Genomic DNA, 135,473 nt, shown 5'->3' with positions numbered 1-135,473 from the left:
AATAATTTTTTAAAAGGTTTCAGATTAATTTGTTTCACATTTGAGTGTTTTGCCTGTGTGTAGGTATGTACACCATGGAGGCCAGGGGAGGTTGTCAGGTGCCCTGGGACGTCTTCTGAAAGAGAACAAGTGCTCTAAACTGCTCAGCCATCTCTCCAGCCCAATTAGGGAAAAAAAACCAAAAAAAAACCAAAAAAAGCTATGGTGGAAAGTAGTTTTTAATTTTTAGAATTTTTAGTGGACCGTCAATTTATGACCTTCTTAGCCTCCCTAGTGACTGGGATGACCTACCTGCACCACCAAGCTTGGCCACTCACATTTCAATGAAAACAGTCGTCTTTACTGGAGGCCCCTTGGAAGCTCTACATCCGCCTGTCTACCAGCCTTCACCGTGCCTGGCTGGCTTGTAGCTTTTGCTTGTGAGCTCTTCTTTCCCTCGGAACCCTGTCTGTGGGGGATCTTTGATCCCTTGACCTGAGCACAAACTTCCAGAGAGAGCTTGTGAGCTCTCTCTACACCCCAGAACCCTTTGAACGTTGAGTTCACTTGGGCGACGGGCAGGGTCAAGCGTGAGTACAAGCTGCGGGGCGCTGGCTTACCGAGAGTCTTCCCTCAGAAAACATTCGAGTTTCTCCAGAGTCAAGTGAACTTTCTTTATTCCCTACTTCCTTCCTTGAGATGTGTTCTTGTTTTGGGATTTTCCGGTGCTTTGAGACAAGGACTTTCTATGTTCCCTCCATAGGATTAATACCAGATCTTCCTCCTAAGTACCTGGGGTCTTAAGTGTGGGCCAGCCCCTGAAGTGGGTCTTAGTTCTGGGGAGTTTATACTTCCTTTGTACCTTTATACTGACATGGTAGGAGGCCCCAACTACATGGAGTGTCTCTCATCCGTGAGTTTCATTCCTCAACAGGGTCTCATGTAGCTCAGGCAGGCACTAAGCTTGCTATGTACCTGAGGCTGGCATTGAACTCCTGATCCTTCTGCTTCCAGTTCCCAAGTACCGGCTACTTTTTAAAAAAATTTCTTTAAATTTTTCTATTATCAACTTGATACAGTATAAATTCTTATCCTAATAGTGTGTTGTGGTAGCGCCCGCTCAACCACCACCCGTTTACCATGTCCGAGCGAGCGAGCGAGGGGCTGTGGATCGAAAAACAGGGACAAAAGACAGCGAGTCATTCCTGCCTGAGGATGCCGAATGCCTTTTCTTCAAGAAGGGAGGGAACCTTAAATACAGGCTTACAGCAAAAGGGAGGAACCCCGGAGGGCAGAAGTTCGCTACTGAATGTTCTACATTCTTGCATCTAAGCTGTTTACACCAAATGCAGGATACTCAAACAAGGAACTTCCTTAAGCATTCAGGAGAGTGGAGACCAGCAGGGAATCAGCATAGGGAGGACATCAAGGTCAAGGTCAGGCAAGCAGGGTGGCAATTACCCAACTTGGGAGTTCCAGGGGACTACACAGCAGGAAACAGATTTCTTTGTTTCTTTCTTTTTGTTTATTGTTTTTTGTTTGTTTGTTTTGTTTTTCGAGACAGGGTTTCTCTGTGTAGCTTTGCGCCTTTCCTGGATCTCACTCTGTAGACCAGGCTGGCCTCGAACTCACAGAGATCCGACTGCCTCTGCCTCCTGAGTGCTGGGATTAAAAGACATGTGCCACCACACCACACCACCACCACCACCACCACCACCACCTGGCTTTTTGTATTTTGAGTCAGGTTTGTTTATTTTTTTTTAATTTATTTTGTGTGCATTGTGTGAAGGTGTTAGGTCCCTGAAACTCAAGTTACAGACATCATGTGCTGCCATGTGGTTGCTGGGAATTGAACTCTGGTCCTCTGGAAGAGCAGTCAGCTCTCTTAACCACTGAGCCATCTCTCCAGCCCCTTATTTATTTTTGAGGCAGGGTTTATTATGTAGCTCTGACTGTCCTAGAACTTGATATGTAGACCCAGCTGTCCTCAAAACTCACAGACATCCACCTGCCTCTGCCTCCTGAGTGCTGGGATTAAAATGAGTGTGCTACCGTGTCCAGCCTCTTTTCGATTCTCATTCACCTCAGGCTACATTCCACACGCACCAGGTATCCTCAGTTAACCCTCTCTGGAAACAGCTGTGTGAAGACAGTCAGTGTGCTGAAACAGTCGATGTCCGCCTTGTGGTACTGAATTAAACTATAAAATCCAGCAATTACCAAAAAGTAAAGAGAACTCATTAGGTGTAAGGAATGAGACAAGAGATTCCCTTCTCCATCATCCTTCAGTCCTGCAGTCCAAGGAGGAAAACTCCATTCACATGCTTGGTGTATCACACTTTGAACTTCATGACGGACACAAGAAAGGAGCAAGTCCCGGGAGCTTTCTATTTTAGATTCATTTATTTTTATTGTATGTGTATGGGTGTTTTGCCTGCTTGTATGTATGTGCATCACATACACGCAGTGCCAGTAGAGGCCAGAAGAGGGCGTCGTATCCCCATGTGTTGGTGTTACAGATGCCTGTGCACTGCCTTGCTGGTGCTGGAATCCAAGCCTGGTCAATCTCTCACAAAAGCATCTTAACTTTAAGCCACTGCTCCAGCTCCTCAAGCTACCTAAATTTTACGTGCCTCTGCTGCTTGGAAGTTCTGAAAATTTTGAGAATTTACAAACCAAGCGAACACCACTGGCATGCAGCAGGGAAACGGAAGATGACCATCGGGAACACCTCTTTGGCAAGACACTCATTATGTCCCTCAAAGTTCACACACCATACGTGTGTGTGAGTTCTTCAGTGTCCTTTGAAACAGGTCAGGTGACTCATCTTACTGTGCCTGGGACATTCACAGCTTTAACACCCAAAGTGTTGTATCTCATGAAACACTTCAATCTCAGGCCACTGGGTCTCCGTTACTCTACCTTGTAGGAACCCCGGGGCAGGCTTGGTGCAGGAGGTTTACTGCCCAGACTTGAATACTCATGAACCTTTAGCTTTCTTCAGAGTTTTTGAGCCCAACTTCTTTAAATCCATAGGAAGCAAAGTCTGTGTGTGGCAATTGCAGGGACTTCCTGGAAGCCCCATGGCCACCTTGCCCACCTCACCTTCAGGCTTCAAACTGCAGGAGAAAAAAAAAGGCTGGGCAGAGGGACTTTCTGCTTGTCCTTCAGACGAATCTTAGTCTCTGAAGACAGAGCCCAGGGCTCAGTTACAAGGTCAAACCTCATTACTAACCTCAGTACCCAGCCAGGCAGTGCAACCCCCTGCAGAGAGGGTGTTTCTGAGAAGCCTCCTGACTCACCTCCCAGGATCGGAGGGAGGTGTCTTTACCTCGCCCTCTGAGAGGACTGGAAGTATTGTCTTTTGCTGTGATCCCAGTACCAAGGTGAGGAGGTGTGTTCTTGAGCAGGGGCTTGCAATTAATCAAGGGCATCTGGGCGGTCATGTTACACACCCACTCAAGCTTCTTACTTCACGACAGGGAAGATCAACGCAGTTGTGCGGAGCCCTGACCAACACGTGAGGCAATTATGACATCACAGCCTTTCAGACACAGGCTGCTGGTTTATGACCGCCTCCCTTTGCTTTGCCTTTTGTTTTCTTTGATATCCCCCTCCCCTTCTCCCCCTCTGCGTTTTGAGACCCAGCTTTACTTTGCAGCCCAGACTGGCCTGGAATTCACTGGGTCAGCTTTGACTTAGACCGCTAAGACGGTCCCCCGCCAGAGCTCTGGGATGACAGACGTGAGCCACTACTACTTCTCATTCTTCTTGTTTTTTATTTCATGTATATGAGTGTTTTGTCTGCATGTATATATGTGCACCATGTGTATGCTAGTGCCCATGGGGGTAAAAAAAAGGGAGTTGGAGCCCCTGAAACTGAAGTTACAGACAGCTGTGAGCTGCCAGTGGTTGCTGGGAATCGAACCCAGGTCCTCTGGAAGAGCAGCCAGTGCTCCTACCTGCTGAGCCATCTCTCCAGCCCCTCATTTTTTTTAAAAGCCAGTATGGCTGGGCATGGTGTCACACCTTCAATTCTAGCACTCAGAAGGCAGAGGCAGGGAGATTTCTGTGAGTTTGAGGGCACCCTGATCTACACAGTGAGTTCCAGGCCAAGCAGGGCTACATAGTGAGACTGTCTCAAAAAAAAAAAAAAAAAAAAAGAGTTGACACCCAATACCCCCCCCCAAAACTAGAGCATTTATAGCATTTAGAAATTTCTCTCATCCTTATGATTGACTTCCTGCCTGCATCCTTATGATTGACTTCCTGCCTGTCACCTAATCCTGTTTGTTTTTTTACCCCCAAATATTTAAATGTCTGTAATCCTGACTTTTTTTTTTTTTTTTTTTTTTTTGGTTTTTCGAGACAGGGTTTCTCTAGCTTTGGAGCCTGTCCTGGACTAGCTCTGTAGACCAGGCTGGCCTTGAACTCCCAGAAATCCGCCTGCCTCTGCCTCCCGAGTGTTGGGATTACAGGCGTGCACCAACACCGCCCGGCATGTGTAATCCTGACTTGGAATGGAGAAGAACATGAATAATCAAATGACCATAGGAGAAATCCCAGCCCTGATCCTATAAAATACTTGTATGTTTACCAGCTGATGGGACATAGAGACTTTGGTGGTCCTCAAGGGCCTTGCTAATTCACAGATATTGAAAATCACTTGTTTAGACTAGTTTTCACTATGTAGCCCAGGCTGGACTCAAACTCACAATCCTCTTGCCTCAGCTTTCTTAGGACTACAGTCTGAACCCACCACACCTGGGTATTGAAGTTACTTCAAAATACAAGTCACTATGTGACTTGTGAAGATGACTCTTACTGGAAATTATGTGCTGGTTGTGTGTGGTAGTGCACACCTTTGACCCCAGAACTTGGGAGGCAAATACAGGCAGATATCTGTGAGTTTGAGGCTAGCAGAGTATACAGACCTAGTTTTAGGACAACCGGAGCTACATAGTGAGACCCTATCTTACAAATAACAACAACAACATCAAAACAAAAACAAAAAACCAGGAAGAAGTACTGTGGAGTATTTATTATTTTAACTGGGCAAAGATGTGTTACATTTGTTTATGTTGTGGACTATTACTTTAACTGTCTGAAGGTGTGTTGCATTTGTTTAACATGTAAGGATGTGTGTTTATGTAAAGATGTGTTGCATCTGTTTCACTTTGCCTGCCTAAGGCACCTGATTGGTCTAATAAAAAGCTGAACAGCCAATAGCTAGGCAGGAGAGAGATGGATGAGGATGCCAGACAGAGAGAATAAATGGGAGAACTCTAGGCTCAGAGAGAGAGGAGGAAGAAAGAAAGAATGAGGAGAGAATGAGGGACATGCCCAGGGTAGGAAACCAGGCAAATGCCAGACAGACAGACAGACAGACAGACATAGAGATGCAGCGAAAGTAAGTTATACAGAAGTAAGAAAGGTAATAAGCTCTGAGGCTAAAGGTAGATGAAGAGAAACAGGTTAATTTAAGTTGAAAGAGCTAGCCAGAAATGAGCCTAAGCCAGGCCGAGCACTCAGAGCTAATGAAGAGTCTCTGTCATGATTTGGGAGCTGGGTGGTAGCCTAAAAGAAAAAGCCTGATATTAAAGAAAGGAAGGGAGCAGGGTGCACACCTGTAATCCCAGCACTCAAGAGGCAGAGGCAGGCGGATCTCTGTGAGTTCGAGGCTAGCCTGGGCTACAGAGCGAGTTCCAGGACTGCTAGGACTGTTTCACAGAGAAACCTTTTGGTCTTGGGGGAAAAAAAAAAAGGAAGGAAGAAAATTTGAAAACATGTGCTAAACTCACCCAGGTCCTCCTTTAGGTAGTCCAGTTCATTAAGTTGTTCTGTAGTATTTTCTTGTTTTTTAAGACAGGGTTCCTCTGTGCAACCCTGGCTGTCCTGTAACTTGTTCTGTAGACCAGGCTGGTCTTGAACTAAGAGATCTGTCTGCTTCTGTCTCCTGAGTACTGGGATTAAAGACCTGTCCCACCACCGCCCAGCAGAATTAGTGGTTTTTATGTTACTACATGCTGGTGCAGTTCTTGACACTGGGCTATGTCAGCATGTAAAGCTACCAGACTCTGGGATCTCGGAGGCCTTATGTTTTAGTGGGAATGGGGGCTGGAGAGGTGCTCAGTGGTTGGAGCACTGGCTGCTCTTCCAGAGGACCCGGCATCAATTTGGCACATGGCAGCTCAGAACTGTTTGTAACTCCTGTTCCAGAGACTATGATGCCCTCTTCTGTCCTCCACTGATACTCCATGCACATGGTACACAGATTCAGACAAAATACCCATACATATAAAATAAAATTCAGGGTTAGGGAGATGGGCTCAGCACTTGTAGTTCTTGCAGAGGAGCCCTGGTTCGATACCAGCATCCACATGTTGGCTCACAGCTACCCACCATGCTTGTTCCAGGGGATCCAGTGTCCTCTTCTGACTCCCATAAACACAAGGCACACACATGGCACACAGCCATATGTGCATAAAATTAATCTAAAGAAATTTTAAAAGTACCTTTATTTTTGAAAATTAGCAGGAAAGGGGTTGGGGGGATTTAGCTTGGTAGAGCGCTTGCCTAGCCCTGGGTTCGATCCTCAGCTCTTAAAAAAAATAGCAGGAAATGACACATGATATTAAGCGAGCAAATCCTGTGGTGTTTCAGATGATAACGGTTGCTACAGAAGAGAAGCCCAAGGGGGGCGGGGTTCTGAGGTGGGACCAGATGCAGGGCTTGATAAGCTATTGAGGGACCCTCACTGACAGGCTGAAGTCTGGAGACTTGGCAGGCGAAGCTGCAGAGAGATGCTTTGGGGCCATGGTGATTCCGTGCTCCTGCCTAGGGGACAGTTTCCAACATCTGGAGATGGTTTTGGTTGCGGGGCAAGGAGGGAATGTACTACCGGCATCTAGTGGGAAGTGGAGAGAATACTGCTAAAATCCTTCTGATTCACAGAACATCCCTCCGCGGCAATAATGGAAAGATTCCCTGAGCCAAATAATCAATAATGCCTGGCTAACAGAAAGAACAGCCAGTGCAAAAGCCCGGAGGTTGGCAGTGAGACAGCCAGAAGAACACAATAGAGGATGACCTCTGGGATCCACCAGGTGCTTTGGCAGGGGGCACTAGAAACGAGGGAATGACGTCATCCTGCTTCGCTGGGCTGAGAACAAGCTCAAGGGAGAAGCAGGACCAGGACGGAAGGGGGTGGACATGGTGGACCCAGATGGCTTCCTACAGGCTGCACTACCCTCTTGGCATCTCCTCAAAGCTGGGTCCACACACCCGTCCGCTGGACTCTGTGAGGACCTCCCTCCTGACTTCAGATCAGTGTTGGCAGCTAGCTGCCTCTCCTCACAGCCTGCCATCAAAGTCCTAACCCTGTGGCCGTATGCCTCTTTGTGCCTCCTGTGTGGGCACCAGCTAAGGGTCCAGGATCAATCACCATTGACCTCTCCACTCTCGGCTTCTACACCCTCCCCAGCAGACTTGCTCAGGTGCTCCCATGTGGAATACCAGCTGATCAACCAGATGTACATCCCTTTCCTTCCCTCAGGAAACTGGAGATGGGGTCATCCATCTCTGGTCACTATCCAGGGTTACCATTCTTCCTAAATGGTTGACCAGTGAACTCATTTGTTTGTGTGTTTGTTTATTTGCTTGCTTGCTTTTTCTTATTGTCACATAAGGTCTCACTATGTAGTGCTGGCTGGCCTGATACTCCCTGTGTCATCCAGGCTGGCCTAGCTCTCAAGATGCTCTTGCTACAGTCCCAAGTGCTGGGACAGTAGTGTGTGACAGACACCGTGCCCGGATTTTACCTCTTTCACTGTGCAAGGTGCTGGAGTTCCCGCCACCCCAATGTCTGCATCCTTCCCATGTCCTACATAAAGTACGAGATATAATGAGAAGTCAGTGCAGGCCATGGTGACCCATCTCCCACAGAAAGTACGAGATATAATGAGAAGTCCGTGCAGGCCATGGTGACCCATGCCTGTAATCCTGGCACTCGAGAGGCAGAAGCAAGGATTGCCATGAATTTAAGGCCAGCCTGGGTTGTATATTAAGGTCTAGAACATTCTGGGCTGCAGAGTGAGAATCTGTGTCCAAACAACAAGAGTGCTTGCTTTGATTGCAGATATATTACATTTGAGCAGCACAGGGGAGATTACCACGTCCCAAGCACAAGGATGACATAGTTCATGAAATGTTTATTTTTATCTCTATGTATGGGTGTTTTGCCTGCATGTATGTCCACATACTGTTTGTGTGCCTGGTGCCCAGGGAAGCCAGAATCAGGTCATCAGGTCCCCTTAAGCTAGAGTTGCAACAGTTGTGAGCCACCATGTGGTTGCTGGTAATTGAACCCAGGTCCTCTGGAAGAGCAGCCAATGCTCTTAACCACTGAGCCACCTCACCAGCTCCTCCCCAGATCTTTTCGGGTCACAGAAGTTTCTGAGGAAAACTTTTTTTTTTCTGCAAAGAACTCCAAATTAGTCTGCTTCTCATAATTTGTTCTGAGCGAACTTTCTTTTTCTTTTTTTGAAGTTAGAGCTCACATAGCCCAGGCTGGCCTTCAATTCTCCTTGCAGCTGAGAACCACCTTGAATTCCTAATACTCCAGCTGCACCTCCTGGTGCTGAGAATTCAGGTGTGCACTGATACCTGGCTTCTAAGTGATCTTTCTAGAACACAGGTCTCCCCAGGCATGGCGATTCACACCTGTAATCCCAGTACTCCAGAGGCAGAGGCAGGAGGATGCTGACAAAACAAAGTCAGCCTGGGGTACACAGTGAACATAGGAATCAGGGTTACATAGCATGCCCTGTCTGAAAATATGAAGTAATAATAATAATGCGCAGGCCTCTTGCCTCCCAGGCTTGAACTCGGTCTAAGGGTTCTTCTAGCAGTATGATAGACTCCAAATGTTGGGTAGATCTCTGACTTTTCAGAGCAATCTGAAGAATGGGGGGGGGGGTGGGGAGAGAGCCACAGTTCCCTGACACTGGAGTCCTGTCTACTTCGGCTTTTGTATCTTTGCATTATTTAACCCTAATCCTTATTTAAAAAATAGCGGGACTGGGGGTTTAGCTCAGTGGTAGAGCACTTGCCTAGCAAGTGCAAGGCCCTGGGTTCAGTCCTCAACTCAAAAAAAAAAAAAAAAATAGCATATTGTAAACTTGACTTTGGACACTACTTATCAAAAGATTGGCTAACATTTCCTCCTATTCTGAGGGCTCAAGTTATGTCTTAAGTTGTTTTGTGTTTGTTTGTTTGGTGGGGTTTTTGTTTTGTTTTGATTTTCAAGACAGGGTTTGTCTGTGTAGCTTTGGAGCCTGTCCTGGAACTCACTCAGGAGGCAGAGGCTGGCTCATGTTTTTCAGTTTTAATTACTATGTTTAAAAGTTCTATAAAACAAGCCAGGCATGGTGACGAATGCTTTTAATCCCAGTACTTGGGAGACAGAGGCAGGTGAATTGCTGTAAGTTTGAGGCCAGCCTGGTCTACAAAGTGAGTTCCAGGACAGGCTCCAAAGCTACACAGAGAAACCCTGTCTTGAAAGCCCCCCCCCCACCAAAAACAGGAGAGATCTGCAAAACAAAAATGCCTCTTACCTATAAGCTCCACTTGCTCAAGGACAGATAACTTCCTGGGTTACTGGAGCCTGTTGTTCATGTAAGACGTCTTGTCTTACATGTTGGCTTCTGTAAACAAGGTTGGTTACCCCAGCTGCACAGGATGTGCTTGTTCATACATGGGTGGGTGGAAGGTAGGCAGGAAGTACCTAGTCTTGTGAGTACTGCCTTTATAGCTTCTAACTAACTTATCTCACTGACATTGGCTGGGAGTCCCAGGAATGGACATGGCCAATATCCATTGTCCCGGCCAATATCCATTGTCCCGGCCAATATTTAATAAAGTTGGCTCAAAAACTGTGGTTTCTTTCTCACCCAGAAGGATTAACACCATTCTTTAGACTGCCTTTCACTTCTGCTGATCCCATGAATATACGCTTCGGTGCACAGAAGTTTGCTTTTGGTTTTGGTTTTTCCAGATATGGTTTCTCTGTGCAGCCCTGGCTGTCCTGGAACTCACTCTGTAGACCAGGCTGGCCTTGAACTCAGAGATCTGTCTCTGCCTCCCAAGTGCTGGGATTCAGAAGTTGTGAATTTGGACCTCACCCCAGCTGTTTGTTTCCAGTTTGGTTGCTGCTCTTTGTGCCAAAGCCAAGAAATTGCTGCCAAAGCCAATGTCATGAAGCCATGAAGTTTCGACCTCGCGGTGGAGGTCTGAGAGGAACTTGTGGAGTCAGTTCTCACTTTCCACCACTTGGGTCCTGGGTTTTGGACTTAGCTCACCAGGCCTGACAGCAAGGGCCTGTACCTGCTCAGCCACTCCGTCTCTTGACCGAATTCACTCCTTCAAGAACACAAGAATTGGGAGACTCGCCCCCACCTGCACTCCCACCTCAACAGCATCTGCAGTACTAAGTGCGCTGAGGGAAGGTAGGCTTTCTGCTCCCTGTAGAGGCCCCCGAGCCAGTTTCACTTTCCCAGCATCCCTTGCAGTGGATGGGGAACAGGCACTGCCTGAGGCAGGAGGACCACTACCAATTCAGACTTTGGTTGGATGAGTGAGGCAAGAAATCAAGAGGAGAACCCATCACAGGGCCGCAATGACGTCCAGCGCCTGCTGGCCTGTTGTGCTGGTGGGTCCCAGCCAGGAGGCTATGTCCTTATGGGCTACATCAGGCATCATGTGAGCCTTCCCCAGGCCAGCTCTGCAGGGAGCTTTGGCCCTTCTCCACAGAGAGGCTTCTTGGCTTCTACCCGCTTGCTTTCCTAGTCTGGTTCTACAGCTTTGCCAGTGACTACAGTTCTGCATGACGGTCTGTCACCTCATTTCCTGCCGAAACCCACCCTGGTTGGTTTCTGTTCCTTCCACCTACAAACTCCGCTTTGTCCATCCATGGCTCCGGGTAGAGGTGGAGGCCTCAGGTCCTGCTTATCTGATGGCCAGTCATCAGCCTCAGACCCTGCCTAGGTCTCCCTCTGCTAGGGCTGGAGCAGAACACTGAGCGGAGTGGGGGGAGGTCAGGGGGGTGGGAGGATGGGTGGGGTGGGGGGTGTTATCAGGGTCTGGGGCTGCTGATGGAATGCTGCACAATTGTCACCTGGAATGCAAATTCCAGTCACACACACCAGTGAAACTGCAGGGCTGGGGCCAGTGCCCTCTGAGTAATTTCTCTCCAGGCAATTCATCTTCACATCCATGTTTGCCTCAGCTCCCAGGGCCTACTTAAGAACAGGCAGCAGGGCCAATTCCAGGTTCTGGGCCTTGGACGCCTTCACTGGCTTTACTCTGAGCCTGGATTTCCAGCCACCAGAGATGACCACAATCTCCCCACGAAGTCTATCGTAAGGACTCATTAAGTAGTATGGGGGCTGAAAAAGAGAAGGTAAGTTCAGGCATTATGAGCATTGCTCTTCCAGAGGATCCAGGTTCGGTTCCCAGCACCTACGTGGTAGCTCACAACCATCCATAACTCCAGTTCAAGGGGATCTGGTGCCCTCTTCTGACCGCCACAGACACCAGGCATGCACTTAATATTCATACATACATGTAGGCAAAGCAAGCCTCACAAAATAACAAAATAATGAGAAGAATCTGTAAAAAGAGGATGAAAAGTTAATTGATTTTCTGTTTCTAACTCTCACAGATTTTTCATACTTGGATAAATGCATATAAATATAATTGATAGAGCACGTATAAAGTCCAATACAAATTAGGGGCTGGAGAGATGGCTCAGAGGTTAAGAGCACAGACTGCTCTTCCAGAGGTCCTGGGTTCAATCCCCAGCAATGGCATGGTGGCTCACAACCATCTGTAATGAGATGTGGTGCCCTCTTCTGGTCTGCAGACATACATGCAGACAAAACACTGTATACACAATAAATAAATAAATCTTTTTTAAAAAACTTATTTATTTATTATGTATACAGAAGAGGGTGCCAGATCTCATTACAGATGGTTGTGAGCCACCATGTGGTTGCTGGGAATTGAACCCAGGACCTCTGAAAGAACAGTCAGTGCTCTTAACCTCGGAGCCATCTCTCCAGCCCATAAATAAATAAATCTTAAAAAAAAAAAATCCAATATGATGCTCCACAGCTTCAAAATGGCTGATCTAACTGTATAGATGTTCATTGAGATTTTTTTTTTTGTGGGGGGGGGTCTGGCTACTTTCCTTGTGTGATTTTTTAAAAAAAATTTCTGTGAAAGCTTTTACACTATTTCATTTTTCACAGTTTCCCCTCTGCTCCTCCCAGTTCCTCCACCTCCCCTCCCTCCAGATCCACTCCTTTCTGTCCCTCATTAGAAAGGAACAGGCTTCTAAGGGATAGCAACAAACTAGAATGTAATAAGATAAAACAAAAGCCATCACATTGAAGTTGGACAAGGCAATCCAATGGAAGGAAAAGAACCTAAGAGAAGGCACAAGAATCAGAGATCGCAGCCGGGCGGTGGTGGCACACGCCTGTAATCCCAGCACTCGGGAGGCAGAGGCAGGCAGATTTCTGTGAGTTTGAGGCCAACCTGGTCTCCAAAGCGAGTTCCAGGAAAGGAGCAAAGCTACATAGAGAAACCGTGTCTCAAAAAACAAAACAAAACAAAACAAAAAAGAATCAGAGATCGCCCGGTTCCCACACTCCGAGTCCCATGAAAGTACTAACAGAAAGCTCTGCGGTGACATGTTTTATTTGCAATTTTTAAATTATTTTATTTATTTATTTTCTGAGATGGAGGTTTTCCTGTGTACCTTTGTGCCTTTCCTAGAATTCACTCTGTAGCCCAGGCACTCACTCACAGAGATCTACCTGCCTCAGACTCCTGAGTGCTGGGATCAAAGGTGTGCACATCTACCTTCTGGCTCTTTTTTTTCCCTCCTTTAAGGATTTATTTATTGAGAGATGACTCAGTGGTTAAGAGCACTTGTTGCTCTTGAAGAGGACCCAGGTTCAGCACCCAACTGGGGATGCACAGTGATCTGTACTTTAGTTCTGGAGGATTTGACCTCCTCCTTTGACCTCAGAAGGAGCCATGTGCCTGCCTGGTGCACACACATACATACGTGCATGAAAAACATGCATTTACATAAAAGTAATAGGTCTAAAAACAAAAAAGTTTCTACCACTACATCCTCAGCTCTGTCTTTGTATTTTATTTTATTTTATTTTATTTTATTTATTTTTTTTGAGACAGGGTTTCTCTGTGTAGCTTTGGAGCCTGTCCTGGACTAGCTTTGTACACCAGGCTGGCCTCGAACTCATAAAGATCCACCTGCCTCTGCCTCCCGAGTGCTGCGATTATAGGCGTGCGCCACCACCACCACCGGCTTGTTTTTGTATTTTAATACAAGGTCTCTCACTATGAAGCCCTGGATGACCTGGAGCTTACCATGGGGACCATGGTAGCCTCAAACTCTTGGCAATTTTCCTGCATCAGCCTCCAGAGTGCTGGGATTATAGACAAGTCCCTTTCCTTTAACTCGTGGGAGAAGCCCCTTCTCTTCTTCCACTATGTGGATCCAAGGGATGGAACTCGTTGTCAGGCTTGGTGGCTAGCATCTTTTTCTTCTTTTCGAGACAGGGTTTCTCTCTGCAGTCCTGCTGTCCTGGAACTCCCTCTGTAGACCAGGTTGGCCTAAAACTCAGATCTGCCTGAGTGGCAAGCACCTTTACCCACTGAACCATCTTGATGACCCAGTCTTCTTTTGTTTAAAAAAAAAAAAAATTTCACTTTTATTACATTTTGTTGTTTGTTTGTTATTTTGTCTTCCCCCTGCCCCCCAGAGCTGAGGATCGAACCCAGGGCCTTGTGCTTGCTAGGCAAGCGCTCTACCACTGAGCTAAATCCCCAACTCCACATTTTTTTTCTTACCGTGTGTATGTGATGGGTGGAGTGTGCATAAGCCACAGTGCACCTGGGGGTCTGAGGACAATGTGCCAGAGTTGATTCTCTCCCCCACCACGTGGGTTCTGAAGAATAAACTCAGGCCGTCAGCTTGGCAAGAGCTTTACACTCTGAATCATCTTGCTGGCTTTCTCCTTCTCTCTTTTCTTTTCTTTTTAGTCTGAATGCTCTAACTGTGGGTTTTCTTAAGTTTTTGTGTGACTGTTTCCTTTTTTTTTTTTTTGTTAGAAGTTATAAAAAAAATATCACCTCCATTTATTCCCTTTTCTTTCTTTTTGTTGTTGTTGCTTGGGGGGAAGGGTCATGCTATGTAGCTCAGGCTAGCCCCAAACTTGTTGTATCACCCAGGCTCTTACTTCAACCTCGGTTTCCCAAGTGCCAGGATTACAGCATGCATCAGTGCACCCAGAAACTGATGTTATTCATTGACATGTTTATTATCTATTTATTAGTGCAGTCCTGAGGGTGGAACACAGGGTTTCCAGGCAAACACTCTTCCAGAGAGCTGAAGACCCCACCCTCACTGCCAGCTTTGTTTGTTTGTTTGTTTTGGTTTTTCGAGACAGGGTTTCTCTGTGTAGCTTTGCACCTTTCCTGGAACTCACTCTATAGACCACGTCGGCTTTGAACTAACAGAGATCCGCCTCCCGAGTGCTGGGATTAAAGGTGTGCCGCCCGGCTCTCACTGCCATCTTAATAGCAAAGGCTATTTCCCTGTAGGAAAAATTCCTCAGGAAAATCCAAACCTAGAAAGAAGTGCCGCAAATTCAAAAAGAATGTTATCTTGTGGGTAGGTGTGGTGGCTCAGCCGGTAACTCCAGTGCTTAGGAAGCTCAGGCTTGAGGGTCACCAACAGGTTCAAGGTCATCTTAGGCTACAGTGGTGAGTCCTAGGATATCCTGGGCTACATTGTGAAACTGTTTCAAAAAACAACTGAAAAGATTAATACATGTTGTACTAAACAAACAAAACTTTTCAGCATATGTACTGGTCTAAAATTAGGAGGCGTTGTCTCCTCTGTGTGCTTCCTCCTTTAAATATTACTCCTTAAATTCCGACCCTCCTGGAACGAGGGTGGAGAGCAAGTTAGTGCAATAAGTCAGAGGTCTTATCTCAAGCCTCCAGGGACAGAGAAGGCAGAATCCACAAGGATAAGAGCTTCCAAGGCAAGAAACAGCTGGCCTCAGATTCACAGAGAGCTGGGCGGGAGCCGAAATGCACCAAGGCTACAGTGGGGTTCCTTCTGGCTCAGGCAGGGGCTGGAGATGCACATTTACAGAGTATGAGGTCTGGATGTGTAGCTCAGTGGTGGAGAGCTGGGCCAGCATGCATGAAACTTTGTGTTCAATTTCCAGCATTTCAAGAAAAAAAGGCAGACTTTTATTAGTTCCCTCCACTGCAAACTGCAAACGAGCTGTTTTACAGGCTTACAGCAGCGGTCAGATGTAAGAGTACATGGTGAAATTTTCCTTCCACGGAGGTTTCGGGGTCTTAGACCTCCCGGTACTAGGCGGTGCATACACATGGGAGACAGATCTGTGAGCTGTTTTTCTTGCTCTTTTTCTTCTTTCAAGTAACCATGTACCTCAGAGCGAACTCTTGAGAGCCAAAGTTACACAGTTACCAAGTTTTAATTACTATGCCTTAGAGAGCCATGACACAAAAATGCCTCAGAGCTGCAAGCCCCTTGCCCAAGGACAGACAGTTCCTGAAATACTGGAGGCTATTGTTTATGGGAGATAAAGAGCCACATGTTTCTCACTCCCCTAAACAAGTTTGTTTGACCCATCTGCATTGATTGCTTGGTCACGTGTGGACCGGAGGTTCACAGGCAGGAAATACGTCAGGATGTACACTTGCCCATTAACTCTTTTCCTGTTTGTTACCTGGCTACCCATGCAACAGGCCTCCAGACCTTAGCACAACCGACTCCATGATGGAAGTACCCTTCAGGCCATAAAACTCAGCACGTAGAGAGTACCACCTGCCAAAATGAAAACAGACCGACTCCATCAAAGTCCCATAGTTCTAGGAAGGCCTCTAAATGTACCAACCTGGCTTTTTGGCTTCTATAATTCTGCTTCTGGTTAACTGCTCTTGTTAACTGAAGTGTGTCCAACCAGGATGTGGCTTTGTGCTTAAAAGCTCACCCTGAGAAGAGCAAGTGTCACCACCCAGCTAATTAAGACTTCCTATTGACTTAAACCTGTGTCTGAGTGGCCTTCTCTGGGGAATATCCCACAACAACCCATGTGAAGTCTTCCCAGAGCCTCAAGCCTGTGGAGGACAGAAGCCAGGTGCTATAGTTTGTATCTTAAATGTCTTCCAGCTCAGAGGTTGTGGCGCAGGCCTTTAATCCCAGCACTCGGGAGGCAGAGCCAGGCAGATCTCTGTGAATTTGAGGCCAGCCTGGTCTACAGAGCGTGATCCAGGACAGGCACCAAAACTACACAGAGAAACCCTGTCTTGGAAAACACAAAAAGTCTTCTAAACACTTGTCCCAGCATGTGGTGGGGAGGTGAGGAGAGATAGGGGGTGGTCCTGAAGGGATTGTGGGGATCCTGGCCCCTTCTCTTTTTCTTAGCTTCCCAGTCAGCAAGCAAGCAGTTAGCTCCCTCCCTGAGGCTCTGCCCTTTACTGACCTGAAGGCAATGGAGTTATCTCAGGCACATTCTTTCAGTAACTGGAAGCTGTAACTAACCAATTAGATTTTCCATTTCTTAGTCCATCCCTATCTAAAGTGTTAGCTGGCTTCCTCGGGGTTAATTTTTGATCTCGGAGCAGCTGTTGGTTTTGTTATTTTGTTATTGTTGCTTTGAGAAGGTCTCACCATGTAACGTTGGCTGGCCTGGAACTTGCTCTGTAGACCAGACTGGATCTAGAATTCAGAGATCCGCCGGCTTCTGCCCGGAGGGCTGGGATTAAAGCCCTGCCCCCTCAAAGAAGCTGTTCTTGAAGGAAGGTCGAAGGACAAGGACACTCTCTTACTTTCTCCCTCTCGCTGGGAGGGAGGACACATGGGGTGGTGCATCAGCGCTAAGGCAGGAGTGAGTAGCTGAAGCTCCATGCCAAGGGCCAGGAGCCAAACCAGACTAATCTCAGTAGGATCCGGGCCAGGCAGCACCATGCAGCACAGCCAGGTGTGAGCTAAAAGCTGACTAGGAAGCCTGGCTCAGAGTTAACCTTAAGACAGTTACAGGCTGGATGGCGAGTAGGGAGAAAGGCAGAGGACTGATTGTGGGGAGCTGGATCAACCTAAGACTTTGTCAGAGGCCACCATGAAAGGACAGAAGGAACTTTAGATCTGTGTCCTTGTCCAGGAGTGGACTTGGTAAGCCCTGTCTGACGCTGCATGGGTGCCTTGTATGGGTCGAGGTTTCCGTTTCTGGAGCCCCAACTCTTTCCCCTGGGCCGTAGTTATCAGTCCGAAGGCAGCTGTTCCTGCGATCTCTTCGCCAACACTATCAGACTCAGCTCTCTGTTGACCTTGGCTGTTGACCTTGGCTGTTTCCCACTCTGCAAATCTGATGCTGTGCTTCGTAATTAATTTGCTTGGCACAAGTCAGCTTCAGCAAGACCTGCTGGACCCACCTGCTGCTTTTGTCTTTTTTTTTTCTTTGCACCTTTCCTGGAACTCACTTGGTAGCCCAGGCTGGCCTTGAACTCAGAGATCCGCCTGGCTCTGCCTCCTGAGTGCTGGGATTAAAGGTGTGTACCTCCACCGCCCAGCTGTCTTTATTTCTTTATTTCTCATTCCTGGACCTCTCACTTGATACCTCATGACTTGCAGGTTTGGGGTCAACTGATGACCTGAGAAACCCGGAAACTGTGGAGATCAACCTGCAAAAGAGCAGGCGACAAACAGAACCCAGGCATCCCCTTCCCCTCTGCTCACCACTTTAGGCCTAGGTCCTTTTTCCCTCCCCCAGGGGGGAACAGCATGCTTGGGAAAGGAGGTCGCTTTGCAGACCCAGGTTTGAACTCTGGAGGCCCCACTTCCGGGCTGTGGTATGGCAACCAAGCAAGGTCAGTAGCTTTCCTGGCAACACTGTTGATGAGTGTGTGAGCCATCACTAGGTCCTGGGGAGTAAAGTTGAATGAATCCAGTGAGGAGAGTCAGGTACATAGATGATAATTTGAGAGACACTGGGTGTTGTTCAGAGGGTCTGGCTGTGTGGGACACAGAACACTCTAACTGGGAGAAAGTCTCAGAGAACCTGGAAGGTCCAGTGAGAATCCACTTCACTCAAGAAATACATAACAAGAGCTGGCTGTGGTGGCGCACACCTTTAATCCTAGCATTTGGGAGACAGAGGCAGGCAGATCTGTCAGTTCAAGGTCAACCTGGTCTACATGATGAGTTCCAAGACAGACAGGAACACAGAGATACCCTGTCTCAAAAAAAAAAAAAAAAAAGAAAGAAAGAAAGAAAGAAAGAAAAAGAAAAGAACATATGTAATAGATCTATGATCTATAAGAGGGAGGGAGGGAGAGAGAGAGAAAGTAGAGGGAACAGTAGAACACTTGCTTAGCATGAACCAGGCTCTGGTTCCTATCTCCAGAAGCCACCACCACACACCAAAAGTATAAAATTCTTACTGTATGCCAGATACTGAGCTGGGCCAGGAGAGCCAAGGACCTCAAGATAAACAGTCTTACCAGGCATGGGCTGCGGGAGGTTCGGGAGGTGTGGGAGGCAGACCCCGGGCAGTGAACATGGCCAGAGCAAGGATAGAAACACAGATGCTCTGGTGGCAAGAGGCCCTTGGGGAAGCCACAGGAGGCAGCACTTGGTAGGTTGGACCAGATCAGAGGTGACATGAATTTATTATGGTGACGTTCAGTGGGCTTAAATCCCAACAAATTACAGTAGCCAAGAGAGAATGCTGGATCCACCTAAACCTACTCCACATTTAGGACTACTCAGCACTGGGTTGTAGTGCCCTGGAACTCCCAAGTTGGGTAACTGCGGCCCTGCTTGCCTGACCTTGACCTTGATGTCCTCCCTATGCTGATTCCCTGCCTATCTCCACCCTCCTGAATGCTTAAGGGAAGTTCTTTGTGTATCCTGCATTTGGTGTAAATAGCTTAGAAGCAAGAATGTAGAACATTCAGTAGAACTTCTGCCCTCCGGGGTTCCTCCATTGTGCTGTAAGCCTGTATTTAAGGTTCCCTCCCTTCTTGAATAAACGGCATTCCATTCGGCATCCCCTGGCAGGAATGACCCTCTGTCTTTTGTCTCTGTTTTTCAATCCACAGCCCCTTACTCGGACGGGTGGTGGTAGCGCGGGCACTAGCGTAACACTGGGTAGTAGGGTGCAGTCGTTTCTTGGGGCGCAGAGGACTGGATGGACCTAGGGCCTAGGGATCTCAGCGTCATAATAGACTACATGTCACTGGATGTGGGAAAAAACCAATTCAGACTTCTAGTGTGGTGCGGTGGTAGTTCGGAAGGCCGTTGCAAAGATAAACACTTGGCAATGGGTCCACCTGCTTGTTCACTATTTGCATATCTTGTCTGTGCTACACAGAGCCTAGAGGCAGGGACACACCCAGGCACCTAGTGTTTAGATCTTAGTTTCTAGATTGTGGTCTCCACAAAAGGGAGGGAGTTTCTCAGAGAGGTGGGTTCTGAATGGGGGAGGGAGGGAGAAAAAGATGGGAGAAGGGGGTGAGGGGGTGGGAGGGTGGGATGTTGAGGTGAGTGCCTGTAATCCCAGCATTTGGGAGGCTAAAACAGAACAAACAAACTGAACTGAAAACAAGTCTCCCAGAGAACAAACTGAAACTGTTTAAGTATTAACATGGATACTGACTTAATAGATCATTATAGTGATACTTTATTTGTATTGAAATGTGGTTTTATTTGTATGTTAATAAAGTTGCCTTGAGGTCAGAGCAGAAACTGAGCGGTAGTGGTGCACGCCTTTAATCCCAGCACTTGGGAGGCAGAGCTAGGTAGATCTCTGTGTGTTCAAGGACACAGCCAGCATGGCAGACACACGCCTTTAATCTCAACCATAGAAGACCTGGAGGTCTGTACAAACAGGCAGTGATGAGGAGGTCATGTGGCTGGGTTTACAACCAATGAGAAAACAGAACAGAAAGTCTATAAATAGACAGGACGCACAGAAGTAGGTCTCTTGCGGAGAGGAAGAACGGCAGAAGCAATGAAGGGTAAGGCTCTCAGCTATTGCTCTGACCTCCTGGTTTTTAACTCTGCAATCGGTTCTGTGTTTCTTATTTAACAAGACGGTTACATCTACAGATCATAACACATTTTAAAATACATGGGAGTAGCTGGGCGGTGATGATGCACACCTTTATTCCCAGCACTCTGGAGGCAGAGGGATCTCTGTGAACTCAAGGCCAGCCTGGTGTGCCGAGTGAGTTTCAGGACAGCCAAGGCTACACAGAGAAACCCTGTCTCAAAAAACAAAAAAACAAAACAAAAAAAAAACAAAAACAAAAAACAAAAAAAGAAAAAGGAAAAGAAAGAAAAAAAATATGAGTAATGAGTCTATGACTACATTCGAAATGAATCCATGGAGCAAATGGGAGCCTGCAGCTAGCAGTAATCTGTCAACAGCATCGAGAGGCTAGTCAGGAACCCAACAACGACGTAGGCAAGAATTAGACACACCTGTAATCCCAGCACTCTGAGGCAGAGGCAGGTGGATCTCTATGAGTTGGAGGCCAGCCTGGTCTACAGAGCTAGTCCAGGACAGGCTCCAAAGCTATAGAGAGAAACCTTGTCTCGAAAAACCAAAAAAAATTAAGACCCTGAGGTCTCTGGGCGAGAGCTGATGGAACAATGGTTCCTCTGGATGTCCTTCCTCGAAATACTGGTTAGTTACGAAGATGAAGAGGTGGCTTTAGGTGGAGAAGCCCAGCAGATGCCACCTTAGCAAGCCATGCTGGTTAACTTAGGGAATGAGCTGAGCCTCCTGACAGATGCACAGAGGAAGCAGTGGCGGTCCACGGTGGCCCTGTCCAAACAGCATCACCTGAGTTTAACCACGAGCAAACCGACATCGGGCTCAAACTCAATTATCAGCATTGTGAAAGACAAAGGCCAAAGGCCAAGAAACTGCTGGCAGGCTGGGCGTTCTCTTCACTGCCTGCTACAAATAAATGAGAGAAAGAAACAAGTAAACGAAAAGGCAGCTTAAAGACAATGGTGATAAAACATATGATCCTGAATTAGAAAGGACAGTTGATGTAAAGGACGCTATTAGGACAGCCAGGGCCACCTGTACGTAGCTGGTAGAATTCTTCGGATTAACAGCTCAGATTTGACCCTTCCACAGCTGATAAAGGAAAGCTCTGTGGTTAGGAGCAGTGGTCCACACCTGAAACCCCACTGTAAGAATCAGGAGTTCAAGGCCTTGGCTGCAGTGAGCTCAATGCTATTCTAGGCCACATGGGCTCTCTTTGTGGGGTGTGCAGCCCTTGTTCTTAGGAGCTCCATGCTGGAGCAGGTAGGTAAAGGGTTACTCTGTCTGCCCTCTACAGGGCTGAAGTTACAGAAGCCCAGCTCTCTATATGGGCGCTAAATTTAGGTCCTGGAGATTGTATGGCAGGCAATACTGACGGAGCCATCTCTCCAGTGTCTCCCCCCAAGCTTTACATATTAAAACTGAATTCCTACTATCAAGATTAATCCACCTGTGGCATTTAGCAGTGGGACATTTGGGAAGTGATTGTTAGAATGAAATAAATTCATCAAAGTTCAGCTCTGTGACTGAAACATGGAGCCTTTATAAGAAAAGGGAGTAGAGGCCAGGTGGTGGTGGTGCATGGTTTTGATCCCAGCACTCAGGAGACAGAGGCAGGCAGATCTCTGTGAGTTCAAGGCCAGCCTGGGCGTGAATTCCAGGACATCCCGAGCTACACAGAGAAGCCCTGTCTCAGAAAACCAAGACAAAAGACAGGAAAAGGAGCTGAAGAGACCGCTCACTGGCTAAGAATGCTTGTTCCGCCAGGCAGTGGTGGCGCACGCCTTTAATTTAAGCACTCAGGAGGGCTGATCTCTGTGAGTTCGAGGTCAGCCTGATGCAGAGCTTGAGTTCCAGGACAGCCTGGGCTACATAGAGTAACCCTGTCTCAAAGAACAAAAACAACAAAGAGCAGAAAGTTCTTGTAAAGGATCAGAGTTCAGTTCCCAGCAGTGACATCAGGAAGTTCACAACTACCTGGAATTCCAGCTCCGGGTATCTGAGGGCACTCCACACACACGACACACATGCACATACATGTACACAGGCCTATATACACATAAATAATAAAATAAATCTGTAAGGAAGGTGTGTGGACAGATGGTTCAGTAGTTGGATGCACTTGCTCTTCCTCCAGAGGGCTTGAGTTCAGTTCCTAGCACTCTGTTGGGCGGCTCCCAACTTCCTGTAATTCTAGCTCTAGAGCAGCGGGTCTCAACCTTACTAATGCGGTGACCCTTAATACAGTTCCACGTGTTGTATTGATCGCCAGCCGTAGAATTATTTTTTGTTGTTACGGTTATGGATCATAATGTAAATATCTGATATGCAGATGGTCTTAGGTGACCCCTATGAAAGGGTCAAGTGACCCACCAAGGGGTTTTGACCCACAGGTTGAGAAACTCTGTTCTAGAGGATCCAGTGCCCTCTTTTGGCCTCATTGGACACTGCACACACTCATGGCATGAATACACACACAGACACACACACATAAATAAAAAATAACAAATGTTTGCTTTTTAAAAAATGTGAAACGGAGAGTGACCAGAAGACAGCCGTGCACATGTCCACATGTTGTGGTGTTCAAATCCCCTGGGGAAGGCCAAAGACTTATGCTCAGTTCAAATTTAGGTTAAGTGAATTTATTCTTACTGCTTGCAGAAGGACAGTCAAACAGCATGCTGTGCTAAGGGGCTAAAGGAGGGTTTCTAAGGTGGATGTCAAAGGTGCACACAACAGTTTTCTATGGAATCCACTGCTGGGCAAGAAATGGTTTTACCCCCTCATGTGTTTCTCTTTCCCATTACTCAGTAATACAAACACCACTTCATCCCAGACCCACTGCTGTGGAATAATCCTCTGTACACTGTGAACAGGTATTGTTCTCATTGGTTATAAAAAGCTGGCAGGCTGGTAGCTGGGTAGGAAGTTAGATGGGAAAGCCAAACTGAGGATGATGGGAAGAAAGAGGGTGGAGTCAGAGATGCCAGCCAGCCCCTGAGGGAGCAGGACATGCTGTAGGTCAGGTAAAGCCTGGAGCCACATGGCAAAATGTAGATGAATAGAAATGGATTAATTTAAGTTGTAAGAGCTAGTTAGTAATAAACCTGAGCTATCGGCCAAGAATTTGTAAGTAACATAAGCCTCAGTGTGGTCATTTGAAAGCAGCTACTGGGGAGAGGAAACTGCCTACATCCCACATCCATAAGCCAGTTTAGAAAAGCAAAGAGAGCGTGGTTAAATCCCTCGCAGCAGAAACACCATTATTTTAGTCTCGTCTCACCTGAAGGTCATTAGGATCTCACAGACATTCCAGGGCGAAGGTCAGTGGCCCTCAAGGGATGCCAGGTACCACATTAAGTTCCTTTAGCCGTCACAGGGGCATATGTGTAAATTATTACACAGGTCTGAGCTCTCTGGGGGAAGTGTCACTAATTAACTGGGATAGAGCAGGCACTAACACAGTGCCATCGGGATAGGGCTGGCTGTCACGTGTACACGCGCGCGCGCGCACACACGTACACGAATCACCACTCCCTGACTCTTGCAGCATTACACCATGGGCAGGAGGATGACAAGCAAGAATGATCTCGCCAGATGTGACCCCTCATTCTTACATCTCCATAACCATGAGACAAACAAACCTCCTTCCATGACACTGTGCTATTGGCAATCGAAGAAAAGACTAATACAGAAGCCAGAGAAAGAGGCTTTTTTTTTTCTTTCTTTCTTCTTCTTTTTCTTTTTGGTTTTTCGAGACAGGGTTTCTCTGTGTAGCTTTGCGCCTTTTTCCTGGAACTCACTTGGTAGCCCAGGCTGGCCTCGGACTCACAGAGATCCGCCTGCCTCTGTCTCCCGAGTGCTGGGATTACAGGCGTGTGCCACCACCGCCTGGCAAGGAGGCTTTTAAAAGGAGAATGAGGGCTGGAGAGATGGCTCAGAGGTTAAGAGCACTGGCTGCTCTTCCAAAGGTCCTGAGTTCAATTCCCAGCAACCTCATGGTGGCTCACAACCATCCGTAATGAGATCTGGTGCTTTCTTCTGGCCCACAGGCAAACAAGCAGGTAGAACACTGTATAAATAATAAATAATTATTTTTTTTTTTAAAGGAGAGTTTAGGGGTTGGAGATTTAGCTCAGTGGTAGAGTGCTTGCTCAAAAAAAAAAAAAAAAAAAAAAGGAGAATGAGGTCGGGCAGTGGTGGCACATGCCTTTAATCCCAGCACTGTGGAGGCAGGAAGATGTCTGAGTTCAAGGCCAGCCTGATCTACAGAGTTCCAGGACATCCAGGGCTACACAGAGAAACCCTGTCTTGAACCACCCCCTCCCCCCCAAAAAAAGGAGACTGAGATAAGTCCAAGGTGTAGAGGGGATCCAGGAGGAGGGAGGCCTCTGGAGGATCCCGTGACCAGTGGGGAAAAGGGTTTAGGGAGTCACCACTGATAGATGATGGTAACATTCAGGCATGGATAGGCAAATGAGTGAGGAGAAGAAGGTACCCAGGATAGGGCCTTGAGTTATTTGATTGACTGAATGAGTGAAGCTTATACATTTGGGCTAAAAGCGAATGGTGGTGTAGGCCTCCCTTGGGTCTGTACTAACTCATTCCAAACTGTCCTGGCTTCAGCACTGATAGTCTCTCAACCTGGGTAGCTCTTCACTTCTAGCAAGCTGGGATGATCACTGTCCAGCCACAGGCTGTGAGAGTGTTTCACCTTTCATTAGTCACTCTGGCCCCACTCTAGGGAGGTTACATTGCATGTACTCATTTCACAAACTCTAGCTGGCTCTGGGAACACAACAGCCATTGAGATGACACAGTGATACACCAAATCACCATGTCAGATGCATGAAGGCAACGTGACATTCCCTAGAAAAACAAAACCAGAAAGGCCTCTCTTTTTTTTCCTTTTTTTTTTTTTTTTTTTTTTTTTTTTTGGTTTTTCGAGACAGGGTTTCTCTGTAGCTTTGGAGCCTGTCCTGGACTCTGGACTAGCTCTGTAGACCAGGCTGGCCTCGAACTCACAGAGATCCACCTGCCTCTGCCTCCCGAGTGCTGGGATTACAGGCGTGCGCCACCCCCTCCCGACACTCTCTTTCTTCAGTGCAGGGGAGAAACTTTAGAAAACAGCAAAGTGGAAGAAGCAAGGGGATGAAACTGGCAGGCTTCCCTCAGTACTTTTCCGACACTTTCCCCAAGTCGTTTCCCATCGGTGTCCTAGAAGAATGTGAGTCAATTTTAGCTCTGGCGGCAAACCAAGAACAAGAAGGTTAAGTGTATTAAATTAATTTTTCAAGGCAAAGTTATGGGAGCCGCAGATGAGCTCCTGTCTCTGAGGGTCCAATGCTTGTGTTTTTCCATTAGTGGGTGTGACTGAGGCCTGGTGCAGGCCGTGGTGACGAACCCCACTTTCCAGCAAGGCTTCCTGCTATTGGAAGGTTTTCCTTTTCCCAAATTACAGTGCTGCATTCACTTGGCAAAGCCTGGCATAATGGGAAATGTCAGTCTCCTCTTCCCCAGCCTATCCCATACCAGCTCCTCTAGGCGACCCCTGGAACAGCTTGCTTTTGCCTTTTCTAGGCATTGTACCAGAAATCCTAGTTTAATAACGTTCATACTTCTGGGTTTTTTTTTTTTTTTTTAAAGAAAAAACAACGTTGCTGTTGATGTCACAAAGGTATAAAATGTTGGGGGTGCGGTCCACACTGTCTTCCTTTCTGCTTCCCAAGGAAGATGATATTTATAATATTTTCTCTTCTTTTTATCCTACCCCAGAAGATCCAGGCACTGAACCTGGGGCCTTATCATGGGCCAGGCAAGTTCTCTACCACTGAGCTATATTCCCAGCTTGTGGAACAGTGGTGTTTTGCATCTGTTTGTTTGGGACAGAGTCTCACCATGCAGCCCAGCTGGCCTCAAAATACCCACCCGCTGGCTGGGATCACAGGTGTGTGCCATCATGCCTTGCTTAGCCGAATTATTTGGTTATGGAAGTAAATGTCTATTATTTTGTCTCCTTGTCAGGGTGACCAGGAAGGAGTGTCTCATTTATACCCTGCCCCCTCACTCCCATATGTAACCCCTTCTCAGCTTCACATTTGCAACATTCAAGATTGCCAGCATTTGTGGGGTTTTGCTACACTGACAGCCAAGCCTCTGGATCTTGCTGAGGATGAGTCTATGTATAAACTGACACCATGACTGCTCCATGGTATGGTTAAGGGGAAGGCTTTTTATGGTAGATAGGAGAGAGAGAACCGCCAGAGGCATCTGGGAAAAGTGCAGAGGAGAGGGAGAGGGAGAAATTAAGGGGACTGAACATGACCAGCAGACTGGACATGGCCAGGGCAGTCTATGGGATAGGGGAGAAAAGCAGGAGACAAAGAATTAACGAATGCACGGGGTGGGGGGGGCAGAAATAGCAGGGTTATAAGGAGTGTGAATAACTCCCCCCCCCCAGCGGGGCGGTGAGCTGGAGGGTGTTTGGGGTAGGGGAGGAGAGGAGAAGAGCTAGGAGCCAGCATGGACTTTGAAGTGTGTAACAGGTACTTGTGATACCAGCATGCACTTTGATATGCTGATGGCCACCCCAGGTAGCCATATGTCCCTTCTGCCAGATGGAAGGAAGTGACGTTTTGGTAGAGGGGAACTAGCTTCTCAAGTCCCTGAGGAAGGCTGGCTTTCATCTAACCACCAGAAATCCTCCTACACTCCAGGCAAGCTCATTTCTGGATATTTGGACTGCCTTTTGGGGTTTGGGGAATCAGAGTTTCCTTTGGATTGGACGGTATGACAGATAAAACCCAACGGACAGACTTACATTATCATGACCATGTTAGCAAAGGCTTAGCTCCAGCAAACAATGGGCTAGCATTAGACTTTCTTCTTTGTGTTGATTAGACTTTTCATTGCTGCTACAGATACCTAGCAAACAGAAGGACTAATCTGAACTCCCATTTCCAAAGTCTCAGGCCATGGTCACTTGCTGCTGTTGTTCCTTTGCCTGTGATGAGGAAGAACATCGTGGAGGGGAGTTTATGGCAGAGTTCCTTCCCGCAAGGAGGACAGGATGCTGGGAAGACAAACAGAAGGCAAGGCACAAACCCAGTGATCTACTTGCTCCAACAGGACCCTCCTTCCATAGTCCCACCACCATCCAATAGCCTGTTTGAATTCCAGGTTGGAAAGAAAACTCAGCACAGAGCTTTTCCAGAGGACCTGGGATCGGTTCCCAGCACCTACAAGGCAGCTCACCAATGTCTGTAGCTCCAGTCCCAAGTGGCGAGCACAGACAAATGCATTCAGACACACATGCACATAAAGTCAAAAGTAATAATAATAAAGGCTAAAGGAAAGAAAAGAAAACCCCATCAAAGTTTGAATCCATCAATGATGAAAGCAAAGCCCTCCGGATCCAATCAGTTCTCCAAAGCCTGCCTCTGCACATTGCGTTGGGTACTGGCTTTCGGGAGACACTTTATATCCAAACCGTAACTCTCCATGCATTCAACCTCACATGCCATTCTAAGAAGAATATGGGGAAAACTTGAGTTTTTTAAGTGGATACTTTACCAATTAAATATTATCGTCATATTATAGCTTATTTTTTCACTTCAGTCATGAATTTATTCTTTAATTCTACATGTTTTGCTTTATTTTTAAAAAACTCTATTTATTTGTATTTTATGTACATTGGTGTTTTGCCTGCATGTATGTACACATGAGAGTGTCCGACCCTCTAGAACAGGAGCTACAGACAGTTGTAAGTTGCCATGTGGGTGCTGGGAATTGAACCCAGGTCCTCTGAAAGAGCAGCCGGTGCTCCTAACTGCTGAGCCATCTCTCCAGCCATTTTGCTTTGGCTTTACACTCTTTACTTATATCCTCTTCTACGGCCTTATATGGTTTGTCCCTCTGATACTCCTGTTGGAATTTAATCCTCATTAGGAGATAGATAATCAGAGGTGGGACGGGACCGGCTGAGAGGTGACCAGGGCTCGGCCCTCAGTGGTACATTGATCAATCCATCTGTGCAATGAGTGAGTTCGTGGGTTATCTTCACAGTGAGTTGTCTATCAAGCCAATTTGGCCACTCTCATGCTCCCTATCTCTCACCATGTGATGTCCTGTGCTGCTTAGGACTTTGGCAAGAGGAAGGCCATCACTGAGTGGAGCCCTTCGACCTTGGACCAGAACCATGAGTCAAAGCAAACTCCTTTTAAGTTATGAAGTCTGCAACAGTGTGCAATAGCAACAGAAAACAGACTAAAACATCATATTTAAGTGTTCTTCAAACTGGGGCTGAGGAGATGATGCCGACAGTGATGGTCCTCATGTGAGCAGGAAGGACCTGAGTCAGACCAGCCCTCACATTCAAGTGCGCTAGGGCTTGAATACTCACACACCCAGCTCTGGGTGCAGAGGCATGAAGAGATGGATTCCTGAAGCTCGTTATCAGCTAATCTAGCCAAACGGATGACCTCTAAAGTCAATGAGACTGTCTCTCTAAAACTAAGATGGAGAGATCCAGGTACACATGTACTCATGCACCCACACATGTGATGTACTCACACAAACATACACACAGTTTTCCAAACTATCATTTTGTTTTTTTTTTTTTCCCCCTTTTTTGTTTGTTTGTTTTCGAGACAGGGTTTCTCTGTGCAGCTCTGGCTGTCCTGGAACTTGCTCTGTAGACCAGGCTGGCCTTGAACTCCCAGAGATCCACCTGCCTCTGCCTCCCAGAGTGCTGGGATTACAGGCGTGCCCCATTGCCACCGCCGCCGCCTGGCCCAGATTATCTTTTTAAAAGAAAAATGTCTTTTTAAATTTTATTTTACATCTATGGGTGTTTTTCCTGCATGTACCTCCATGCACCACATGTATGCCGGGGGCCTATAGAAGCTGGAAGAGGGCATCAGATCCACTGGAATTAAAGTTACAGATGGTTGTGAGCAGCCATGTAGGTACTGGGACTCAAACCCAGGATCTTTGCGAGAACGGCAAGTGCTCTTAACCACTGAGCCACCTCTCCAGCTTGTGTTCTCTACTTTTATTTCACTGGGATCTGAGGAAATATTGGAGACCAAGAAATGTGTCTGGCTTTGACTCAGAAGGCACACACTGTTTTCTTTTCCCAGTTTCAGACAGGGTCTCACTCGTAGCCCTGGCTGGCCTGGAACTTTCTATGTAGACCAGGCTGGCCCCAAATTTACAGAGATCTGCCTGCCTCTGTCTCCAGATCACTGGGACTAAAGAGGTGTGCCATCACACTCAGCCTGTCTTCTTTTTGGTTTTTGCACACAACCAGTATACAATTTGGCAGAGGCTCATGGTAATGGGCTCATTCACCAAAGTCCATGGAAACCTAAGACCTGTTTACTGACTGTATTGGCATAATATCTCCAACACAGGCTTTCATGTTCACCGCAAGGCCTGGCTTGAGAGCTAAGAAGGGAGGTAAACTGAGGGAGGAGACCAAACTACTTAAGAAAGCATAAGCATTGCTTGGTGGCAGGCTTTTTCTGGGGCACTAACTGGTGAGGGTTTTTGTTTGTTTGTTTGTTTGTTTGTTTTTCTTTTCTTTTTTTTTTTTCCGAGACAGGGTTTCCCAATGTAGCTTTGCACCTTTCCTGGAACTCACGCTGTAGCCTGGGCTGGCCTCGAACTCACAGAGAACTCACCTGGCTCTGCCTCCCGAGTGCTGGGATTAAAGGCATGCGCCACCAACACCAGGCAGACTGGTGAGATTTTTATGGCTGAAAAAAAAAAAAAGGCTCCAAGTCTGATGAAGCATACCCATCCTCCTTTGAGATTATTCTCGGGTCTTCTTCAGCTCTTCTGCTAACCCAGAAAACAACCTCAAGGACCAATGTTCTTCTTTCCTTGACTTCTAATTCTTGCCTAACTCATACAGTGAACCTCTTTTAAGGGCTGATGTGTATGTAGTTCGGTGATAGAGTACTTGCTTAGCATATATGAGGCCTTGGGTTCCATCTCCTTGCAAGAAAAAAGAGACACCCCACCTTAAAGGTGCTTATTTATTTGTCTGTTGTGTGGGCACACACTGGTTGGTGTGTGTGTGTGTGTGTGTGTGTGTGTGTGTGTGTGTCACGCCATTGTGAAGGTCAGTGGACAACCTTTAGGAGTTGGTTCTTGCCTTCCACCTTGTTTCTTCCAGATATTTCTATTCCTCGATGTCTCCCATTTCTTCTGAAGAAGTGTTCAGATTAATTCACTCCACCACATTTTGTGATTTTTAAATTAATTTATTTTTATTTTATGTGCATTGGTGTTTTGCCTGTATGTATGTCTAAGTGAATTACTGGAGTTACAGACAGTTGTGAGCTGTCATGTGGGTGCTGGGAATTGAACCTAGGTCCTCTGGAAGAGCAGCCAGTGCTCTTAACCACTGAGCCACCTCTCCCGCCCCCCACATTTTGCTTTTTTTTTTTTTTTTTTTAATGGGTTTTTCAAGACAGGGTTTCTTTGTGTAGCTTTGCATCTTTCCTGGAACTCACTTTGTATACCAGGCTGGTCTCCAACTCACAGAGATCTGCCTGCCTCTGCCTCCCCAGTGCTGGGATTAAAGGCATGTGCCACCACCACCCGGCCAACATTTTGCTTTTTATGAGAGTTCTAGGGACCTAACTCAGGTCACCAGGCTGTGTGGCAAGTGCTTTTACTCATTGAGCCGGCTCTCTGGCTCCTAAACACCCTTTTATTGATAGTGCAGATTTCAGAGCCTAGGACTCTGTTCCTGGCCCCACCATATGGAGTCCTGGGGATTTTATTGGGTGCTGGGTGGGCATGGCTCTTGTTAACAAGCCTTTAGAGGTTTGGAGTATAGTTCAGAGGCAGAACTTCGGTTTGCCTAGCATGCATGAAGTTTAACCCCAGCAAAGATCTTTTATAAAGAAAAAGGCCAGGGTTGATGGTACAAGCCTATAATCCCAGCACCTGGAGGGCACAAGCAGGCAGATCTCTGTGAGTTTGAGGCCAGGTCCACACATCAAGTTCCAGGGTAGCCAGGGCTACACAGTGAGACTATCCAAACAAAGAAAAAAGGAAAGGGTGTGTGTGGGTGGGTGGGGGGCTAAAGAGATGGTTCAGCAGTTAAGAGCATTTTCTGGGGCTGGAGAAATGGCTCAGTGGTTCAGAGCACTTGTTCCTGCAAAATACCAGGTTTGACTCCCAGCATCTGTAACTCCAGTTCCAGGGGGCCGAATGCCCTCTTCTGACCTCTATGAGCACCAGGCACACACACTGGGCACATATATACCTGCAGGCAACATTAGTACATGTAAAATAAAATATGTAAGTCTTATATAAGTCTTTAAAAGAAAAAAAGATATCTTCATGAGTTCGAGGCCAGCCTGGTCTATAGAGCGAGATCCAGGAAAGGCGCAAAAGTACACAAAGAAACCCTGTCTCAAAAAACAAACAAACAAAAAAACCCAACAAACAAACAAACAAACAAAAAAGATAAAGCACTTGCTGCTTTTCCAGAGGACCAGAGTTTGGTTCCTGGCATCCACATCAAATGGCTGTCAATCACTGTTAAGTCGGGTCCCAGAGACTCAGGTGCCTCTGGCCTCTGAGGCTACCTGCATGCACACACACACACAATTAAAAATAAGAAATCTTTTTTTATCTTTTGTTTTTTTTAAGAAAAATATATAATATTTTAGTGTAATACTTTTGGGAGATAACCAGTGGTCACATGGCCACAAATATCATTAGAAGCCCTCACAGCTATAAGAAAAAGTGCTCACTCCCCGCGCGCACATGGGAAAACTGGGGTGGTACAGAGAAGTAAGACCCCTGTGAAACGATGCCACAAGTACCTAAAAACCAAATAAAACTGAGAAAGAACTAAAAGACGTTAGAGTAGACACTGACAGAGTTGGCGGTTCCTCATTTCAAGCCGCGATGTGAAGAATCTCCTTTTTCGTGATCTATGCTGGGAAGGAGGTGGTGTGCTGGTTAGATCTGTCAACTTGATACAAGTTAGAGTCATCTGGAAGAGGGAATTTCAACTGAGAAAATGCCTCCATTAGATTGGCCTGTAGGCAGTCCCACTGGGGGCGTCTTCTTGATTAATGATAGCTGTGGGAGGGCCCAGAACAGAGGGGCGGGTGCTGGGTTCTTGGGTCCAGAGCCCGGTCCCCATCCCTGGCACGCAGGCCTGGGTGGATGCCCGTCCACTTCTGCTTTCCCTGGCTCTCAGAGGCCTAGGCCTGGGGTGCCACTGCGGTCGCAGGCGACGGGGCGCTGGACACCGCTTGCTTCTTGCACTGCACTCTGGGGAGGCTGGAGTTTAATCACACAGTGTCCGGCTTCCTGTCCTCCTTCTCCCCCCTCCGGCCCGCTTCCCTGGCCCCTCCCTCTCCCCTGGCCCGATCCGCCCACCGGCTCCCCCTCCCCATCCCTTGGGTCCTGGGATGGGGGGGCGGTGAGGCAGGCACAGCCCCCCGCCCCCATGGCCGCCCGTCGGAGCCAGAGGCGGAGGGGGCGCCGGGGGGAGCCGGGCACCGCCCTGCTGGCCCCGCTGGTGCTGAGCCTGGGCCTGGCGCTGGCCTGCCTTGGCCTCCTGCTGGTCGTGGTCAGCCTGGGAAGCTGGGCAACGCTGTCTGCCCAGGTGAGGCCCTCAGCATACCCCTCTCTGAGCATATTAGGAGCAGAAAGTGCAGAGAAGCAGATGGGGGCCAGGAGGGCAGAGGGCCAGGGGATCAGAGAAGGGGTGGAGGATAAGATGTCAAGAGGACGGGGTGACGCTGCCTCCTTCCCAGCAGGAGCCGTCTCAGGAGGAGCTGACAGCAGAGGACCACCAGGAGCCCGCTGTGAGTAGGTGTGGATGCTGTGCGCCGGATGCCAGCATGGAAAAATGTGCCCCAGTTGAGGCTTTGGCTGGCTGTGACAGCTGTGTGTGTGTGTGTGTGTGTGTGTGTGTGTGTGTGTGTGGTGTGTGCATTCAGCTGTATGTGCATGAAGACTATCGCGTGTGCACTAGTTTACAACTGAGTGTGCAGAGTGAACCAGCCCACATGGGTATGTCTGTGTGTGAGAGGGTGATCTGGGTGTAAGGAGGTAACTCTTAGCACAAAGTAAGCGGTGTGCTACCTGAGTGGGAAGTGCTGATTGGCTGTGAGTGAGGTGAGACTGAGAAATCTGAGCCTAACACCAGGCAGAGGCTCTATGAACGATACTATCACCTATGTACACATGCTGTCTGCCTCTGCCCCACCTCCGTGTGTGTGTGTGTGTGTGTGTGTGTGTGTGTGTGTGTGTGTGTGTGGTGTGTGTGTGTGTAGTGTGTCAGTAGGGTGCAGGCTGTCTGTTGATTGAGGCTGAAGGCATTAAAGTCTGTCAGTCTGGTTCCCCAGCCTCACTACCCAGGTTTAGCCAACCCCGAGGATTTGTGTCTGTTACTGGTGTTATAATGGTTCTTCTGGCAGGCCCTCTATGGCTTTTGTCTCTGGGAGGTCCTGTTTGAGCCCTGCCCTTGATTCCTAGGAACTGAATCCCCAGACAGAGGGAAGCCAGGATGTGGTGCCTTTCTTGGAACGACTAGTCCGGCATCGAAGAAGTGGTGAGCATCATCCTTGTGTCCCATCTCAGGAGTGACAAATTTGGGAAGTCATTGGTTCCTTCACTGCTTTGTCCTTCACAACCGTCTATGAAATGAGCAGACCAAAACCACTGTTTTCTTAGAGAAACTGAGACAGGGAGCGTGGAGGAGACACAGAGTCAGACAGCTTAACAGCTGAGAATGGGCTCTAGGAATTTTAGCTCTGCCTTCCAAAGCTGCTTTTGCTATATGGACTTGCTTCCAATGGACCCTACCACAAATGGCCAGGAGTTTGAAAGACTCCTGGAGCCTCCAAGGACAAGGTGGAAGAGTCTGAGGCCTGGGCATCCCTAAGCAAAGACTTCTATGAATCAAGGGTACATTACTATATATCCAAGTTCAGATGGATGAAATTGTCCTGGTTTGTACCTGATATCTCAGTTTGGGGTGTGTATGTATGTGTGTGTGTGTGTGTGTGTGTGTGTGTGTGTGTCCATGTCTCTGTGTGTGTATGTGTGTCTGTGTGTGTGTCTGTGTGTGTGTCTGTCTGTCTGTGTCTGTGTGGTGGTGGAGATAGAACCCAGAGCCTGTTACATGCTGGGCAAGCACCCCACCACCAAGCTGCACCCCCTCCTCCAGTGTGATTATTAATTAATAGCCACCTTTTGCTCTCACAAGTATCCCAATTTGGATGATAAATTGTGCTGTCACTGTTTATGAAGGAAGATGAGGCTTGAAGTATGATGGCTGGGAGTCTGGATAACACTGGACAACTCCCTGCCAGGGTCCTGAGCAGGGAGAGAGGCTGGGGGGCTGGCTCCTGGGTCTCCAGAGAGGTCTCTCTGCTAATCTCTCTTTATTCTTAGCTTCTAAAGGCCGGAAACCTCGGGTTCTTCGTCGAGCTCTGGCGGCCCATTATGAAGGTATGTCGCCCTCTACGAAGGGGAATGCGGTGGCAGAGGGGCAGAGCAAGGCTCACCAACCCTTTCCTGTGTCTCACAGTTCATCCACGGCCGGGACAGGATGGAGCGCAGGCAGGTGAGACCCCCATCTCTACCTCTGAGCTTTCTCTTGACCCATCAGAGCAGCATCCCCTGCCCCAGAAAGGGTTCCCCAAACCTCTTCCTCCCTGCATCCAGCCTAGGAACCCCAGAAGCCAGTTTATGAAAGTCCTCCAAGTTCTTTCTCTCCATGACCCTGGCATGGCGGGGTCAGGAGAGAAACAGGCGGAAAACTCCCGCCCTTCCAGAACCCAGGCTAGCCCCTTTCCAGAACCCAGGCTACCCCTTCCCAAACCAATGGCCCCAGCTTTTTCTTCCTACCCTTGGGCTTTGCGAAGAAGCCCCCACGATCCTTTCCTTTTTTTTCTCTGTGTTCTGTGGTTTTCCCCGCTGTGTGAGCATTGTCCAAGGCTTTCTAGTCTCTGCCCATCTCTATCGCCTCCCTTAGAACCCCCAACTCAGCTCTGCCCTCTCCCATCCTCAGTCTCCTTACTGCCCCTCTCTGTCCACCTATGCTGCCCAGCAAAGCCCCCCTAAATGTACAGATCCCTCTCCCGTCACTTTTCTGCCGAGCTTCCTGTCCCTCTGTGCTGCGGCCTCAGCCGCCCTTCCTGGCACTTGCTTGTGCCCTGGGATGTCTCTTCTGGACTTTGAACAGACTGCCTCCTCATGTGGAACATCCTTCCACTGTGCAGGTGTGGAGACAAGACAAGGGTGGCTTCAAGATTCAGGGGTTGCTTGTGGGTTCCACGACAGCAGCCAAGAGAATGGGGGGATAATAAGTAGCACCTACATTGTTTTCTTTTGAGACAGGGTCCTGCTACTCCACCCAGGCTGCTCTAAAACTCAGGTGACCCTCTTGCCTCAGCCTCCTTAGAGGCCGGAGCTATACAGGCTTGCCGCGCCTTGACACCAGGCTCGAATACGATCGTGCCTAAGTCTGGGTCGGCCAGGAGGGAAATAGGTTGGTACGTCTAACAATGACGACAATGACGACGTGGAGAAAGTGGTCAGTCAAGTACATCTCACCAGGGTGGTGAGAAATGGTCATGGGGTTGTTATTTAAAGCAACAGGATGAGATGAGACACCAGAGGAGAGAAATACCCCAAGGATGAAGCTGGGCAGAGGGGGAGCCAGCGAGGAGATGGGAAAGGAAGAAGTTCAGGCAGGGCGGGGTAAGAGGATGTGGCTGTCTGTGCAGAAGCAGCTGAGAGGTCACAAGATGAAGGCAGAGATGTGACTGCTGGGTTTGGTGACTAGTGTCAACTGATGACCTGATGGGTGACTTCAGGGTTGTGAGTAGGAAGGCAGTATGGACTGAGGGCAGAAAACAAGAAAAAGGGGGTGAGGGACAGTGACAAGAAAGAGCGAGATAGCTGGTAGGTAAAGAGAAAGGGCCAGGCAGTGGTGGCACACGCCTTTAATCCCAGCACTCGGGAGGCAGAGCCAGTCGGATCTCTGTGAGTTCGAGGCCAGCCTGGGCTACAGAGCGAGATCCAGGACAGGCACCAAAGCTACGAAGAGAAACCCTGTCTCGAAAAACAAAACAAACAAACAACAAGAGGACTGGAGGCCAAGGAAAACCTTTCCTTCTAATGAGACTATCCATGCTAGTCCTTTTGGGGTGGGCACTGGGACCAGCACGTATTATCAGATCCCCACAACTGCCTTAGCAGGAAGATATTCTGAGTACCTCCACTTAGTAAATGAGGGTTATTCAGCTCTGAGATCACGGCAAAGCTAAGTGGTGGAGGCTGGATTCAAAGCCAGTAAGGACATGCTTAGGTGCTGAGCACAGTCTTCTTGGGAAGTACACCTGTCGCTGTGCGGATGAAGCTACCCATAAGCCAGAGCCCAAGAAGGTGGAAGGGATGTTTCTAGAAGAAAGGACACACATCATAAAGGTGCCAAAGGAGCACGTGAGAAGAGGTACTTGGAGGTTTTATAGGAGGAGATGGGGATCCCCAGCCCAAAGATGGCTAGGGACATAAAAGCAGGGGTCTAAGGAGATGCTACAAAGCCCAGCCCTTGGTAGGGGCAAGTGAGTTGCCAGGTTGCCTTAGACACCCTTTGAAGGGTTGTAGTGGTGATGTGAGTGACCTTGGGACCATTCACATTCCCGGGTACACCGTGCCCTTTGGCCATGACCACACTTGCCCTAAGCTGGTCTGCACCCAGATTGCCTGCTTCTCTATCCGTCCCCCCTCCTGTTCCAGGCCAGCTCTCTTCACCTTAGTAGAGATCATTTATTCGGGCACTTTCCCAGGCATCAGTTCCTTAATATACATGTATCATACATTTATCAGGTGCCTGCTGTTTGCCGGGGACCAGGGACCGGAGCACGGCAGTGTTGGCTTCCCGATTCCCTACAGAGGGGTAGCAGACAGTCTATACATGTGTAATCACAGTGCTGGAGGACAAGGACGATAGAAAAGTAGCCCAAGATACATGCACTGCACAGGAAGACGGTCTTACAGGGGAGCCTGGGACTCATCCTCCCTTGGAGTAGCTTTGAGGCCTTCCGAGGCTGTGAAGCCTAATTGTATGGTGTTGAGAGGGTCAGGAGCCATGCAAGGGCACGCTTTTCCAAGAGTCTGATGAGGTTGTAAGAATTTCAGCGGGGCTGAGGCGGAAAGTCCTCTAGAAATGCGGGGCTATCCAGTCTTTCTATACTGTCACATGATGATGTCCTCTACAAATATACTGGACCACATTCGTAGCTCCTCTGGGATGCATGGGACCCCCTGAGGGCTGTAGATTGGACATACCTGTAAGAGAAATAGGGTGGCTTATAAGATTGCGGAAGACAGATGGCAGGCAGGTCACAAAGAGAAAATGGGGCTCAATGATCTTCAGTGACCCATCACTGAAATGCAGGGAGAAGCGAGCCCAGGTTTGCAGTTTGGAAAGAGCAACTCTGCCGCTTTGTTTGGGAAATAAACTGCAAGAGGCGAGGGTGGAGACAGGGATTCCAGTGAGGAGTCCCAAGGAGACCAGACTAGGGAGGAAAGGGAGGGGTGGGCAGGGCTGTTCTGGAGCAGGAATGGTAGGAAACTGATCGATCACCGAGCAAACAGGGTGTAGAAGGGACTAGTGAGGGCATGGGGCGCGTGTGGGCTGTGGATAGTGGAGCGAGTCTTCCTTTACCCTTCTGGGGGAGGAGGTTAGTTCAGTTTGGGTGAAGGAGGGTTTTGAAGAGCTGTTAGGGCTTAAAGGACACACACTGTGCTAACTCAGGCGAGAATGCCCAGAAAGAATTAACTCCCACTTTTTTTTCAGTGTGTCCAGGGAGAGCAAACCTAGGACCCTACACAGGCTAGACAAGCGAGCGCTCTTACCATGGTCCTGCGCCCTAACCCAGAGAGTTACTGTCTACTTGAAAAGGGAACAAGAAATTCAGGCAGGGTGGTACCTGCTGGGATCCCAGCACCTTGAAGGATGAGGCAGGAGGACCATAAGTTCAAGTGCACTGTAAGGACTAGGCAGCCAGGGCTACAGAGTGAGACCCTCTCCCAAGCCAACATTAAAAAACACAAGTGACAGCCAAGGGTGGCGGTGCACCCCTTTATTCCCAGCACTCGGGAGGCAGAGCCAGGTGGATCTCTGTGAGTTCGAGGCCAGCCTGGTCTACAGAGTGAGATCCAGGACAGGTGCCAAAACTACACAGAGAAACCCTGTCTCTGAAAAAAACAAAAACAACAAAACCCACAAGTGACAAGAGCAGAGGAGGAAGACTGGGAATGGCGAGTGACTGAGTGCTCGGGCTGCCGAGACCGAGGCAGAAGTGACTGAGTGCTTGGAATGCCGAGACCCAGGCAGACTATGGACCTAAGGACTCCTTTCTTCCCACCAGTGAGTCTTAGGCCCAGTTCCAAGTGCTGGGAATACAGACCTGGTGAATAGGACAGCTGTCCTTGCCCTTGCCAGGGAGTCACACCCTAGAGGGATAAATAAAAAAGGTTTCTTTTTTTTTCTTTTTTCTTTTTTCTTTTTCTTTTTTTGGAGCTAAGGATTGAACCCAGGGCCTTTTGCTTGCTAGGCAATCGCTCTACCACTGAGCTAAGTCCCCAACCCTAAAAAGGTTTCTTATTTTGCTGACTGCCAGGGAACAAGCAGGAGAGACAACAGAGGCAGGTTTGTCTGCTTGCCTTGTTTGTTTTGTCTGAGACAAAGTCTCAATTTGTAGCCCATGCTGGCTTTGAACTCAGAGGCTTTCTTCCTCAATCTCCCAAATGCTTGGATTATAAACCTGTGCCACCACACCTACCATTACCACAGGAGAAGCTAGAAGGTGGCTGTCAGGAAGAAGTCCTGGGAAGAAGGAAGGACATTATAAAGCCAGAGAGAGAGAGACAGAGAGAGAGAGAGAGACAGAGAGAGAGAGAGAGAGAGAGAGAGAGAGAGAGAGAGAGAAAGCTTGGTGAATAGCAAGAGACAGGAAGAAGGCCAGGATGGTTGTAGTGGGCAAGAACGAGTGTTGTGTGGGGAGTCAGTGAGACTGGAGAGGTAGACAGTCTTGGAGGTGAGGTCTGGGAAGCCATGGACACTGGGCTCTATGCTTGCTGCTTCTGTTTCAATTTTCTTTTCATTTGCTGTGTTTTCCTAGACAGGGTTTCTCCGTGTAGCCCTGGCTGCCCTGGAACTCACTCTGTAGCCCAGGCTGGCCTTGAACTCCCAGAGATCCACCTGGCTCTGCCTTCCAGTGCTGGGATTAAAGGTGGGGATTTCTTTTTGTTCTTTTTGTGGTGATAGAATTGAAGGCCCGAGGCATGCTAGCTAAGGGCTTTAGCACTGAGCTGTATCCCCAGCCTTTTCCATGGTTATAGTTTTTGGTAACAGCTTTATTGAGATAGACTTCACACTCCCTGCAGTCTGCCCATCTGTACAACCCAGTGCTCTTTAGTCTACTGTGACTAAAGTACAGCCTAAGGTGCAAACCATTAATCGCCACAAGCCCTGACTCACGCCTTTAACCCCAGCATTTAGGAGGCAGAGGCCGGAGCAGGCTGGTCTCTGTGAGTTTGAGGCCAGTCTGGTCTATGTAGTGGGCAACCAGTACAGCCAGGATAGAGAGACCCTTTCACAAAACAAAAATAACAAAACCACAAGCCCAAGTCTGGTGAAGTGGCACATACCCATAATCCCAGCGCTTGGAAGGCAGGAGGAAGAGTATAAGGAATTCAAGGTCAGCCTCAGCTGCCAGCCTGAGCTACACAGACCCTCTCTCAAAAAATAATATCAGTGATAAAAAGAGGAAGAGGGGTTGGGGATTTAGCACAGCGGTAGAGTGCTTGCCTAGCAAGCATAAGGCCCTGGGTTCGGTCCTCAGCTCTGGTTTAAAAAAAGGAAGAAAAAGTCACATATACTTTAGCTATCACCTTACAGTCTCATCATGCCTAACCTCAAGCCATCAACAGGCCTCTGGCGGTCTCCATAGCCTGCCAAATGCAGGTATTTCTTGTGCTCGGAGCACATACTATGCATTTCTTTCACTTAACTTTGTTTTCAAGGTTTGTCTACAGATAGCAAGCAACTGTTCTTCATCCCTTTGATAGTGGAGTAGTACTCAGTGTATAAGACGGCCACATTTGTTCATCTAGTCATCAGCTGATGGACATTAAATGTTACTCTATTCTTTCCTCTTTGTTTGGTTTTGGTTTTTTGAGACAAAGTTTCTGTGAGTAGCTCTGGTTGTCCTGGAACTTGCTCTGTAGCCCAGGCTGGCCTTGAACTCACAGAGATCCTCCTGCTTCTGCCTCCTGAGTGCTGTGATTAAAGGTGTGTGCCACCACCGCCTGGCATATTCTTTTCTTGTTTTTATAAGAAATTTTAGAAAGGTTCCCACATTGCTGCAGAAAGCCGGCTTGGCATCCTTCCATGGGGTTGGGCATATTCTTTGTTGTTGTTCCTTTTGTTTTGTTTTATTAGGAGACAGGGTGTCTCTGTGTGGCCCTGGCTGACCTGGATCTTATTCTGTAGATCAGGCTGGCCTTGAACTCACAGAGATCCTCCTGTCTCTGCCTCCTGAGTGTTGGGATTAAAGGTGCACACCACCACAAAAAAAAAAAAAAAAAAAAAAGGGAAAAAAAAAAAGAAAATTTAAATTCACAGCCCATGAGTCTGTGTCCTGTCACTCATTTCTTTTTATTGACTCAAATAATGCATGTCTATGTATATATACTCTACTGTATAATCAAGACACAAGCGATAATGACAGTTGAAGTAAAATGTAAAATCCCCAACTCTTCTGCTTCAGAACTATTCTTTAATCTCCCCAGAAGCAATCACCAGTGACAATTTGCCCTGAAACTTTCTGGTCACGTATGTTAGATCTCTCATCACACAATACCTTATTATCACTGTGGGCTTCATAGGGGCCGTGGCTCCTCCCATACTCTGGGCCATTGATACCTCTTCTGGGTAAGGTGGAAAATGTGTGTGTGTGTGTGTGAGTGTGTGTGTGTGTGTATTTTTTCCCAATGGATTCTTGGGGAGTGTGGAGGATTCTTGGATTCTTGTAAAGGGACTTTTACTTATCCCTAAACATCCACATTCAGGTGTGGATGGGACAGTGAGTGGCTGGGAAGAGGCCAAAATCAACAGCTCCAGCCCTCTGCGCTACGACCGCCAGATTGGGGAATTTACAGTCATCAGGGCTGGGCTCTACTACCTATACTGTCAGGTAAGCTCTGCCTGGCTCCACGGGCAGAGCAGTGGTGGAGGGGAGGACTTGGCTTGGGAGGTAGGAAGGAGGGCGAGGTGTATGTGGGATACGGATCCTCTGGGCTTTATGAGCGAAGAGATGCCAGGATGTCTAAGGAGACTGGAAATTCAGATGAGGCAGGCAGAGGCCTGGATCTTGCTTGTCCTCTTTCTTTCCAGGTACACTTTGATGAGGGGAAGGCTGTCTATCTGAAGCTGGACTTGCTGGTGAATGATGTGCTGGCCTTGCGCTGCCTGGAGGAGTTCTCAGCCACAGCAGCAAGCTCCCCTGGGCCCCAGCTTCGTTTGTGCCAGGTGTCTGGGCTGCTGCCCCTACAGCTAGGGTCTTCCCTTCGGATCCGTACTCTCCCCTGGGCTCACCTTAAGGCTGCCCCCTTCCTCACCTACTTTGGACTCTTTCAAGTTCACTGAGAGGTCCTGCTCTCCCAGACTCCCTTTCCCTAAATAGCTCCCAGAGCACCATGACCCCCCAAACCCTGAGCTGCTCCTTGTTCTGGTTCCGTCCATCCTCTCCTCTAAAGGCAGCCGGGGCTTGTTCACATGTTTTCCATCCCACAGAAATATTCCTGTATTCCTGTTCTTCTTTAACACCCCATCCCACCCCAGCTGTCCACCTCACTAGCTCCCAAAGTCCCACTTATCCCCCCCCTGCCTCCCCCCTCCGCCCCGGCCCCCAGGACACTGTGTTTACTGACTGTGTGCATCAGGCACTGAGATGGGCTGGACCTGGCAGCAGGAAGCAAAAAGCCTGGGACTGGGCCAGAAGTTCCCAAATGTGAGGGCTAAGAGCCCCTCCCTGGATCCCTGTGGATTTTGAAAAGATACTATTTTTATTATTATTGTGACAAAATGTTAAATGGATATTAAAGAGAATAAATCATGATTTCTCTCTTCTTTGGGGCCCAGAATTAACTGAAAGTCATGGGAAGGAAGTGTAGGCATTTAAGCTGCAATTCTGAGTAGAAATCACAAAGGTATCAGAAAAACAAAACCACCTGGCCCTCTGCTCAAGGTACTGCAGAAGCAATCTCATTTCCTTAACAGGCGGACTTCCTCCTGCAGGGGGAATCCCTGACTGGGAGGAGCAGGGGCCCTTCCTGTTGGCGGCCTTAGAAGGCACAGCAGTTCAGCAGGTGCTGGCTGGCGCAGGCCCGAGCTAGGAGATGGGGTGGGAGCTAGCCTGGAAAGGGGCTCAGAGCCAGGGGAAGGGCAGCAGGGGCCAGGTGCCTGAGCCTGGCCCCTGGGTCTGGGGAGTGCTGCAGTGGCGGGGGTGGGGGGGTGGGGGGCTTGGGGCTCCTTTTTTTGTCTCTTTGCCCAGAGAGCCTTATGTAAGAACTCTTCTTGGGAAACAGGAAGTCCAGCTTGCCAAGTTCAGCACAGGGAGTAGTGCAGGCCTGGTTCCAGCACACCCGGCCCAGCCTTAACCCCAGCACCCTGCCAGTTTCTTGTCCCTGGTTCTCTTCCCTGCTGGCCCCTCAACCCCTTTTTCATCTTCAGTCACCCCTAAGGAGCCTCCTCAGAGATCCTGCCCATGACCGAGTCAGAGGCTCTGCCACACTCACCTTCGAAACCTCAATGCTGCCCAGTTTTTACCCCTTCCCTGCTCCTGGCACCATGCCCCATAACCAACCGACCTTCCCTCCTCCAACTCAGGGGCCGTCCCTGGGCTCCTGAGTGCTGGCCGCTCCTTCTGGGTGTCACAGGCCGCTCTGTCCTTCCTAGATAATTGGCACCAAATTCTTCTGAGGCTGGGAGTTGGGGTGGGGGGCAGAGTGACACTAGCTCGGGGGGGGGGGAGCAGGGGTACTAACAGCACCCCTAGTTTGCTTTCTTCCTCTCTCCTTTTTATTCTCAAGTTCCTTTTTATTCTTTCCTTGCGTAACTGCGCTCTCCCCTTCTGTGCCTGCCGGTATTCCCACCCTCCCTGCTACCTCCGGGCCACCTCATTCCTGAGACCACAGCTGTGGGCAGCATCCCCAGCTCATGCCAGCCTCATCTCCGGGCAACATGGGGGGCTCAGCCCGAGAGCCAACCCTCTCGGTTGCTCTCTGGTTGAGTTGGGGGGCGGTTCTGGGGGCTGTGACTTGTGCTGTGGCACTACTGATCCAACAAACAGAGCTGCAAAGTCTGAGGAGGGAGGTGAGCCGGCTGCAGCAGCGGAGCGGAGGACCTTCCCAGAAGCGAGGAGAACGTCCGTGGCAGAGCCTCTGGGAACAGGTGAGTAAGGGGACAGGGGAGTCTGGGGGGAAGGAAGAATTGGCGGAGGGGGTCTCAGGGCCTCTCAGTCTGCAAAATTTCAAGTAGGTGCAAGAGGCGGCCCTGGATTCAGAAGTCAAGGGAACAGCCATTCCAGGAAAATAAACTGTTAAAGATTGATACTTCTTGTACCCAGAACACCCTGGAAGGCAGTCAGTGCCCAGAGCAGGGGCCTAGGACAGGTGCAGAAATCCGAGCTCTTCCTCGCGTTGAGACCCGTGTATCTTTAGTTAAACGACCCTCTTTCATGAGCAGAGTCCTGATGTCCTGGAAGCCTGGAAGGATGAGGTGAGATCTAGGAGGAGAAGAGCAGTGTTCACCCAGAGGCACAAGAGTGAGTGAGCCCTGGGCTTCAGCAGGGGCGGGAGGTGACCCAGAAGCACGGGGAATGCCCACCAGATCTGAGGTGAGGAGGGAGGGTGGACTCCTTCCCCGGGCAGGTCAACACTGCTATTTCCTCCTTCTCTCCTTAGAGAAGCACTCAGTTCTGCATCTTGTTCCCATTAACATTACCTCCAAGGGTGAGCACTATTTTAAATAATGGCATTGTGGGAGGGCACCTACCAGCAACTGTGGGGCTGGGGCCAGGAGAATGCCAGAAATAAAGGGGGAGAACTCATGTATCTGAGTGTAAAGAAATGCTGACCTGCCACACTCCTCACCTCCAGTGGACTCTGATGTGACAGAGGTGATATGGCAACCAGCTCTTAGGCGTGGGAGAGGCCTGGAGGCCCAAGGATGCGTTGTCCGAGTCTGGGACACTGGACTTTATCTGCTCTATAGCCAGGTAACCCCAGACAAGCCCTGAAGCCACCGTGTGGACATGGAGGCTGCTGTCATTTTCTTTCTTATGGACCCCATAATGAGGGTTCCCCTGATCCCTCTGTTCATACCAAACTTAGAAGAGTCCTCCTTCCTGCCTGGCTCCTATATCAGGGCTCCCGAGGCCTCCCAGGACTGACTTTTGCGTTTCTGGTTTTCTTCAGCATCTTCTCCCCCCCCACCCCCAGGTCCTATTTCATGATGTGACGTTCACCATGGGTCAGGTGGTATCTCGGGAAAGCCAAGGGAGGCGGGAGATTCTATTCCGATGTATCCGAAGTATGCCCTCAGATCCTAACCGAGCCTACAACAGCTGCTACAGTGCAGGTGAGAACTATAGGGTCCGTAGAGGCTGATGTGAGCACAGCAGGTCACATCAACTCAAGCAGAGCTGACTCGGTGTGGAACTTGGGTGTAGAGGCAAATCCAAAGAATAAAGAACAAGATGCCTACGTCCTTACAGGGAGAAAAGGTACGAGCCTATGAACCACAAGGTTCACGCCTATAATCACAACACTTAGGAAGCTGAGGTGGGAGGCTGGCCTGAAGTTCAAGGCTAGCCTACAGTACAGTATGAGGCTGTCTCAAAAATTAAAAAAGGGCCAGTGAGAAGGCTCACTTAGGGAAGGTACTTGTACCATCCCTCACACTTCACTGCCTGAGTTTGATTCTTAGAACCCACATAGCTTAAGGAAAGAATTGACTCATAAGTTGTCCTCTGATCTCCACATATGCACACGTCTCCCCCCCACACAAAGAAAACATAAAATCAAAATGGAGGAGGGGCAGAGTGAAACATTTGAGAACTCGTGTGCCTGTGTTTCACGGAACATCCGTTCTCTCATTTTTTCCTCAGGTGTCTTTCATTTACATCAAGGGGATATTCTCACTGTCAAAATTCCACGGGCAAACGCAAAACTTAGCCTCTCTCCGCACGGAACCTTCCTGGGGTGTGTGAAACTATGATTGTGCTATAAAAGGGGGTTCTGAACTGAGAAGAGCAGTCTGGGCCCATACTGGAGACTGCAAGAACTGGCTAGACAAAGGACAAGCAGATGGTCAAGAAGGAATCTCCTTGGGTTTGAATCCGTGACTCTTGTTCCTCCCTCGGCCTTTCCCGCCCCCTCTCCCTGGGCTTTGACTTAAAGGATATTAAAAAGGTACAAGATTCTGCGTGTATCTCCCACCCAGCCCCAAATTCTTTTGTTGTGTGTTAAGGGGGTTTCCGCGGACTGTGCCAAGCCTTGTCCACTCGACGGAGTCCACTGGAATGCATCCAGAACAGCACCACCACCTAGCGGCAGCTTGAGGAAAGAATACAGCCTCTGCTAGGAAGCCCGGGTCTCTTGGCCACGCCTCTTCAAGTGTCCTCTGCTTTAATTTACAAGAATCCTGTTTTCCCTTTTATTGTGTCCGAGTTCTTGTTATCACTAGAAAAATGTATTTATGGTGCGTCGATCTGCATGCCTTTCGTGCTCCCCATTCCTGGGCATGGTGCTTCAGGTCCTGAATTCCGGTGCTAGGAAGGCGGATCTGTCTGAGTTCGAGGTCAGCTTAGTCCAAGAAGCGAGTTCCGGGCCATCCAGGGTTACATGGTTGAGACCCCCGTCTCAAACCACAAAAGACTCTCAAAGACCGGACTGGTGTCCGGGTAGTCTGTGAGTAGTGGACGCCCTGGCAGCGGGTCGTGTCTCACCCACGACCCGCCTTAATCAAGCCCAGCTTAAAGTTAAAAAAGTGAGTGTTGCCCCGCGGCCCGCCTCCGTTTCCCCAAGCGCCAAGCCTCGGGCCCGTGGGCCCCGACACCCTGGCCACGCTCTGGGAAGCCCACTGCATCTCCCCGAGCTCAGGCCACGGGGGGAAACGGGGAGCACCGTACGGCTACGACGTACGTACAACGTGAGGCCGGGCGCGACACGCAGGCGTAAAAGGGCGACGGGGGGCGGGGGGGGGGGCACTGCCACGCGCGGCAAGCCCGGCCACTGCGCAGGCTCGGCGGGCTCGGCGGAGGGCCCGGGGGCGGGGCCGTCGGGTGGGCCGCACGCTCCAGGTAGGCGGGGCCGGGCGGGGGCTGGCCGCGCCGGCGCCGCTCGCCGGGTGTGACGTACTAATTCTGCGCCGCCCTCGGCGGTGGGCCTGGGGCTCGCGGGAGGGGAAGGAGGAGGAGGAGGAGGAGGAGGGGTGGTGGCGGCGGCGGTGGTGGAGGTGGAGGAGGTGGAGGTGGAGGCTAGAGCCGCACCAGGGGCGGCCGCGGCGGGGCGGCACGGCGCGCGGCCCAGAGCGTTGGCATCGTGTCCTGAGACGGCTCCACCTGAAGACAGCAGGAGTGGCGGGGTCGCCGCCGCCGTCCGAAAGATGAGCCGGGAAGCCTGAGGCGGAGACACCCGCCTTGGGGCCCGTGTGGCCGGCTTCCCCGCCCCGGGTGAGGACGCCCCTTCCCCTCCCCCCGCCCTTCTGTGGTCTCTAACATTCCTGGTCTTTGCTCGCACCCAACTGGGCCCAAGAGGCCCGACGAGGGACTTAAGACCCGTGCGTGCCGAGCCGCCCTAGGTTTCAGAACTAGACCGGGGGATACTGGGAAGCCACCGGGTCCCCCGGGGTAAGGCTGGAGCGGGGGTGGGCTGCCTGGCTCCCACGGCTTCGGTCTGTCCCATCTCCTCGTGTCGGTCGCTAAGCCCCGATTCGGTTCACTTCCAGTTTTCTTCGAAATCATCTCCTATCACTCTCTCCTGAGCCACAACCCTGGCAGCAGCCTTCCCCACACCTGAGGCGCGTGTGTCCCCTCCCCCATACCATTCCAGAGTGAAAGGGAACTTACCACTCGGGAACAAAGTTTTCCTGGTGGAGGTTGTCTTCCAAGATACACCCATATCGGGGTTCCCGTGGAGCCCTTTTCCTGAGCAAAGTAACCCAAGGCTTACCCTAAGGACACCCATAGTGGCATTAAAGTGGAGCCTGGAAATACTGGGTTTCACCTATGGAGCTTAGAAATAAAGTCTCTAAGGCCTGCCACTTGGTCATTTTCCACTGCGTCTCACCTGGGCGAGGGAAGAAATGACAGTCTCTGAAGGGTTCCCTGTGGACCAGGTTAGCTGAGAAGAGCCGAAGTTAGGAGTATTTAGATTTTTCTTTATTTGTATCTGAAATCAGGGGAAATGCTGAAAACAGTTATTTTAGAGGAACGAGTAAAGGAGTAGGAGGTTCTGATTCTGGCATTCAAGCTTTCTTTTTCTTTTTTTAAAACAGAGTACTGGAAGATGAAAGAGACTATACAAGGGACCGGGTCTTGGGGGCCTGAGCCTCCGGGACCCGGCACCACTTACTCAAACCCCAGACGAGAACGTCTTCGTTGGCCCCTGCCCCCTAAGCCCCGGCTCAAGTCAGGTGGCGGATTCGGGCCGGATCCTGGGTCAGGGACCACAGTGCCAACTAGACGCCTCCCTGCCCCTCGGCCCTCTTTTGATGCCTCAACTAGTGAAGAAGAGGAAGAGGAGGAGGAGGAAGAGGAGGAGGAGGAAGTAGCAGCTTGGAGGCTACCCCCTAGATGGGGCCACCTGGGGGCCTCCCAGCGTCCTCGTCCTGTGCGACCCTCTCATAGAAAAACCTGCTCACAGCGCAGGCGCCGAGCCATGAGAGCCTTCCAGATGCTGCTCTACTCAAAAAGCACCTCGTTGACATTCCACTGGAAGCTTTGGGGGCGCCACCGAGGCCGGCGGCGGAATCTGGCACACACCAAGAACCATCTCTCACCCCAGGAAGGGGGTGCAACGCCACAGGTGCCATCACCCTGCTGTCGTTTTGATTCTCCCCGGGGGCCACCCCCACCCCGGCTGGGTCTGCTAGGTGCTCTCATGGCTGAGGACGGGATGAGAGGGTCTTCACCAGTGCCCTCTGGGCCCCCCATGGAGGAAGATGGACTAAGGTGGACCCCCAAATCTCCTCTGGACCCCGACTCTGGTAAGGGGAAATGGAGTGGGAAGGGTGAAGAGCCTGGAGCACCAGGAGTTTGGCTGTGGTGAGAACTAGGCCTAAGGACAGCAGAGTGAGGCATCCACAAGAGCTGTGAAATGATCTCATTAAGCCTTCATTTGAAAGGCCGGGCTCTGGTACACACCTGTAATCCTATCACTTAGGAGGCTAAGACGGGAACAGTGGGTCAAGGCCTGGCCTGGCTGCAAAGAAAGCTCCTATGCTGTGGGAGTGGGGGAACCTCATTTTGAGCAGGAATGGCGCCTGGAACACAGGAAGAGGAAACAGACCCTTAAGTAGCTGTCCTATGGTCCGCAGTACAGATGACACAGGGCTTAGGAACGTCAGTGTTGTCCCCTCCAAAGGCACCCTCCTCTTGGCTTATGCTAGTCTCCACAGGTCACTCACTGAGCTTGTGGGGTGTGAGCTCACAAGTAGGGTAAACCATCCGTAGACTTCGATATTGTTATTTAGAATATTTCCTCTTTGGAGAACTCTAGCCAAATAATTTCTCATCCTTGTTAATATTATTGATTCTTCTACACTGTACTTCATTAGGGGTTAGGCATATATTGGTGGTAGATATTTTTGAAATCTCTCTGAATCCCAGTTGTTTGCTTTCCTCCTGCTTGTGACTAGGAACTACTACTCTTTCCTTCTGTAAACTCTGGTCGTCCTTACGTTAGGCTTTAGAGGTCTGCGTTCCATAAGGTTTCTATTGCTAGGTCCTGTGTCAGTCAGTCCTGTGCTCATCTTTGTATGTAGCAGCTCTTTTCCTTGGGCTGATTTCTCATCCCTATCCTTTTTCCATGCTTTACAGGCCTCCTCTCATGTGCTCTGCCTAATGGTTTTGGGGGACTCTCTGGTCCTGAAGGGGAGCGCAGCCTGGCACCCCCTGATGCCAGCATACTCATCAGCAATGTGTGCAGCATTGGGGACCATGTGGCTCAGGAACTTTTTCAGGGCTCTGACTTGGGCCCTGTGGAAGAGGCAGAGCGGCCTGAGGAGAAAGCGGGCCAGCATAGCCCCCTGCGGGAAGAACATGTGACCTGCGTGCAGAGTAAGCCTTTAGAGGGGCTTAAGTCTCCTTTTCTGGGCCAGCTCCTAGATTGGGGTCTAAAGAAAGGCCTCACCCTACTCTTCTCTCCTACCTCTATTTAGGCATCTTAGATGAATTCCTTCAAACTTACGGTAGCCTCATCCCCCTCAGCACTGATGAAGTTGTAGAGAAGTTGGAGGACATTTTCCAGCAGGAGTTTTCTACGCCCTCCAGGTGAGGTTTGAAGGCAGGGCCGGGACCTTAGGGAGGGAGACTGTTTTTCCTCCTCAGGGATGTATGCGGGTATACAAGCTACAGCTGCAAGAGAGGTGGGGCTACAGAGGAAGTGCCGAGCCTTACAAGACAATTGGGAGGAACTTCTTGTAGGATACCGTGAGACACTGAAAAGTTTATGCCTGATCTGTCCTCTTTCTGGGGAGTGGGAGACCCGGAAAAGGACTTGTGAAAAAGAACAGTTGTTTTAGAATCTTACTCTAGACAGTAGTGGGTATTTCTGTCTGCCCCATCCGCATTAGCTCTTGTATGATTTGCAAACCTTTGGCCTATTCAGGAAGAGTCTGGTACTACAGCTGATCCAGTCCTACCAGCGGATGCCAGGCAATGCCATGGTAAGGGGCTTCCGGGTGTCCTACAAACGACATGTGCTCACCATGGATGACTTGGGGACCTTATATGGACAGAACTGGCTCAATGACCAGGTAAGAGGAAGATAAAGGCTTGGAAAGGCCTTTGGAGAGTGGAGGCTTGCGTAGGGAGCCTGTACCCATGCCATACCCCCAGAGCAAGTTGCCTCCTCCTTCCTTTTCCCCAGGTGATGAACATGTATGGGGACCTGGTCATGGACACAGTCCCTGAAAAGGTAGGTCCAACCAGATTTTTTCTTTTCTTTTTAAGATTTATTTATTATGTATAGTGTTCTGTCTGCACACATCCCTGCAGGCCAGAAGAGGGCACCAGATCTCATTATAGATGGTTGTGAGTCACCATGTGGTTGCTGGGAATTGAACTCAGGACCTCTGGAAGAACAAGCAGTGCTCTTAACCTCTGAGCCATCTCTCCAGCCCCAGATTTTTCTTTTTCTTTTCTTTTTTTTTTTTTTTTTTTGAACCAGGGTTTCTTTGTATAGCTCTGGTTTTCCTGGAACTTGAAATGCAGACCAAGCTGGCCTTGAACTCAGAGATCCCTGTGCCTCTACTTCCCCAGTGCTAGTATTAAAGGTCTCTGGCGCCAAACAGATTCTTTAATCCCCAGAACTCTTGCAATTCTTAGCAAGTTTTTACATCCTCTTTCATCTCTTCCATTTTCTATAACTAGGGTCTGTGTTTTGGGAGGAGGAGGAAGTGGTAATCGGTTTATTTTTTGGTTTTCGAGACAGGGTTTCTCTGTAGCTTTGCTCCTTTCCTGGAACTCACTTTGTAGCCCAGGCTGGCCTTGAATTCTCAGAGAATTCAAGTCACAGATTCCTGGCTCTGCCTCCCAAGTGCTGGGATTAAAGGCGTGCACCACCACCGCTTGGCTGATTTATTTTAAATCTGTAAGCAAATCTTTAGTGTTTTAAATAATTGAGACAGGGAATTATCTGTAAGAGAAAGTTAAAAACAGTTCCATGTCAGGCAGTGGTGGCACACACCTTTAATCTCAGCACTCAGGAGGCAGAAGCAGGAATCTGTGACTTCAAGGTCAGCCTGGTCTACAAAAACTGAGTTCCAGGACAGCCAGAGCTGTGAGGGAAACCCTTTCTCAAACCAAAAAAACAAAAAGAAAAAAAGCAAACAAACAAAACCATCACCACCATGCCCACAGCTCCACTTTACTAGTAAGTGAATTAGAGCGGCAGTTGTTGAAGCCATTCCCTCGGGCCGCTAGGAGGTGGACTGTGGATTGGGAGCGTGGAAGGGAATCGGGGCGGCTCTGACCGCCTCTGACCTCTCCGGCATTTGTCTTTGGTACAGGTGCATTTCTTCAACAGTTTCTTCTACGATAAACTCCGCACCAAGGGTTATGACGGGGTGAAAAGATGGACCAAAAATGTGAGTCATGAGTTCACAGCTGCTTGTGCAGCGCCTTGTCTCTTTGAGAGTTTTGCTTTCTTTGAACCCTTTCCCCAACGCTGGTTATCATTCTGCTAAATATGAAATGTCTTGTGTGCCAGGCACTATTGTAGGAACTAAGGGTACAGTATTAAATAAGGAAATGATCTTGCCTTGATAGGATGAGGATAAGTTAATCTCAGCGAGTCATAAAGTGCTGTGAACCTATTAAAACAGTACTAGACAGCGCAAAAGTAAGAGGCGCTTGAGGTCCATAGCTGAGTGATAGGAGTCACCTGTGCAGTCTGGGAACCAGTGCTCTCAGAAGAAGAATATGCTTGGAACACAGTGACTAAGGTAGATTGATAGAGAAGATTGTGTGTGGCGTGTAAGGTAAGCTGAGAAAGACAGGTGTTACTCTGGGTACATTCAGAAGCCATTTTAAAATTAACTGCATTTCTACCGTGTGGATGTATGAGCCATGGTAGGCATGTGGAGGTCAGAAGACAACTTAGAAGAATCAGTTCTTCCCTTCTGTTATGTGGGTTCCAGAGCTCAAACTCAGGTAGTGAGGTTGGGTGGGAGCACCTTTGCTGTTGAGCTGTCTCACCAGCCCTAGTGGACTAGAATGCTTCATGTGTGATGCTCCTGTTCGTGATGGGATGAAAGGGGAAGGTGGTCCAGGTGAAGTCACTGGACTGGAGTGCCAAAGGGAGAGCTGGGAGGGATTCCTCTATGTTTGACATGTAGAACCAGTAGACTTTCTTGGCAGGTTGCATGTGGGAGATGAGGAGAGCAGTGGAGGATAGTACCTGGGTTTGGGGCTTAAGTAACAGGAAAAATTGGTACAGGAGCAGCTTTAGGGTGGATTCCAGAATTTCTGTAGGTTGATTTGCCCTATTTGAAAGGCCAGGAAATCTCTACAGTGACAAAGGAGCATTGGTTCTAACACCCATTTGCCTGCCTGCCTCCTGTCACCTAACACTACCTCCCTACCTCTATCTCCCTGCCTCTCTCCCCCCTCCCCAGAACTACAGCTATGCGACACTTACCACTGGACTACTGTCCTAACCATCGCTCTGGTTGTAGTTTTTGTGCTCAGGTTTACTCAGACCTGGTGAGCCTTGTTTCTTTCAGTAGAGGCAAGCGTGACAGTGTAGTGGAAACTCTAGATCTCTGTGTACCTGAGTTAAATATTTCTGTGCGTGGGTCAGTGAGCCCATCAGGTAAAGATACTGCTGTCAAACCTGATGAATTGAGTTTGAACCCTGGGACTTAGATGGTGGAAGGAGAGAATCAACTTGTCCCCTGACCCCCACACATATATCATGGCATGTGTGCCCTCCTCCCAATAATGAACACAAAAAATCTCTCCTGTAACTGGTGCTTACTTTTGTGACCTTGAGCAATTGCTTGCCCAATTGGCAGTTTTGTGTCTTGAATGACACAGAATTTGTGTTAGGGTGACTACAAACATGAACTGAGCATTTCTTTCAGGCCATGTGTCCATGTGGATAGTGACTGGTTTACTCCCTATAATAAATAAAGACAGGTATTTTTGCTCTCTCCCTCAGAAAAGGCAACATAGAGAAGGTTAAGTAGCTTGCTCCTGGTCACCTGGACCAGTACGTGTAGAAGCTGGATTTCAACCCTGGCAATGTGGCACCAAAATCCTGAGTCTATTTTGTTTTTGCTTTAATTATTATTATAAAGTGTGTATGAGTGTTCTGCCTGCATGAATGTCTACACCTACATGCGTGCAGTGCCGTAGAAGCAAGAAGGGACCATTGAATCACTGAAACTTAAGTTACAGATGGTTGTGAGCCATCATGTTGGTGCTGGCAATTGAACCCAGGTCCTTAGGAGGACTAGCCAGTGCTTTTAACTTGTGAACCATCTCTCTTGCCCCAGAGTCTGGGTTTTTACCTAGACTTTTTTCTTCAATGCATGAATACCTGGTACCACACAGGATCTTGTGTAGCAGAGGCTGGCCCTGAACTCCTAATTCTTCTTCCCAGCTGCTGGAATTACAGGGCACGTGCTTATTCTGATACTATTCTTATTTCTAACTTTCTTCTTCACCATCAAATATCTCAACATCAGCCAGGTGTGATGGTGCATGCTTGTAATCCAAGTACTAAGGAGGGAGAATCAGGAGGATCTCTGAGTTCAAGGCCAGCCTGGTCTACATAGTGAGTTCCATGACAGCCAGGGCTGTGTAGAGAGACTCTGTCTAAAAAAAAAAAAAAAAAAAAAAAAAAACACAAGCAACATCCGTACTAGGGAGATATCTCAGCCTGTAGAGTGATTACGAGGACTTGGGTTTGATCCTTACCTAAAAAAGCCAGGCCACTGGTAACGGCAATATCAATCCTGTGGAAGTGGAGATAAGAGGATTCCTGGGACTTGCTGTCCAGCCTGCCAAGCTTACTCATTGCGTCCTACGTCAGTGAGGGACCCTGTCTTAAACAAAAGGTCAACACTGAGGAAGGATGCTGTCAGATCCCTGGCCTCTATATGCATGGCACACATAACACATATACAGAGAATCTCAACAACAGGGTAGGAACGTAATACAGTAGTAAAGTGCTTGCTTAGCATGCAGGAGACCCTGCATTGTATACCAAGCACTGGTTCCTTGCCCAACCCCTCACCCCCAAAATAAGTATTAACCTCTGAAGCTGAGCCTTCTCTCACAATCTAGGGTCTGTATTTTATGACTCCTTTACCTGTTCCATAGTCTCTCTTTAGAGTCCTCATTGCAGTCAGCAGTTTTCTGTTGTTTCTGACCTCCAGCCCTCTCTCTTCAGGTGGACATCTTCAATAAGGAACTACTGCTAATCCCCATCCATCTGGAGGTGCACTGGTCCCTTATCTCGGTTGATGTAAGGCGGCGCACCATCACCTATTTTGACTCCCAGCGCACTCTAAATCGCCGCTGCCCTAAGGTTTGAGGAGGCTGTGGGGAAACAAGTAGTAAAGATGTAGGGCAATGTGGGAACAAGCCATTTCAGGAAGAACCGTGGGCTTGGAGTCTGAGGAGTGCCATGGGCATGGTGTTTGCCACCATTATACTCTGCATTCTGCTGGTAAATGATGAAGGCATCACTTTCTTTTTCCCTGCCCACATAGCATATTGCCAAGTATCTGCAGGCAGAGGCTGTAAAAAAAGACCGACTGGATTTCCACCAGGGCTGGAAAGGTTACTTCAAAATGGTGAGTTTCCAGAGGGAAGTGGACCAGTGTAACGGTGAGGGTAGTGGACAGGAGGCAGAAAGTGAATTCATAACCTCTGCGAGTCTCCCAAGTGAACAACAGGTCCTTGCTTTTTCTATTCCCTAGAATGTGGCCAGGCAGAATAATGACAGTGACTGTGGTGCCTTTGTGTTACAGGTAAGCAAATGACGAGGCCTCCTTAGCTCGAGTCAGTGGCTTAGGGGTTGTTGGGAGGTTCGTGCCTCATTGGTTCAGCCAGATTGTAGAGTAGGGAGTACCTTTATGTGTTAGAGCACAGAAACCCTGATTTCATCAGTGTTCTCCAGCTTTGGTCCTGATAGAGGCTTCCCTACATCCTCCCCCAACTCAGTGTATTTTCTCCCACTTGAACACTGGATAGATTGTGATGAAGAGGTTTTCAGCCCCAGGCTGTTAGACACCAATGCCAGTCTGTTTGAGAAATGGGTTTCTGCAAACTGTAGTGCAGGCCCTGACGGGGCAGTGTGCTCTGTCACTGGTTCTCATGATCTGCTTTGTTCACACCCAGTACTGCAAGCACCTGGCCCTGTCTCAGCCATTCAGCTTCACCCAGCAGGACATGCCCAAACTCCGCCGCCAGATCTACAAGGAGCTCTGTCATTGCAAACTCACTGTGTGAGCAGCAGACCCCAACCCTTAGCCAATGAATGGGCAGGGGACAAGGGAGACCCTTCCCCAGAAACTCCGGTTCCTTCTGTCTCCCCACCCAGTTCCCTTTGGATTTTCATATTTAAATGTTTTGATTTCTGTATTTTGTTCTCTTTGCAAGAATGTTGATTTCTGATGGGAAGGGAGTGGCCACATAAGAGTCCTTTTCTCCCTCTCTAGAGGAATGTTGCCTTGTGACCTAGATGGAGCATCCATTCCTCCTTCCATGTTCAGGGGGCAGGAAAACTGTGGGGGTGGTGGGCGGGCAAAGGGATTACTGCCTGCCAGATGTTCAAACTTTTTTTTATATAAATATATATATAAAATGCCACGGTCCTGCTCTGGTCAATAAAGGATCCTTTGAAGATACGTAAGTGGTGGTCTTCCTTGAGGGGCCTTTAAATAGTGGATGTGCTCTATCTCAGGCCTTCCAGCTAGTGCTGTTCAGCCGCCCCTTTTTCAGGTCTTAAGATCTCAAAAGCCAGCTTTCTATATGTGCCAATACTTCATCATCCAAACGTATCTCCAGGGCAGCGTGGCAGAGGGCCAGAAGACGTGGAATTAAGCCTCAAAAATAAAGGGAGCCTGAGAGACGCTGGGAACAGACACCAAAAGAGTCATTGATGGAGTGGGCCAAGTGCCCTGACAGCAAACCTTTAACCTTTTAGCCCAGAAATGGGTTCCACCCTTTTCCCCCCAGCTAGGGAACTTCTATCCCCTGGGATATCCATACTGGTTCTAGCATTCTTGCTGCACTGTGAACACCAATCTTTACTGAACGGAAGAATAAAACTTGAGCCCTGCAGAAACATGCAGCAGAGATGTAAAGGGAAGTGGTAGTCCCGAGTGCCCGGAAGTCCCCAGAAGTCCCCAGAGGCTAAGGCCTCACCCCCGCCGCTTGATAGGACCTGCTGAACCACATGACTAAGGCACGATCGCCTCCGCACGTGTAAAGATGCTGGGCTCCAAGATGGCTGCCCGGCCGCGAGGCTCGACTTCTGTATGTCACTTCCGTACCAGCGAGAAAGGCGGGCCCTTCAGCCAATGAGGCTGCGGGGCGGGCCTCGACCTTGATAGGCATTCAAATTACCCAATAGGGCGTACGAGCTAAAGCGCCTACAAACTAACGTCACGTCGAGTTGCAGAGCGCCGGCAGGCGGGGCAGAGGCGGCCAAGCCAATGCGATGGCTGGGGCGGGGTCGGGCGCTCTATAAGTTGTCGATAGGCGGGCACTCCGCCCTAGATTCTAAGGATCATGTCTGCGAGTCAGGATTCTCGGTAAGAAAGGCATTTGCAAGAGCTTGTGGCTACTTACCCCGCCGCTCCCTTCCGAAGGTCCCGCGGGGGGAGGTTGAGAGGCCCATCGCCCCAAACCTGCCAGGCTGCGGGGGCACCGAGCCGGGAGGAACCGTCCGGAGGGGGGCACGGGCAGGTCCACGGCCGACGCTGCCACCAGCGCGGAGACGGCAAGGACAGCCGGGCTAGGGCTGGGGCGCGAGGTTCGCCGCGAGGCCCCTGCCCGAGGGGCTGCCGTACGCGAGGCCCGGGTACTGGAAGGCGAGGCGAGGTCGCGACCTCGCGTGGGGAAGAGGCGGCTGCGCGGCCCGGAGCCGGCTGGCCGGGTGGCCTGCCTGTGTCGGCGGGGCAGGGCCGGGCAGCGCAGCGCGGGCTCCGGAGGATTCTGGCGGTACCACTTGCGGCAGGCAGGGGTGCCCGGGTCTTCGCCAGCCCCCTCGTGGCTCTCGAGTGGGTCGGGGCAGGAGAAACGGGCCGTTCAGGGTGCTGGTTTTCTTGACGGCCAGGACTGAGCCCGACCCCGAGGAGCGGCCGCGTGAGGCACCGGGAGCCCACCCGGCGCCGGGCGGGCGGGTCCATTTTGCCGCACAAGCCGGGCAATTGGCAAACTGCGGATGGGCAGGTCCACTTTGCTTCGGGGGTGAGCGGCCTGAGGTATGGGAGGGCGACGCCATTTCTCGACGGGGGCGGGCGGGTTGCGGATTGTTTGACGGCGGGGGAGACGCCGCCGAGTGGCGGGGCGAGTGAGCACATGGCCGCTTGAGAGGCTCCCCTCCCCCAGTCTGCTGCGCTTGTCTGTGTTGTGCAATCTCCCCCTTAGCTAACTCGGCTGGGGCTCATTGTGCGCGAGGCCGCCACCGCCCGCGGCCTCCCACATCCGGGTACTGCGGAGGGGGGGCCGGCCGGAGGGAGTGGGGGAGGGCGCGGGCGGCATGACGTGGGGAAGGGGACGGCCCACCCTCGGAACTCGGAGGTGAAGGGCGGGACTTCCGGTGGCCTTGATGCCCGGGAGGAGGTGCACACGCTTTGATCCGGCAGGCCCAGAGCGTGTGGGTCTGGCAGCAAAGGCCGACTCTCGGCATCGTGTGTGCGAAGGCACAGCCCCTTGATCTTAACAGGAGGCTCGCTCTAAATTGCTTCTTGATTGCCCTTGGGGAACAGGTGGGTATTGGATCGGGAATGGGCTGGTTGCTGCCATGCTGTACTCAACCAGGAAACAAAACTAATGCTTTGAATCAACAGATCCAGAGACAATGGCCCCGACGGGATGGAGCCTGAAGGCGTCATCGAGGTGAGACCAGAGAGCCTTCTTCCATTACCCCGTCAAAGAGTATTCTCCCCATCCAATCCCCACGTTACATGTCTGAAGCAAACAGGTGGTGCCTCCTTATAGCGACAGTGACCTCAGTCTTCTAGAATGAAATGTCAGGCTTGGGGGAGGGAGGTGGAGTGGCTGGTATGTGTGTAAACACACGTTACTGTCTTCCTAAGTCTTGGTGTCTTTGCGTCCTGCAGAGTAACTGGAATGAGATCGTGGATAGCTTTGATGACATGAATCTCTCAGAGTCCCTGCTCCGTGGTATCTATGCCTATGGTTTTGAGAAGCCCTCTGCCATCCAGCAGCGAGCTATTCTTCCTTGTATCAAGGGTAAGAGTTGTTCTCAGGAGAGATTTGGATTAGACTGTCCCTGACCTGGATGGAGTTGGTGGTGGGCAAAGCAAGCAGAAGGGAACAACTTGTTTACCCAGCTCCTTGGCTGCTGCTGGCTTTTTGTCAACACGTAGGTCACACCTTGGATACGGGAGTTGGTGTTCCCAGTTCATAGGTTTTTGTTCTAATGTGCTCTGTCTGTCTAGCTCAAGTGGGTGTGGAGTGAGTTCATGATGTTCTGATACCCTGGACTTTGTTGTCACAGTATCACGGTGGCAAAAGTTTGAGGCCCTTGACACTGTTTAGAACTTTGTTTCCTTATTGATATCATGTGGTAAGGTCTCAATTGTCTGTGGGCCCAAGATGTATGCACATGTAATTTTTGGTGTGTTTGCAGGTTATGATGTGATTGCCCAAGCCCAGTCTGGGACTGGGAAAACAGCTACGTTTGCCATATCTATCCTGCAACAGATTGAGTTAGATCTAAAGGCCACTCAGGCTTTGGTTCTGGCACCCACGCGGGAGTTGGCGCAGCAGGTAAGAGTGGCTCCGTCCCTTTTGAAGTGACTGATGAGAGACAGCACCTGAAAGATGGGTGCATGTGCTGGCACTGACAGCTTCTAGAACAGTAGGCCTCGTGCTAATTACCAAGTTTTTCTACCAGCGAAACTACTACTTTGCCTAGTTAAGTCTCAAGCAAAATGGGAAGTGGAGTCCAGCTGGCTGGGCAGGGTCAGCTGTTTTATGAAGAAACCCCTGGCAATGGGCAAAGAGACACCTTGGTGGTGGTGTTGCTCTTATATCAGTCAGGGGCAGAGCAGATGACAGTCCTTTGTTCATCCTAGCTTGATGCCTGACTTGGTGGCCAAAGCTGTTTCATGCCTAGGGCACATAAAACCCTGATGCTGCCAGGCGGTGGTGGCGCGTGTCTTTAACCTCAGCATTCGGGAGGCAGAGGCAGGCGGATCTCTGAGTTCCGTGGCCAACCTGGGCTACAGAGTGAGTTCCTGGAAAGGCTCCAAAGCTAAATAGAGAATCCTGTCTCAAAAACCAAAAGAGAAAAAAATCTTGATGTTACTCTGTTACTAATATTTAAACCTTGTGATTATTTTGAACCTTCTGGGTGCTGATGTGAGAAATTAAAGAATTAACAATGAGAGCCCTGTATATTCAGTGGGTTTTCTCTTTGGTATGCTTTGTTTGTGTGGGCTAAGGGTGCAGCTTAGTAGTGGAACACCCAGCATAAGCAAAGTCTTGGGTTCTGTGGCAGGGATGTCATTGTGTTCATAATCCCAGCTTTAAAAATATGATGGTAGGGTGGGGGCTGTGAGTTCTAAGCCATAAGAGCTGCCTGGTTTTTAGACAGTTGCTGGTGGTGGTGGTGGTGATGATGATGGTGGTGGTGGTGGTGGTGGTGGTGGTGATGATGGGGTCTTAAGAGGATTAAATAGACAGCTGTTTTTCAGCAGGTAAAAGGTAGAATAATTCCCGTAAACTAGCTAGTAGAGCTCCAGCTGACATAGATGTCTCTGTTTTGTGTTCAGATACAAAAAGTGGTCATGGCATTAGGAGACTACATGGGTGCCTCTTGTCATGCCTGTATTGGTGGCACCAATGTCCGTGCTGAGGTGCAGAAGCTGCAAATGGAAGCTCCCCATATCATCGTGGGCACCCCTGGCCGGGTGTTTGATATGCTTAACCGGAGATACCTGTGTGAGTACTCCTCTCCAGTTGCTGGGTCACTTTGCCAAGTTTCATTTCCTAGGATTTTCGTTTTCCCGTGCTGGAACTGAGTTGCTCTGTGATGAACCACATGCGTGTCATCTGAGCCCAGCTTCCCTGTTGCCTTATCCCAGGTAGTGTTCTACTTACCAGGGCTGTTGTCTGGCCTGGCAGGGAGGCCTTGGGCAAAGGATCAGTCCTTATATTCTGAGAGCAGACTGTCTCCCCCTTGCCTGCACTCCTATCAAGAAACTTAAATAAATATGGAGCACTTCTCTGATTGTGTTTTGGTGTCTTTTCTGCCTTCTAGCCCCTAAATACATCAAGATGTTTGTACTGGATGAAGCAGACGAAATGTTAAGCCGTGGGTTCAAGGACCAGATCTACGATATATTCCAAAAGCTCAATAGTAACACACAGGTGAGAAGCCGCAGTAGTCCCGGGATAGCTGAGGCTTGGTTGTGCTTTGGGGAGTGCAAACCACCCTGTGACTGATCCTTTTCCCCCACTAGGTAGTTTTGTTGTCCGCTACAATGCCCTCTGATGTCCTTGAAGTGACCAAGAAGTTCATGAGAGACCCCATTCGGATCCTTGTCAAGAAGGAAGAATTGACCCTGGAGGGTATCCGCCAATTCTACATCAATGTGGAGCGAGAGGTGGGGCCCGTGCAGGAGGCGGGCCTGGCAGTAAGTTGTTGAGTATAGCCCCTGACTGATGTTTCCGGATCTCCAGGAGTGGAAGCTTGACACATTGTGTGACTTGTATGAAACCCTGACCATCACCCAGGCGGTAATCTTTATCAACACCAGAAGGAAGGTGGATTGGCTCACTGAGAAGATGCATGCCCGGGATTTCACTGTTTCTGCCATGGTAAGTTTTCTCAAATCTTGCTGACATCTATGTGCATGTGAAGCCTTGTTTGTGCTTCTTGTTACTCAAATCCTTGTTTCCTAGCATGGAGATATGGACCAAAAGGAACGAGATGTGATCATGAGGGAGTTCCGGTCTGGTTCTAGCAGAGTATTAATTACCACTGACCTGTTGGTGAGTAGAGGCCAGCTTAGGGAAAGCAAGGGATAGGGTTGGGTCCAAGGTGATTCCCTCTCCAAGGGGCTGACTAGTGCCCTTTCCAGGAACGTAGCAACTTGGAAGAAAACTTGGCATGCCTGAGGTCTCTGGGGAACAAGGGATGCTTGTTGCCTTTGCCTGTCTTTGGCTGCCTACATGTATGCCTAGTCAATCTGGATAGATTGTATCCTCTGACAGCTCTGTCATCTTTCTTGACCTAGGCCAGAGGCATTGATGTACAGCAGGTCTCCCTTGTCATCAATTACGACCTTCCCACCAACAGGGAAAACTACATCCACAGGTACATGAAGGTCTGAGATACCAGACACACGCTCAATGGGCTGAAACCCAAGTGTCATCCCTTCCCATTCCGTTCTTCTTTTCCCCATTAGAATTGGTCGTGGTGGTCGCTTTGGCCGTAAAGGTGTGGCTATTAACATGGTGACAGAAGAAGACAAAAGGACTCTTCGAGACATCGAAACATTCTACAACACCTCCATTGAAGAGATGCCCCTCAACGTTGCTGACCTCATTTGAGGGGCCGTCCTGCTACCTGGCCCTAGCCAGGGTTCAGTCCTGGGGGGCTGCGGAGCAGCTGGAGGGGGGAGGGAAGGGAGCCAAGGGATGGACATCTTGGTTTTGGTTTTTTGTTTTTGGTTTTTTGTTTCTCTCTCTCTCTCTTTGAATAAATGTCACTTTTTGAGGCAAAAAGAAGGAACCGTGAACATTTTAGACACCCTTTTCTTTGGGGTAGGCTCTGCCCCAGGCGCCGTCTCCCCCCCCCCCAAAAAAAAAGAAAAACAAAAAAAACACTAATCCAGTTCCCTAACCTAGTCACTGATTCTAAAGGCTTTCCTACCCCAGCCAAGTCTCCGAAAGTGTCAGGTCTAAAACAAGTCTGGCCTCATCTGCTGGACCAAATCTACAGGGAGAGTCCCTACATGAAGTTGTCCAGGGAACTGTCCCCAGGTGAAGGGAGCAGGGGAGAGAAAATGGTAGCCATTTTTACATTGTTTTGTATAGTATTTATTGATTCAGGAAACAAACACAAAATTCTGAATAAAATGACTTGGAAACTGCCTGTTTGGGCTTCTCATTTGTCCCCTCCCACATGCTGCTGTGTGGAACGGCTATTAGGGTTCATAACTATATTTGTTCTGTTGCCCCCTACCGGTGCTTAAAATACCAAGCACATGATCCACCGTCCACAGAAAACTGACTAGAATGCCCTTCATGGATAGTCTTCAAGTGTCACGTGATTATAGCCTTGAACTAATGAAGGAATGGGATTAAGAAGTGAGTGAAACCTGGTTCTGCTTAAATCCTTGAGGTCTAACCCAAATTGAGTGCTAATTGCCTATCTCCTTGGTTGGGGGAGGGGCGGGGCTGTCTCAGCCTCTTGTTATCCTGGAACTATAGACCAGGCTGTCCTGCCTTTACCTCCAGTGCTGGGCTTGAAGGTGGACACATGTTCAATTTCTCACCAATGAGGAAGGGGCCTCTTCCTCTGCCTTGAAAACTCCAAGCAGAGCAAGTTTTGCTTAGGAAAGATCCTTGTGAGTCAATTGCTTCATTTTTCACGTGGTAATTAAGATGTCCCTCCCACTTAAAAGGCCACTGCCAATCACAGCTTAATTGTGAAAACCAGTGACTAGATGGGTGGCTGGAGCAGAGGTGTCTGAGTCAGGCTCTGGGTGGGATTATCTTAAAGGAAGTGCAACTTTCATTTCCTCTTCCAAGAGGTTATTGGGTTGAGGGAGGAACTGGTACAGCCCAGCTGGACTCTGAGCTGCTCTACCATGAGGTTCCAAGTGCATTGCTTGGTCTTGCTGGGACTGCTTGTAGGTAAGGAGAATTGAGAGGTGGGAGGGAGGGAGATCCTTGGGCAGGAACCCTTGCCTAGGTTGCCAACCAATTTCTTCCTGACAGCCCGAGGAACAGGGAAAGGCTGTCCTCATAGGAAAGCTGCTACTCTCCTGCCATCCTTCACGGTGACACCTACAACCACAGAAAGCACAGCAAGCCCTACAACCAGCCACGGAAATGTCACAGTTCATCCAACAAGTAATAGTACCGCTACCAGCTCCAGGCCCACAACTTCCACTCACAACCCTGCCGTGACCACCAGCCATGGGAATGCCACGGTTTATCCCACCACAGACAACGGCACTGCAACTAGCCCAGGATTCACCACCGGCCCTCACCCTGGACCACCTCCACCCTCTCCGAGTCCTAGTCCAGGCTCCAAGGGGGCTCTTGGAAACTACACGTGGACCAACGGCTCCCAGCCCTGTGTTCAGCTTCAAGCACAAATTCAGATTCGAATCCTGTATCCAACCCAGGGTGGAGGAAAGGTAAAGCTAAGGTAGAGGGGCTTAAAAAGGGCAAGAGGCAAGTCCTGTGGTGGTTCCTTCAGGAGGAGGAAGGGGATAAAAAACATTGCATGGCACAGACTCACTGTTCTCTCACTTCTGCAGGCCTGGGGCATCTCTATACTGAACCCCAACAAAACTAAGGTCCAGGGGGGCTGTGATAGTGCCTATTCCCACCTGCCTCTCTCATTTCCTTATGGGCAGCTCATCTTTGGATTCAAACAGGTAGACAGCTTTTGTCTTCATCTGTTACTCTCCCATGCCCCACACCTATACCCTGTAAGCCTCCCTTCTTGCCCTGTGGACATTACGCTTCTGCCACTGTCCCTGCCGCTCTGATCCTTTTTGTTCTCCTCAAGGACCTGGAGCAGAGCCATCAGGGGATGGTCTACCTCAACTACATGGCAATGGACTACAACGTGTCCTTCCCACAGGCAGCCCGTGAGTGACCTTCCCCTCTCCTTACCACGCTAGCCGGTGGGGGAGGAGGGGACACTCAGGAGTTGAGTGGACTGGATTTCACTCTTCCTACTAACTTCTTCAGAGTGGACATTCTCAGCTCAGAATTCATCTCTTCGAGAGCTCCAAGCTCCTCTGGGCCAAAGCTTCTGTTGCAAAAATACAAGCATAGTTCTTTCTCCAGCTGTTCACCTTGACCTGCTCTCCCTGAGGCTACAGGCTGCTCAGCTGCCCAACACAGGACACTTGGGGCCATGTAAGACTTCTCAGAAGTTTTCCACTGCCCAGGAAGCCTCTTCCCCAGAGCTCTCTCTTTCCACACTCTAGTCTCCTCCCCACGACTACCTATTCCCCGTTCCCTTACTGCTCCAGATTATGGGGTTGAGCTCATCAAAGCTCCTCCTTGTTCTTCCTTCCTCCTACCTTTAGCCCATCCACCACTGCAGGAACTCCTAATCATCCCATCTTTCCACCAGGTTTCTCCTGCACCAGCGACCAATCCCTCTTGTTGCCGCTCATCATTGGCCTGGTCCTCCTTGGCCTCCTCACCCTGGTGCTCATTGCCTTCTGCATTACCCGGAGACGGCAATCAGCCTACCAGCCCCTCTGAGCATCTGCTCCAGGCCACTCCGGGCTACTGAGGAGCAACCTCACTTTTTCAATGTGCACCTGACTCAACAAAGTTATTCTCCCTTCCTGTCTTTAAGAACACAATTAGAGATTTTGTAAATGGGGTGGGGATTAATAAACAGGAAGTGTCCCATTCCTGCTCACAAAAGGAGAATGAAAACTTAATGAAATCTGTGTCCTTGTTCCCTTGCCCTGCCAGGGTTAACAGCCATGAGTTTCTTGTCATGTGCCTTCCGGTACCTTCCCATGGTTGAGTCACCAGGGGACGACAGCTGGCAAGAAGGGACGCAAATCCCAGAGAGTGCCCAAAATGCCTTCATGGCTCATCCTTAGGTGTCTGGCACAGCGGCTGGGGAAGCTGCCAAAACTCCCTTCCCCCTTCTGGGGCTAATGGCTACCCATTCCCTTAACATAATGCCCCATCAGTCCATCCTGGCATCATGTTCCTGACCCTCTGTACAGCCAGAGGTGCAACACAGTCAAAATAAGTAGGTGGCTGTGTAATTTCATTTTCAAAGGGTGATGCCAGTGGCTGCTGAGCAATGAGAGTCCTTGTCCACTGTGGCCAGGGCTAGATTCACTCAAGAGGCCACTGCAAAGAAATTCACCAACCATGGAAGCAGTGGGTATGAACAACTCGAGGCCCAGCAAACATACCCTTGATGCTTGGGTACCAGAGGGCGAGGGGGCGGTGCCACTTGCAGGACAGACCATGTCCAGATTCTAAAAAGGGACTTCCAGATGGCTACCTGTTGTACCCAAACCAAGTCTAAGCTCTACTATTCTGTTTTGTTTTTTGAGACAGAGTTTCTCTGTGTAGCCTTGGCTGTCCTGGAACTCCCTCTGTAGACCAGACTGGCCTCGAACTCAGAGGTCTTCCTGCCTCTGCCTCCGAGTGCTGGGATTAAAGGCGTGCGCCACCACCGCCAGCCAAGTTTTACTATTTATAGTAGGACATACTGTATCCAATGGGAGTCAAGGATGGATGCCATTCCAGTTGTAAGAGCCCCATGCGGTTCTAGAAATTCGTGGGGGACTGGAGCCCCACCCAGCTGACAGGTAGCTGTGGCAGAACCCGCCCAGCACCGCCGCCCCAGGAACGAGGAGCAGGGAAGCAGCCAGGCGCGCGTGCACGAGTGAACCGAGAGCCGTGTCCGGGCATCGGGTGGTGGAATGCAGCATGGAGTGGCCCCGGGTCCCCTTCCCGAACAAGAGCTACTGGGCACCTTCTGCCTGCGCCCCCTGGACCATCCCCAGGGTTCCCGCCCGGACACAGCAGAGGCCGCTATGGGTTGTGTCTGGGGCTGCTCTGGCAGCTCAGTTCGCTCCTCTTCTGCCTTGCGGTCATCTCCCAACACCTGGACGAACCGCAGGAAGGAGCAGCGGGACTGGGAGGGATGCCCAGCTCGGAATGGGCTCTTTCTGGTGCCAATGCCCCCCGGGAGCCCAGGAGGGCAAGAGAAGAGGGCTGCGGCGCCCCCGCTAGCGCCATTTTGAAGACTCGTACCCTTCCCCTCGCCAACTTCAAAGATAAAGTTGGCCGAGGGAGGACAAGATGGCGCGCACGCAGGAGGGACGGCGAAAGGCGGAGGGACAAATCTTTACAGCGTCAACAAAAGCGCGGAAGTCCGAGCTGCGCAGGCGCGAAACCCTGCCACGCTTTACAGTTCGAACGTCAGGGCGCGGAGGAAACCCAGCCTGGGCCGGAGACGGAGCAGGGTTCCCGAGGCCGGGCTGCCGGGGAAGGGGAGGTGCGGCCGTGTCCCGGGAGGGGAGGGAGGGGAGGCGCAGTGCACGGCGCGCATGCGCGGCTGGGGTCGATGGCGGGGCCAGCCGGCCTGGCGGAAGCTAGCGTCCCAACATGGCGGCTGAGGCGGACGGGCTGTTCCAACGGGTGCTGGTGCCGCTTCTTCTCCCTGAGAAATGCTACGACCAACTTTTCGTCCAGTGGGACTTGCTTCATGGTGAGTTTTACTCGGCCTTCCCAGTCTGGTCGAGCCGCTTGGGCCGTGGGCTGGCGTGAGCCGAGCCTGAGTGACCGTGGTGGCCGGTGTCACGCGAAGCTGGGCCGAAGCCGCTTCTGGAGAGGGCGGAAGTGTTCCGGACCCTGCAGAGGGAAGGTGCCATATTTGGGCACGAGGGGGGAGTCGCCCGAAAAGACAGTTAAATTTCTGCTTTGCAGTCGGGGAAGTCCGTGCTCTCCGCCCCCCACACTCCCTTTCTAGGCTGGGAACCGAACCCAGGACCTCGGGCGTGTAAGGCAAGCACTCTGCCAGCTGAGCTCTATCCCCAGCCTGGAAAACTCACATTTTATAAAAAAGTTCAAATCCCAGCCGGGCGTGTAGCCCACCTACTCCTCGTCCCAACACTGACTGACAGAGGCAGACGGAATGCCGGGTTGTTTTTTTTTTTTTGAGATGCACTCTCACCCGGTGCTGACTGCTAGAACTTGCTGTGTGGCACAGGCTGCCCTTGAACTGGCAGCAGGCCTCCCTCGGCCACCAGAGGGCTGGGAATACAGGGATGAGCTATCTCACCCCACAACCTTCCTTTCCCTTTCTTTACCAGGCAAGCCCATGGCCAAGGGTTACACCAGCTCCAGAGCCTTTGATAATCAGGCTCTCCATAGCTGCTCTAGTCAGGTCACATACTCAGGACACTGTTCTAGACATTTTGCAATAGTCAGACTCCCTGCTGGCCGAATTCCATCCAGGTCAAGAATTCAATGACAGAGAAACTGCCAGGAATAGTGTGGCCACCCACACCTTTAATCCCAGCACTGGGAGGCAGAGGCAGGAGGATCTCTGAGTTCAAGGACAGCCAGGACTACACAGAGAAACCTTGTCTCAGAAAACCAAAACAAATAAATGATAGAGATCCTGGATGAACAGGGATAAAAGCAAGCCCTGGAAGAGTAGGCTTGGCCACTGCCTAAGTGCCAGGAACAACCAGAAGGTTCGGGAATGTATGCTGTAGAGATTTGTCTTTGGAAGGAGACCATTTGAAGTGGTCACTGAGGAGAGCTAGGAACCCTTGAGCCATGCCTGTGTAACTGAAAGGCAGTGGCAGTCATGCCTGGGGGCCTACGTGTGTATTTGGAACTGGTGAGATGGCTGCAAGGCTGGTGACCAGAGTTTAGTTCCTGGAACCCACAGAAAGGCAAAACAGGAGAACTGGTTCCACAGAGTCGTCCTTGCTTCATACGTGCACCTGCATGTCACACACAGTATATGTAGATGTGGATTCTCTGTATTTAAAAAGCATTATGCGCGCCTGCGTGCGTGCGTGCGTGCGTGCGTGCGTGCCATGAAGATGCTAGAGGCACAAGGTATTACCCGAACTGGAATTGCAGGCAGTTGTGAGCCACCGAACATGGGCCCTGGGATTTGAACTCAGATCCCCTGAAAGAGCAACAGGTGCTCTTAACTACTAAGCCATTTCTCCAGCCCCATATTTTTAAAGTTCATTTTTGTTGTGTGCCTCTACTTACACACGCTCAGGTTATCAGACTTAGCAACAGAGCCATATTGCTGGTACAATAATTTTGTTTGTTTTCTGTGTATTGGTGTTTTCCTGCATGTATGTGATGGTGCCAGATACCCTGGAACTGGAGTTACAGGGAAGTCCATATGGGTGCTGGGAATTGAACCTGGGTCCTCTGAAAGAGCAGTCAATGTTTTTAACCACTGAGCCAGCTCTCTAGCCCCTTATTTTTATTTATTTATTTATTTATTTATTTAGAGGCAGGGTCTCTCTACAGAGCTCTGGCTGTCTTGTTTTTTGAGACAGGGTTTCTCTGTGTAGCTTTGGAACCTTTCCTGGAACTCACTCTGTAGCCCAGGCTGGCCTTGAACTCACAGAGATCCTGGCTCTGCCTCCCGAGTGCTGGGATTAAAGGCGTGCACCACCAACGCCCAGCGCTCTGGCTATCTTTGAACTCACAGAGATCTGTCTGTCTGGGATTAAAGGCGTGCCACCACACCTGGCAATAGTTTTCAAACATTTCAGACAGCGTCTCACTATGTAATCCTGGCTGGCCTTGAACTCAAGAGATTAAAGGCATGAACTGCAACACAACCCTAATGACTTTTTAAGATGTGTTTATTATGTATACAGTGCAGTGTTCTGCTTGCATGTATACCTGCAGGCCAGAAGAGGACACCAGATCTCATTTCAGATGGTTGTGAGCCACCATGTGGTTGCTGAGAAATGAACTCGGAACCTCTGGAAGAACAGCCAGTGGTGCTCTTAACCTCTGAGCCATCTCTCCAGCCCTCTAATGACTTTCTAAAAAGACTTGGTACTTTCTTTTTTTGAGACAGGATTTCTCTGTGTAGTTTTGGTGCCTGTCCTGGAACTCACTCGGTAGACCAGGCTGGCCTGGAACTCAGATCCGCCTGACTTTGCCTCCCGAGTGCTTGGATTAAAGGCATGCACCGATGCTGCCACTGCCGCCACCCCTGCCTGGCTCTTAGTACATTCTTATTAGGGGGCTTATGCATGGAAGTCAGAGGACAGTCCTGGAATTGATTCTCTACTTCTACCATGTGGGTCCCGGGTTGAACTTAGGTCATTGGTTATCTTGTCAGGCCTAAAAAATAGACGATTCCGTGTGTGTTGTAGGAAAGGGAGATGGAGCGGGAAGGAAGGCGTCAGTTGGTAGCTGTGTTGGTGAAGGAGCCTGCCCCATCGTTTCAACTGTCCCCAGAGACTTACTGGTGCCAAGGATGAGGGGAGGGAACAGTGCACGAGCACTCCAGACTCACCTGGGCTCCAGAGGCCTCTCTGCTCACTTTCTTCTCTTCTCTCAGTTCCCTGCCTCAAGATTCTCCTCAGCAAAGGCCTTGGGCTGGGCATCGTGGCTGGGTCACTTCTAGGTATGTATAGTTCCTTCTGTCAGAGTGAAGGTAGAGGTGTTGAGAGGCTGAGGATGCCAAGGGCTGGGGACAGTCTGCCTTTCCTCAGCCGTGCCCTTCTCCCCCAGTAAAGCTGCCCCAGATATTTAAAATCCTGGGAGCCAAGAGTGCAGAGGGACTGAGTCTCCAGTCAGTGATGCTGGAGCTAGTGGCGTTGACGGGAACTGTGGTCTACAGCATCACGAACAACTTCCCCTTCAGGTGAGGGCCACTCTTCACCCCCAGGCCAGCCCACAGTTCTTTTTTTAATTAGTTATTTATTTACTGGGGGGGGGGGGTCAGTACAACTTGTAGGAATTGGTTCTCCTCTTCCAGTACGTGGGTTCTGGGGCTGGAAGCAGGCACTCAGGCTTGGAGGCAAGCACCTTTCCCTGCTGGACTTCACCAGCCCCAGTGCCCACAGCTCTAACAGGGGGAAGAACACTTCAGCCCTTCCTGAAGCTCAGTCACACCCAAATGGTGATGACGTGAGCACTCTCCGAATGAGCCAGGCATGGTTAGGGGCCGGGCAAGCACAGGCCTGATGGATGGGCTATGGAGGCTTTCCTGCCTCTTTCCAGGCCTGCCTTTCTCCCTCCCAACTCTTGACTCTGCAGCTCTTGGGGTGAAGCACTGTTCCTGACCCTCCAGACGGTTACCATCTGCTTCCTGGTCATGCACTACAGAGGAGAGACAGTGAAAGGTGCCGGGGATTGGCTGGAGAGCAGGCACTGGATCCTGGGACTCTTGTGGGACTGGGAGGCTCAAGAGGGCCCTTGTCTCCCTGACCCCAGGAGTCGCTTTCCTCGCCTGCTACGCGATGGTCCTGCTGGCGCTGCTCTCCCCACTCACACCCCTGGCTCTAGTCACGCTGCTCCAGGCCTCCAATGTACCTGCCGTGGTGGTGGGGAAGGTGGGTACTTGGAAGGGAATGGATGCATATGTGGGAGAGGCAGGGTGGAACCTCTGGGTATGGAGTGTTAGTCTGCAGGGAGTGAGGGAATTAGTGACGGGAACACAGCGGATGTTCAGATGACAAAGCCAAAAGTACGAAGTTCTCCTCTAGTTGCTGCAGGCCGCCACCAACTACCACAACGGGCACACAGGCCAGCTCTCGGCCATCACAGTGTTTATGCTGTTTGGGGGCTCCTTGGCTCGAATCTTCACCTCGGTTCAGGTGAGTGCACCGTCTGTCCTCTAGAGGGCACTCAAACCTCACTCCCAGCTTAGTAGGAAGCCTGTCTCTCTGGAACCTTTCTAGGTCTGTGTTGTCTCTCCTGACAGGAAACTGGAGACCCCCTCATGGCTGGAGTCTTTGTGGTCTCTTCCCTCTGCAATGGCCTCATTGCTGCCCAGGTCCTCCTCTACTGGAACGCAAAGCCCCCCCACAGACAGAAAAAAGAGCAATAGTGCTGACCAGCACCCAGAATCATTCCGTTCCCACCATCCTCCATTCCTCTAACTGCATCTCCTGAGCCAGGGTTTGAGTAGACACTCAGTTCACCTCGGCTGAGGTTCCTCCCTTATAAGCAGCTGTTTTCTTACTGGAGCAGAAGCTTGCCTTGACCACTTCCCTTCCTTCTGGACGGAGAGCAGAGCCTGGACAAATGTGCTTGTGAGCCTGTGGCCGCTTCCCTTGCCACCTGGCTGGGACAATCCCTTGGACCCCGGTTCTGGAGGTGGGGGAGGGGAGAATGACTCAGGTAAGGGCCTCAGGGTGGGGTGGGGAGGTTCCTGCTGTGGCAGGTCCCGACGGAAGGGTGTGTGTGGAGAAGGCAGGGGTTGCTGTGCTGGTGAGTACAGATGGGAAATAAAGACTCAGAGACGTACTTTAATTGTACAAAACTGTGTTATTGTGCTTTTGTGCGTCTGGTTCCTAGAGAGACTTGTAGGCCTCTGAACTGGGAGGGGTGGGTCTGTGGAGTTGGCCCTGAACGTCTCTGCCAGTTAAAGGTGGGTTACAGACATGGGGCACCAGCAAGGGAAGTACTGTATGGAGTGGTAGAGCCTGGGGATAGGTAGGTGGGAAAAGAGGGCATTAGCTCCCCTTGGAGCCTAGGAGCACTCTGAGGGAGGGAGCACGGCGAGGGGGCCTCCGGGCTGCAATGGGAAGAGCTGTAAAGAGAAACATGAGGTTTGGAGGTTACGTTTCTGGGTTGAAGAGACCGGGCAGTGTCCCCAACTCTCAGGAGACTGGTCTGACCAGTTTGCAGCAAACGGGGTTAGAATCTGCTATTCAGCCAGCCCTGCTGGGCACAGCAGGCAGGGAGCAAGACCCTAAGATGGCTTAAAGAGCGGGTAGTTCTGTCGGGGCACGCTCAGGAGCTGTCTTGCGTGCTGCACGCTGTTTACCTCTTGGGGCGGCAGGCCAGGAAGGAGCAGCAGGATGGGCCTGGCCTCTCCTTGCCCCGGGGGCTGGGAGAGGAAGCCGGGTCACACAAGGGCCATCAGCAAGGGGGAGACTGACATTCAGAAGGTAGAAGACATTAGGCTGAGATGGACAGGCCTCTGTCCTCAACCCTGATCCCTCCCACCCAACTTCAGCCTGGAGTGCTTCTGCTAAGATGGACTGGGGTTCTCTCTGGCCCCCACCCCTACCCAGCCTCAGGAAGGGGGTGGTGGTGGGGGACAATGAGGCACTCACGCGTAACTGCCAGGCAGGTAGGCTGTCGAATAGTTGGGGGGCTGGTACCCAAAGCCTCTGCTCCCTTGGGTAGTTGTGTACCCCGGTCCCCAGTGCGGGCCACCACAGGCCAGGCCACCTCCTCCCTGGCTGAAGTGGACAGAGCCGGTGCCCGAGTTCTTGCTCTTGCGCCGAGGCCGGTACTTGTAGTCGGGGTAGTCGCGTAGGTGGCGGGCTCGGAGACGCTTGGCCTCCTCCACGAAGGGACGCTTCTCCTCGTCGCCCAGCAGCTTCCACTGCGCTCCCAGGCGCTTGGAGATCTCAGAGTTGTGCAGCTTGGGGTTCTGCTGCGCCATCTGGCGGCGTTGAATAGAGCTCCACACCATGAAGGCGTTCATGGGCCGCTTCACCTTCTCCTGCGGAAGCCCTGCAGACGCTCCTCCAGACGCTCCGGGGCTCCCGGCACCCTCCTGCTCCTGAGGTCCCAAGGGCAAAGAGGCTGTGGGAGCCGGAGGCTCCACGCTCCAAGTCTGGGCTTGTGAGGAGCCGGGCAGCGCCATGGGTTGAGGATAAAGCGTCTCTGAGAGGGCGTCTTGAATGCCCTCCTCCCAGAGTGAAGAAGACTGGCCTCTGAGAATTTGGGTTAAGAATCTTCCGGAGCCCTTGAATCGAACCTTTGCTCTCAGGGATGGGCTCTTCACCTCTGGAAAGCTGAATGCAGAGTCCTCCGTGCCTGGCACCCCTGCCCAGGAGAGCTGCTGTTCTCACAAGTCCACCTACAGTCCCTCTCCCTACCCTGTGCGGCGGGACGCGGCGCTGGCTCTGTGCGGCTCTTGGTCTCCAAAGTTGCCACAGCTGCCAGGAGCGTACCCAGGTGCCACAGACCTTCCCCACCTGTGCTCAGCCTCTAGGAACCGGCTTTGAAAGCCTGACTCCTCCCCCAATCCCTCCCAGAGGCTGCGCTTCTTTGGGCAAACCCAAGTGTCCTGTCATTTGCTGCCCAGACACCTCCCCTGGGGCACCACGCCCCCTCTCCACCCAAGGTCTGGATGTCAGGCTAATGGCCCCAATGGCTACAATTGTCTACTTAAGCACCAGCAATTTAAAGCAAATTCCTTCCCAAGCTTAGGCATCAAATGCCCTCAGGGTCAACCAAACTGGGAGGCTTTAGGAGATCTCACACCCTACTCAATACCTTTTCCGGTGTCTGTTGATCTTCAAACCCTGACCTGCCCCAGAGGCAAGAAACTAAGAAGACAGGCCATTTTTGTTTTGAGTCATCCCAACAGGTGCCGGCGGGTGAGAACACTCAAGCCACTTCCAGCCCTGAGATTTCCCCACTGCCACTGGTTATGGCGAGTTTCATCTCTCACCCTAAACCAGGAGGAGGGAGCCAAAGGCCTCTGACCTAGAGATGGACACTTTCCAAAAGTGGAATCTTCGTATTTTCAGAAAGACGATGGGAGGGAGCACAAGTGATACCATTTGCAGTGTGGACGTCAGAGCACAACTTCCAGAAGTCTTTTCTCTCCTTCTGGGGTCTCGAGGTGAAGAGGAAGTGGCTTCCTGGGAGGCCCAGCTCCAGGTCCTGACTTGGCAGGAAGTACTCTTTGTTGTTTTGTTTTTCGAGACAGGGTCTCTCTGTGTAGCTCTGGCTGCCCTGGAACTCACTCTGTAGACCAGACTGGCCTCAAACTCACTGCCTCTGCCTCCTGAGTGCTGGGATTAAAGGTGCATACCACCACTGCCCAGCCTCCTGAACTATCTTTACTGCCCTGGTACATTTTTTTTTTTTTTTTAATGTAGACCAGGCTGGCCTTGAGCTACCTGATACATCCTGTTTGTTTTTCAAAACAGGGTTTCTCAGGGTAACAATCCTGGCCATCCTGGAACTCACTCTGTAGACCAGGCTGTCCTGAAACTCGAGATCTGCTTGCCTCTGCCTCCCAGTACTGAGACTAAAGGCATACAACACCATCACCTGACTGATACATATTTCCAAGTTCCCTCCACTTTAAGGTCATGGCTTCTCTGACAAGGCATTCGGGACACCCTCTTTGCGACCACCTTCAACCCTCAGCTTACTGTCCTTCCTAGGTCTGGAGTCTCCCAATCCCAGTCACTACCTCTTGACCCTTAAAACCCCAAAAGCTGAGGTCAGTGATGTGGATTCTGGAGCCAGAGCAACACCATGCCAGAAATACATGCTGACCCTCCTGGGTTCTAGAGGCCATGCTGAGAGAACCCTATTTTCTCCTCTGATGATGGCCCAGCCTGTGCCCCAGGCCCCAGATAATCCGATTAAATAGCCTGCCCAGACTCTCAGCTCCTAGCAGGAACAGGTCCAGCTTCAAGCAGCCCTGCCTTGCCTCCTGTGACTCAGGGTTTAGGAGTGGCCCAACTTTATCAAGCAACCAAGTAGCTGGGCATGGAGAATTAAGCATGCAGCAATTTCCAGAATATCATCTTCCTGACACTATGAGATGCTAAGAATACAGAATAGCCAGGGAGCAGTACAGGTCAGTCCTAGAGATCCAAACAGACCGGACTGGGGACAAATAAGGCATGGGAACCACAAGGCCATTGGATTTTTTTTATTCTCTTTTTAAATACTGTACAGTGAAAAATAAATACGCCTTCTCATCCACCAGACAAGGTTATTCCCCCCAATTCCCTGGGGGACCTTGTCACCCCCCTTCATACACACCCCTGGTTCTACTCCAAAACCTTCCCCATGCCTCCCACCCACAAATACCCTCACTATCCCCGTCTTCCACAGTGATGAGGCCCCAGAAATGGGGGGTACAGGATGGGAGGAGGGATAGCAGGGGAGCCCCCCTGAACTGTCAAATCTGGGTGGGTCAAGGAGCACCCCCACCAACAGGCGGAGAATGGGGGTGTTCAGAGGTCGGGGCATTAGAGGATAAAGGCACATCCAGTCTGATAGGGAAGGGGAGGCTCCCCTCACCCTGGGGGTAGGGTGGACAAGAGGGAGGGGGTATGACCCTGTTACACACCCCTCCACTAGCTCCTGGAGGTTGGGGGGGACCCAAGCTGCTGTGCCACCCCCCTCCCCCATAGATAAGAGCAGCTCCAGCGCAGGTCAGTTGGACCCATGAGGGCCATGGTGGTGGGCAGCAAGCGAGATGGAGAAAGGAGGGATGTGGACTGGAGGTTTTATGAAACCCCATTCACCAAACTACCCAACTCCAAGGGGGCAGAGAGCTCCCCGTTCTCCGAGGGGCCCTTGGGAAGCTTGCTGACAGAGTCACCCTAAAGAGGAAGCAGGAGGAAAACGAAAAGAAAGCAGTTCATCAGTACACACCATGCAGGCATTCCTTCTCACTGCAGACACACTGGAGACCAGGGGCGATTCCCTCACTTCCCTGTGCTCTATCTAGTCACTGTGAGCCTTGCCTTCTGTTCACAACAGCTCTGCTCTAGCCTCAGCTTAACCTGAACACCACATACAGCCAATTCAACAACTCAGGTATTTCCTACACAAATTTTCTGTGTCCCTGGCCCAAATAAAAAAAAGAATGGGGTAAGCTGCATCATGACTACCAACCTTCTGTCCTGAAAGAGAATCCTCTGAGGGTTTCGTGCATTCCAGAGGTGGCCGCTGGCGGCTCTGAGACTCTGCCCGTGAGATATAGTCTGCCACAGTCACTAGGAAAGGCAGAGAGGGATCAAGATTTTCAGGAACACAGGTATCCATCTCCACGGTTCCCACTGAACCCAGCCCTGGTTTCCCTGAGCACCAAACCTTCCATTCTTAGCTCTAGGAAGGCTCCAATCCCTCAGTGTCAGCTGACCTGGTTGGCGGTCTCCGCTGATGGACCCATCAGTTCGATTACCACGGTTGCGGCGGCGGCGGCTGCGATTACGCCGCTGGGGTCTTGATTCCTCTTCTGTGGAGTAAAGAAAAGTCATCCACCCACCCTCTCATTCTTCATTCCTTCTCAAGGCACCTAGAATCCAGGCTTGCCCCTCACCCAGGCCGTTCTCTGTCATGTTAGGACCATCAGACTCCAGGCCTCCATCCATGACAGTCCTGTCTTCATCAGTGCGACGGCGGCGGGACCGGCGTCGACGGGCACTTGCTGGAGGGGGCTCCCCAGGCTCTGAATCAACCGGGGGCTCTGGTTCAGATGTGTCCAATAGGCTGTAAGGATTACTGTCTGGGTCCTTTAGCACTGAGGAGAGGAAAGAGAAGGAGTGGGGGTCAGGTGATAACTATTTCCTCCTGTGGGCCCACATACATGACCCCCAGCTATCTGATAACCTGAGCTAATAGATGACGAGTTGTATCTTGAGGTAGGCCGGGGAACAGGTGGGGGTCCCCTTCCCCGGCCCCCAATCGGCCGCCTCCGGCTTTCTTCTCCACGGCTTGGGGGATCTCGGTCACCGGGTCCTGCTCGATTAGGCTCATCTCTCTTCTCTGACTCTGTCTCAGAAGCCGTGGATGGGTCTGAGCTGGGGCCTGAGGGGCACAGAGGGTTAGTCAGAGCTGCTGGTGTTGCCCTAGAGTTCCACCACCCCCTCCAAACGAGAACTCTTCCTGTCACTGCTTCCCCAGGATGGTCCCCACACCCACCTCCTCCACCGCTCCCACAGATCTCACCATAGGCAGGACCACCAGTCCTCCGGCCCCGGCCCCGGCCCCCATAGCTGCCCCCGTATGTTCGGGTCGTGTGCAGGGAAGAGGAGGAGCTCTCATCTGTAGTATAGCCAGCCTTGTCACTGCCGCCACCGCCGCCCCGTCCACCTCCAGGAGGGCGAAAGCCCAGCCCAATCTGCCGAAGCTGTTCATCAATTTGCAGTCTCTCCAAGCGAAGCTGTTCAACCTCCTGGTTGGAAAGAGGACAGACAACACAGGAGAATTAAAATGAGTGGACAGTCCACTGCCTTCATGCTTTCTACTCATATGGTCCCTGTGTAGCTAAGCTCTTGAGATAGCAGAAGGAAGACACAGGCTACAGTCCCAGGGCCAACATATCAACCAACAGTCCTGTTCTACAAAAAGACAAAGCAGGCAGAACAGCCCCAAAGTTATATACTAGCAGCCTTGCCCCTTGTGTCATCCCCCCCCCCCCCCCCCCCCCCCCGTCTGTCTGACAGGCTTCTGACATGGGTACCTGCAGGTAGGAGAGGTGGTACTCTAGCAGTGCCTGGGCATTGCTGATGTTCTCTCGGGTGCCAACAAATATGAAGGGAACCATCCCCTAGAGAACAGAGCAAAGGAAGAGAAGTCAGTTAGATGTGACGGTACAAATAACCTTAGCACTCAGGATACGAGAGGAGGAGCAGGAACTCAAAGCTATCCTCAGCACAACCTATGCTACCTGAGATTCTGTCCCAACCCACCCCCCCCCCCCCAATGCCAGGCATGGTGGCACACGCCTTTAGTCCCAACATTGGGGAGGCAGAGGCAGGTGATATCTCTGTAAATTGAGTTTAAGGCCAGCCTGGCTCACAAAGTTAGTTCCAGGCCAGCTGGGGCTATATAGTGAGCTCCAGGAAGAAAATCAGAAAGGAAAAGATTGAACTGTTAAGCCCATTCCTCAAACGGACAACAGAATCACAGTCTATCAGGGCTATGTTCTGTGCTCCACCCTTCAGAAGTCCCCAGCCCTCAGAAAACAGTGCCTCCTACTTCTGGAAAACCATTTCTAGGCCTCTGTGCCCCATACCTCTTCCCGGGGGTTCTTCTTGTCATTATCACCTTCCACACGAACCCTCACCACACCAGACTTATCCACAATCTCCTGGATCACTTTCCCATTCTTTCCAATCACTTTGCCTAATGGATAAAGAAGGAATTAAGCTTTTAATTTTTGTTGTTATCGTTGTTAAGGAAATAAAAGTAAATGTCTTCTATAGCCCCTTCTCTACATATATTGTACTTAATTCATTCTCCTATTTCTAGGAATCTCATAGCCTCTCCATGGGACAAAATGCTATAATGCCCACACATTTATCACACTCCTTTTCCTCATTCCTATGTCAGACTATTTATTCTGACCTTAGGAAACCCGAAGTCCACAGAGCAGCATCAATCCTAGTCACATGCCTAACACTGTTTTCAAGACCCTGCCACCCTGGCCCAAACTATTCCTTTCATACACACACCCAAACTCACCAACCAGGTTCCTGGGCACTTGTACAGAGTCCTCAGAAAACTCCAGGTAGCTTCGAGCTTGTCGGCATGCCTCTGGCGTCTATAGAAAGAGTAAACTGAAACAGAACCTGGATCTCTGCCATTCTCTGACATTGGAGAAATAAGCTGCTACCAAAGTCAGGCAGGGAGGACACCACAGCTCAGACTTGCTTTCCACCTTACCCTCTATCCCCTCAGTCCCCCCAGGAACCGAAAGACTCATCTCTGGCTGACCTCTCCATAGATGCGGAAAGTGCAAGTCTCTTCACCCAACTCAATGGCAGTCACTCCTGGCACTTTGCGGGCCTGCTGGATGTTGGCACCATGGGTCCCAATCGCCAGACCCATCAGGTCCTCTCTCACTGTAAACTCCTCTTGGAAAGCTGCTGCCAACTGCTTACTTGTCTGAAAGGAAAAGGCACTGTGAGATCACGGTGGTGGAATCACAGAACACATGTCTCAGGTGGCTAATCTTTTTTTTTTTTTGGTTTTTGAAACAGGGTTTCTCTGTGTAGCTTTTTGGTGCCTGTCCTGGATCTCGCTCTGTAGACCAGGCTAGCCTCGAACTCACAGAGATCCACCTGCCTCTGCCTCCCGAGTTCTGGGATTAAAGGTGTGCGCCACCACCGCCCAGCCGGCTAATCCTTTGTATAGTTTAAATAAGGGAAAAAGTATGAAGAAAACCAGAAACACCAGTGGTCTGCTAGCCACTGAGCCCTGCACAGAAATCTCAGGCACTTTTAAATATGAGGGCTTGTGGGCAGTGATTAACTAATGAGGGCAGTTTGAGCTAGAAACCGCCAAAGTTCTAGATTTGGCTCTACCACTAACTGGATGAATGGTCCTTAACAAGACATACCCTCTGTGCCTCTGGTCAATCATCTGACAAGTCCTTACAGCTGGCCTACTCACTCTGAAGTTAATAATACTATTCCTCTTTTGAGCCCTTCCCACTCTCAGGAGTTCTCACCTTTCATCAATAAATCAGTGTTTATTCTGCTCTAAAAAAAGACAGAGAGAGAGAGAGAGAGAGAGACAGAGAGAGAGACAGACAGACTGACTGACTGACTAGCAGACCGGCAGTGGTGGGGCACGTCTTTAATCCCAGCACTTGGGAAGCAGAGGCAGGTGGATCTCTGTGAGTTCGAGGCCAGCCTGGGCTACAGCATGAGTTCAAAGACAGTCAGGGCTACTGAGAAAAACCCTGTCTTGAAAAACAAAAACAAACAAAGACTAGCAAGAGAGTTAAACAAGGCTGACATCAAAGGATTTCTTAAAATTCTATGTGTCTGAGTGTGTGTCTACATGCTCCAAGCCTATGCTCAACCCCTGGCATCAAAAACAAACAACTGGGCAGGAGTATGATCAAAACATTGTAGGGAATAACTAAATAGATTGCTGGGGCAACAGGCGGCAGAGGTAGGCAGATCTGTGAGTTCAAGGCCAGCCTGATCTACATAACAAGTTCCAGGACAGCCAGGGCTACATAGACCCTGTCTCAAAACACCAAAATAAATAAGCTGCCTATGAGTGCTTGCTACATATACATATTTTTTTTTTAACCATTTACGTGATCAAATTCCTACTGTTTTGATTTAATTTTTTTTATTTTTATTTTTAAAGATTTATTTATTATTATGTATACAGAAGAGGGCACCAGATCTCATTACAGATGGTTGTGAGCCACTATGTGGTTGCTGGGAATTGAACTCAGGACCTCTGGAAGAGCAGCCAGTGCTCTTAACCTCTGAGCCATCTCTCCAGCCCAAATTTTTTTATTTTTATGTATGAGTATTTTGCCTGCGTGTCTGTCTGTGCACCTTGTACATGCTTCTTGCTCCAGAAGGCCAGAAGGGGCATAAAATCCCCTAGACTGAAGTTACAAATGGCTATAAGATGCCATGTAAGTGCTGGGAATCAAACCCAGGTCCTCTGCAAGAGCAACTGGTGCTCTTAACTTTTTAGTCCCCAATAATAAGTACATGTCACTATGCCGAGCTGTCCAGTTCTTCTTCAGATAGGGTCTCTCTCACTATGCTGGCCTTGAACTAATGCATTCAAGCAGTTTTCCTGCCTCTCCTGAGTATCTGGGTAGAGTCAACTGTTATATGCATGGTTTCTCATATTCTAGGCAAATGCTGTACCACTCAGCTATAGTCCTAACAGTTAATTTATAACACTGCCTATTATAAGTCAGTGTTAGAGAACTTGCTTCAAGTGCGGAAGGCTCAAGATTTAGTCCCTAGCAAAGAGATAAAAAGGGGTTGGGAGAACAAGAAAAGGAGTATTAGCTGAGTACAGTGGTGCACACCTTTAATCCCAGCACTAAGAAGGCAGAGACAGGTGGATCTCTGAGTTTGAGACAAGTCTGGTCTACATAGCAAGTTCTAGGCCAGCCAAGGTTACACAGTGAGACTAGGTCTCAAAAAAAGAGAGAGAGAGAAAAAGAAAGGAGAATGTAAGGAATATCAAGTATGCAAGTTTTCCTTTCTTTCTTTCTTCCTTTCTCTCTCTCTCTCTCTCTTTCTTTCTGTTTAGCTGAGGATTGAACCCTGGGCCTTGCGCTTGCTAGGCAAGCACTCTACCACTGAGCTAAATCCCCAACCCCCTTTTTTCTTTCTTTCTTTTGTTGTTGTTGTTGAAGACAGAGTCTCTCTACATATCCCTAATAGCCCTGGATGTTCTGGAACTCTTTGTAGAGATTCACCTACCTCTTCCTCTAAATTCTGAGCAACCACTTTGCACCTATGTCTAACTTCAATTACTCAGGGCATGTTACCATAGAAAGAGAAAGCCAAGTTCTAGGAGAAAAGAATATTCTACCCTTTGTTAAAATCTGCTTATGGGACTGGAGAACTGGCTCCAAGGTTAGGTTAAGTCTAGCAGAGGACCCAGATTTTATTCCCAGCATCTATCTGGCAGCTCATAACCACCTTTAAACTTTAGTCCCTGGGGATCTAATGCTCTCTTCTGACCTCCATAGACACCATGGATGCAGGCAGGCAAAACACTCAATACACATAAAGTAAAATAAATTTGTTTTTGAGACAGGGTTTCTGTGTAGCCCTGGCTGTCCTGGAACTTGCTTTATAAACCAGGCTGGCCTCGAACTCAGAGATCTGCCTGCCTCTGCTTCCTGAAAAGTATGTGCTACCACATCAGGAAAATGAATATATATACATACTAAATATTTATTCATTTATGCACTTTATGTAAGTGTTTTGTCTGTATGTACATTTGCTCACCAGAAGAGGGCATCTGATCCCATGGGACTACAGTTACTAGACTGTTGTGAGCTACCATGTGGTTGCTGAGATTTGAAGTTAGAACCTCTGGAAGAGCAGCCAGTGCTCTTCCCTCCAGCCCAGGCAAAATAAATTTTAAAGACATGTTTTAAGTGGAAGGAATGGTGATTTTTCATCTCCCAGTTCCCTCAGCTGTGGGGCATTTACCCAACAATCCCACAGCTCCCCAGAGTTTTCTTGAGTGTGAGCAGCAGGAAATATTAGATAGAAGGATTTGGATTGTGAAGATAAAGTAAAGGATAGCCTCGAGAGTGCCTGGAACCTTTTCTAACAGGCCCCGTCTCTGCCCCAGGGTATTTACTGAGATGCCAAGGGGTGAAAGAAAAGATCTCCCCCAGCACAGCCAAGTGCAGACCATCTCAGACACCTGCACTCAGGCCCATTGCCATGCCGTAATCATCCTCTATGCGGACCTGCTGGGTAAAGCCACGAGGAACCTGAAAAACGGGCTCCCACACTCAGCAATACCCCTGAAGAAGGCTGCCATAATACACAATTTGCACTGTCTCAAAGAAAAGCCTCCCAAAAGGATCAGTTTACTTGATAAATGGAATCAGAGATCCAATTCAATCAAATCACACATATCTTATACTCATTTAGAATGGTTTAACAGCCAGGCATTGGTGGTGTATACCTTTGATACCAGCACTCAGGAGGCAGAGGCAGGAAGATCTCTGAGTTCAAGGCCAACCTGGTCTACAGAGTGAGCCAGGGCTGTTACATCGAGATACCCTCTTTCAAAACACAACAAAACAAAACAAAAAGATTGGTTTAATCATTCTGGGAAAAAAAAAAAAAAAAACTTACAGAATGTCAGAACTCAAAAACTTGTAGAGTTGAGGGTGTAGCTCACTAGAAGGATACCTGCTCAGCAAACAACAGACCCTGTGTTCTGTCCTCAGCCTAGGAGGAAAAACCTACTTGTGGGCTAGGAGCATACTTTAGCTGGTAGAGTGACTACTTAGCATGCATGGAGCTCTGGGTTAGATCTAGACCCCAGCACTATGAAAACCAGGTGTAGATGGCTGTGCAAAGGCAGGTAGATTTCTGAGTTCAAAGCCAGAGCCAGTTCCAGGACAGCCAGGGCTCAGAGCCATTGTCTTGAAAAGAAACAAACAGGGCATGGTGGTGCACACCTTTGATTCCAGCACTTGAGGAGCACAGGCAGGCAAAATCTTTGAGGTTGTGGCTAGCCTGGCATGCACAAAGAGTTTCAGGCAAAACAAAGAAACCAGTGAAACCCTGTTTCAAAATGACAACATTGCATTTAATCTCAGGACTTGGGAGACAGAGGCAGGTGAATCTCTGAGTTTGGCCAGCCTGCTTTATATAGCAAGTTCCAGGACAGCCAAAGCTATATAATAGAGAGACCTTGACTCAAAAATAGACAGGGGGCTAGAGAGATGGCTCAGAGGTTAAGAGCACTGGCTGCTCTTCCAGAGGTCCTGAGTTCAATTCCCAGCACCCACCTGTACTGAGATCTGGTGCCCTCTTCTGGCGTGCAGTCATACATGCTGTATACGTAATAAATGAATAAATCTTAAAAAAAAAAAAAAAAAAAGATCACACAGCCAATCCAGGATGACCCAGTAGCCTTTCTCTATGTTTCAGAAACACAAGAAGATAAGAAAGGAAAGCAGAACATTATTCAGCATGAGAAAGAGCAGCCCAAACTTGCCTCCAGGTGCTTGGTAGCTTCTTCATTGCGGGACATAAGCAGCAATTTGGTGCGAAGGCTTCGAAAATGCATATCACCCAGCAAAGACGCCCTCTTCACAGGGGCTTCTGTGGTGGACTAGGAAGAAATGAACAGAAGGTCTTAAAAGCAAAATACACCCTGGGGAGCATCAGAGACTACTCAATGCCAGAGTCCCGTGTCAAGAACGAATTTCAGCTGAGCCATGGTGGTTCAAGCCTTTGATTCCAGCACTCAGGAGGCAGAGGCAGGTGCATCTCTGAGTTTGAGGTCAACCTGATCTACAGAGAGAGATCCAGGACAGCCAGAGCTACACAAAGAGAAGCCCTGTCTCAAAAAGCTAAAAAATAAAATAAATCAAGTTTAAAATAAGGTGTGGTAGCACACACCTATCATCTCAAAACTAGGGAAGGTAAAGCAGGAAAACCATCACAAACTCAAGTGCAGCTTCAGCTACACAGTGAATACCAGGTCAGCCGGGGTATACTTCGTCTCAAAGAAACAAAAGGAAATGAGGTAGGCTGCCAGAAAATTACTGTCAGTCACTAAATAGTGACAGAAGCCATTTGACAATAAGGAGCAAGTATAAGGTGAGAGTTATTCATTGAGGTTTTCCCCCCTATAAAGATTTATAGCTGGGGGTAGTGTGGATGCAGCAGGTAGATCTCTGTGAGTCTGAGACCAGACTGGTTTGCATAGTAAGTTCTACAAAAAAAAATATTTCTGTGTCTCTCTCTGTGAATATGTTATGTGCACATAGGTGCAAAGACCAGAAGAGGGTGTCAGGTGCCTTGGAGCTGGAGATACAGCTGGTTGTGAGACACACGGAAAAGGCAGAACAGGAATTCCCAGGGCTGGCTGACTGGACAGCTAACCTAACCAGAATTGGCTTGCTCTGGGTTCCAAAAAAAACCTCTGCCTTGTAAAGTGTGGAGTGATTGAGAAAGATACCTGATACCAACACTTCAGGCTTTCTCAACCCCTCCCTCCATGGTGTGCACCTATATAAACACAAATACACACACACACACACACACACACACACACACACACACACACACACACACACACAGATCCTAACATATCCAAAAGCTAGGGTACTTATCTAGAGGGCATAGGTGTGTGAAGAACATGGTTTAATCTCTCACACTGGAAAAAAAACAAAGGGGGAAATTACAGATATACATGAGGAAAACTAAGGAAAAGCTACCTAGGTCCAGAAGGATTAGGTGTAACAAAGTCACAAGTATGAGTAGTCTAGCATATCCACTTTTGCAAAAGTTTACAAAGGGAAAAGGAAAAAGTGTTGAAAAGGACTATGTTAAATTCAAGCATGAAAACTCACCAGAATAAAGAGCTCACTGTTTGTGATGTTGAGAAAGATGCAGTTGGCTCCCAATGCTTTCTTGAACTCTTTATGGACGTTTTCATTGGAGCAGCTGCAGAGAAGAGCAAAGTATTCATGATGGAGCAGTAAGACGTTCAAGGGACAAAAAGTAGGGAGGAAAAAATAAGAAAGACAGAACCACTGGTTTTTGTTGTTTTGGTTTGGGTTTTTCAAGACAGGGTTTCTCTGTGTAGCTTTGGAGCCTGTCCTGGAACTCACTCTGTAGACCAGGCTGGCCTCGAACTCACAGAGATCTGGCTGCCTCTGCCTCCCAAGTGCTGGGATTCAAGGCGTGTGCCACCACCACCCGGCTGTTGTTTTGTTTTTGGAGACAGGGATTTCTCTGTATTAACAGCTCTGGCTATCCTGGAACTCACTTTGTAGACCAGATTGGGATAGAACCATTGCTAAAGAATAGGGATTTAAGAAAACTATTTTTTAATGATTATAAATGTTTGTTTAAAAAGGTAAAGGGCAAATGTGAATTTAACAAGAAGTTGTAGACTTTTTCAACACTGTACACAAACTCCTTTGTTACAAATAAATATTTGCTAAGAAAAAAAAAAAAAAAAACTAGAGCAGGGCATAGTGGCACACACCTTTAATCCCAGCACTCAGGAAGGCAGAGAGGCAGGTGGATCACTGTGACTTCAAGGCCAGCCTGGTTTACACATAGTTTCAGGCCAGCCAGAGCTTGTGTAGTGAGGCCCTGTCTCAAAATAAACAAAACAAAGAGAGAAAGAGGGACAAAGATGAAAAATGGAAGGGGTACAGGTGTATCATGCAAAAAGGTTCTCACAGGGCCAGGGGATGAACAACAGACTGAAGAGTGGGAGCCCCGGGAAAAATAAGGACAGAGGCTGGCACTGTAGAGAACCCCCAATTTCCAACCTCCCCAACACTCACGCCTCTCTGAGATCTTCAGGCACAGCCATTGTAACCTTGAAGAAGCTGCCTTTGGTTGCAAGAGGATTGGGATTAACAGGCCGAAGTCGTTCCAGGGTGACAATCTCATTGTAGGTAGCATCACAGGCAGCATACTCAATGACATAGAACTGGCAGAAAGGAAAAAGGAAGTGAATAACCTGAGCATCCATTTGCTACCTTTCCAAGAACAAAACACTTTCAGGAGTTCTCCAAAGGCCTTCAGTCACTCACATCTCCCTTCATCATCCGAACCCGGGCCAGCCACCAACCACAAGGTTCCTGTTCATTGGCTCTCGAATAAACCTGGAAAGTTAGGAATAAAGAGACAGCGCTGAAGACTATTTAAAAACATCAAGAATTGGAGAAAGCAAGCTGGGTGTGGTAATGCACACCTTTAACCCTAGTACTCGGGAGGTAGAGACAGGTAGACCTCTGTGAGTTTGAGGCCTGTCTGGTCTACAAGAGTCAGTTCCAAGGACAGCCAAGTCTGTTACACAGAGAAACCCTATCTCAAAAAAAACAAAACAAAAAGCAAATAAAAAGAACTGGAAGCTGGGCAGTGGTGGTGCACATCTTTAATCCCAGCACCTGGGGCAATCTCTGTGAGTTTGAGGCCAGCCTGGTCTACAAAGTGAGTTCCAGGACAGCCAGTTCTAGGAGAGCTGTAACACAGAGAAACCCTGAGTTTTAATTATTTCATTTTCCTTGCACAGTGGGTAAGAGCTCTCCAAGTCTGATGACCTGAGTTCAATGTCCTGACCACCACTTGTGGCACACACATGCCACACACACACATCCCACACACAATATGCCCAAGGCCCTGGGTTTAGTCCTAAGCCTCACACACACACATATTTTGGAACTATAGGAACTAGACTTTAAGTGGATTTATCACACATGAAAGAGTGGCCCCTTTAAACCTGATAGGAAGGCATTGCTTCACTTCTACTGGCTACATGGCTACAAGTGGTGGTTCAGATGAAGAAGGAACAAAATCAGTAAGTTAAAAACCCAGAATCTAGCTGGGTGTGGTGATGCAGGCCTTTGATCCCAGCACTTGGAAGGCAGAAGCAGGTGAATCTGTGAGTCAGAGATCAGCCTGGTCTACAAAGCAAATTCCAGGACAGTCAGAGAAGCCCTCTCTTCAAACAAACAAACAAACTACAACAAAACACACACACACACACACACACACAACAGAATCCTGAGGGGAAAAAAAGGCAAATTGACACTGGAAAGATGGACTTCACAGGCCTTACCTCGACCTCATCTCCTTCTGTGATCTCCTTATTATAGTCAGCTGGAGGCGGCAGTCGGACATCCCCAAAAGGAATCTGTCTCTCACTTTGCCAGCTACAAGACAAAAGTGACAAGAAAGCTATTCAGATTGATGTAATTGTCCACTTCTTTACAAGGGGGTTACTCCCTTGCCAAGACCATGTTTATCCTTCTTGGTAGTCAAAGAGTCAAAACAACAGGCTCTGCTCCATAGTGGTCTTTATCCCTTGCTACCCACTATCAAATGCCTACAACTTACACCAAACTATCTGCCCTTTCCTTTCCTAGAATTCTCATCCAAACTCCCTGCCACCTCCTGCAGGACTCAGTAGCCCCTCCCAGTTCTTACTCTCCTTTAGGACCTAGTATACGTGTCTATTCCTAAGGTCTTACTTGTTTTCAAAGAAGATGGTGACAGAGTCTTCATGGACATCCTTCACAAAGCCCTAGAAAAAAATTTAGAAAAAATGTAAAAAACATTTAATGAAATTAACCACCATCAGGAAGAGAAATCAGAAACCTTTAAAATGAAAAGGTTTAGCAAGGGATGTGAACAGTCTAAACACAGCAAGAAAGATGTATTGGAAAAGAATATAAACAGTAAGAGAAAGGAAACCATCCTGACAAAAATATAGAAATAACAAGGGGTAAGAACAATGAGGAACCTGCACCAGAACAGCCTGCAAACAGGGTCCCAGTTACCTCCCTGTCTTTCTGCCTCCCGGTGTGCTAAGCAGCTTGCCAGAGTTCAATTAAAATACCAGAAACTTTCAACAAGCTAAGAATATCCCACAGGACAGTGTACGACCAGACTAGAACACATAGAGGACATCAGGGCAAGAACTGAGAAGAGGAGTTAACTTTCCACGGACCTGGCGGATTTAGTACCCAGATGCTCAAGTCCCTTGGAGAATAACTGGAACACTGGAGTTCTAAATAAGAAGCAGTTTACAGAAGAAAAAACTAGAATTGAACAGATGTCATAATTCTGGATGGCAAAAATAACTACTGAATCTGATAAGAAAGTATGTAGAAGACCCCAATCTTGAGACCATGACAAAAGGAATCATTAAACAGTGGCTTATTTCCTAAGAAGGCCAAAACTGTATATTCAACCTAGTCTTCAGTTCTTCTGTCTTCTTTCCCTATTTTTCACACAAAGATTTCTAGTTTTGACAAAGTACAGTTCGTTTTTTGTTTGGTTTTTCGAGAAAGGGTTTCTCTCTGAACAGTCATGGCTGTCTTAAACTCACTGTGTAGACCAGGCTAGCCTCAAACAAAAGATCTGCCTGTCTCTCTCTCCCTCCATGAGCAGCCACCACCGCCCAGCTCAATTCATTATTTTTTAGGAACTATGCTTCTCGTTTCACATCTAATAAACTTCTGGAACCTAAATCCACTAAATTTTGTATGTTTTAAATTACACATTGTATATATATATGTATTATATGTATATGAGTGTATGTGAACACATGCATGCTTCTGCCACAACATCTTGTGGAGGTCAAAGGACACCTATGAAATTGGTTCTTCTACCATGTGGGTCCTGGGGTCAAATTTGGGCCTACAGGCTCAATGGCAGATACCTTTAACAAACTGAGCCATCTCCCTGGCCCAAGTTTTTTATTTGGCATTTAGGTATGTAACAGATTTTACAGTAGCATGGGCTGGCCTCAAACTTATACACAGCAGAGCCTTTAACTTCTGATTTTCCTGTCTCTGTCTCCCAAGTACTGTGGTAACAGGTATGCACCACCAAATCCAATTTATTTGGTGCTCAGAGTGTTTTATGCATGCAGTATCAACTGCACTACACTCCCAGCGCCAAAATTGCTTTCAGTTATTATACACTACTTTGTACTGTCTGATTTTTGATAAAAGTGAAAAGAAAGTTTGGAGAAAGGATAGTGCTTTTCAACCATTGGTTGAAAAACTGGACAGCCAGAGACAAAAAAATGAACTGTGAGACCTCATATCTTATACACAATTTACCTCGACAATTTTAAATAGGGTGGAGAACTGGCTCAGCAGTTAAGACCACTTGCTACTCTTGCAAATGACCCAGGCTCGCAGGTTCACACCTATATGGGTGACTCACAACCACTTCTAACTCCAATTCCAGAGGACCTGACCTGTTCTGGCCTGTGCAGGCAGCAGGTACACATGTGGTATACATGCAGACAAGCATTCATATACATGAAAATTTTTAAAATTATGTGTGTAGGTATGTGGGTCTGCTCATGGGTATGGGAAATGTTGAGTGCAGGTGCTCAAGGAGGCCAGAAGTGTTAGATACCCTGGAGCTGAAGTTATACAGTTGTGAACCCCCTGATGCAGGTGCTGGAATTGAACTCCAATCCTCAGGAAGAGCAAGTGTTTTTAACTGCTGAGCTGTCTCTCCAGTTCTAAAAAAGAAAAAGTAAATTTAATATATCATAAGCCAAGCATGGTGGAGTACACATATAACCCAGCACTCAAGTGAAGGCAGAAAAAGCAGAATTTGGCCGGGCAGTGGTAGCACACGCCTTTAATCCCAAGCACTCAGGAGGCAGAAGCAGGTGGATCTCTGTGAGTTCGAGGGCAGCCTGTTCTGCAGAGTGAGTTCTAGGACAGGCTCCAAAGCTACACAGAGAAACCCTGTCTCAAAAAAAAAAAAAAAAAAGGAGCAAAATTGAAGGGTCATCCTTGGTAGAGGCACCTGTGGGAAACAGGCATACAAGCAGTACACAGATATATATATACTGATAAAATACCCATACACAGGCTGAATGCAGTGGTGCACGGCTTCTTTATTCTCAGAATTTGAGAAGTAGAAGCAGGTGGAGCTTTGTAAGTTCAAGGCTAGCCTGGTCTACATAACAAGTTCCAGGCCACCCAGAGATACATACATAGTAAGACACCATCTCAAAAAAAAATAAAAATAAAAAATTAGTTGCCACTGGGTATTGGTGATGCACACCTTTAATCCCAGCACTTGGGAGGCAGAGGCAAGTTGACCCCTGCAAGTTTGAGGCCAGCCTGGTCTACACAGCAAGTTCCAGGACAGCCAGAGCTACAGAGAGAAACTGTCTAGAAAAAAAAAAAAAATAGCTGCCAGGCAATGATGGTGCACGCCTTTAATCCTAGCACTTGGGAGGCAGAGGCAGGAGGGTCTCTGAGTTCCAGGCCAGTCTGGTCTACAGAATGAGTTCCGGAACAGCCAGGGCTACACAGAGAAACCCTGTATCTATTAAACAAACAAACAAATAAATAATACTCCAGGGCTCTGGCTCTGGAGTATATAGTTTAGTGGTGGTGTGTGCTTAACATGTACAAAGCCCTGAATTCAATCTTCACATCAAAACCATTAAGAAGGTAGGTGCTTCTAAAGGCTAACATGCTCAAGTACCAACCCTGAGCATGGGATAGTGGCAGAGCTTAGGAGAAAATAGACCAATAATCCCTAGAGAATGCACAGCTCCCACCACACAGACCAATCAACCACCACTTCCTGTACTGTTCTTCCTTCATAATGGGAAAATCTAAACCTGGATTTCACACCAGATACAATCTACTTTGGCTGTTTTGTGTAAACAGTCTCACTATACAGCCCTGGACAACCTGGAACCTGTTATGTATACCAAACTGTTATATGGCCTTGAACTCACAGAGATCTACTGCCTCTTTTTCTCAAGTGCTGGGATTGCAGGAATATGCTAACATGTCCAGGTTTGTGTGGTATGTGTATGTATGTGGAAGCCAGAAATCCTTCTATCATAATTTTTGAGATAGAATCCTTCATTAAACTTGGGCTGATCAATAAACCCCTGGGTTTCTCCTGTCTGCCTGTCAGTGCTAAGATCAGAGTTTTGCTGCTAAACCAAGCTACTTATGTTGGTTCTTGGGATCCACACTCAAGTCCTGATGCTAGTGTAGCAAGAACTGAGCTATCTTCCCAACCCTACTACTACTTTTTTTTTTCCCTTAAAGATTTACTTATTCATGTAGGCAGTGATGGCCCACGCCATCCAGCACTCAGGAAGCAGAGGCAAGATGATCTCTGAGTTCCAGCCAGCTGATCTACAGAGCAAGTTCCAGGACAACCAGGGTTATACAGAGAAACCCTGTCTCAAAAAACAACAAAACAAAATAAGATTTGCTTATTTAATCTTATGTGTATGAGTGTTAGGCCTGCAGGCATATATGTGTACTACTGTGTCCCTGGCTCCATCAGAGATCAGAAGAGGGTTATCAGCTCCCTTGGAACTAGAGTTATGAACAGCTGAGAGCAACTGTATGGGTGCTTGGAATTGAACCCCAGTCCTCTGAAAGACAAACAAGTGCTCTAAACCCATAAGCCATCTCTCCAGACTGCTGCTGCTTTTCCTTTTCACCTTTTTTTTTTTTTTTTTTTGAGACAGTCTTTCTTAGAACCTTACTATTGACCAAGTACGGACTAGTTAAGACATCCTGGCTTGGTTCTTAGCATACTTATTATTCCTTAGCATACTTTTAAAAATACATCTCCTCACAATGTTTACCTTCTCTTCATTCAGAACCAATGCCCATTCATTCCTGCTTGTCTCTACATGCTAGCTCTTCCACTGGTCAGTACCCACCTGGGTCCTGCTGCTTCCCTTTGGGTTCTTTAGCTTGTTTGAGACAGGATCTCAAGTGGAATTCACTATGTAGGTGAGGATGACTACCAACTCCTGACCCACCAGTCTCTACCTCCCAAGTGCTAGGATTACAGGGATACCAGGGATACGTCACCAAGCCTAACCTTTTATCAAACTCTTTATCCAAATGTCCATCCCCAAGAATTTGTCCCCCAGGGTGAATGTAGATTTATTAAGGAAAAGTGAGACAGAGAAGCCAGGCTTGGTGGCATACACTTCTAATCCCAGCACTAAGGAGGCAGAGGCAGATGGATCTGAGATTCAGGCCAGCCTGCTCTATACAGTGAGTTCTAGGCCAATCAGGGCTATATAAAGAAACTCTGACTTTAAATAAATGAATGAATGGCAAAGAACTCCTGAGAGTGGGAGAGGCCCAAAGTCTTAGTAGCTTATCAAGATACTTAACATTTATCAAAAACATTCCAAGGAGAAAGAAAAGCAGAAGAGTAATACAATCACTTGCTTGCCTCTTAAATAGAGTTTCTCACTCTTACACAAAGGCTATGTCTAACTCTAATTCTCTACTGTGCTGAACTGACCCATACAGTAGCAATGTTACCGCTTCTTTTTTCCCTCAACAAATCCCAGGCAGAAATGCTAAGCTCAGAATAGAATCATCCTTCTTCTGCAGTATAACCCAATGCCACTTATCCTTATTCCTCCAGCATCCATCTCCCTTCAACTACTTTCCGAATAAACTCTTCCCAACATCATATACTCCAGTTCCACCTCTGCCTCTGAAGTCTACCCTTTCACTTCAGATACAAGGTTTTCTCTGGAGGACAACAGTTATGGAAAAGAACCCCAGGGTTCTGTTTGGTCTATGCCACCAGGGACATAAGCAAGTGCATAAAATCTGTTAGAAAACCTTCTCTATGCAGATGATCTGATTCAAAGGCTGTAGCGCTTCCTGGCTTAGCTTTCTGGGCTTAGCACTGTCAGATGATGAAAAAAGCTCTTAGGTTTCTAGATAGTTCTGTTCTTTAAATAAGAAGATATGAAATTAACCTCCATCTTCACCCTTGAGAAGAAAAGGAGTTCTAGGAAAAAAAGAGCCAATGCAAAAAACATGTTTTGAAGCTGATGACGTCCCTTAAGAAAAGAATGCTGAGCTGGGGGTGGGGGGTGGGGTGTCGGCACACACCTTTAATCTCAGCACCCAGGAGGCAGAGGCAGGCAGATCTCTGTGAGTTCGAGGTCAGCCTGGTCTACAGACAGTTCCAGGACAGTCAGGGGTACACAGAGAAACCTTGTCTAGGAAAAAAGAAAGAAAAGAATGCTGGCTGGTCGGTGGTGGCACATGCCTTTAATGCCAGCAGTGGAGGCAGAGGTAGATGGCTAGCCTGGTCTACAGATGAGTTCCAGGACAGCTAAGGCTACGCAGAGAAACCCCATGGTGTGTGTGTGTGGGGGAACAATAAAAAAACAACCCACACATCATGAAGTTGGGGGTGGTGATATGTACCAATCCTAGCACTTAGAAAGTAGAGGCAGTAAGACCAGAAGTTCAAGGTCATCCTCAACTAAAAGCCAGCCTGCGCCACACCTTAAAACAAAAAAGGAAAGTTTCATAGTATAGTTATAAAATAATTCAGATCTTAGATCTGGTATCTGCCCTAGAAAAATCAAAATAAAACACAATTTTGGGAAAGAGGATCTCCCCAAATTTACAGATCTAAAAGACAAGTTAACACTCCTTTACTCACACCAAAGTTTGCTGAGTCATGAATATTAATCAGCAAGTTTAGAAAATAAGCAACTACATTACATTGAGTTTAAGAAAGATTAGTGCAATTGTAGGGAATTGTTTTAACTCAGTCATGGAGTAGAAAGTGCTGAAGTGGCTAGAATACTAGAGTTACATTGCTAGCCTTTTTGTTCAGCTGTTACTGTTTACTCTGTATCAGAGAAACCTATCCCGTTCACTGCCATAGCCCAAAGGCAAGGGGGAAAATCCAAAAACCTTCTGTGGAAATTCATCTATGTAACAGAAAATATATCCCTTCCCAACCACTTCAGACAGTTAATTTGATCTGAGCACTGATCTTTCCCAGCTGTGCATGGCTCCCATGCCTCCCAGAACAAAAGCAAGCATCTTATCTTGATCTCATGCTCAATTTAAGAATCTTTTTCCAAATTGGGTGTGGTTGTGGATGATTTTAATCCCAGTACTCAACAGAGGCAGACCTATATCCCAGTGAATTCAAGGCCAGCCTGGTCTACACAGTGAGTTCCAGGACAGCCAGGGCCACATCTAGAGAAATCTGCCCCCCACCAAAAAAAAAAAACAAGCAAAAGAAAACAAAACAAAAAAAAAAACCACCACCACCACCAAACCCACTTTTCTTGAAATTCAAACTTTGGGGGTGAGAAGGATACAGAAGACTAAGATATAACAAGGAAAAAAGAACTAACATCTTATGAAGAAGGGTATTTCTTCTTTTGCTTTTGGTTTTTTGAGACTGGATTTTCTACTTCAGCCTTCCAAGTACTAGGATTAGAGGCATGGACCACCATACACAGCCCAAGGAAGACTGTTTTAACAAATGCAATACAAGTCTGAGGAAAAGAATATTAAAACATATGGCCAGGTAGTGGTGGCGCACACCTTTAATCCCTGCACTTGGGAGGCAGAGGCAGATGGATCTCTGAGTTCAAAGCTAGCCTGGTCTACAGAGTTCCATTACAGACAGAAAAATCCTGCCCCCCCCCAAAAAAACCCCATTAAATGTATCCCATCAGAACCAGAAAGGAATTAGAGACTTTTGTCACAGAAAACATAAATGTTACAAAGACATTTTTCCAGTCAGAAGAAAAAGTACCAAGAGTTAGGAGAGTTAGGAAGGTGACAGGGGTCAGAATCTGCTGGGAGCCTTCTTCAGCTATACACAGAACAGGCAGACATCAGACATCAATCAGTGAGGATAACACAAGAATACAGAAATATCAAGATAAAGCCCAAGACTTACTGAAAGGATAAGCTAAGACTAATAGATAAGTACACCCACAAGCACTGGGTAAAGAACTTGATCAGAAAAGGCAGGCTAAATGGCATGGCACTTATAGTTGAGTAAAATACAACTTATCAGTGGAAGTGGGGGCAGAAACCATCTACAAGGGCAAGCACAAGTCCTTTTCCAGCTACAAAAAGATACAATTTCATAGTAGTCAGAGAAAGTAATTTCCAAGGGCATGAGAAAGCAGAAAGGTCTACTGGGGTAGGGTGGAACCGAGATCTGAAGTAAAGGTGGCTCATCTAACTTATCTGATGCTATGAAAATTCCTTTCTCTCCAGAGTAAAAAGAGTAAGGGAGGAACCAAAAGTTTCTGGGACAATTCCACACATAGAAGTCAAGAGAGCTAGCAGTGTTGGAGGCAGAGGCTATGAGCTCAAGGCCAGCCTGGTCTACAGAGCTCAGGACAGCCAAGGCTACAACAGAGAAACCCTGTGGGGAAAACCAAAAAAAAAAAAAAAAAAAAAAAAAGTCAAAAGAGGTTCAGAATTCTACCTCTCAGATGATGAAAAATACTTGGGAGCAAGCAGAGTCAGTCTTAGTCTAAATTGGGGAGGGGTCCAGAATAAGACTCAGAACAGATACAGAAGGTGGGATGGATGTATGGACAGAAAGAAGGAAGAGACAAAAGGTCTGGTCTAGTATGGTAGCTCAAGGCTGTAATCCCAGAACTTAGAAGGCTGAGGTAGGGGTACAGAAGAGTTCAAGTTTAGCCTGGGCTAAATAGTGAGAGCCACATATCAAGATCCTGTTCCAAACCCCACCCCCCCCCACCCCACCCCGAAACATTTCAAAGGAATCAAAGCTTGGGCTAAGAAAAGCTGAAATTAGCAATTCTGAAAGATGCTTTTCTCTCTCCAGAAAGACTGTCAACAAGTAGAAGTCTGTTAGAATAGGAACAGAAAGAATCTTATTGAGACACCCTTTTAATGAAGCTTAAACTTAAGAAGCAAATAGAGGACCGACCTAAATGTATCTGGAGTCCAAGAAATAAAGACGAATCCATCCCTGGGTAGCTGGTTTTGGGATAAAGGTGTGGGGGAGTGACAGACTTGTCCAACAAACCTACTTTTATGGCTGATAAAACCCGAGGCCAAAGATGCTAAATAACACAAATGGGCTTTGACCATTTCTTCTTAGGCAGGGAACGAGAATATAAGATCAAAGTTGAGCAAATGGTCTCCAGCCAGTAGGCAGAAGCCTCCCTGCAGACCGAAGACCTAATAATGTGGGACAGTGGGCCTTCCCCAGGGGTCATGTAGGAAGAGAAAGACTCTCCCATGTGCTTGGGCCGAGGAGAGGATGGGATCAGGAGCTCAAGTCGCCCCTCCACTGAGAAGCAAGCGAAGTCAATTAGGAGCCGGGTGAAGGGGCTCTCCGGAGGGCCGGCGGTGGCCATCCACGACAGTAATGCCCCGATGGCCACGCTTCAGCTGAGGACAGAAGCAGGTGTCTCGGCAGGCTCCAAAATAAAAGCAACCAGGGCTAACTCGCACGGTCTCCCCGGGAGGGTTTCCAGTGGGAGCGTGGGTCCAAGGCTCCACGGGTCAGGGCTGAGCTGCAGAAACTCGATCCCGCTCCACTCTCCCCTGCCTCGGCTGGGGGAGGGGGCTGAGGAGGGTGTCCCGGGGCGCCGCGCCGCCTCACCTTGTAGAAGGCCCCGTTGGAGCCCCGCACCTCGACGGGCAGTCCCGGCTCCACATCCCCCCCGGAGGCCAGGCCGCCCATGGCGCCGCCGCCGCCACCTCCGACTGCCCCGGCGGCCGCTGCAGCGGAGCTCTGAGTGCGGGCCGGGCCGGGCCCCCGGCGTCTCCCGGGAGGAGGAGCCGGAGGGGGAGCCGCGGGGGGCGGGAGCCGGGCCGGCCCCACGGCGGCCCTGCTACAGCCGACGAGCAGGGGGCCGGGGCCGGGCCGCTCCCCGTCCGCCGCCGCCGCCGCTGCCTTGGTCTCCGCCACCGTGAGAGAAACGGCCGCCGCCGCCGCCGCCGCCGCCTTCGTCACCTCTGCTTCCGCCCGCCGGCGCCCCCGCTGCTGCCTCAGTCCCGGGACCCGCTGCTGCCGCTGCCGCTGCCGCTCCACGGCCTCCACCTCCCCCTGCCGCCGCCGCCGCCGCCGCCGCCGCCTACTGCGCAGGCGCACAGGCACCCGCCCGCCGCGCGCGGAGCCCGAGGGCCAAGGCGCAGGCGTCCAGGCTAGCGACCCAGCGCCGGCTCGCCAGCGCGTCAGGGCTTCCACTGTCGCTTCCACGCTCTCACGCCCCCTCCTGGGCGCTCCTCCGCGCTTGCGCAGAACGAGGCGAACGCTCTAGCCTCACCGCCCCAACCTTCCACTGTCCCCGTCCCTTCCTTTCCCCGCCCCACAACACTGAAGCGAACCAATCAGGCGAAGGGAGGGGCCGCGCCCGCGCCATCCGATTGGACTTCCGCCTCCAGCAAGTGAGCCCCACGGAGCCGGGGCAGTTTAGGGATGGGCATGCGCCGGAATGACTGCTTGGTCACTTTCACCACCTTTGTCTTTCTTGGTGCACACACTCCAAAGTGGGGGGGCGGGGGGGCGGGAAGCGGCGCGGCCGGGCGGGGGGGGGGGGGAGGCCGAAAGGCTAAAATATGTTGCCCAGTGCGCATGCGCCGGGCTTTGGTGTCCATGCGCATGTGTTGACTCTCTGCATCTGTAGGAGATTCAAGAGTCACGGTTGTTGGCTGGAGGAGTTTTGTTTTTTTTTAAGTTTTGTGAGACCGGGTCTCCTGTATCCTGGGTGGACCACGAACTCACTCAGTTGATGGGGAATGACCTTGAATTCCTGCCACCTCCCAAGTGAAATTACAGGCAACCTTGTCATTGCCCTGCTTGCCCTGAGTTGATTCTAATAGTCTAGGAAATTCAAGGCCATATTGAAAAGAAAATGCAATATGATCTGATACATAAATGCTGAGGAAATTCGAAACAGGGAAATTGTCATGGAGAAAACAAACACACACACACACACACACACACAAAAACCAAGCCTGGCCTGGAAGACGGTTCAACTTATAAAGCCTAACAACTGGGGTTCAGTTCCTGGACCCACAAGATGGGAGGAGATACTCACCTCCTGGAAGTTATCTTCTGACCATCACACGTGTGATATCACTCATGTTCACCCACACATATAACACAAAAAATTTTTTTCTTAATTTTTTAAATTTTTAATATTTTTTTAAAGTAAAAATATAAAGGAACAGCCAAGTGGCACAAACCTTTAATCCCAGCACTCAGGAGGCAGAGGCAGATGGATCTCTATGAATTCTAGGCCAGCCTAGTCTACAGAGAGTTCAAGGACAGCCAAGGCTTTATAGAGAAACCCTATCTTGGAAAATAAAATAAAATATGATAATAAAAAGGTACTGTGATATAGATTTGTACTAGTTTGTACAAGGCCTTTCAGTTTGATCCATAGCACAGTAAAAAAACAAAATTAAATCAATAAATGCAGTAAAATGGAATGTTATACTGAAAAAAATCCTGTAGACATTAGTAAGATATAACAAAGAGCAATGGAGAGATGCTCAGTGGTTAAGAGTACTGGCTGCTCTTCCAGGGGACCTGGATTCAATTTGAAGTACCCACATGACAGCTCACAACTCCAGCTCCAGGGGATCTGACACCTCACATAGACATACATGTGGTGAAACACCCAATATACACAAAATAAAAGTGAAATTATTTTTAAAATAAATACATAAACAAAGATATAACAAAGTCGGGCAGTGGTGGCACACGCCTTTGATTCCAGCACTCAGGAGGCAGAGCCAGGCGGATCTCTGTGAGTTCGAGGCCAGCCTGATCTACAGAGCGAGATCCAGGAAAGGCACCAAAACTACACAGAGAAACCCTGTCTTGGAAAAAAAGAAAGAAAAAAAAAAAAAGAATTATTAAGACCTAGAACCAAGGCTCGTCGTGATGCCATACACCTTTAATCACTGCCCTCTGGAAGCAGAGGCAGGTGGATCTCTGGGTGTTTGAGGCCAGCCTGGTTTATAGAGTGAGTCCCAGGACATCCAGGATTACACAGAAAAACCCTGTCTCAAGAAACCACACACACACATTGGCCGGGCGGTGGTGGCACACGCCTTTAATCCCAGCACTCGGGAGGCAAAGCCAGGTGGATCTCTGTGAGTTCAAGGCCAGCCTGGACTACCAAGTGAGTTCCAGGAAAGGCGCAAAGCTACACAGAGAAACCCTGTCTGGAAAAAAAAAAAAAAGAAAAGAAAAGAAAAGAAAAGAAACCACACACCCTAGAACTGAGGTTTTGTTTTGTTTTTGTTTTTGTGTTTGGAGGTGTTTTATTTTCCCTGGCTGGTCTGGAACTCACTATGTAGAACAGGCTGGCCACAAACTCAACAAGATCCACCTCTGCCTCCCCAGTGGATTAAAACCAGGTACCACCTGTCTCACAAATAATGCTGACTTAAATTAATTTTGAATTTTCCAGGCATGCCTTGATTCCAGAATGCCAGAGTCAGAGACAGGAAGATCTCTATGACTTTGAGTCTAACCTGGTCTACATAGTGAGTTCCAAGACAGCCTGGGTTATGTAAGAAGACTTTGTCTTTTTTTTTTTTTTTTTTTTTTTTTTTGTGGTGGAGCTGAGGACCGAACCCAGGGCCTTGCGCTTTAGCTCAGTGGTAGAGCGCTTGCCTAGCAAGCACAAGGCCCTGGGTTCGATCCTCAGCTCTGAAAAAAATCATTTTTAAATTTTATGTTAAAAAGCTGCATCGCAGTAGGCAGAGGCAGGTGGGTCTCCGTGAACTTGTGACCCACCTGATCTACATGCAGTTTTAGAGCAGCCAGAGATATATAGTGATACTGGCTCAAAAAAAATGTGTTTTTTAATTGGAGAGGTGTCTCAGTAGGTAAAAGTACCTGCTGTCAAGCCTGATGACCCGTGTTCAATCCCCAGGCCCCACACTGTGGAAGCTAAAAACTCACTCCCACAAGTTGTCCTCTGACCTCCACACATGAACCATGAGGTGTATTCATGGCCAAACAAAATAAATAAAATGTAGTAAAAAACTTTAAATTAAAAAAACCCTAATAAGGAAGCTGGAGAGATGGCTCAGTGGTTAAGAACACTTGCTGCTCTTCCAGAGGACCTGAGTTCGGTTCCCAGCACCCACACATCAGCTCACACACCTATAATTCTAGTTCTAGGAGACTGGACACTCCTTATCGCCTCTGTGGGCACCAGGCACACCCATGGTGCACCTTCACACAGGCGGACAAAACACTCATGTACATAAAAGTTTTTAAAAAGCCCAATTAACAGCTGGCAAGATGACTCAGCAGGTAAGAGAGTGTTTGTCACTAGCGATGGACAAAATGGAGTCCTGGAAGGTGTCCTCTGACCTCCACAAGCATGCTATGAGAAGGGCATGGCCACACACACACACACACACACACATATAAAAATAGCCCATGGTGCTGGCACCGCTTTTAATTACAGCACTCAGAGGGCAGAGGCAGGGGGAATCTCTGAGTTTGAGCCAGTGTGGTCTACAGAGCGAGATCCAAGACAGCCAGAGCTATGCAGAGAAACTCTGTTTCGAAAAACCAAAAATAAAAATAAAAATGTCCTATTAAGCATGGTAGATCTCTTCCGTAATTCTAAAATTTGTGAGGCAGAGAAAGAAGTTTTGCAAGTTCCAAGTCAGCCTGAGACACACCAAGACTATAAACTAATGAAATAAATAGAAACAATAGCTCTACAGACAACAGACCATCTACATGTCATGTATTTATTATTATTATTCTGTGGGTATGTGTGTGCATGATGTACATGTGTAGTGGGGACAACTTTGTGAAGTCTAGGGTATAGAGTGAAATTGAGGCCAGTTTGGGCAACTTAATAAAAGACCCTCACTCAAAACTAAAAGAAGTCTATGTATCCAGTTCAGTTGTAGCACACCTGCCTTGGCAGATGTAAGACCCTAGGTTCAATCCCTAGTACTGGAAAAAAAAAAAAAAAGACAAATATTACGTATTTTCTCTCACATTCGGAATCTATATAAAAATATCCATGCATACACATAAAGGGGAAGCATGGGTTCTAAAGGAGGAGCAAGGAGGTGATAGATGAAACACAATGTTGCATCCCCCCCCCCCCCCCCCCCCCGCCATAGAATCTAGATTCAACAGCATATATACATATATATGGCAAAAGAGGGATTCTTTGAGGAGAGGAGTATCAGAGTAGGGAGAAAAGAGAGAAGCCGGTGGGCAGGTATATTATGAGCAAGGTACAAAGACATATGTATTTGATATTCTAATTAAAACAAAAGAAAGGGGTTGGGGATTTAGCTCAGTGGTAGAGTGCTTGCCTAGCAAGCTCAAGGCCCTGGGTTGGATCATCAGCTCAAAAATAAAATAAAATAAAACAAAAGAAAACACTCCATTACAGGTTTGAGAACTTCCAGAAAGCTGAATATGGGGAGGTTCCTGGATGGTGGCCCACCTGGACAGGGCCAATACTCCAATTCCTCACCCCAGACATTTCTTCATCTGTATCCTCTGCAGTAGCATCCTTAACAATAAACTGTAAACATATTTGCTGATTCTGTGGGCCGTCCTAGCAAATTCAGTGGACCCAAGGAGAGGTTGTGGGAACCTGATTTATAACTAGTTGGTCAGAAACATTGCTAAAACATCTAGGGACTTGACTTTGGCCCCTGAAGTGAGAACAGGCAAATTGTGGGGACTGAGCCCACAACCTGTGGGATCTGTGTCCTTTCTGGGATCTGTGCCCTCTCTGGCAGATGACATAAAAGCGATGGAGTTAAAGGACTTCCCCCTTGGTGTCAGCTGTACTTAGTCTTGTGTGCACATAGGTCTGTCTTTGTGTATTCATGTACTTTCAGTATGGAGTGGGTATGGGGGCCAGAGTCAATGCTAAAGGTCTTCTCCATCAATTTCCACTTGCCTTTTTTCTTTTTTCTTTTTTTTTTTTTTTCAAGTTTTGTTACATTTACTTGTTGGGAGCAGGCATACCATTGCTCAATTATCAGGGTCCTAGAGATCCAACTTAGGCCTTCAGACTGAGTCATGTCATCAGTATCTCCACCTTCTTTTGTTGTTGAATTGGGGGCTCTGTGGGGAAGTTTGTTTGTTTCTCAAGGGTTTGACAGGCTTTCTCTGTGTAGCCCTGGCTGTCCTGGAGCTTGCTCTGTAAACCAGGCTGGTCTGGAACTCACAGAGACCTGCAAGTGCTGGAATTATAGGCGTGTGCCACCACTGCCCATTGGGCATGTTGTTGTTTTTATGTTACAGAATCTGCTGTACCTCAGGCTGGCTTGAACCTTGGAGCCTCCTGCCTCAGGACCTAGGACTATAGGTATGCATCATCATGTTCTTTGAAGTAGGGCCTCATATAGCCCAACACTATATAGTCAAAGCTGGCCTTGAACGCCTGAGATTCTTTTTTGTTGTCGTTTGTTCTTTGTTTTTCAAGACAGGGTTTCTCTGTAGTTTTAGTTCCTGTCTTGGATCTCACTATGTAGCCCAGGCTGGCCTAGAACTCACAGAGATCGCCTGGCTCTGCCTCCCGAGTGCTGGGATTAAAGGCGAGTGCCACCGTTGCCTGGCAATGCCTGAGATTCTTGCTTTCATCTTCCCAGTGCTGTGGTTAGAGGTGTACCACCCAATTGGCCTTGGTTTGGAGGTTTTGTTTTGTCTCAGATTATTTATCTTACGTATATGAATGTGTTGCCTGCATATACATATGTGCATCACATGTATGTCTGGTGCCCTTCGGAAGTCAGGATCACCTGGAACCATTTAGGTACTGGGAACCAAACCTTGGTCTTCTGCAAGAGCAACAAGTGCTCTTAACTGCTGAACCTCTCTCTAGCCCCTTGGATTTTGTTTGGTAAGACAAAGTTGCATCTGTAGCTCATACTCACCTAGAACTTGCTGTGGAGACCAGCTTGGCCTCTAACTCATGGCAATCCTCCTACCTCATCTTTCTGAGTTCTGGGATTGCAGGTATGAGCCACCATGTCTGGCTTGAGGTTGGTTGTGGGATTTCTGTTGTTTAAATTATTTTTAATTTATACATTTAATTTCATGCGTATCTTGCCTGAACATATGTATCTGCACCATGTGTGTGCCTTGTGCCCAGGTAGATGAGAAATAAATGGGGATCCCCAGGAACTGGAGCTATGTATGGTTGTAAAGCACCATGTGGGTCCTGGGAACTAAAACCTGATCCTCCAGAAAAGCATGAACTGCTTTTAGCTGTGGAGCCATCTTCTGCTCCCTTTAGATTGTTCTTTGTTGCTGTTGTTCTCATTTTATTGGGGGATTGGAAATCAAACCTGGGTCTTCCCGGAGCTAGGCAGGTGCTCTACCTAGCCCCAGCTAGGTTTTTTTTTTTAAACCCAGGGCCTTGCACACTTTAAGCAAGCGCTCCAGCACTGAGCTACAGCTGTAGCCAATTTAAAAGAGAAATAAAAAATTGTGTTTGTTTGTTTTTGTTTTTGGATACAGTGTTTCTCTTGTGTAGTCCTGGCTATTCTGGAACTTGCTCTGTAGACCAGGCTGGCCTCCAACTCAGGGATCTATAGTTGGTATAGTTGGAGTTTCTTTGGACTGCCAGGTCCCAAATAATGACATGGAGACTTTTTATTAATTATGAAAGCTTGGCCTTAGTTTAGGCTTGTACCTCTTTTTTTAAATGTAATTTTGCTTTAAACAAACAAAAAAAATAGAAGAAGAAGAAGAAGAAGAAGAAGAAGAAGAAGAAGAAGAAGAAGAAGGGGTTGGAGCGCTTGCCTAGCAAATGCAAGGCCCTGGGTTGATTCTCAGCTCCAAAAAAACAAAAACAAAAACAAAAACTGCCAAGCCGTGGTGGCGCATGCCTGTAATCCCAGCACTTGGGAGGCAGAGGCAGGTGGATCTCTGTGAGTTCAAGGCCAGCCTGGTCTACAGAGCTAGTCCAGGACAGGCTCCAAAGCTACAGAGAAACCTTGTCTTAAAAAACCAAAAAAAAAAAAAAAAGAGAGAGCTGGAGAGATGGCTCAGTGGTTAAGAACATTGGATGCTTTTCCTGAGTTCAATTCCTAGCAACCACATGGTGGCTCACAACCATCTATAATGTAATGTGATGCTCTCTGGTGACATTTAGGCATACATGCATATAGAGCAAGCACTCATACCTATAAATAAATAAATAGATAGATAGATAGATAGATAGATAAATAAATAAATAAGATTTTAAAAAAGAAGAAGAAAAGATTTATCTAGGCCAGGCAGAGGTGGTGCACACCTTTAATCCCAGCAGAGATCTCTGTGAGTTCGAGGCTAGCCTGGTCTACAGAGCAAGATCCAGAACCAGCACCAAAACTACACAGAGAAACTCTGTCTCCAGAAACCAAAATTAATTAATTAATTAATTAATTAATTAAATTTTAAAAAATAAAAAAAAATTATCTATTATGTATACAGTGTTCTGCCGGCAAGTATGCCTGCATGCCAGAAGAGGGCACCAGATCTCATTACAGATGGTTGTGAGCCTCCATATGGTTTCTGGGAATTGAATTCAGGACTACTGAAACAGCACCTCTGAGCCATCTTTCCAGCCACCCAACTAGCTCTTAAAACTCAAATTAACTCATTTATATTAATCTACATTCTGCCATGTGGCTTGTTACTGTTGTGGAATATTAATTTAAGATATGTTACATTTGTTTATGCTGTGGAACATTTGTTTAATGATGCAAACATGTGTTGCATTCTTTTATGTTGCATTTGTTTAACTCTGTGAAGCTGTGTTACTGTGCCTGTCTAAAATACCTGATTGGTCTGATAAAGAGATGAATGGCCAATAGCGAGGCAGGAAAAAAGGATAGGCGGGGCTCCAGGCAGAGAGAGTAGATAAGAGGAGAAATCTGGGGAGAGAGATCTAGGAGTGAGAGGAGGAGGAGGACTTCAGGGGCCAGCCACCCAGCCACCCAGCCACCCAGCCACTCAGTCACCCAGCCACCCAGTCACCCAGCCAGCCATGGAGTAAGAAGTAAAGAAAGGCATATAGACTAAAGATAAAAGCCTAGAGGCAAAAGGTAGACAGGGCTGGGCGGTAGTGGTACTCGCCTTTAATCCCATCACTCAGGAGGCAGAGGCAGGTGGATCTCTGTGAGTTCGAGGCCAGTCTGGTCTACAGAGCGAGTTCCAGGAAAGGCGCAAAGCTACACAGAGAAACCCTGTCTCAAACAAAAAACAAACAACAACAAAAAAGGTGGACAGGATAATTTAAGTTAAGAAAAGCCAGCTAGAAATAAGCCAAGCTAAGGCCAGGCATTTATAAGTAAGAATAAGCCTCCCTGTGATTTATTTGGGAGCTAGGTGGCAGACCTCCCCCAAAAAGAGTAAATAAACAAACAAACAAAAAACAACCCAACACTTTACCTCTGACTTCCCCCTAGTCTAGTTGGCAAATCTAGAGTGCCTCAGATTCTTCCCAGAGCTCCTTTCTCCATCTGGACGTCCTGCCTATCCTCTCCTGCCTACCGATTGGCCATTCAGCTCTTTGTTAAGCCAATCAATAGATGCCTTAAGCAGATGGGGTAAAAAGGAGACACATCTTCACACAGTGTGATCAAATATCCTGCAATGGGGAGCTGCCTGCCTGGGCCTCCCAAATGCTGGGATCAAAGGCCTGTACCACTCCACCACATCTCTTTCCTCCCCCCCCCTTGTTTTTTCAAGATAGGGTTTCTCTGTGTAACCTTAAAATCTTTTGAGACAGGATCTTTCCAAATCTTGAAGAATTCTCAAATCTCCTGCCTCAGCCTTCTGAGCATCTGGGATTATAGACCTGCATTATCAGGCCCAATTCCAGAAGAGTTTTTTTTTTTTCTTTTCTTTTCTTTTTTTGGTTTTTCAAGACAGGGTTTCTCTGTGTAGCTTTGTGCCTTTCCTGGATCTCGCTCTGTAGACCAGGCTGGCCTCGAACTCACAAAGATTCACCTGCCTCTGCCTCCCGAGTGCTGGGATTAAAGGCGTGTGCCACCACTGCCTGGCTCCCTTGTTCTCTTTTTAAAATCACAGGCAAGAGCTAAGACCAGGGTCTCCTGAGTCCCTGAGCCTGAGTACTCCTGGCTCCCAGCCTGTCCCCGCCCCATCAGAGCAATAGTCTCCCCTGAAACAAAAAGAAGGGTTTCAAAGTGGCCACACTGCGTCCTTTCACCAATTCCTCTACCCAACACCACACCAGGGAAGCCAAGGGTTTTATTTTTCATTCTCAACAAGACTGGTCCCTTTGCTTCCAGTCTTCCTGTGCCTCAGGAGGCCTTTGGGGTAGTGTCTGTCTGGTTCCCTGTCTGTGAATACAGTCTTAGGGAAACCTGATATGGTGATCCCAAAGAGTGGGCAGTAGAGAGAACTCCCCAGGGGCTGACGTCAGCATCCTGCCAACTCCTTCAGTGCCTCTTCTTCAAATCGAAAGGAGTGCCAGCCTTCTGCTTCAGTCAGATCTTGAGCTCCCAGAGACTTGTACAAGTCTATGGCCTTCTTGTTCCAGTCCAGAACTGCCAGGCGGAACTGGGAGCACTCCTTCTGCAGGGCAATCTGTGGGAGAAGATACTACTGACTGCCCTGGGCTCCAAAAAGGATCGCCAGGTGGTGGCGCACACCTTTAATCTCAGCACATGGGGAGGCAGAGGCAGGCAGATCTCGGAGTTCAAGGACAGCCTGGTCTAAGAGCAAGTTCTAGGACAGCAGGGCCACACAGAGAACCCTGTCTCAAAACATCAAAAGAAGAAGAAAAAGAAGAATCTTCCTAATCTCCTCCTTCAACCTCAGCACCCCCAAACATTCTAGGGGGTTTTGTTTGGCCGATTGGTTGTTTTTTTGTTTTTGTTTCCTGGCGGGGGTGGGGTGGGAGGGAGGACATGACACGGTGGGGGGGGGGGAGTAGTTTCTAACCCCCACCCCTTTGCTCACCTCGGCCACCTTTTTGATTATTTTGGTACCAATCCCTTGACCTGCAGTGGAAAAAGGGGGCAGTTGAAGGGGTATCAGAGGAAACCATAGACTGAGGTTAGGGGGCAGGGAAGGGGATGGGTCTGAGGATTGCTCGGTGGGTCTATGGGTACTTCGTGTCCACCCTTAGCCTCTGCCAGCAGTACCCCGATATTGCGGCATCACATAGATGTCCTCCAGATAAATGTTTCGTCCCTTCCATGTGCTGTAGCTGAAGTAGTATAGCCCGTAGCCCACCACGCGGGGCCCTGGAAATGAGAGGGAAGGCTAAGGCCTCTGGGAGAGAAAACTGAGGACGCCTGGGGGGTCCCTTACCTTGGAGCTCCCCAGACGCTGGAACAACCTCTGCCACCAAACAGTGAAAGAAAGGGTTCTCTCCAAAGCCATCAGCTCGCAGGGCTGTCGAGATTGGGGGTGTGACAGGGGCAGAGACAGAGAGGTGAGGGAGGGGGACGGAGGGAGGAAGGGAGAGAGACCGGATTAATGTCCAGTCCAGTAGTTACTGCGTTTTCTTCCACCTCACTCTCAGGGCCCAGCCGCAAAGCCCCACCTTCTTCACTGATCTTCACCTGATGGGACAGTTGCTCGTACTCGGCCAGTTCCTACAACAGCAGAACCAAGACATCATTAGGGCAGGAAGGGCCGGCCTGCCACTCAGAGCAGGGTCGAAAGGTACCCGCCCGTCTAACTCCCCCGCTCCGACCGCGCCGCTCCCGGCCCCACGGCACTCGGTTTTCCAGCCGGCAGGCTTCACCCGTATCATCCTCAGAATGTCTGCACAATCTCTCTCCCTGGCCTCTCGGATCCGCGTGGAAGCCATCCAGATCGTCCCTGTCAAAAGTCAAAGATCACAGACAGTCTCCACTTCCGTTCTTCAGGACCACAGAAAGAGCCTGCAGCTCAGGTCTCAACGAGCTGGAAATGCGGCACAGAGGAAATGCTAGGAGCTCCCTGACAGGGTTGGGGCACCAGCGGACCTCAGCCAGGAACGTGGATCGGCCCGGTGGTCTCTTCTGCCAGGAAAGGCCTTAGATTCTGCACCCCGCCCTCCAGCCAATCAGCTTCTGGTTAAGACCATTTTCCCCACCCCGCCCCCGGCCCCGCCTCGCCCCGCAGGTCCCGCGGCAAGGCTAGGAGCAAGTGGTAAAGCTTGCAGTTTCTGTCACATATTCCCTAGGCTTAAAAGTCCTCCTCTGCGCTGCTTTTATTAAAGTATGCTCCAGTTAGAGGCTTTAGTTTCCACTCAGTCGTCTAGCCGCGGGGGTATCCCAGACTCACTCAGCCGTCTCCTGGAGCTGTCTTTGATAGTGGAAGCCTTGTGCTCTGCCTCTTCCAGCTTTCCCTCCCTCCCTCCCTCCCTCCTTCCCTCCCTCCCTCCTTCCCTCCTTCTATCCCTGCCTCTCCCTCCCCCTTCCTCCCACCCCCCCTTCCTCCCTTCCTCTCCCCTTCTTTGGTTCTGGGCCTTAAACCCAGTACTTCTGGACAAACCCTACCCCTTGCTTCCTACGGCTGTTGGGTGGCTCATAGGGTTTTTTAATTTTCCACATTAGGTCCTATAATAAATCCCTGTAATTAAGAGTAATAGCAGAGGGCTGGAGAGATGGCTCAGAGGTTAAGAGCACCGACTGCTCTTCCAGAGGTCCTGAATTCAATTCCCAGCAACCACATGGTGGCTCACAACCATCTGAAATGAGATCTGGCACCCTCTCCTGTACATAATAAATAAATAAATCTTAAAAACAAGAGAGTAATAGCAGGTTCCTTATTCTCTTTTTCTCCTTTACTTCTAATAGGGTCTTCAGGAAGTGGGAGTTTTTCCTGGGTATGTAGCCCAGGCTGGCCTCAGATTCACCGTGTAGCCAAGAATGACCTAGAACTTCTGATTTTCCTGCCTCTACCTCCCAGGTGATGGGATTACATGTCAGTATATCTGATTTAGCCCCAGACCCTTGGTGCTTTGGGCTCAATATCCCTTGTTCCCCAGTAGCAGCTGGGACTACAGTCTTAGGCCACCATCGGCACCTGTATGGTTCATTTTGAGACAGTCTCACTGACACTCAGGCTGGCCTGAGACTTATTAGCAGTCCTCTTGCCTCGACCTCCCAAGTGTTTGGATTCTAGGTGTGAGCCACCACATCCAGCTTAGCCTTGAACTTTTTATTTTCTATTTGGTGAGTGTGCAGGCGTTGAGTGTGCAGAGTGAGGAATCAGTGTTTTGTCTTCTTCAATGGCTCTTCACCTAAATATTGAGACAGAGTCCTTTCAGTGACCCTGGAGCTCACCACTTCTAGACTGGCTGGCCAGTGAGCTCCAGGGAGCCACCTCTTTGCAACTCTGCCACCCCATCTGCCCAGGCCCTGGGGGCGTGGCGGGGCCCTGGGGTCACAGGTGAGTACCTCTTTGTCCAGGTATTGTGTGAGTGGTGGGCAGTCTGAACTCCTGTCTTCATGTGTGTTCAGAAAGCACTTGACCTCTTGGATCATTTCCCCAGTCCAGTGTTAAACTCTGGATCTCAGCCAGAGTTTATGTTTTTCCCCCTCATTGTGTCTGGTTTTTTGTTTGTTTTTTTGTTTGTTTGTGTTTACGTGTGTGAGTACTGAGTGTTTGGCCTGCCTGTGTATATGTACGACACATTTGTTTCTGGTGCCCTCAGAAGTTAAAGGAAGATGTTGGATTCCCTAGAATCGCAGTTGTGGATGTTTGTGAGCCACCTCATGGGTGCTGGGAATCGAACCCAGGTCCTCTGGAAGAACCGCCGGTGCTCCTCACTGCTGAGCTGTCTCTCCAGCTGCCTTTTCAAAATGATTTTATTTATTTTTTTTTTATTGTATATGCATGGGTGTTTTGCTTGCATGCATGTCTCTGTGAGGGTGTTAGATCCTCGGAAGTGGAGTCATAGACAGCTGTGAGCTGCCATGTGGGTGCTGGGAATTGAACCCTGGTCCTCTGGAAGAGCAGCCAACACTCTTAACTGCTGAGCTATCTCTCCAGCCCCATGTCCTTTTTTTAAAAAATTGTGTTTCTCTTCTGGGCTGGAGAGACGGCTCAGCAGTTAAGAGAGAACAAACAGAGATCCACCTGTCTCTGCCTCCAGAGTGCTGGGACTAAAGGCGTGTGCCACTATGCCCAGCATAACTTTCCTTTTAATATATAGTTGTTAATTTTTAAATTTTATTTTATGTGTATGGGTATTTACCTGCATGTATATCTATGAATAACCTATATGCCTGGTACCTACAGAGGCCAAAAGAGTGTGTTGGAGCCCTTGGACCTAGAGAGTTACAGATGGTTGTGAGCGACCATATGATGGGAATCGAAACTAGGTCCTCTGGAAGAGCAGCCAATGCTCTTAACCACTGAGCCATCTCTCCAGTGCTGCCCACACACCCCACTTTTTTTTTTTTTTTTTTGGTTTTTCGAGACAGGGTTTCTCTCTGTAGCTTTGGAGCCTTTCCTGGACTAGCTCTGTAGACCAGGCTGGCCTCGAACTCACAGAGATCCACCTGCCTCTGCCTCCCGAGTGCCGGGATTAAAGGCATGTGCCACCACTGCACGGCTACCCTCCACTTTTTTCTTTTCTTTTTTTCTTTTTTTTTTTTTTTTTGAGACAGTGCTATGTAGCCATGGTTGGCCTAGAACTTGCAACATAAACCAGGCTGACTTCAAACTCACAGAGATCCACCTGCCTCTGCCTCCCAAGTGATGAGATTAAATGAATGTCCAACTATGTCCAGCTACAAATATTTATTGCTTTTTTTTCACTATTTTCCTCCTTTATTTTAAACATTTGGGGTGTGTGTGTATGTGTGTGTGTGTGTGTGTGTGTAAGATGTTCCTGTGCACACCTGTACTTATGTGTCTTTGTGGAGGCCAGAAGACAACTTTCGGGAGTCAGTTAGTTATCTCCTTCCATCCTGTGGATCCTGTGGCATAAACTCAAGTCCTCAGGCTCGGCAGCAGATGCTCTTACCCACTGAGCCATCTATACCCCCACTTTTTAGAATAATCTTTCTATGTAGTCCAGACTAGCTTTGAACTCATGATCTGCTGTCTCAATCTCACCAATGCTTGGGTTATTGGTGGATTTCTTCTTAGTAGCCATTAAAACACACAGAGAGACAATACCTTCTTGTAAGAGCCGCCTCGTAGATGTGGGAAAGCAAAGGGAGGCGTTCATATCAGACACCGGGCATTCTGCCTGCGTCATTCCACAAAAGAAGCACTTTGTTCCTCCTTTGACAGACAAAGTCACTGGAGCACAAAGGTGAAGTGTGTCTCCCAAGGTCAGTCAGCAAGATGTCTGGGTTCCCCTCCTCAGCTTTAACCCCGGTAGAAGATGCACCTTAAGCAGTGAGAACTGTTTCAGATCTCAAATTGGCCTAGGCAGCCTCCCCTTGTGGGAGGAATGCTTGGAGGAGCCACACTGGCCAACAGGGGAGGAGAAGAGGTGAGATGCTCTCTCACAGATTTCTTGGCTGGAGGGACTCTGTCTTCCACCTCATTTGACTTCAGAGGGGCAGCATGGTCAGTGGCCCCACCTCCTGTCCCCCTCTCCCCCCGGAGCAACCTTTAACCCTCCACCACGCCGTGCAAGGCTGCCTACCCCCACAGGTGCTCAAGGCTCAGACTGAGCCACGGAGTGGACAGTGCTGGCGATGGAGAGCCGAGACTCTGGCCTGCTTGCACCGATGGCTATTCTTGCTATTGCTGCTGCCGTTGTCACCTCACACCCACCAGGGACAGGCCCTGGGACTCATTGTCCTTACCAAGGTACAGAACGGGACGGAGTTCCCACCCCTGTGGGTTTAAATGGCTGCATCATTCCGGCTCTGTCTTTTCCCTTCTCTCCTCCTCAGCAATGGCCCAGGACAAGAGCCTGTCTCTGTGATGACCATCGACCTCACCAAAATCAGCACACATAGGAGTCACTTGGCCTCTTTTTTTTTTTTTTTTTTTTTTTAACTTATTTCTATTTTTGTGTGCATTGATGTTTGGCCTGCATGTATATCTGAGTGAGGGTGTAGTTAGAGTATTCCTGCCTGGCCCAGTCAGGACAAATCTCTCTTACCCGCCAGTCCCACAGTTGCTCAGACCCAACCAAGAAAGCACACAGAAACTAACATTGTTTAGAAGCTGTATGGCCATGGCAGGCTGCTTGTTATCTACTTCTTCTCTCTTAAATTAACCCATTTCTGTTAATCTATACTTTGCCACATGGCTTGTGGCTTACCAGTGTCTTTACATGTTGCTTCTCATGGCAGCGGCTGGCGGTGTCTCCCTCCAGTCTTCTACTTCCCAGAATTCTCTACTCTCTTGTCCCGCCTATACTTCCTGCCTGGCCACTGGCCAATCAGAACTTTATTTACACAGAGCAATATCCACAGCACTTCCCCTTTTCTTTTTTTTTTAAGGAAGGTTTTAACTTTTATATAGTACAATTACATATAACAAAACAATTATCAAGCAAGAATTACAATTACATTATTAAAGAAGATATCCTATCTATCTTATATTTGTGAGTCTAAGGTAATATTTTTAACTTATCTTTTATCATAATTGAGGAAATTATAACTATCTAGTCTTCAACCACATCAAAGACCTCAGAAGGATATAATATTACCTGAGAACCGGGAGAAGGATGTAAGCGTTTTAGGAGTCTTGCAAGAGTAGACAGAGACAGCTGGCAGCCTGGACAGTCATCTAATGTTCCTTTGTAAAATTGGGGCATTTGTCTTCAGCCCACAGGGCTAGAGTCTCTCAGTCACTTCTCTCAGTGTCCTGTAGAATGTTTGGCAGTTTCTTCTGTGAAGCAGGAACCTGAAGGACCATTTTGTCAAGCAAAGTTCAGTGGTCACCTTTCTATGGGTCCTGCACGTCCAGTTGATCAAGCAGTCCAGGCAAGAACAGTTTCTTGCCCAAATGGCTATTTTTGTCAAGGTGAAGACAAATTTCATATGAAGTGTCTTTAATGCCCATCCTCCTCTCTGAAATAAATCAGTGCTGCCAGGAGCAGACATGTCTCACTGTCCAGAAAGTCTAAATTTTAAAAATATTTTAAATGCCATATTCTGTAGGTCTTTGAAGTATTTGAAGATTACCTATCTATCTGAAATATGTCTATGTATATCTAGAAGACTTAACTAACATGGCTATGAGTATGATTATCATAGATGACTAATTATTAATCTATTTTTAATTATCCATTTCAATTTAAAATGAGCAATAAACATAATACCTTAAACATGATTAGAAATATACATACAGTATAACAAAATTAACTTTAAGGTTGTATCAATAGACTAAAGTCTAAACCAATGTAAAACATTTTAAACAAGTTGTTGCTCTTTAGAAGTAAGTTCCCTAATCTACCCTTTCATCCTATTATACCTATATCATATCCCCCTTTCTTCTTTAGAAAGAGATCTCATTTATAATCAACCTGCTTTAAAGAAAAATATTGGTTTTTTTTTTTTTTGCCCCACACCAGAGGGCTCTTCTGATTTGGGACACAAGAATCTCTTAACCATTTCTTTTAGCAATATGTCTGGGTTTAGAGAAGGAGTGAGCCAATTTCATCTCCAAAGCCAGCTGGTAATTTTGGGAATGTTGGCGTAGTTTCTCTTACTACTTTCTGCTGGAGGGGGGCGCTGTATCTTATGGGGACACAAAGACAATTTTAGGATTATGGAGTAGTCCATTAGGGTGAACCTCTGAGCCAGTTGCCTTGAAACCATTCTGGATGTCGGATCATCTGGGCCACTGTGTCATCGGAGACCTTTCAGGTGGTCTTGTCTGATCAAACCTGATGTATCTTAATCTGGAATAAATCCATAGCCTCTGGCTTTCTGTGGAAACAAAAGCAGAGACTCTTTTCCAAAGCAACATATCCTTATATCCAAATTTTGAAGTCAAGGTACCTTTAAAGTTTACATATTTGTTTAACTTAACAGCTTTTATGATCAAATCTTTTTCTGCAGTTAAAAATCCAAAAGATAACATAAAACAGATTCTCTGTGTAATATCTATCTTTGTAAGACTGAAATGCCACTGTGGCTGTTGGCTCCGCCCACCTCTGCTTCCCAACATGGCGGTGGTACAGTTTACCACCAGCTCTGGGTCTGGAGCTATGTGTACCATCAACTATCAGAAGCAGTTCTATCAAAGCAGCGCATAGCCCAGAAATCCCCCCCCTTTTTTTTTCTAACTCGCAAAGGCTAAATCCACCATGCTGTAGAGTAAAGTGTCGCTTGTAGATTCCTCATTCCCGCCACACTGCAGGTCAGACGCACACGCCCTGAACCCGCCACAGTAGCTCAAACCCGCAGGCTGCCGCTAACTTGAGGGAGCCAACTAGGAAGCTGTTTTTAGCTCCATCTTAGAATCTTTTTTCTCAGGTTTTAGGTGGAAATTCTTGCCCCACGTTGGGCGCCATTTGTAGTTAGAGTATTCCTGCCTGGCCCAGTCAGGACAAATCTCTCTTACCCGCCAGTCCCACAGTTGCTCAGACCCAACCAAGAAAGCATACAGAAACTAACATTGTTTAGAAGCTGTGTATGGCCATGGCAGGCTTCTTGTTATCTACTTCTTCTCTCTTAAATTAACCCATTTCTGTTAATCTATACTTTGCCACATGGCTTGTGGCTTACCAGTGTCTTTACATGTTGCTTCTCATGGCGGCGGCTGGCGGTGTCTCCCTCCAGTCTTCTACTTCCCAGAATTCTCTACTCTCTTGTCCCGCCTATACTTCCTGCCTGGCCACTGGCCAATCAGAACTTTATTTACACAGAGCAATATCCACAGCATGAGGGTGTCGGATCTCTTGGAACTGGAGTTACAGACAGGTGTGAGCCGCCATGTGGGTGCTGGGAATTGAACCCTGGTCCTCTGGAAGAGCAGCCAGTGCTCTTAACTGCTGAGCCATCTCTCCAGCCCTGTCACTTGGCCTTCTGACCTCCTCTTCTGGGCCGTGTTATCTCCCTAAGTTCCTTTTCCCCCTCAACCCTGAAGCCCCCACACCCTGTGTCCTTCCAGACCCTATTCCCCCTTTGAGTTTTGAACCTTGGATCCAGAGGGGGTGATTTTTTATGGGGACACCAACACCAAAGATGATTGGTTCATGCTGGGACTTCATGATGGCCAGCTTGAAATCCAGCTGCACAATCTCTGGGCTCGGCTTACAGTAGGCTTTGGCCCTCTGCTGAATGATGGGAGATGGCACCAGGTAAGAGAACTCTGCCTCTGTGGGGAGAGGTCACCTTGATCTGATGAGGAAGGAGAACAGGAGCATCCCTTCGCCATGGTCCTCTCTTCTTAGCAAGACACAGTCCCTGTGAAGTAGCTATTCTTGTCTCTGTTTCATCAGATGGAAATCCCAAGGCTGAGTCAGTATGTAAGTGGAACAGTCTGGGTGAGCCACGGATGTGTCTACAAGGGCATCTTCTTTCAGCTGTACTCTGAAGAAAGTGGAGGCGATAGGCTGGGGGGGGGCTCCACTTCAGCTTCCGTCTGCTCCTGACCATGTCCTGTAGGTGGAGCTGAAGATGAATGGAGATTCACTGTTGCTGTGGGTGGACAGGAAGGAGATACTGTGCCTGAGACAGGTCTCTAGATCCCTGGATGACAATTCCCAGCCCAACAAGAGGATCGCTCTAGGGGAGCTCCTCCTCCCTGCCTCCAGTCTTCGGTTCCCGGTAACTACATTAGGGTCAAGCTAGGGAAGCCTACATTCAGATTTTAGGGAGAGGGAGGTGGAGTAAGAGCTACATGGAGAAAGCTAAACCTTAATGTTTCTGAGGGGATATGCTAGGGGTTAGGATTCAGATACCCTGGTTCCACCATCCCAACATTTCCCTCCCCTCCACTCCCACCCACTTCAGCTGGTGACTGCCCTGGATGGCTGAATATGTCGAGATATTTGGCTGGGCCACCAGGCCCAGCTCTCATCCTCTGCCCCTAGTAGCCTCGGAAACTGTGATGTGGACTTGCAACCTGGATTGTTCTTCCCTCCAGGGACCCATGCAGAATTCAGTCTCCAAGGCAGACTTTTCAAAATCTGTTTTCCCATCCATGTCCAGTTCTGCCTTCCTTTGTCTCTCTTTAACACTGTGCCCATCTTTCCATAAAACCTAAGGCCTCAGGAGAATCATTTCTCCCCCTAGACATTCCCCAGCCTCACACAGACCCCTGGAGCTTTTCTCTGGAGCTGGGATTAAAGCTGGTGGATGGCTCAGGATGCCTCCTTGCTCTTGGGACAGGAACAAATTCTTCTTGGCTTAGCCTTCACCTCCAAGATCAAGTAAAGGAAGAGGGTGGGATGCTGGCTATAGTTAGTGGATTCTGGGGAAAAGGAAGCAAAGGGGGCTTTTAATAGTAGAAAGGCTTAAATAGTGGAGAGTCAGAGACATCACAGAATGCAAACAGCTTTTACATAGACTGCTTGTTTATTTGGGGCTGGGGATGGTTTCATAGAAGGTCAAAACAGGAAATCACATGGAAGTATAGCGCAGAGGCCGAATTAAAGCAGATAAGGGAGCAGCAAAGTGTAGCTGTGGCTCCTTCTTTCCTCTCTCAATGCCTGTCTCTGCCCAGCCCACTGCAGAAGGTGGTGCTGTCTTCTGGAGTAGAACCCAAACTAGCTTTACCCTTAGACATGGGGCTCCCTCTTCAGCTGAAGCTGCATGTATTCAACATGGTCTTGAGCCAAGGGCCGAAGATGGAGGTCCTTGCTGTGTCCCTGTCGAGACTGGATTCCCTCCAGAGACTCTGGTCCCACCCTCAGGGCCATCTCTCTCTTGGGGCTTTACCAGGTAAAAGAATGCTGTTTAAGTATATTAGCTACCAGGAGAGAAGACATATTCCAAGGGAAGGAGACCTCAGTGAGAGAAGAAAGGGATGACCTGTGGGGTGTTGCTCAGGCATGCAGTGCAAGCCTAACGTGCATCAGGCCCACGGTTTTATAACTAGAAAGTAAGATTGGAATAAAAATGGGGAGCTAGGCGTGGGGATAGATATATTTACAGTCAACACTGGGGAGGGTCAGGCAGGAAGCGCGCACATTCAAGACCAGCCGGGGCTACATAGCAAGACTTGGTCCTAAAAAAAAAAAAAAATTAAAAAGGGAGAGGAAGTGATTGTGGAAATTCAGGTTGTGGAGCAGGAACTATTCAGTCTGAGCCACCCTGGTGCTCTGATGCCACCTTCCTCCAGGAGACAATTCTTCTGCTTCCTTTTGCTTGAGTGATCTTTGAGTACAAGGACAGAGACTGGACATAGACCAGGCCCTGAACAGAAGCCAGAACATCTGGACTCACAGCTGCCTTCAGAGTCCAAATAATGTCACCCCCACTCCCCACTGAACCCCTTTTGAGGAGGAGGCATGGTGGTACATGCCTGTAAACCCAGGACATGCCTGTAAACCCAGGACATGCCTGTAAACCCAGGACAGGTAGAGTTGGGAGAATCAGGACCTCCATGTCATCCCTGGCTAATAACATGTTTGAGACCAGCCCAGGCTATGTGCAACCTTGTCGTTAAAAATAAAAAGGAACTTTGAATGTAACTAACTCATTTATTCAGCAAATATTTACTGTGCTCTGGCAGTGGACCAGGCCGCGTGGCAAGCAAGCATTGAGATGTATTGAAGAGCAGAAACAACCATGCTTCCTTTTGATACTCATGGCCCCGTAGGAGAGGTGGGTTCGCTTCGAAGGGCAGCAAACAGAAGGACCATTGGAAAGTCTATGTCCTGCAAAAGTGAACTTAGAGAGTCTTACAAGTGCAGAGACTATGAGGCTTTCTGGAAGGCAGAAAGAGAGCGCTTTCCTGAGGATGTGGTGACTTAGGCTGAGCCCCGACAACAGGAACCATGGACACACACACATCAGTTTCTGGAAGCCCGGAGCCTGACCTCTTCCCCAACATCCACATTCTGAGACTCCAGCTTCCCATCTCTCAAGTCAGCCTAGGAGTTTGTTGTCTTGGTCATCCCGGTCTTTGGCATGGCCACTGCAGTCCAGGGAAGGGGCAGCAGGGGGCGCAAGAGTGTCGCAGAGAGATTGGGAACCTTCATGCCCAAGCCATCAGCTACATGTTTCAGCTCTTTTCAGAATCCTTGTATCCTAGCTGCCAAGAGTCCTCAGGAGGCTCCAGCCCTCAGGTCTGTCTGTCAGTTTCACTGTGCAGCCCTGGCTGGCCTGGAATTTACTGTGTAGACCATGCTGACCTCACTCAAACTCACAGAGATTCTTCTGATTCAGACACTCTGTTGTGTGTGTACCACTATGCCCTGCCGAGTTTACTCAAGAACTTTTTTAAAAGATGTATTTATTTATTTTATGTATATAAGTGCTCTATCTGCATGTATGACTTTATGCCAGAAGAGGGCATCAGATTCCACTACAGATGGTTGTTAGCCATCATGTGATTGCTGGGAATTGAACTCAGGATGTCTGGAAGAGCAGCCAGCTCTTAACCTCTGAGCCACTCAAGAACTCTGTAGCCCAGGCTGACCTGGAACTCACAGAGATCCACCTGCCTCTGCCTCTGCCTCCTGAGTGCTGGGATTAAAGGCGAGCACCACCACCGCCTGGCTACCCCACGACCGCTGGGCCCACTCAAGAACTTTTAAACAATCCCTAGTGAGACTCCCAAGGTTCCAGTCTCCCAACTTATTTCTTCTCTTTCTTTTTTAGTGAGAGAAAAGAAAGTTATTTACTTATTTATTTCTGTTTTTTGAAACAGGGCCTCATTAAGTAGGTAGCTCTGGATGGTCTGGAACTCAACTAGGTAGAGTGAGCTGGCCTCAGACTCACAGAGATCCTCCTGCCTCTGCTTCCCAAGTGTTGGGACTAATAGTGTGTGCCACATGTCCAACTTAGAGACAGTCTATTAAGGGTTAGAGACAGTCTATTGAAAAAAGAGAAGAAAGTCTCCCATGAGTGGGAGTCGGCTAGGACTGATACTCAAAAGCCTCCTTTTTTTTTTTCCTTAAAAAAAAATTATATATATATATCATTTTTATGCCTTTATTCCCAGTACTTAGGAAGCAGAGGCAGGGGAATCTCTGTGAGTTTGAGGCTAGCCTGGTCTACATAGTGAATTCCAGGATAGCCAGGGCTATGTAGAACAATCCTGTTACCCCCCAAAAAAAAGCAAAAAGAATTTTTTTGAAATTTTATGTGTATGTGTGTGTGTGCTTAAGTGTGTGTATGTACACCACATGCATGCAGGTGCCTGAGGAGGCCAGAAGAGAGGGCATCACAGTCTCTGCAGCTACAAGTATAGGAAATTGTGAGCCAGCTGATAAGGGTGCTGCCAACCAAACCTGGTGCTCTTCAAGGGCAGCAAATGCTCTTACTCACTGAGCCATCTCTCCAGACCCTGTCTTTTCTTTCCTCTTTCTTTCTTTCTCCCCGTCCTCCCCCCCTTTTTTTTTTTTTGAGAAAGGATCTGGAGCATTCCAAGCTGGCTTCAAACTTGATATGTAGTCAGGGAATCCCTCGAACCCCTGCTCCTCCTGTCTCTACCTCTTAAGTGCTGTAACTGAAACAGTTTTCTGTGGTACTGGAGAGGAATCCAGGGTTTCATGCATAGTAGGCAAACACTGGACCAATCACAAGCTGTGTCCTCAGCCCCAGCCACCCAGTAACTCAAGCAGTAGGCGCTCACTCCCTGGGACCTACTGTCCCTTCTGCAGAGAGCAGCCAGGACCCCCTGATGACTCCAGAGCAAGGCGTCTCACTGAGGCCTCTGCCATGGAAGGCACAACCCACAGATCCAGCCTTGTATCTCTCCCATTTTGTTCCTGTAGACTCTCTCCCACTTCAGTATGCTAGGGAGTCCAAATTCAGTTCTGATCCCTGGCGTATGTTAAGGGTCAACTTTGATCCCCTGGGCATGTTCATTCAACTATGATATACTGTGTGTCTGTCTACCACTGTTCTGGACTCGGAGGCAACATTGGTGAACAGGACACACACAATCCCTGCTGTGTGGATGTTCCAGTATGGTGAGAGGGGAACAGTTAACCCATAAAGAGAACAGTCATGCCAGGCAATAGTGAGTGGTTCATGCATGTAATCTCAGTACTTGGGAGGTTCAGGTAAGAGGATTAAGGACAGACAGCCTGGGCTACAGAGACCCTAACTCAAAACTCAAAACAAAAGGTAGGTTGGCAGCTCAATCTGTGATCCCAGTACTTGGGGGTGGGTGGGACAGAAGGAAAAAGGACTTCAAGGGTCATCCTTAGTTATAGGTCGAAGGCTAACCTGAATTATCTGAGACCCTATCTCAAAAATCAAACAAGGGGGCTGGAGAGATGGCTCAGAAGTTAAGAGTATTTGCTGTTCTTCCGGAGGATTAGCTTTCATTTAACATCAACACAATGGCTTACAGCTATCTGTGACTCCAGTTCCCAAGGGTCCGACGCCCTCTTCTGGTCTCTTTGGGCACTGCACACCCTTGGTGCACAGACACATGCAGGCACAGCACAAATAAAAAAAATTTTTAAAAATTAAAAAAAAAAAAATCAGGCCCAGTGTGCTGTGCTCACCTTTAACCCCAACACTTGGGAGGCAGAGGCAAGAGAATCTCTGTGAGTTCAAGGACACCCTGGGCTACATAGTGAGTTCCAAGCTAGCCCTGGGCTTCATAGTGAGACTGTGTCTCAAACAAAACAAAAACTAATAAAATAGCTCTCCAGAAAGCATCATTTGAGTAGTAGCTATAAAGGGAGTAAAGGCCAAGACAGAGTATGGGAAGAAGAAAGGGCACTGTGGGGTGGGTCATCAGAAGGTCAGGAAAGGCCTCTGGGGTAATGTCACTGGAGTAATGAGAAGTCACCCAGTGGAGGCCTCAGGTGTGAGCCAGTGGGGAGTCGATTGAAGAGCCTGTGTACATGTGGGCATCCATCAAGGAGGCCTGTGTTCTGGGTGGCAACTTCCTGACTTTATGTGCTCAGAATGTCTCAGGGGCTAGTTTTTCTCCTATGCCTCCACCCTGTCCTCTCCAGGACACTATGCCCCCAACCTTTCTTCTCCAGCCTGCCCTAGATTCCAGGATTCCTGATCGCCGTCCAAAGCTGTCTACACTCTTTCATTAAGACTGACTTTGCTTTGACACAGACTTTGCCAAGCCCCCTCCAAGGGCATCTGCTGTGCCTGCTCACCATCCCTTGCCTTCTCCAACACCCACCCCACTCCAAAAAAAAAAAAAAAAAAAAGGAACTTTCCAGATTGGCAGCACACCCTGAAGCCTCAAGGCCTGGCCTACTCCACTCACCACTCTGTCCACTGCCCCTCTCTTTCCCTCCCTCCCTCCATCCCCCTTGCCTGCCCCTGTCCTCTCTCTCTTTCTTCCAGCCAACATTTACTGGCTGCTGACAGGATGCCAAGCACTGTGTTAGGTCATGGACAGGAATTCTAAGGATGAAGAAGGCTTGATAATGTCCCCGGAGCCCCTGGATGTTGAGAGATACATATGTAAAATGTCACTGAAAACAAACAAAACTACAGCTTATTTTTGAGAAGTGTCTCACGTCACCCAAGCTGCCTTCAAACTCTGTAGCTGAAGATGATCTATGAATCCCTGGCTCTCCTGCCTCCACCTCTTGAGTGCTGGGATTACAGATGTGCACCACCATGCCAGATTTACACAGTGCTGGGGCTCTGTGCATCCTTGGCAAGTACTCTACCAACTGAATTACAATACCAGGCTGTAATACGCTTTATGTTTCTACTTTTTTCCTTCCAGGGAGGGTTTCACCATGTAGTTCTGTCTGGCCTGGACTCACCATATAGACCATCGTACCTCACTTTTATCTGGGACAATGGATATGCTGAGAGAATATTCTAAGGTTGAGCTACATTCCCAGCTCCTAGCAGGGATATCTAAAAGGAAAAACAAACAAACAAACAAACAAACCAAGCACCAGGTATGGTCAGCCTGGTCTACAGATTGAGTTCCAGGACAGAGAAACACTGTCTGGAAAAACCCAAATAAATAAATATATAAGTAAAGCAAGGGAGAAAAACAAAATCCCTCAAATCAGTGTCAGCTGTGAGGTACCAGGGAACCTAGATATTAATTTCATCAGGGAATATCAAAAGGGTAATCTATTAGATGTATGAAGTTGAATAAATGACATCAACTCTTAGTCCTCACTATTAGTTCTTTTAGACGAGGTTTCACTCTGTAACTCTGGCTGGCCTAGAACTCACAGAAGTCTGCTTTACTCTGTCTCTAGGAGTGCTCTAAAGGTTTGATAGAATCATGTAGGTAAAAATATCTACTCCAGTGCTTGGCATATCAAAAGTGCTCAAAATGTGAGTTATATTGTTGTTGTTAATGACACATTTAGTTTTTGGTGAGTAAATCTGAGCTGCTGAATCTAGAGAACCAGGAAGAGCCTGTCGTGGGGTTGAGCCTTGGGCAGACTCAGATGGAAAGAAGGTAGGTTGCCGAGGCTCCTTGGGTCATGTGATGAAAGGCCTGGTGTGTCCTGCTGAGAGTCTGGGCTCCATCTGGTCAGTGCAGGAACATTTGTGTTTTATCTTACTGTTTTGTTTTGTTTTAACTGTGATAAAATACGAGCAACATAAAAATTACCACCCTAACCATTGCCAGGTTCATTTCAGTAGCATAAAGGACATTTACATGCTTCGAGAACATCACCACTATCCATCCACAGATTTTTTTTTTTTTTTTTTTTTTTTTTGAGTTTTAAGGACAGATCTTAGTATCTCACATGTGCAAGGTAAGTGTTCTCTATCACGGGCTGTACTGGAGGATTGCTTTCAGCTTGCAAAAACTGAGCTTTCCTAGTCTCTGCCTTTGCAAAGAGCCACCTTGTTTAACTCATTCATCTAAGTCCTGGAATTAGGACTGGATGGCTCAGCGGGTACCAAGCTGCTACCAAGCATGACTACCTGAGTTTCATTCTTAGAGCTTACATAAAAAAAGGGTGGAGAGAACTGACTCCCACAGGTTGTCCTCTGACTTCTACACACACAAACACACACACACACACACACACACACACACACACACACACACACACACAAGTAAATAATGGAAAAAAAAGGTTAGATCCTGGACTTATGTGCATATGAAGGGGCATAGACCTTTGTAGACTGGCTCTGCCTCTGGGCAGTGAGGAGCAGCAGCTGCCCAATCCCCTAGCCCCTCCTTCCTTTCTGGAGATCCTGGATGGAGGAGGCAGGTTCCAGGAGAGGACCTCTCCCTCCTCTTGTTCCTCGTTCGCTTGGGCTCGAACCCAGGGCTCTGTGCATAGAGGCAAGCACAGTACCACTGAGCTATTGCCCCAGCCTTAAGGTTGGAGGGTCGCTAATGGTTCTTTGTCCCCCAGGTCCACCCCAGGCTTTTCTGGATCTTTCCTTTCTCAGCTTGTCTCCCTTTGTGTATGGGTCAGGTATTTGGTGCAGACCTCCCCCCTCCCCCCATCTGCCCACTCCTTACCTCCAGAAGACTAGGAAAGGGAGTGACAGGCATCTTACTCAGACCTATCTCTAGTGCCCAGAAGGCATTCACCCTTTCTTTTCTAAGAAAGTGAGCCTGGTGCTCAGGGTTGAGACTTGGCCGAGAAGCTGGAGGCCACCACAGGCTGTATTTGCCATGTTTTTCGTGCGTGTGTGTGTGTGTGTGTGTGTGTGTGTGTGTGTGTGTGTCCCTGTCCGTTTTAATGCTTTCTCCTAGTGGAGAGAACAAGCTGCTGTCCTGGGGTTTCTGCAGAAGAAGCCATTGCATACTTAAGCTGAATTCAGCAACCAGCATTATCTTGCTAAGACAAAGGCCTACTCTCAAAAAGTGTAGAGTCTAGGGTTGGGGAGCTAGTTAGCTCAGTGGCAGAGTATTTGTCTACTCTGTTTAGGGCACTGAGTTTCAACCCTCAGCACTGGGGTGTGGGGAGGGGACGTTTACAATGTAGTTGCATAGACAGGGCACACAAGTAAGTTCATGATCCATTTGCTCAGGAGAAAATTTCAGGTGCCGCCTGGACTCAATGCCTTCTCCCCACTGTGTGCTCTTTCTCAATCATTCTCTCTCTCTCTCTCTCTCTCTCTCTCTCTCTCTTTCTCTCTCTCTCTTGTTTTGTCTTCCACCTGGAGAGCCTCGTTCAAGCCAGTCACCTCTCTCCCCTATGCTGTCTCCTAGCCAACCTGGCCTTCACACACACACACACACACACACACACACACACAATTGTGGATGTGAGAGTAATATATATAATAGAATATTTTATTTATTCTTTGAGAACCTTTTCCACATATACAATGTATTTTGATAATAGCTACTCACATCCAGCTCTCCCAGGATAACACCCCCCCCCCCAACACACATACACATTGACTGTTTTTGAGACAAGATTTCTTTCTGCAGCCCAGGTTGGCCTCAAATGTTATCTTTGTGCCTTTGGTTTGGATTACTAGGATGGATTAGCATAGTTGGCTCTTTTTTCTGAGTTAGGGTCTAGTTGTGTTGTTCCAACTGGCCTTGAACTCCTGGCCTCAATCAACCCTTTTACCCCAGTTTCCCAATAGCTGGATCCAGATGTTGTCACCATGCCTGATATGCTTATTGAGTTTAGTCATGTCGTTCCACAGTTTAAAATGCTAGAATTACTTCCATGATACTTGGATTAAACTTGAAATTACAATCCGACATAGTCATGCACACCCGTAATTTCAGCATGCAGAAGGCAGAAAAAAGAGGATCAGGAGTTCAAGGCCAACCTGAGCTGGAAATGACAGTGTACACCTGCAATCCCAGTATTCAGGAGGTGAGGCAGGATGCAAGGACAAATTTATCTTGGCTATTCCAGACCAGCCTGGGGAAAACGAGGCTCTGTCTCAAGAACAAAACAAAACAAAAACCATCACCACCAACAGCACTAACAAATCATCGTGACTTTTTCTTTGTTAATTTGGTTGGTTTTTCAAGATAGGGTTTCTCTGTGTAGTCCTAGAACTCACTTTGTAGACCAGGCTGGCTTCCAACGCAGAGATTCACCTGCCTTTGCCTCCCTCGTGCTGGGATTAAAGGCTTGGGCCACCACCGCGAGCTCGGCATGGCCTATTTTTATAAATTTGGGGAGACAAAGGCAGGAGGATATCTTCAAGGCCAGCCCAATGTACAGAGCCAGTTGAAGAAAAGAATCAGCCCTGCAAGTTATGGGCTGTGGCGTTCCTGCCACAGAAAGAAGTGCGGGTATTGGAATTTAAGTAGAAGTTGTTCGGCTTCCGCAATGATTTGCCCAAATAGGCAAATGTGGAGGGGAGATCAGACCAGGGTGGGGTGCTGGAGGGCTAATAGTTGTAGAGCTAAGTCGCAGGGTAATTCTGGCCGCTCAGGGCAGGAAGTGAGCTCAGGCTCAGGGCATCCTGTGGTGACTTCTATCCCTCCCTGTGTGTTCTAGTTTCTTGGCGTCTGGCGCTTTTCTTTATTCCTCTCACATTCTGTCCTCTGTTCCGGAGGCTTTCGAAGTAACTCTATCTTAGTCTCCTTTTAAATTCCCTGCCCCGTGCCCCCACTTTTGAGTACGTAAGAGCTTGTCTTTCTGTTTGAGCCTCTGAGTGTGATCTTTTCCTCTAGGCCACCCAGACACACCCTCTGTCCTCTTGTCCTACCTTGTTTTGGGACAGTACCTGGGGTCAGGGGTAAGAAAGAACCCTCTGGGACCAAAGGACGCCTCAGGGGGCGGGTCCAGTCCCCCTCTCTATTTACATATGTATGAGGTCTCCTGGGCGAGCGTCGAAGAGGCGGGGTTCCTGGGGAGTGGGCGGGAAGGGGGCGGACACCCTCAGAGTCACAGAGTATAAAGACTGTGCGCAGGAACCTCGCTCCCCGCACTGCTGAGGAGCGGAGCCTCCGCCTGGGGCTCCCCGCTTTTTGCCTGTTTCCCCGCGACTACCTGTCCCCGCCCCAGCTCCCGTTGGCTGGGCCAACTGTGGTGTGGCTGTCGCCGTTCGTCGGAGGAGCCTTAATCGGCCACCTGCCGCGTTCCACAGCCTCCTTGCATCTCGGATTTCGGGGCGGCATCTTTCCCTCCCCCATCTTTCCCTGCCTCTTTGCACCCCGCTTTTTCTGCATTTCGCCAGCGTTGTGTAGCCGTCTGGTTTTTTTTTTTGCACCCCTTTTTTGTTTTGCTTCTAGGCGGTGTGTAGGGTGAAGCTGTCTTGGCATCCCTCCCCCTGGTTATCTTTCCCTGTTTAGACAGCCCCCCTTTCTATCGCAGTCGGGGGGGGGGGCCTAGCCGCGGCGCACCTCCGCTACGCTGCCAGCAGACCACAGCGAGTGGCTGTGCACCCCGGAATTTCCCCGGAATTTGCAGCAGCTGCATCTCTGAGTGGAGTCGCCCTCGCCTCGCTCCCCGCGCATTTGGGTGCGTGGAGGGCTTCAGCGTGCGACGCCCCCGCTTCTCCGCAGCCCCCCGCAGCGCGCCGGGACTCGCCCCGTGCCGCCAAGATGGTCATCCAGAAAGAGAAGAAGAGCTGCGGGCAGGTGGTTGAGGAGTGGAAGGAGTTCGTGTGGAACCCGCGGACGCACCAGTTCATGGGGCGCACCGGGACCAGCTGGGGTACGCGGGGCTGGCGCGGGAAAGGTGGTGGCTGACCGCCCGGCGACGCCTTTGGGGCGCAGGGTCCCGCGGGCGTCGCCCCAGCTCCCCTGCCGGGTCCCTGGCGTCCAGCCCCCACTGCCGGGCTTTGGACCGGGAGGGGCCCCGAATCAGCGGTCTAATCTCTCTGGCTGGCCGCTGCGGAGGCGGAGAAAGTAGGTCACTGCCGCCTGCCCGCCCCCCGCGGAGCCCCCTCGGGCGGGGGGTCGCGGGTTCTGCGCGCGTGTCCGTGCTGCGGCGCTCCCGCTCCGGCTCCGGCCCTGCCGGCTGCACACGGTCTTCACCCCCTCCCCGAAGAGTGCCCTAACTCTCCCTCTGGCTTTCACTAGCTAGCCAACCGCGTCTATTTTTAGCTCTCACCCACCCCCTTGGACCCTGGGAACATTCATGAGGGGGCGGATCTAGCAGGGGGGGGGGCGTTCTTAACAGCGGACGTTGTTTGTCTATATTCGACCATTGGGCCTTTGGAGCCTTCTGTGGCTGCTTTGTGGGTCGGGGGCTGCCAGGAGGGATGACACTCTTTCAGGCTAGATGTTTTCAGATGTCAGAGGCGGAGGGAGAAATGGTCACTGTGCTGTGATGGATACATCCTCAGGCTGGGTGTTTCCATGGGACTCTGATGCCTTGGGGGAGCTGTCTGCCCTTACCTTAGGGGTGTGCAAGGACTTTTATGTAGCTAGGGTCTGCTGATGGGCATGCGTGAGGTGAGGGTGACATTCTTGCAAAAGACAGTTGCCAAGCTGGATAATTAAAGCACAAGGGATCCTGTGTGACATAATTTACAATATATCCGCATTGATTGGACACAATTTCATCAGACCACCCACCTAGGACTTAGGGGACTGTGGAAAGAGATCAATGCAGCCCTTTTCCTCAAGGAACCAGAGTCCCTCTGGGATGTCAAGGATCAATGAATCAATGCTTGGGACAATCGGAAGACTCCACAGAAGAACTGTGTCTTCTGAGGTGGAGAGACTGATAGCTCAGGGTGCTTGGAATAGCATGTCCTTCTCACAGGAGGCCTAGGAGGGGAGTCATTGAGATAAGATGTCCAGGGAAGGCTTCTAGGGAAGTCTGTCTTCTTGACTATGACTAGGATGAGTCTTTGTAGCTGGCCAGTGTTAGCCCCCACATTTCAGGAGCTGCTTCCAAAGTGTAGCTTCCACAGGGTGTGTGTGTGTGTGTGTGTGTGTGTGTGTGTGTGTGTGTGTGTGAGAGAGAGAGAGAGAGAGAGAGAGAGAGAGAGAGAGAGAGATATCTTGTTATTGGAGTCCTGGGAGCCTGGTCTAAGGTGGTAAGAACTTGGCTGAGAACAGTGGCCTCACCAGTTTCCAGTGTGTTCTCATACCTCTGAGCATGAGTCCCAGTGCATCAGGAACAGTTATGCCTTTTCAGGGACCGTGTGCAGGTTGAGAAGTTGGGAATGTAATTAGGGGCAGGATGACAGTGGCCTGTTCTTGGAATTGTCACAACAACTACAGTTTGGGTCTCTTGTGGCCTCCAAAAGGTCGGACTTCACTGTGCCCCAGGAGGAGGCTGGGAGTCAGGGCTGGAACTGGCCTCCGCCTGTTTCCAGCGTGTTTCCTTTGGCTCCCAGGGGAAGGCCCTAAGATGTCCTGTCGCTCCTTGGCTATCCCATGCACAGCTTGAGAGGAAAAAGGATGGGTGGGGGTGGGTGGGCTAGGTGAGGTTCTAAAGGAGGTGTGGGACCTGCTGACTCCAGTTCCTCCATCCCAGCCTTCATCCTCCTCTTCTACCTCGTCTTCTATGGCTTCCTCACGGCCATGTTCACCCTCACCATGTGGGTGATGCTGCAGACCGTCTCTGACCATACTCCCAAGTACCAGGATCGACTGGCCACACCAGGTGAGTGAAGAGGTTCCCTTACCAGCCATTGGAACTCCTGTCTTCAAGCCCTCTTGAGGAACTTAGTTCTTTCCAGGAGTTTGAGGGGAAGTTCCTGAACCTGACCTTCCTTCCCGTACCCTGCAGCTGGTAGTTGTGTGGTCTGGAGAATTGGCAAATGTCGTAGGAGATTGCCCTCCCATGAAGGCAATCTCATATCCTTACCTCATGCGTACCCTGGTGTCCTTCACGTCTGTTTTGTTTCCTTGATGTGTTCCTCCTCGTATATGACCCCAACCTTTACCCATGCTGACTCTAGGCCTGATGATTCGTCCCAAGACTGAGAACCTTGATGTCATTGTCAACATCAGTGACGCTGAAAGCTGGGAGCAGCATGTTCAGAAGCTCAACAAGTTCTTAGAACGTGAGTGTGGGGGCTAGTCTAGGACCTTGAGGAACCGGGGACCCTGAGGGGAACATCAGGCCTCTGACTCTTTCTCCCACCTCCTAGCTTACAACGACTCCATCCAAGCTCAAAAGAACGATGTCTGCCGCCCTGGTCGATACTATGAGCAACCAGATAATGGGGTTCTCAACTATCCAAAGCGTGCCTGCCAATTCAACCGGACACAGCTGGGCAATTGCTCTGGCATTGGGGATCCTACCCACTATGGTTACAGCACTGGGCAGCCCTGTGTCTTCATCAAAATGAACCGGGTACCCATGACCTTGGCCCCTAGGGAGAATGAAGGAGGGAGCTGGGGCCACCATCTGTTAACTAATGTGTCCTTTGGGGTTAGTGGGCATTAAAGAGATTTTTGGTTGTTTGTACTGAGTAAGAGGTGGGGCTGCTGGAAGCTGAATTCAGGAGCTGGAAGACTGGGTACCAAGATATGGCAACCTCTAACTCCACCCTCCTTCCTTTCTTCAGGTCATCAACTTTTATGCAGGGGCCAATCAGAGTATGAACGTGACCTGTGTTGGGAAGGTGAGTGTGGGCCCTCCCTGCCTGCCGACCTGTCTGTACTTCATGGTTTCTGAGTGTTTCACCCAGATCTCCCCATCTCTTGCTTTCAGAGGCCCCAACACTCTAGGGACAAGGGGGTAAGAGCGGGCTTATGCAGCTGTCCTTCTAAGGGGCTCTTAGCTCTGTTGCTTCTCTCTAGGATACAGAAGCCTGCTCTCCTGGAGGCAGACCCACCCCCTCCTGCACCAAAGCCCTGGCCTCTGGCTCCTTCCCTATCTATCTACCTTCTCTTTTATCTCAGCTGTCCATGTTTCTTCCATCTTGCCTTGTTCCCCAGTTCCCTTTAGATGTCTGGTAGCTGCTGATCGCTTAGCACCATTTGCTACAGCTAAACTGTCCTTGGAACCCTGTACCCGACTCTAGAAATTTGCTGCCTCCCCTTCCTATCTTCCTACTGAGTCCTTACTGTTTATCTGTTCTTTCTTGGCTCTGCTCCAGAGACCGATTCCCAAGGATGGGGTAAGAACTTGGGGTTGAGAGTCGAGTAGAAGCCTCCACTGTGTTGTTAGTACCCTTAGGCAATCTAGTCTGATCGGAGACAGGCTGCTCCTTCTTGTAGACATGCAGATAAGAACATGTGCAAACACACACACACACACACACACACACACACACACACACACACACACCCCTACAGAGCAGATAACACAACTCAAAGAAAACAAATTTGAGAGGAATATTTGGTGTGAAGGTGGTACAAGGGGAGTCTTGTGAGCTCTTCCAGTGCCTGCTGATCCTAACATCCTCTCTCCTTAACCCATCCTGCACCCCCACAGAGGGATGAAGATGCTGAGAATCTTGGCCACTTCGTCATGTTCCCTGCCAATGGCAACATTGACCTCATGTACTTTCCCTACTATGGCAAAAAATTCCATGTAAGTCCCAGGGATGGTGGCTCCTGAAGGGAAAAAAACGGGGATCTTGGGGAAGAGGCCACCACACCAGAGGCTTAAGTCTTTGTCTTCTTCTGACCTAGGTGAACTATACGCAGCCCTTGGTGGCCGTGAAGTTCCTGAATGTGACCCCCAATGTGGAGGTGAATGTAGAATGCCGCATTAACGCTGCCAATATCGCCACAGACGATGAGAGAGACAAGTTTGCTGGCCGTGTGGCCTTCAAACTTCGAATCAACAAAACCTGAGGCTCCCCCTCTCCCCACTTTCCTGTGGATGCTTCTGGAATGTCCTTGACCCTGCCTGATCCCTCCCTCACCCACCCCAAAGGTATTTTTTATAACAGAGCTATGACTTGTCTGAGCCTCACATCCCTGTAAGCCTCAACTTCTCAACCTAGCCTGATGTCCACACGATTTCCAAATCTCCCAACCTTAGCTTAGCCAGAGACAGAGAGATGGGCTATCAGGATGGCCGGAGAGGAGTTAGGAGCTTTCTAGTCAGGAGCTGGAGCTGTTACTCAGTGATGGAGGACATGCCTGGCATGCCCAAGGGCCTCAGCTCTGCTGGACTCTTTCTTTCTAGTTTGAGTTTATGAGTGAGATGTTCTTATAGTTCTTGCCTCAATTTCTACTCCCATCCCTGGAGAGCTATAGAAAATGGCCATGAACCCACCCACCTATATACTCACCTCTCCCCCTCCCCTCCACAGGCCCCTCCCTCCCCTCCACAGGCCCCTCCCTCCCCTCCACAGACCCCCTCCCCTCACCACAGGCCCCTCCCTCACCTCCACAGACCCCTCCCCTCACCACAGGCCCCTCCCCTCACCACAGGCCCCTCCCCTCACCACAGGCCCCTCCCCTCCACAGACCCCTCCCCTCACCACAGGCCCCTCCCCTCACCACAGGCCCCTCCTTTCGCCCCCCCTGCCCCCTCCCGTTCAGCCCTTTGCTTCCCAGAGATGAATGTGCTTCCACTTTACACGGCTCTAGCCGCTTTTCCTTTTATCTCTTCACACTTCTGTCACCCTATCTTGGTGGCTTTGACTTCTGCGTCCTCCAGCAGGTCTGTCTCCTCCTCTCCCCTCCCCGACCCTGTCCCCTCTGAGAAACAGCCATTTGTAACTGAGTAGGTTCTGTGGCCTTTTCTTTCCTTCCTGGCACACCCCTCTTCTCCCCCAATTATGAGTCCATGTTCTAGGGAAGGAGGACTGGAAGAGAAGTCTTTAATTCTTCTAGAAAATTCTCTAGTAGGCCTAGACTTGAACTTCTCCCTGGTCCCTCCTGTCATCCAAACGGCTCCTACACAGTCAGGCTTGACCTGGGCTGAATATCCACTTTGTTTTTAACTGTTGACTCCCTTCCCCCACTGGCCTTCCCAGAATATCTTCCAAGTTCTACTTCCCAGGGAGCCCGGGGGGAGGGGCTGCTGTCTTGGCTCCATCCCCAGTGGCCACCTTGGAAACGTCAGCTGCCTGGGGGGACTCCCTGAGCCCCGATCGACCCACCCCCACGCTCGCTCTGGCTTCTCCTGGCAAGTTAGTGACTGATCACTGGCTTCTCCCTTTCTGCACGCCAGCCTGAAAGCTTCAGACACCCCCCTCTGGCTCAGCTCCGAGTTTCTGGGCTCCATCTCTTTCAGACTCTTTTGCCTTTAAAAAACAAACAAACAAACAAACAAACAACTCCTTTGACTCCCTAGAATGTTAGTAAGAGTCTCCTGCTCTGAGTTTTCTTCAGTTGTAGAGGCATTTTCCTCTGGTTCCTCTGCTTGTCTGTCCTTCCTAACCTCCGCCTTCTCCGTTAACAATGCGGCCCCCACATCCCACACTCGAATGGCTCCTTTCCTCCTCTCTCCCACTGGATCTGTGTCTTCCTCCTTTGTGTGCCCGGGTTCTCCCGCCCCTTCATCTTCCCAGTGGCTCCCCCGCAGTTATTTAATGCCTGTGTCAGATCTGCTGTAAAAAGGATAAAGTACAATAAAATGAGTGATTATATATATAAATATATATCATACACAAGCCTCGAGTGCTTGTCCTTTCCTGAGAACTGGGAATGATCCTGAGAAATGACTGGAGGATGCAGTTAGGTGATGCTGGGGTTGCTGGAGCCTCATTGGGCATGGACTCCCACTGTGACCTTTGCCTTCCAGTGGCCAAGCATCGGGTCCCTTCTCTCACTGTCATTAAGGTAATGCGCACTGGGTTAGCTCTCGGAAGGGCCTCTGTGTGGACGTCAGGCACCTTGAGTAGAGTGCACACTATGCAGAGGGCTGCGCCTTTGGCCCCCGGTTTAATAGATGCACATGAGAAATTGTCGTACAAGACAGACCCGTGCTTCCAGGAAGGAGAGTGGTCTGGTGTCGGGCTCCACAGGGAAGTTCTCTTGGAGGAGACAAGAACATTCATAAACGACTTGAGAGCAAACGGAGTTCATTATCCCCTGGCTTTTCTAGTTTTCAATGTTGGGAATTGAACCCAAGACCTTTTAGATGATAGTATGCTATACTGTAGAGCTTTGTGCCCAATCCTCACTCTTAGTTTAAACCACTACTGCCTGTGCCTCGGTACTTAACCTGCCTAGACATTTGTGATAATTGTGGCTGGAAGTGCAGCTCGATGGAGAGAACATAACGTGTGAAGCCCAGAGTTCAACTCCAATGCCTGCTGCTTCTCCCATCCCCAAAGCAGAAGCCTAGCACACACGAGGCCCCCCAGGTTAATTTCCACTGTGTAAGACTAGTAATTAGTATTCGTGAGCACAACTTTTAACCCAGCACACAGGAGGCAGGTGGATCTCTGTGAGTTCAAGGCCAGCTTGGTCTACAGATCCAGTTCCAGGACAGCCAAGGCTATACAGAGAAACCCTGTCTCAAAAAACCAAAACCAAAAAAGCAGAAAACGACAAACCTGGTAGTACTCAGAGATGGAGGCCAGCTGGCTAGAATGACTAGAGGTTCTGGGTCATCTGAATCTCCTTCAACGGGAACTTGAAATCAGCCTGAGCTACAAACTCTATCTAAAAATATAAAAGCCTCCCACCCTCGCTTTCTGAAATAAGGATGCATGTAGCCTAGGCTAGCCTCCAATTTGCTTCCATCTTCCTGCACCTACCCTCCCAGGCACTGGGATGACAGACATGGGCTTTTCTTTTGAGAGTGAATCAATCTCAATTTCAATCGCTAAGATTTATTTTTATTTTATGTGTATGAATGTTTCGCATGTACATCTGTGTACCACATTCATGCCGTGCCTGGTGCCCAAGAAGGCCAGAAGAGGACATCGGATGGCCTGGAACTGGAGTTACAGATGGTTAAGAGCCACCATGTGGTGCTAGGAATCGAATCCCAGTCCTCTGAAAGAGCAGCCAGAGCTCTTAAGGGCGGTGTCATCTCTCTGGCCTCTTTTGACCTTCTCCAGTGCATTAAAAACCAAAGCTAGTGGACAGCCCTGTATAGCTTTCATTCCAACTGAAAATGGTCTTAACCCTTACCTATTTATGGTATTGATCTGTTGGCCATACAGCTCAGTAGCTTGTACAGTCTGTGCCAGGCCCTCAGTCCAACTTTCAGTCTTAAAAAAAAAAAAAAATCAGCTCACTGGTATTCTATTACCAGTCTATTTCTGCTTTAATTAAAAAATACTTTTTAAGGAATGGCAGTTGCAATGTAATCAAATACGTTTCAGCACCTGTTGATTTGATCATAAAATTTTTCCTGTATTTTGTTACAATTATGAATTATGTTGACAGATTCTATGCTAAAATGAACCCTGACTCTGGACTAAACTGGTTAGAGCATAATATTTTTCAAATTCAGCGATGTAATCTGATAATATTTGTGTCAAGGATACCTGATTTGTTTGGCGATGAGTATTAAACCCTGGGCTTCATGCATATTAATTAGGCAAATGCTCTCTCTACCAACCGGTGAGTTACATCCCCTGCTGTCTTTCTTTTGCTCTGGATGGAACGAAGGGTCTAGCATGGTAGGCACACACTCCGCAGAACTACACTCTTAACCCTTAGAGTAATGTTGTTGTCCTTATTATTTGAGACAAAGTCTCACTATATAGCCCTAGCTGGCCTGGAGCTTGCTCACATAGATCCACCTGCCTATGCCTCCTGAGTGAGTGCTGGGACTAAAGGTGTGTGACAGTATGTCAGACCCTTAGCATAATTTTAAACAAATTCAGAGACTTTGACTCTTCTCCTATGTCCCAGAATAAACAGTGGGCCATTTGATTTTATATTTTCCTTTCCCACTAGCTCAGTTTTGTTTGTTTTGAGATAGGATTTCCTGATGCTGGCCAAGCTACCTGGCATCTGCCTCAGTTTTCCTGGGCTGAGGTGTGTGTTTGTTTACTTCTCTGTTGGAGACACAGTGGATGGCCTAGAATGGCTATGTAGACTAGCCTGGCCTTGAACTCACGGAGACCTTCCCGCCTCTGCTTCCCTCGGCCACCACACTCGGATAGGAGACCTTCCCGCCTCTGCTTCCCTCGGCCACCACACTCGGATAGGAGACCTTCCCGCCTCTGCTTCCCTCGGCCACCACACTCGGATACTTTACTTTTTGATGTGGGGAATCAAAGCTAAGGTCTTCAGGATGGGCGTATGCTCTAACATGGTGTTACACCTCCAAACCCGAGGTTTCCTTTCTCTTCCTTCTTTCAAGATAGTGTCTTTTTTTTTTTTTTTTTTTTGGTTTTTTGAGACAGGGTTTCTCTGTGTAGCTTTGCGCCTTTCCAGGCTGGCCTCGAACTCACAGAGATCTGCCTGCCTCTGCCTCCCCAATGCTGGGATTAAAGGCGTGCGCCACCGCCGCCTGGCTCAAGATAGTGTCTTAACTGCCTTGCCTGAACTGACCTCAAATCTGAGCTCAAATGATCCTTCCCCAGGTCTTCCTTTCCCTTCCCTTCCTCATCCCTCTCTTTCACCACACCCCTCCCTTTCTCTTTTGGTGACAGCATTGGGGATGGACCCAGGGCTTTGCACATCTTGAGTCTCTGCCAAGCTATAGCTGCAGCCTTTTAACTTTTCAATGTAAATATACATTTTAAAGTTCCTGCTTTGGATTTATCCTTTCAATCAAATGTCAGTAACTTATAGCTTTAATTTTAGGATGAATACTAGGTCCCTTTCTTTTCTTCTCTTTTTAAAGATTTAGTCACTTGTTTTATTTATATATGTGTGTGTACGTGTACCATATATGTGCTGGTACCTTTGGAGAAGAGGTTGAATCCCCTGGAGATATATAATTGTGAGCCACCTGACATGGGTGCTGAGAATAGAACCCTGGACCTCTGGAAGAGCAGTGTGTGCTTTCAACCATGAGCCATCCTCCAACCTCTAAGTTCCTTAATTTTTTTCTCTCTTAAATAATGAAAGCACTTAGGGCTATGTATTTTCTGGAATACCTG

At 48.9% G+C, this 135,473-nt stretch overlaps 12 protein-coding genes and 3 non-coding genes across 25 annotated transcripts; 11 read left to right on the top strand and 4 right to left on the bottom strand.

Moving 5' to 3' along the window:
* Positions 1-26,638: 26,638 nt before the first annotated feature.
* On the bottom strand, positions 26,639-57,688 carry LOC118589106 (atherin-like). Of its 6 annotated transcripts, none has more exons than XR_004945642.1 (4): positions 56,822-57,688; positions 54,333-54,562; positions 53,939-54,062; positions 26,639-27,243 (listed from the first exon to the last, which is right to left on the bottom strand). XR_004945642.1 is itself a non-coding variant. In XM_036196028.1 (2 exons), the coding sequence occupies exons 1-2, from the start codon at positions 57,553-57,555 to the stop codon at positions 27,207-27,209; spliced, it is 771 nt and encodes a 256-aa protein (XP_036051921.1). In that variant the 5' UTR covers positions 57,556-57,688; the 3' UTR covers positions 26,639-27,206. The 6 variants fall into 6 exon arrangements, 3 of the variants coding, with proteins under 3 accessions (XP_036051921.1, XP_036051920.1, XP_036051922.1); XR_004945641.1 differs by lacking the exon at positions 26,639-27,243 and adding an exon at positions 42,125-44,017; XR_004945643.1 differs by lacking the exon at positions 26,639-27,243 and adding an exon at positions 50,564-50,589.
* Positions 32,324-42,349, top strand: LOC118589108 (tumor necrosis factor ligand superfamily member 12). 2 transcript variants are annotated; one of them, XM_036196033.1, is made up of 7 exons: positions 32,324-32,811; positions 32,963-33,013; positions 33,687-33,762; positions 34,608-34,664; positions 34,744-34,779; positions 41,301-41,425; positions 41,626-42,349. In XM_036196033.1, the coding sequence occupies exons 1-7, from the start codon at positions 32,653-32,655 to the stop codon at positions 41,875-41,877; spliced, it is 756 nt and encodes a 251-aa protein (XP_036051926.1). In that variant the 5' UTR covers positions 32,324-32,652; the 3' UTR covers positions 41,878-42,349. The 2 variants fall into 2 exon arrangements, with proteins under 2 accessions (XP_036051926.1, XP_036051925.1); XM_036196032.1 differs by having other exon boundaries at positions 32,325-32,811; positions 32,966-33,013.
* On the top strand, positions 42,772-45,949 carry Tnfsf13 (TNF superfamily member 13). The gene is made up of 7 exons (XM_036196031.1): positions 42,772-43,683; positions 43,978-44,056; positions 44,196-44,243; positions 44,391-44,509; positions 44,733-44,871; positions 45,401-45,494; positions 45,763-45,949. The coding sequence occupies exons 1-7, from the start codon at positions 43,450-43,452 to the stop codon at positions 45,851-45,853; spliced, it is 804 nt and encodes a 267-aa protein (XP_036051924.1). The 5' UTR covers positions 42,772-43,449; the 3' UTR covers positions 45,854-45,949.
* On the top strand, positions 46,624-55,875 carry Senp3 (SUMO specific peptidase 3). The gene is made up of 11 exons (XM_036196022.1): positions 46,624-46,966; positions 47,791-48,501; positions 49,334-49,573; positions 49,675-49,786; positions 50,124-50,271; positions 50,385-50,432; positions 51,526-51,603; positions 54,414-54,551; positions 54,736-54,819; positions 54,946-54,996; positions 55,367-55,875. Exons 2-11 carry the CDS (start codon positions 47,802-47,804, stop codon positions 55,475-55,477), a joined length of 1,710 nt encoding a protein of 569 aa, XP_036051915.1. The 5' UTR covers positions 46,624-46,966; positions 47,791-47,801; the 3' UTR covers positions 55,478-55,875.
* Positions 56,640-62,324, top strand: Eif4a1 (eukaryotic translation initiation factor 4A1). 2 transcript variants are annotated; one of them, XM_036196023.1, is made up of 11 exons: positions 56,640-56,784; positions 58,045-58,093; positions 58,318-58,450; positions 58,851-58,990; positions 59,998-60,166; positions 60,486-60,595; positions 60,688-60,831; positions 60,908-61,045; positions 61,130-61,219; positions 61,465-61,544; positions 61,636-62,324. In XM_036196023.1, the coding sequence occupies exons 1-11, from the start codon at positions 56,762-56,764 to the stop codon at positions 61,778-61,780; spliced, it is 1,221 nt and encodes a 406-aa protein (XP_036051916.1). In that variant the 5' UTR covers positions 56,640-56,761; the 3' UTR covers positions 61,781-62,324. The 2 variants fall into 2 exon arrangements, with proteins under 2 accessions (XP_036051916.1, XP_036051917.1); XM_036196024.1 differs by lacking the exon at positions 56,640-56,784 and adding an exon at positions 57,898-57,963 and having other exon boundaries at positions 61,636-62,322.
* On the top strand, positions 59,205-59,348 carry LOC118590534. The gene has a single exon (XR_004945823.1). It is a non-coding gene; the product is annotated as a small nucleolar RNA SNORA48 (small nucleolar RNA).
* Positions 60,250-60,390, top strand: LOC118590553. Its single transcript, XR_004945837.1, has one exon. It is a non-coding gene; the product is annotated as a small nucleolar RNA SNORD10 (small nucleolar RNA).
* LOC118590516 lies at positions 61,262-61,403 on the top strand. Its single transcript, XR_004945806.1, has one exon. It is a non-coding gene; the product is annotated as a small nucleolar RNA SNORA67 (small nucleolar RNA).
* A 55-nt stretch (positions 62,325-62,379) lies between the features above and the next one.
* Cd68 (CD68 molecule) lies at positions 62,380-64,850 on the top strand. Its single transcript, XM_036196025.1, has 6 exons — positions 62,380-63,088; positions 63,173-63,597; positions 63,721-63,840; positions 63,975-64,056; positions 64,160-64,330; positions 64,551-64,850. Exons 1-6 carry the CDS (start codon positions 63,043-63,045, stop codon positions 64,682-64,684), a joined length of 978 nt encoding a protein of 325 aa, XP_036051918.1. The 5' UTR covers positions 62,380-63,042; the 3' UTR covers positions 64,685-64,850.
* A 1,640-nt stretch (positions 64,851-66,490) lies between these two features.
* Mpdu1 (mannose-P-dolichol utilization defect 1) lies at positions 66,491-71,074 on the top strand. 3 transcript variants are annotated; one of them, XM_036198341.1, is made up of 7 exons: positions 66,491-66,668; positions 69,516-69,581; positions 69,689-69,821; positions 70,217-70,302; positions 70,394-70,512; positions 70,666-70,776; positions 70,884-71,074. In XM_036198341.1, exons 1-7 carry the CDS (start codon positions 66,566-66,568, stop codon positions 71,007-71,009), a joined length of 744 nt encoding a protein of 247 aa, XP_036054234.1. In that variant the 5' UTR covers positions 66,491-66,565; the 3' UTR covers positions 71,010-71,074. The 3 variants fall into 3 exon arrangements, with proteins under 3 accessions (XP_036054234.1, XP_036054236.1, XP_036054235.1); XM_036198343.1 differs by having other exon boundaries at positions 66,492-66,668; positions 70,181-70,302; XM_036198342.1 differs by lacking the exon at positions 66,491-66,668 and having other exon boundaries at positions 69,518-69,581; positions 69,694-69,821.
* A 381-nt stretch (positions 71,075-71,455) lies between these two features.
* Sox15 (SRY-box transcription factor 15) lies at positions 71,456-72,782 on the bottom strand. The gene is made up of 2 exons (XM_036198145.1): positions 72,244-72,782; positions 71,456-71,714 (listed from the first exon to the last, which is right to left on the bottom strand). Exons 1-2 carry the CDS (start codon positions 72,780-72,782, stop codon positions 71,558-71,560), a joined length of 696 nt encoding a protein of 231 aa, XP_036054038.1. The 3' UTR covers positions 71,456-71,557.
* Positions 72,783-74,801: 2,019 nt separating this feature from the next.
* On the bottom strand, positions 74,802-96,771 carry Fxr2 (FMR1 autosomal homolog 2). The gene is made up of 17 exons (XM_036196179.1): positions 96,295-96,771; positions 87,369-87,421; positions 86,957-87,050; positions 85,929-86,000; positions 85,677-85,825; positions 84,729-84,822; positions 83,366-83,482; positions 78,617-78,787; positions 78,365-78,443; positions 77,916-78,025; positions 77,361-77,447; positions 76,847-77,072; positions 76,508-76,705; positions 76,218-76,418; positions 76,038-76,133; positions 75,791-75,891; positions 74,802-75,495 (listed from the first exon to the last, which is right to left on the bottom strand). Exons 1-17 carry the CDS (start codon positions 96,373-96,375, stop codon positions 75,400-75,402), a joined length of 2,025 nt encoding a protein of 674 aa, XP_036052072.1. The 5' UTR covers positions 96,376-96,771; the 3' UTR covers positions 74,802-75,399.
* A 9,117-nt stretch (positions 96,772-105,888) lies between these two features.
* Sat2 (spermidine/spermine N1-acetyltransferase family member 2) lies at positions 105,889-107,988 on the bottom strand. Of its 2 annotated transcripts, none has more exons than XM_036196725.1 (7): positions 107,938-107,988; positions 107,414-107,490; positions 107,210-107,261; positions 106,975-107,058; positions 106,806-106,907; positions 106,621-106,661; positions 105,889-106,245 (listed from the first exon to the last, which is right to left on the bottom strand). In XM_036196725.1, the coding sequence occupies exons 2-7, from the start codon at positions 107,477-107,479 to the stop codon at positions 106,078-106,080; spliced, it is 513 nt and encodes a 170-aa protein (XP_036052618.1). In that variant the 5' UTR covers positions 107,480-107,490; positions 107,938-107,988; the 3' UTR covers positions 105,889-106,077. The 2 variants fall into 2 exon arrangements, with proteins under 2 accessions (XP_036052618.1, XP_036052617.1); XM_036196724.1 differs by lacking the exon at positions 107,938-107,988 and adding an exon at positions 107,637-107,698.
* Positions 107,989-111,468: 3,480 nt separating this feature from the next.
* On the top strand, positions 111,469-117,014 carry Shbg (sex hormone binding globulin). Its single transcript, XM_036195243.1, is given in 8 exon segments — positions 111,469-111,571; positions 112,498-112,501; positions 114,691-114,880; positions 115,188-115,349; positions 115,536-115,695; positions 115,818-115,954; positions 116,258-116,465; positions 116,866-117,014. Coding segments are annotated over 8 exon segments (1,113 nt in total).
* Positions 117,015-125,508: 8,494 nt separating this feature from the next.
* On the top strand, positions 125,509-130,799 carry Atp1b2 (ATPase Na+/K+ transporting subunit beta 2). Its single transcript, XM_036196434.1, has 7 exons — positions 125,509-126,250; positions 128,027-128,155; positions 128,454-128,558; positions 128,646-128,851; positions 129,066-129,122; positions 129,938-130,036; positions 130,138-130,799. The coding sequence occupies exons 1-7, from the start codon at positions 126,139-126,141 to the stop codon at positions 130,300-130,302; spliced, it is 873 nt and encodes a 290-aa protein (XP_036052327.1). The 5' UTR covers positions 125,509-126,138; the 3' UTR covers positions 130,303-130,799.
* The last annotated feature ends 4,674 nt before the right edge of the window (positions 130,800-135,473 follow it).

Source organism: Onychomys torridus, chromosome 8 (genome assembly GCF_903995425.1).
Source record: "Onychomys torridus chromosome 8, mOncTor1.1, whole genome shotgun sequence".
In the NCBI taxonomy this organism is placed as follows: Eukaryota; Metazoa; Chordata; class Mammalia; order Rodentia; family Cricetidae; genus Onychomys; species Onychomys torridus.
Note: the sequence above shows the minus strand (reverse complement) of the source record. Positions and strands in the feature narration are given on the sequence as shown.

Excerpts from the sequence above, each read along its gene's own strand:
- LOC118589108 (XM_036196033.1), top strand. The coding sequence starts at position 32,653 with ATGGCCGCCCGTCGGAGCCAGAGGCGGAGGGGGCGCCGGGGGGAGCCG. Across the intron at positions 32,812-32,962 it reads GGGCAACGCTGTCTGCCCAG|CAGGAGCCGTCTCAGGAGGA; the intron begins GTGAGGCCCTCA and ends CCTCCTTCCCAG. Across the intron at positions 33,014-33,686 it reads AGGACCACCAGGAGCCCGCT|GAACTGAATCCCCAGACAGA; the intron begins GTGAGTAGGTGT and ends CTTGATTCCTAG.
- Cd68 (XM_036196025.1), top strand. The coding sequence starts at position 63,043 with ATGAGGTTCCAAGTGCATTGCTTGGTCTTGCTGGGACTGCTTGTAG. Across the intron at positions 63,598-63,720 it reads CAACCCAGGGTGGAGGAAAG|GCCTGGGGCATCTCTATACT; the intron begins GTAAAGCTAAGG and ends TCACTTCTGCAG. Across the intron at positions 64,057-64,159 it reads GTCCTTCCCACAGGCAGCCC|AGTGGACATTCTCAGCTCAG; the intron begins GTGAGTGACCTT and ends TAACTTCTTCAG.
- Eif4a1 (XM_036196023.1), top strand. The coding sequence starts at position 56,762 with ATGTCTGCGAGTCAGGATTCTCG. Across the intron at positions 58,451-58,850 it reads TATTCTTCCTTGTATCAAGG|GTTATGATGTGATTGCCCAA; the intron begins GTAAGAGTTGTT and ends GTGTGTTTGCAG. Across the intron at positions 60,596-60,687 it reads AGCTCAATAGTAACACACAG|GTAGTTTTGTTGTCCGCTAC; the intron begins GTGAGAAGCCGC and ends TTCCCCCACTAG.
- Sat2 (XM_036196725.1), bottom strand. The coding sequence starts at position 107,479 with ATGGCTTCCACGCGGATCCGAGAGGCCAGGGAGAGAGATTGTGCAGAC. Across the intron at positions 107,059-107,209 it reads GGTGAAGATCAGTGAAGAAG|CCCTGCGAGCTGATGGCTTT; the intron begins GTGGGGCTTTGC and ends CAATCTCGACAG. Across the intron at positions 106,908-106,974 it reads AGCGTCTGGGGAGCTCCAAG|GGCCCCGCGTGGTGGGCTAC; the intron begins GTAAGGGACCCC and ends TCTCATTTCCAG.
- LOC118589106 (XM_036196027.1), bottom strand. The coding sequence starts at position 57,555 with ATGTGCTCACTCGCCCCGCCACTCGGCGGCGTCTCCCCCGCCGTCAAA. Across the intron at positions 44,018-56,821 it reads CTTCGGAAGGGAGCGGCGGG|ATCTCACCTCATCCTTCCAG; the intron begins GTAAGTAGCCAC and ends TTCTCCTCCTAG.
- Sox15 (XM_036198145.1), bottom strand. The coding sequence starts at position 72,782 with ATGGCGCTGCCCGGCTCCTCACAAGCCCAGACTTGGAGCGTGGAGCCT. Across the intron at positions 71,715-72,243 it reads TACCTGCCTGGCAGTTACGC|CTCTTCCCATTGCAGCCCGG; the intron begins GTGAGTGCCTCA and ends TTCTCTTTACAG.
- Senp3 (XM_036196022.1), top strand. The coding sequence starts at position 47,802 with ATGAAAGAGACTATACAAGGGACCGGGTCTTGGGGGCCTGAGCCTCCG. Across the intron at positions 48,502-49,333 it reads TCCTCTGGACCCCGACTCTG|GCCTCCTCTCATGTGCTCTG; the intron begins GTAAGGGGAAAT and ends CATGCTTTACAG. Across the intron at positions 49,574-49,674 it reads ACATGTGACCTGCGTGCAGA|GCATCTTAGATGAATTCCTT; the intron begins GTAAGCCTTTAG and ends ACCTCTATTTAG.
- Atp1b2 (XM_036196434.1), top strand. The coding sequence starts at position 126,139 with ATGGTCATCCAGAAAGAGAAGAAGAGCTGCGGGCAGGTGGTTGAGGAG. Across the intron at positions 126,251-128,026 it reads GCGCACCGGGACCAGCTGGG|CCTTCATCCTCCTCTTCTAC; the intron begins GTACGCGGGGCT and ends CCTCCATCCCAG. Across the intron at positions 129,123-129,937 it reads ACGTGACCTGTGTTGGGAAG|AGGGATGAAGATGCTGAGAA; the intron begins GTGAGTGTGGGC and ends GCACCCCCACAG.
- Mpdu1 (XM_036198341.1), top strand. The coding sequence starts at position 66,566 with ATGGCGGCTGAGGCGGACGGGCTGTTCCAACGGGTGCTGGTGCCGCTT. Across the intron at positions 66,669-69,515 it reads CCAGTGGGACTTGCTTCATG|TTCCCTGCCTCAAGATTCTC; the intron begins GTGAGTTTTACT and ends CTCTTCTCTCAG. Across the intron at positions 69,582-69,688 it reads CGTGGCTGGGTCACTTCTAG|TAAAGCTGCCCCAGATATTT; the intron begins GTATGTATAGTT and ends CTTCTCCCCCAG.
- Fxr2 (XM_036196179.1), bottom strand. The coding sequence starts at position 96,375 with ATGGGCGGCCTGGCCTCCGGGGGGGATGTGGAGCCGGGACTGCCCGTC. Across the intron at positions 87,051-87,368 it reads ACCATCTTCTTTGAAAACAA|CTGGCAAAGTGAGAGACAGA; the intron begins GTAAGACCTTAG and ends TTTGTCTTGTAG. Across the intron at positions 85,826-85,928 it reads TTCGGATGATGAAGGGAGAT|TTCTATGTCATTGAGTATGC; the intron begins GTGAGTGACTGA and ends CCTTTCTGCCAG.
- Tnfsf13 (XM_036196031.1), top strand. The coding sequence starts at position 43,450 with ATGCCAGCCTCATCTCCGGGCAACATGGGGGGCTCAGCCCGAGAGCCA. Across the intron at positions 44,872-45,400 it reads CAACAGCTGCTACAGTGCAG|GTGTCTTTCATTTACATCAA; the intron begins GTGAGAACTATA and ends TTTTTTCCTCAG. Across the intron at positions 45,495-45,762 it reads CCGCACGGAACCTTCCTGGG|GGGGTTTCCGCGGACTGTGC; the intron begins GTGTGTGAAACT and ends TTGTGTGTTAAG.